Source organism: Oncorhynchus kisutch, linkage group LG15, assembly GCF_002021735.2.
Source record: "Oncorhynchus kisutch isolate 150728-3 linkage group LG15, Okis_V2, whole genome shotgun sequence".
NCBI lineage: Eukaryota > Metazoa > Chordata > Actinopteri > Salmoniformes > Salmonidae > Oncorhynchus > Oncorhynchus kisutch.
This window is the reverse complement of record NC_034188.2, coordinates 856353-984896: the sequence shown is the minus strand read 5'-3', so window position 1 is coordinate 984896 and position 128544 is coordinate 856353. Positions and strand designations below refer to the sequence as shown.

Sequence of the window (128544 nt, the reverse complement as noted above, 5' to 3'; positions counted from 1 at the left end):
TGTTACCATACAGCATGTCTGTTACTCTGTTGGCTGTCTGTTACCATCCAGAATGTCTGTGACTGTCTGTTACCATCCAGAATGTCTGTTACTCTGTTGGCTGTCTGTTACCATCCAGAATGTCTGTTTGCTGTCTGTTACCATCCATAATGTCTGTTACTCTGTTGGCTGTCTGTTACCATCCAGAATGTCTGTTTGCTGTCTGTTACCATCCAGCATGTCTGTTTGCTGCCTGTTACCATCCAGAATGTCTGTTGCTGTCTGTTACCATCCAGAATGTCTGTGACTGTCTGTTACCATCCAGAATTTCTGTTGCTGTCTGTTACCATCCAGAATGTCTGTTACTCTGTTGGCTGTCTGTTACCATCCAGAATGTCTGTTTGCTGTCTGTTAACATCCATAATGTCTGTTACCATCCAACATGTCTGTTACTCTCTGTTACCATCCAGCATGTCTGTTACTGTCTGTTACCATCCAGCATGTCTGTTACTCTCTGTTACCATCCAGTATGTCTGTTACTCTCTGTTACCATCCAGTATGTCTGTTACTCTCTGTTACCATCCAGCATGTCTGTTACTCTCTGTTACCATCCAGCATGTCTGTTACCCTCTGTTACCATCCAGTATGTCTGTTACTCTCTGTTACCATCCAGTATGTCTGTTACTCTGTTACCATCCAGCATGTCTGTTACTCTCTGTTACCATCCAGCATGTCTGTTACTCTCTGTTACCATCCAGCATGTCTGTTACTCTCTGTTACCATCCAGCATGTCTGTTACTCTCTGTTACCATCCAGTATGTATGTTACTCTCTGTTACCATCCAGTATGTCTGTTACTCTGTTACCATCCAGCATGTCTGTTACTCTCTGTTACCATCCAGCATGTCTGTTACTGTCTGTTACCATCCAGCATGTCTGTTACTCTCTGTTACCATCCAGTATGTATGTTACTCTCTGTTACCATCCAGTATGTCTGTTACTCTGTTACCATCCAGCATGTCTGTTACTCTCTGTTACCATCCAGCATGTCTGTTACTGTCTGTTACCATCCAGCATGTCTGTTACTCTCTGTTACCATCCAGCATGTCTGTTACTCTCTGTTACCATCCAGCATGTCTGTTACTCTCTGTTACCATCCAGTATGTCTGTTACTCTCTGTTACCATCCAGTATGTCTGTTACTCTCTGTTACCATCCAGAATGTGGTGGGAGAGTTCTATATGAGAGTTATGTGGTGGGAGAGTTCTGTAGAACAGTTCATTGGTGGGATAGTTCTATCCAAGAGTTAGATGGTGGGAGTGTTTTGTCATAGGAGAGTTCTTTTGGAGTGTTCTGTGGTGGTAGAGTTCTATAGGATAGTTATGTGTTGGGAGAGTTATGGTGTAGGAGAAATCTGTAGGAGAGTTCTGTGGTGGGGAGGTTTTAAATTAGAGTTATGTGGAAGGAGAGGTCTATTGGAGAGTTTTGTGGTGGGAGAGTTCTATAGGAGAGTTAAATTGTTAGAGTTCTATAGGAGAGTTATGTGGTGGGAGAGTTCTATAGGAGAGTTATATGGTTAGAGAGTTCTATACTAGATATACGTGATTGGAGAGTTCTTTTGGAGAGTTATGTGGTGGGAGAGTTCTATAGTAGATGTATGTGATTGGAGAGTTCTATAGGAGAATTATGTGGTGGGAGAGTTCTATAGGAGAGTTATGTGGTGGGAGAGTTCTATAGTAGATGTATGTGATTGGAGAGTTCTATAGGAGAGTTAAGGTTGTTGGAGAGTTCTATAGGAGAGTTATGTGGTGGGATAGTTCATGGGGAGGTTGGGGTGGATCAGCCACAAAGTTATTCTAGCTGTGTGCGGCTGTTCATGTAGTTTGACATCTGAGTTGCTCCCAAAGGATAACATTGGTTTCCGGGCATGCGCTTTGCAAAATTCCTTTTGCCTCGTGTGCAGGGCCACCGGTACCCCTCAATATATTGATATTATGAGAGTAAGAAGGGCCTTTAAAGGGATGTATGAACTTAAAATATATCATATGGCCAATGCCATTGTAAGATATGGCATTTGGACAGCAATCAAGTCAGCCATCTCATTGCTTAAAATCATTATAAACATTCATAGGACAGCTCATTTGAGTTGTATTTGTACAGTAAATCAAATCAAATCAAATTTATTTATATAGCCCTTCGTACATCAGCTGATATCTCAAAGTGCTGTACAGAAACCCAGCCTAAAACCCCAAACAGCAAGCAATGCAGGTGGAGAAGCACCTGCATTGCTTGCTGTCCCAGTAGTGGACTTTGTTAGTTTAAACCCTTTAACTGCATGTCCAATTCGTGATGGTAAATGCCCATTGTAATATGTTGCCAATGGACAGTGTCCATATGATATATTGCCTGTGCCAACATTTCATACTGCAAATATTGGCACTGGCAGTATATCATATGGCCAATGGACACTGTCCATTTCCAATATATTTAGGTAGTGATTTACCATTACCAAATGGACAGGCTGAAATCAACACTAACGAGCGAGGGATTAGGAACCACTATCACTGCTAGGCAGTCCTGAGTTCAACAAGCCAGACAATTGGGCCTTTCAGCAATGTAACAACATGTCCAATTCATGATGGTAAATGCCCATTGTAATATATTGCTAATGGCCAGTGTCCATTACACATAAGACATTCCCAGTATTAACATGTTCTACTGCAATTGGACAGTGTCCATTGTCAAAATTGTGCTGATGGACAGTGCCCATTGGACATAAGATACAGTACCAGTCAAAAGTTTGGACACACCTACTAATTCTGGTTTTTTTTCTTTATTTTTACTATTTTATACATTGTAGAATAATAGTGAAAACATAAAATTATGAAATAAAACATGGAATCATGTAGTAACCAAAAAATCAAAATATATTTTATATTTGAGATTCTTCAAAGTAGCCACCCTTTGCATTAATCAATCAAATGTATTTATAAAGCCCTTTTTACATTAAACAATGTCACAAAGTGCTATACAGAAACCCAGCCTAAAACCCTAAACGGTAAGCAATGCAGATGTAGAAGCACGGTGGCTAGGAAAAACTCCCTAGAATAGGAGGAACCTAGGAAGAAACCTAGAGGAACCAGGCTCTGAGGGGTGGCCAGTCCTCTTCTGGCTGTGCCGGGTGGAGATTATAACAGTACATGGCCAAGATGTTCAAACGTTCATAGATGACCAGCAGGGTCAACTAACAATAATAATCACAGTGGTTGTAGGTTGCAAGGTCAGCACATCAAGGTCAGCATCTCAGGAGTAAATGTCAGTTGGCTTTTCATAGCCGATCATTCAGAGTCAGAGATAGCAGGTGCTGTAGAGAGCGAGAGTCAAAAACAGCAGGTCTGGGACAGGTAGCACATCCGATGAACAGGTCAGGGTTCCATAGCCGCAGGCAGAACAGTTGAAACTGGAGCAGCAGCACGGCCAGGTGGACTGGGGACAGCAAGGAGTCATCATGCCAGGTAGTCCTGAGACATGGTCAAAGGGCTCAGGTCCTCCGGGAGGGGAGAGGGAGAGAGAGAGAATTAGAGGGAGCATACTTACATTCACACAGGACACAGCTTTGCTCACTCTTGGCATTCTCTCAACCAGTTTCATGAGGTAGTCACCTAGAATGCATTTCAATTAACATGTGTACCTTGTTAATTTAATAAATTTGAGCCAACCAATTGTGTCGTGACAAGGTAAGGGTGGTAAATGGCACCGAAGGAGATGGCCACCGTTTTACAATCTCCTAACCAATTGTGTCGTGACAAGGTAAGGGTGGTAAATGGCACCGAAGGAGATGGCCACCGTTTTACAATCTCCTAACCAATTGTGCTATCATATGTTTGTTTTTTTGCGATATTTGTAAATGATTTTGTACATAATGTTTCTGCAACCATATCTTACGGAAGAAAAGAGCTTTTGGATATCAGGACAGCGATCACTCACCTCGGATTAGACAAAGATTTCTTCAACAACAACAACAAGCAGGACTCACACGATGTCCTCCAAACACCCCACAGGTCAGACATCCCAATTATTCACAAAAGGAAGCGACGCAGAGGACGAAGAGCCGGATGCCTCGTCCGGACCCGCAGAGGACGAAGAGCCGGATGCCTCGTCTGGACCCGCAGAGGACGAAGAGCCGGATGCCTCGTCCGGACCCGCAGAAGGCAACTAGGAAAGCTGCCGTTACCATCAATATTACTCGCCAACGTGCAATCATTGGACAATAAACTAGACGAGGTACGATCACGAATATCCTACCAACGGGACATCAAAAACTGTAATATCCTATGTTTCACGGAATCGTGGCTGAATGACGACATGGATATTCAGCTAGCGGGATACACGCTGCACGGGCAGGATAGAACAGCACACTCCAGTAAGACGAGGGGGGGCGGTGTGTGCATATTTGTAAACAACAGCTGGTGAACGAAATCTAAGGAAGTCTCTAGATTTTGCTCGCCTGAATTAGAGTATATTGTGTTAAATTGCAGGCCACACTACGTGCCTAGAGAGTTCTCAGCTATACTTTTAGTGGCTGTTTATTTACCACCACAGACAGATGCTGGCACTAAGGCCGCACTCTGTCAGCTGTTTTATGAAATAAGCAAGCAGGAAACCATTCACCCAGAGGCGGTGCTCCTAGTGGCAGAGACTTTAATGCAGGGAAACTTAATTCAGTTCTACCAAATCTCTATCAACATGTTAAATGTGCAACCAGAGGGAAACTAATTCTAGATCACCTGTACTCCACACACAGAGACGCGTACAAAGCTCTCCCTCGCCCTCCATTTGGTAAATCCTTGATTCCTGCTTACAAGCAAAAATTAAAGCAGGAAGCACCAGTGACTCGGTCTATAAAAAAAGGGGTCAGATGAAGCAGATGCTAAACTGTTTTGCTAGCACTGACTGGAACATGTTCTGGGATTCTTCCGATGACATTGAGGACTACACCATATCAGTCCCTGGCTTTATCAATAAGTGCATTGAGGACGTCGTCCCCACAGTGACTGTGCGTACATACCCCAACCAGAAGCCATGGATTTCAGGCAACATTCGCACTGAGATAAAGGGTAGAGCTGCCGCTTTCAAGATGCGGGACTCTAACCCAGAAGCTTACAAGAAATCCCGCTATGCCCTGCGACGAACCATCAAACAGGCAAAGCGTCAATACAGGGCTAAGATTGAATCATACTACACCGGCTCCGACGCTCGTCGGATGTGGCAGGGCTTACAAACCTTTACAGAGTACAAAGGGAAGCACAGCCGTGAGCTGCCCAGTGACATGAGCCTACCAGACGAGCTAAATAACTTCTATGCTCGCTTCGAGGCAAGCAACACTGAGGCATGCATGAGAGCATCAGCTGTTCTGGACGACTGTGTGATCACGCTCTCCGTAGCCGACGTGAGTAAGACCTTTAAACAGGTCAACATACACAAGGCTGCGGGGCATGTGCTGACCAACTGGCAGGTGTCTTCACTAGTTTATGGTGTGGGGGTACAGAGTAGGTGAATGGATAATCTCTGCATGTGTGATTCCCACCGTGAAGCATGGAAGAGGTGTGGGGGTGCTTTGCTGGCGACACTGTCAGTGATTTATTTAGAATTCAAGGCACACTTAACCAGCATGGCTACCACAGTATTCTGCAGAGTGAAGGAAAAGCAGCCAACAGGTGCTCAGTATATGTGGGAACTCCTTCCAGACGGTTGAAAAAGCATTCCAGGTGAAGCTGGTTGAGAGAATACGAAGTGTGCAAAGCTGTCATCAAGACAAAAGGTGGCTACTTTGAAGAATCTCACATTTTTCAAATGTTTCTGACTGCTTGTATTCCTGTTGCTGTATTTATATCAGTGTATAGGCTATCAATATCTATTGTGAATATGTGGGTTTGGGCGGGAACAACTGTGGTTCCAACGCTCTCCATGAAGTGGTTATCCTCACACACATAGAATTTGATAGTTGTGGAGTGTGTTCTTATCTGTCCTGATTACTCTTCTGATTTTACCATCTATCTGGGAGGTTTTAGGTTAGGTTAGGGTACGGTTAGGGTTAGTCTAACCCTAACTCAATACAGGATCAGATATGGTAAGAGACTGTATATTCAACCATAGTGTTGTTTGATGATATGAATAATAAACCAACATTATGACTTGGTTTGTATTGTTTTATTATGTTAAAAAGGAGAGCAAAGGAAAGGCAAAACTAAACGAAATAAAACATGATATATGTTATAATAAAACCATGTTCTATTCCATCCATTGTCCTGTCTGTTAAAACCAATTTTCTAGAACTTCTCATTCAGGCCATTTGGAGTTATTGGCTGTAGGTGCTGGATCAACTCCCGTTCTACCCTCTTTCGATATGTAGAGGGATTTAGGGTCACTGTTAACATCAGCTGACCCTAAATCCCTGACTATGGTAGTTATACTCACTGTAGGGGTAGGGTTAGGAGTGGAGCCTATGGTAGTGCTGCACACTGTAGGGGTGAGGTTTAGGGTTAGGAGTGGAGCCTATTGTAGTGCTGCTCACTGTAGGGGTGGGGCCTATACCCTACAATAGAGCATCATGCATTCAACTTCTAACGCGGCTTCATGAACTTCTAACGCGGCTTCATGAACTTCTAACGCGGCTGCATGAACTTCTAACGCGGTTGCATGGGATTTGTCGGATATAAAGCTGCTGGGTTTCGTTGCATTCAAAGGTAGTGTAGGCGATCAGGTTACACAAGGAGCTGCTTGTGGATTTGATAGCTCTAATGCAGATCCACTTCCGACAAAACAACCGCCATATGGTGTCAACGCTAATGTGATAGAATCGAGCCCTAGAACTTTCAGATTGAGTTTTTTCCTCTGTTTGCATGGATATTGGCATACTGTGCATTCAGAAAGTATTCAGACCCCTTGACTTTTTCCACATGTTGTTACGTTACAGCCTTATTCTAAAATGGATTAAATAAATAAAAATCTTCCTAAATCTACGCACAATACCCCATAATGACATCACAATACCCCATAATGACATCACAATACCCCATAATGACATCACAATACCCCATAATGACATCACAATACCCCATAATGACAAAGCGAAAACAGGTTTTTAGAAATGTTTGCAAATGTATTAAAAATATAAAACTGAAATACCTTATTTACATCAGTATTCAGACACTTTACTATGAGATTTGAAATTGAGTTTCCATTGATCATCATTGAGATGTTTCTACAGGTTGATTGGAGTCCACCTGTGGTAAATTCAATTGATTGGACATGATTTGGAAAGGCACACACCTGTCTATATAAGGACCCACAGTTGACAGTGTATGTCAGAGCAGAAATCAAGCCACGAGGTCAAAGGAATTGTCCGTAGAGCTCCGAGACAGGATTGTGTGGAGGCACAGATCTAAGAAGGGTACCAAAAAATGTCTGCAGCATTGAAGGTCCCCAAGAACAGTGGCCTCCATCATTCTTAAATGGAAGAAGTTTGGAACCACCAACACTCTTCCTAGAGCTGGCCACCCGGCCAAACTGAGCAATCGGGGAGAAGAGCCTTGGTCAAGGAGGTGACCAAGAACCCGATGGTTATTCTGACTGAGCTCCAGAGTTCTTCTGTGGAGAAGGGTGAACCTTCCAGAAGGACAACCATCTCTGCAGCACTCCATCAATCAGGCCTTTATGGTAGAGTGGCCAGACGGAAGCCACTCCTCAGTAAAAGGCACGTGACAGCCTGCTTGGAGTTTGGCTAAAGGCACATAATGACTCTCAGATAAAAGCAAGATTAAACTCTTTGACTTTGAATGCCAAGCGTCATGTTGGGGATACTGGTATGATGGTGACCAAACCGGTCCATATTGGTGATGCTGGTATGATGGTGACCAAACTGGTCCGTGTTGGGGTTGCTGGTACGATGGTGACCAAACTGGTCCATATTGGGAATGCTGGTATGATGGTGACCAAACTGGTCCATATTGGGGATGATGGTGACCAAACTGGTCCATATTGGGGATGCTGGTATGATGGTGACCAAACTGGTCCATATTGGGGATGCTGGTATGATTGTGACCAAACTGGTCCATATTGGGGATGCTGGTATGATTGTGACCAAACTGGTCCATATTGGGGATGCTGGTATGATGGTGACCAAACTGGTGCATGTTGGGGATGCTGGTATGATGGTGACCAAATTGGTCCATATTGGGGATGCTGGTATGATGGTGACCAAACTGGTCCATATTGTGGATGCTGGTATGATGGTGACCAAACTGGTGCATGTTGGGGATGCTGGTATGATTGTGACCAAACTGGTGCGTGTTGGGGATGCTGGTATGATGGTGACCAAACTGGTCCGTGTTGGGGATGCTGGTATGATGGTGACCAAACTGGTGCTAAGGCACCACGAAAACACTGCTAAGGCACCACGAAAACACTGCTAAGGCACCACGAAAACGCTGCTAAGGCACCACGAAAACACTGCTAAGGCTGGTCACCAGCCAAACCAGCTCCTATGCTGGACCAGCCTGTATGGACCCCAAAAGGAGCCTTGGCCCCCCAAAAATGTAATTTCGATCTCTGAGCACACTTGTTTTCCTTAGAGATGATTCCAATAGCCACTACACCTAAAGACATGTGTAACTGTGTGTATTGTTGTCAGGACCATACGGCACTGAATGAGAGAACATTTGACTAATCTATTAATCAGCTACCAAAAAGTAAAACTTAAATTCATCATAAAAATTCATAGTTGATATTTACGGCTTTTGTAAATGTGTTTACAGGTCTATATTTACAAGATGCATTAAAAGTATGTAAGACAGCAGATTACTTGTATTCCACATTTTTGCAATATCAGCACTTGCAATACTGGGTTCCATGAGTTTCTGTCACAACATCATTCAACCATCCATTTGACAAATGGGAGGAGACATTAGAGACGTGAAAAGACATGGTTGTGTTTTGTTCCACCTCGGGTAAGGTTATCTAAAAAAAAATGTGGAGGCCTTGCCACTAGCCTATACAGTTTCTAGACAGTCAATGTGTGATAACATCAACGCACAACGCTGTTATAACCAGTAAAACAACTCTCAGATCTTTATTGTACATAAAAATAAGACTATTATGGTGAGGCAGAGAAGAGAGGAGAGACTATATGGATCATATTATACTATGGCACCAAGCTGAACAAACATTCTGACCAGTATATGTGTGAATCTGAATTGAGTAGTTAGCGGTATACAGGCATGTTTACAATAATACATCACCTCTCTGCTTCCGTTACAGATGTATAGTTTGGCATGCTATATTTGTATTACTTCATGTTATCTTTATCACATTTCATCTCGATCAAAACATTAAGTCACAGGGCCTCAGGCATAAAACAACTAGCATCTAGGTGCCGTGTTCTCTGTAGAACAGAAGATGGTCAGATTGCTGAGAATAGTGGAGGGAGAGGAAGAAGTAGACAGGAGGACAGCTGGGACATTTGGAGAGAGGAGGAAGGCAACATTGTTGTGTTTAACATTAGAGAGAAGTGCTACTCTGATACTACATCCTGTCTTCTAGAGGACATGCATTCAGACTGACTGGGACATCATGACATCAGGTGTGGAGACATTCAGACAACAGGCTTTAAGGCCAGCGGAGGGACTCATGGGTACCCAGCATGCTCTGCTTCAGTACCTCCTCACACCCAGCTGATAAGGCACAGCTGAAGCATGATACACAACAACAACAAAACTAAACTAAACATCTGGAAAGAACCCCCTAACAAAGTGAGGAAGATATGGTATGGTCTGCCCAGCAGGCTCTGGCTTGGTCATGGTCTGGTCTGGTCTGTGGTTGGAGGAAGGAGCACTGTGGAACTATTGCTGCTCTCTCTTGGCTAGGGCCTCAGCCTCCTACAGAGAGAAATATGAAGAGAGAGCGGGAGGGAGAGAGAGAGGTGGGAAAAAGGAGAGAGAGATTTGGGAGAGGGAGGGAGGGGGGAGGGGGAGAGAGAGAGGTATAGAGAATGGGGAAGGGGAGAGAGGGAGAGAGTGGGGAGGGGGAAAGAGGTGTGGTGAATTTTAGTAGTAAGGTCTGTTGGTTTCAGTCAGCTTCAGTGTGACCAAAGAAATCCCCTGTATCTCCATGGTGATAGACACACCTCCCTGAAGTTCCCTGAGTGGCAGAGAGGGGGAGCCAGGGTGCAGAGACAGACAGACAAAAGGGGTATGAATATACAGGATGAAGTTGGGTTTGCTAATAGGTGTAACTGATAGAAGACAGAATGTGACAGGTGTGGTTATGGTTAAGTGTTAATAAATGTGAGGGGTGTGTGGTTATGGTTAAGTGTGAGGTATTTGCATTTATTATGGATTAGTTAGTTCCTGTCAAGGCAGCAGCTACTCTTCCTGGGGTTTATTATGGATCCCCATTAGTTCCTGCCAAGGCAGCAGCTACTCTTCCTGGGGTTTATTATGGATCCCCATTAGGTCCTGCCAAGGCAGCAGCTACTCTTCCTGGGGTTTATTATGGATCCCCATTAGTTCCTGCCAAGGCAGCAGCTACTCTTCCTGGGGTTTATTATGGATCCCCATTAGGTCCTGTCAAGGCAGTAGCTACTCTTCCTGGGGTTTGTTATGAATCCCCATTCGTTCCTGTCAAGGCAGCAGCTACTCTTCCTGGGGGTTTATTATGAATCCCCATTAGTTCCTGTCAAGGCAGCAGCTACTCTTCCTGGGGTTTATTATGGATCCTTATTAGTTCCTGTCAAGGCAGCAGCTACTCTTCCTGGGGTTTATTATGGATTAGTTAGTTCCTGTTAAGGCAGCAGCTACTCTTCCTGGGGTTTATTATGGATCCCCATTAGTTCCTGTCAAGGCAGCAGCTACAAAATCCATGTGTACGTGTGTCTATAGTGCATATGTTATCGTGTGTGTGTGTGTATGCATGTGTCTGTGCCTATGTTATCGTGTGTGTGTGTATGCATGTGTCTGTGCCTATGTTATCATGTGTGTGTGTATGCATGTGTCTGTGCCTATGTTATCGTGTGTGTGTGTATGCATGTGTCTGTGTCTATGTTATCGTGTGTGTGTGTACGCATGTGTCGGTGCCTATGTTATCGTGTGTGTGTATGCATGTGTCTGTGCCTATGTTATCGTGTGTGTGTGTATGCATGTGTCTGTGCCTATGTTATCGTGTGTGTGTGTATGCATGTGTCTGTGCCTATGTTATCGTGTGTGTGTGTACGCATGTGTCTGTGCCTATGTTGTCGTGTGTGTGTGTGTGTGTGTGTGTGTGCATGTGTCTGTGCCTATGTTATCGTGTGTGTGTGTGTGTCTGTGCCTATGTTATCGTGTGTGTGTGTATGCATGTGTCTGTGCCTATGTTATCGTGTGTGTGTGTATGCATGTGTCTGTGTCTATGTTATCGTGTGTGTGTGTACGCATGTGTCTGTGCCTATGTTATCGTGTGTGTGTGTATGCATGTGTCTGTGCCTATGTTATCGTGTGTGTGTGTACGCATGTGTCTGTGCCTATGTTATCGTGTGTGTGTGTATGTATGTGTCTGTGCCTATGTTATCGTGTGTGTGTGTATGCATGTGTCTGTGCCTATGTTATCGTGTGTGTGTGTATGCATGTGTCTGTGCCTATGTTATCGTGTGTGTGTGTAAGCATGTGTCTGTGCCTATGTTTCGTGTGTGTGTGTACGCGTGTGTCTGTGCCTATGTTATCGTGTGTGTGTGTGTGTGCATGTGTCTGTGCCTATGTTATCGTGTGTGTGTGTGTGTGTGTGTGTGTGTGTGTGTGTGTGTGTGTGTGTGTGTGTCTGTGCCTATGTTATCGTGTGTGTGTGTGCATGTGTCTGTGCCTATGTTATCGTGTGTGTGCATGTGTCTGTGTTTGTGTTGCTTCACAGTCCCCGCTTCCATAAAGTGTATTTTAGTTATGGCTCTATGTAGTGCTGTAGAATAGAGTTCCATGTAGTTATGGCTCTATGTAGTATATGTAGTACTGTGGAATAGAGTTCCATGTAGTCATGGCTCTATGTAGTACTGTGGAATAGAGTTCCATGTAGTCATGGCTCTATGTAGTACTGTGGAATAGAGTTCCATGTAGTCATGGCTCTATGTAGTACTGCGGAATAGAGTTCCATGTAGTCATGGCTCTATGTAGTACTGTAGAATAGAGTTCCATGTAGTCGTGGCTCTATGTAGTACTGTAGAATAGAGTTCCATGTAGTCGTGGCTCTATGTAGTACTGTGGAATAGAGTTCCATGTAGTTATGGCTCTATGTAGTGCTGTAGAATAGAGTTCCATGTAGTTATGGCTCTATGTAGTACTGTGAACCTCCCATAGTCTGTTCTGGACTTAGGGATTGTGAAGAGACCCTTTGTGGCATGTATTGTGGGGTATGCATGGGTGTCTGACCTGTGTGCCAGTATTTTAGACAGACAGCTCGGTGCATTCAACATGTCAATAACTGAGTCAATCTCTCTTCCACTTTGAGCCAGGAGAGATTGACATGCATATTATTAATATTAGCTATCTGTGTACATCCAAGGTAAAAAGAGGCTATTCTTTTAGTACAGTTCACAAACACAGTAAGGCAGTTTGATTACTATGCTGCCCTGTTCTGAGCCAGTTGTGGCACCTCATTGTGGCACTTGACCAGACGACTGAACAGTAGTCCAGGTACGTCGAAACTAGGGCCTGTAGGATCTGCCTTGTTGATAGTGCTGTTAAGAAGGTAGAAACTAGGGCCTGTAGGACCTGCCTTGTTGATAGTGCTGTTAAGAAGGTAGAAACTAGGGCCTGTAGGATCTGCCTTGTTGATAGTGCTGTTAAGAAGGTAGAAACTAGGGCCTGTAGGATCTGCCTTGTTGATAGTGCTGTTAAGAAGGTAGAAACTAGGGCCTGTAGGATCTGCCTTGTTGATAGTGTTGTTAAGAAGGTAGAAACTAGGGCCTGTAGGACCTGCCTTGTTGATAGTGCTGTTAAGAAGGTAGAAACTAGGGCCTGTAGGACCTGCCTTGTTGATAGTGTTGTTAAGAAGGTAGAAACTAGGGCCTGTAGGACCTGCCTTGTTGATAGTGCTGTTAAGAAGGTAGAAACTAGGGTCTGTAGGACCAGCCTTGTTGATAGTGTTGTTAAGAAGGTAGAAACTAGGACCTGTAGGACCTGCCTTGTTGATAGTGTTGTTAAGAAGGTAGAAACTAGGACCTGTAGGACCTGCCTTGTTGATAGTGTTGTTAAGAAGGTAGAAACTAGGGCCTGTAGGACCTGCCTTGTTGATAGTGTTGTTAAGAAGGTAGAAACTAGGGCCTGTAGGACCTGCCTTGTTGATAGTGTTGTTAAGAAGGTAGAAACTAGGACCTGTAGGACCTGCCTTGTTGATAGTGTTGTTAAGAAGGTAGAAACTAGGACCTGTAGGACCTGCCTTGTTGATAGGGCTGTTAAGAAGGTAGAAACTAGGGCCTGTAGGACCTGCCTTGTTGATAGTGTTGTTAAGAAGGTAGAAACTAGGACCTGTAGGACCTGCCTTGTTGATAGGGCTGTTAAGAAGGTAGAAACTAGGGCCTGTAGGATCTGCCTTGTTGATAGTGTTGTTAAGAAGGTAGAAACTAGGGCCTGTAGGACCTGCCTTGTTGATAGGGCTGTTAAGAAGGTAGAAACTAGGGTCTGTAGGATCTGCCTTGTTGATAGTGTTGTTAAGAAGGTAGAAACTAGGGCCTGTAGGACCTGCCTTGTTGATAGGGCTGTTAAGAAGGTAGAAACTAGGGCCTGTAGGATCTGCCTTGTTGATAGTGTTGTTAAGAAGGTAGAAACTAGGGCCTGTAGGACCTGCCTTGTTGATAGGGCTGTTAAGAAGGTAGAAACTAGGGCCTGTAGGATCTGCCTTGTTGATAGTGTTGTTAAGAAGGTAGAAACTAGGGCCTGTAGGACCAGCCTTGTTGATAGTGTTGTTAAGAAGGTAGAAACTAGGACCTGTAGGACCTGCCTTGTTGATAGTGTTGTTAAGAAGGTAGAAACTAGGACCTGTAGGACCTGCCTTGTTGATAGTGTTGTTAAGAAGGTAGAAACTAGGGCCTGTAGGACCTGCCTTGTTGATAGTGTTGTTAAGAAGGTAGAAACTAGGGCCTGTAGGACCTGCCTTGTTGATAGTGTTGTTAAGAAGGTAGAAACTAGGACCTGTAGGACCTGCCTTGTTGATAGTGTTGTTAAGAAGGTAGAAACTAGGACCTGTAGGACCTGCCTTGTTGATAGGGCTGTTAAGAAGGTAGAAACTAGGGCCTGTAGGACCTGCCTTGTTGATAGTGTTGTTAAGAAGGTAGAAACTAGGACCTGTAGGACCTGCCTTGTTGATAGGGCTGTTAAGAAGGTAGAAACTAGGGCCTGTAGGATCTGCCTTGTTGATAGTGTTGTTAAGAAGGTAGAAACTAGGGCCTGTAGGACCTGCCTTGTTGATAGGGCTGTTAAGAAGGTAGAAACTAGGGCCTGTAGGACCTGCCTTGTTGATAGTGTTGTTAAGAAGGCAGAAACTAGGGCCTGTAGGACCTGCCTTGTTGATAGTGCTGTTAAGAAGGTAGAAACTAGGACCTGTGGGACCTGCCTTGTTGATAGTGTTGTTAAGAAGGTAGAAACTAGGGCCTGTGGGACCTGCCTTGTTGATAGTGTTGTTAAGAAGGTAGAAACTAGGGCCTGTAGGACCTGCCTTGTTGATAGTGTTGTTAAGAAGGTAGAAACTAGGGTCTGTAGGACCTGCCTTGTTGATAGTGTTGTTAAGAAGGTAGAAACTAGGGCCTGTAGGACCTGCCTTGTTGATAGTGTTGTTAAGAAGGTAGAAACTAGGGCCTGTAGGACCTGCCTTGTTGATAGTGCTGTTAAGAAGGTAGAAACTAGGGCCTGTAGGACCTGCCTTGTTGATAGTGTTGTTAAGAAGGTAGAAACTAGGGCCTGTAGGACCTGCCTTGTTGATAGTGCTGTTAAGAAGGTAGAAACTAGGGCCTGTAGGACCTGCCTTGTTGATAGTGTTGTTAAGAAGGTAGAAACTAGGGCCTGTAGGACCTGCCTTGTTGATAGTGTTGTTAAGAAGGTAGAAACTAGAGCCTGTAGGACCTGCCTTGTTGATAGCGTTGTTAAGAAGGTAGAAACTAGGGCTGGTAGGATCTGCCTTGTTGATAGTGTTGTTAAGAAGGTAGAAACTAGAGCCTGTAGGACCTGCCTTGTTGATAGTGCTGTTAAGAAGGTAGAAACTAGGACCTGTAGGACCTGCCTTGTTGATAGTGTTGTTAAGAAGGTAGAAACTAGGGCCTGTAGGACCTGCCTTGTTGATAGTGCTGTTAAGAAGGTAGAAACTAGAGCCTGTAGGACCTGCCTTGTTGATAGTGTTGTTAAGAAGGTAGAAACTAGAGCCTGTAGGACCTGCCTTGTTGATAGTGTTGTTAAGAAGGTAGAAACTAGGGCCTGTAGGATCTGCCTTGTTGATAGTGTTGTTAAGAAGGTAGAAACTAGGGCCTGTAGGATCTGCCTTGTTGATAGTGTTGTTAAGAAGGTAGAAACTAGAGCCTGTAGGATCTGCCTTGTTGATAGTGTTGTTAAGAAGGTAGAAACTAGAGCCTGTAGGACCTGCCTTGTTGATAGTGTTGTTAAGAAGGTAGAAACTAGGGCCTGTAGGACCTGCCTTGTTGATAGTGCTGTTAAGAAGGTAGAAACTAGAGCCTGTAGGACCTGCCTTGTTGATAGTGTTGTTAAGAAGGTAGAAACTAGGGCCTGTAGGACCTGCCTTGTTGATAGTGTTGTTAAGAAGGTAGAAACTAGGGCCTGTAGGACCTGCCTTGTTGATAGTGTTGTTAAGAAGGTAGAAACTAGGGCCTGTAGGACCTGCCTTGTTGATAGTGTTGTTAAGAAGGTAGAAACTAGAGCCTGTAGGACCTGCCTTGTTGATAGCGTTGTTAAGAAGGTAGAAACTAGGGCCTGTAGGACCTGCCTTGTTGATAGTGTTGTTAAGAAGGTAGAAACTAGGGCCTGTAGGACCTGCCTTGTTGATAGTGTTGTTAAGAAGGTAGAAACTAGGGCCTGTAGGACCTGCCTTGTTGATAGCGTTGTTAAGAAGGTAGAAACTAGGACCTGTAGGACCTGCCTTGTTGATAGTGTTGTTAAGAAGGTAGAAACTAGGGCCTGTAGGACCTGCCTTGTTGATAGTGTTGTTAAGAAGGTAGAAACTAGGGCCTGTAGGACCTGCCTTGTTGATAGTGTTGTTAAGAAGGTAGAAACTAGGGTCTGTAGGACCTGCCTTGTTGATAGCGTTGTTAAGAAGGTAGAAACTAGGGTCTGTAGGACCTGCCTTGTTGATAGTGTTGTTAAGAAGGTAGAAACTAGGGCCTGTAGGACCTGCCTTGTTGATAGCGTTGTTAAGAAGGTAGAAACTAGGGTCTGTAGGACCTGCCTTGTTGATAGTGTTGTTAAGAAGGTAGAAACTAGGGCCTGTAGGACCTGCCTTGTTGATAGCGTTGTTAAGAAGGTAGAAACTAGGGCCTGTAGGACCTGCCTTGTTGATAGCGTTGTTAAGAAGGTAGAAACTAGGGCCTGTAGGACCTGCCTTGTTGATAGTGCTGTTAAGAAGGTAGAAACTATGGCCTGTAGGACCTGCCTTGTTGATAGCGTTGTTAAGAAGGTAGAAACTAGGGCCTGTAGGACCTGCCTTGTTGATAGCGTTGTTAAGAAGGTAGAAACTAGGGCCTGTAGGACCTGCCTTGTTGATAGTGTTGTTAAGAAGGCAGAGTAGCACTTTATTATGGACAGACTTCTCCCCATCTTAGCTACTGTTGTATCAGTATGCTTTGACCATGACAGTTTACCATCGAGGGTTACTCCAAGCAGTTTAGTCACCTCAACTTGCTCAATTTCCACATTATTCATTACAAGATTTAGTTGGGGTTTAGGGTTTAGTGAATGATTTGTCCCAAATACAATGCTTTTAGTTTTAGAAATATTTAGTTCTAACTTATTCCTTGCCACCCACTCTGAAACGAATTGCAGCTCTTTGTTAAGTGTACCTTGGACTAAAGTTGATGACTAAAGTTAGAGTGTGTTAGCTTAAAGCCTGGTGGGGTGCTCATCAGCCTCAGACAGAGGATGTGGGTGGGACTGCCAATCCTCTGAGGTTTTAGCCTACTATAGTAACTGACTGTAGGCCTAGAATGCTCATGTAGCCTAATATAATAATAATGTCTTGCAGTAAAATGATACAGAATGGCACCGGAGAGGATGGCTGACATTTTACGGGCTCCTAACCAATTGCGCAATTTTTTTTGTGTTTTTTCGCATTGTTTGTAACTTATTTTGTACATAATGTTGATTATTTCTTTAATGAGTCTGACAAGAAGGATATAACGGTGCTCCCAGACTAGTCCCAAATCCCCATCATTCACATGAAGAACATAAGGAACTACAGGGGGTGGAGATCAGGGTGCCTTGCAAGAATTGGGCGGCGAGTGGGTTATCTGATTCTGCCTCTACCAGACCCAGGAAGAGTTAGGGATTTGGGTGTAGAGGTTAGGGTACCTTAGATCCAGGGGGAGCGGTGAGACCCAGGAAAGCGTAGACAATATTGTCTTCTCTGGCATCAAAGAACGCCTCGTAGTTCTGAAGGAGAGAGAGATAAATCCCTTATAAACCCTACAGCCATGTAGGTCTGAAGGAGAGAGAGATAAACCCCTTATAAACCCTACAGCCATGTAGTTCTGAAGGAGAGAGAGATAAATCCCTTATAAACCCTACAGCCATGTAGTTCTGAAGGAGAGAGAGATAAACCCCTTATAAACCCTACAGCCATGTAGTTCTGAAGGAGAAAGAGATAAACCCTACAGCCATGTCGTTCTGAAGGAGAGAGAGATAAATCCCTTATAAACCCTACAGCCATGTAGTTCTGAAGGAGAGAGAGATAAACCCTACAGCCATGTAGTTCTGAAGGAGAGAGAGATAAACCCCTTATAAACCCTTCAGCCATGTAGTTCTGAAGGAGAGAGAGATAAACCCCGAATAAACCCTACAGCCATGTAGTTCTGAAGGAGAGAGAGATAAACCCCGAATAAACCCTATAGCCATGTAGTTCTGAAGGAGAGAGAGAAGGTTAACAGGAGCTATTCAATAATAGCAAGTCCAGCTTATTTTATTATCTCACAGGACAAGCTGGCTTCACACCCAACAGCAAAAACAGTTACGTTACAAAACACACACACACACGCACGCACGCACACACACACACTTTACTGAAGCTTCATGTCATCTCCTCTGTCTTTGTGTTATTGAACCCTCTACTACATCCTCTATTAGTCCTTTATACCATAACCTCATCACCCCTCTACTACATCCTCTATTAGTCCTTTATACCATAACCTCATCACCCCTCTACTACATCCTCTATTAGTCCTTTATACCATAACCTCGTCACCCCTCTACTACATCCTCTATTAGTCCTTTATACCATAACCTCATCACCCCTCTACTACATCCTCTATTAGTCCTTTATACCATAACCTCGTCACCCCTCTACTACATCCTCTATTAGTCCTTTATACCATAACCTCATCACCCCTCTACTACATCCTCTATTAGTCCTTTATACCATAACTTCGTCACCCCTCTACTACATCCTCTATTAGTCCTTTATACCATAACCTCGTCACCCCTCTACTACATCCTCTATTAGTCCTTTATACCATAACCTCGTCACCCCTCTACTACATCCTCTATTAGTCCTTTATACCATAACCTCGTCACCCCTCTACTACATCCTCTATTAGTCCTTTATACCATAACCTCGTCACCCCTCTACTACATCCTCTATTAGTCCTTTATACCATAACCTCATCACCCCTCTACTACATCCTCTATTAGTCCTTTATACCATAACCTCATCACCCCTCTACTACATCCTCTATTAGTCCTTTATACCATAACCTCGTCACCCCTCTACTACATCCTCTATTAGTCCTTTATACCATAACCTCGTCACCCCTCTACTACATCCTCTATTAGTCCTTTATACCATAACCTCATCACCCCTCTACTACATCCTCTATTAGTCCTTTATACCATAACCTCGTCACCCCTCTACTACATCCTCTATTAGTCCTTTATACCATAACCTCGTCACCCCTCTACTACATCCTCTATTAGTCCTTTATACCATAACCTCGTCACCCCTCTACTACATCCTCTATTAGTCCTTTATACCATAGCCTCGTCACCCCTCTACTACATCCTCTATTAGTCCTTTATACCATAACCTCGTCACCCCTCTACTACATCCTCTATTAGTCCTTTATACCATAGCCTCGTCACCCCTCTACTACATCCTCTATTAGTCCTTTATACCATAACCTCGTCAACCCTCTACTACATCCTCTATTAGTCCTTTATACCATAACCTCGTCACCCCTCTACTACATCCTCTATTAGTCCTTTATACCATAACCTCGTCACCCCTCTACTACATCCTCTATTAGTCCTTTATACCATAACCTCGTCACCCCTCTACTACATCCTCTATTAGTCCTTTATACCATAACCTCGTCAACCCTCTACTACATCCTCTATTAGTCCTTTATACCATAACCTCGTCACCCCTCTACTACATCCTCTATTAGTTCTTTATACCATAACCTCGTCACCCCTCTACTACATCCTCTATTAGTCCTTTATACCATAACCTCGTCACCCCTCTACTACATCCTCTATTAGTCCTTTATACCATAACCTCGTCACCCCTCTACTACATCCTCTATTAGTCCTTTATACCATAACCTCGTCACCCCTCTACTACATCCTCTATTAGTCCTTTATACCATAACCTCGTCACCCCTCTACTACATCCTCTATTAGTCCTTTATACCATAACCTCGTCAACCCTCTACTACATCCTCTATTAGTCCTTTATACCATAACCTCGTCACCCCTCTACTACATCCTCTATTAGTCCTTTATACCATAACCTCGTCACCCCTCTACTACATCCTCTATTAGTCCTTTATACCATAACCTCGTCACCCCTCTACTACATCCTCTATTAGTCCTTTATACCATAACCTCGTCACCCCTCTACTACATCCTCTATTAGTCCTTTATACCATAACCTCGTCACCCCTCTACTACATCCTCTATTAGTCCTTTATACCATAACCTCATCACCCCTCTACTACATCCTCTATTAGTCAACATGATGCCTGACTGACTCAGCTGAACCCACATTCAACTCTCTAAACCTGGACAGAAAAACTTGGTCAATCTAATGAAAGCTATTCTAGTAGGGCTGTTACAGACTAACATAGAAACAGAATGATGCTCGTACACCTGCTGAGTGAGTCAATGCATGATACCAATCCATTAGAATTCACTATCGCTCATTATCCTGCACCCACCCCGCAGTATCTGTCCTGGTTGAAGATCTGAGGAGGCAGAGGGTTCCCTGCAGCGGGTCGAGCCTCCTCTGGAACATTCTCTCTCATCCACTTCCTGTTGTCCTCATTGGCAGCGATGTCACACTCCTCAAACTCAATCTTATTGGCTGACAGGAAGCCCATCACATCCTGCTGCTGTTTCTTTATCTGTAAGAAGGGGAGGAGGGATGTGTTCATTTCATATTCATATTGTCTTTATTTTTGTTACCTCTTCTGTGAGGAACTGAAGTCAGCTGTACTGAGAGCTGTGTAGAGTCAGCTGTACTGAGAGCTGTGTAGAGTCAGCTGTACTGAGAGCTGTGTAGAGTCAGCTGTACTGAGAGCTGTGTAGAGTCAGCTGTACTGAGAACTGTGTAGAGTCAGCTGTACTGAGAACTGTGTAGAGTCAGCTGTACTGAGAACTGTGTAGAGTCAGCTGTACTGAGAACTGTGTAGAGTCAGCTGTACTGAGAACTGTGTAGAGTCAGCTGTACTGAGAACTGTGTAGAGTCAGCTGTACTGAGAACTGTGTAGAGTCAGCTGTACTGAGAACTGTGTAAAGTCAGCTGTACTGAGAACTGTGTAGAGTCAGCTGTACTGAGAACTGTGTAGAGTCAGCTGTACTGAGAACTGTGTAGAGTCAGCTGTACTGAGAACTGTGTAGAGTCAGCTGTACTGAGAACTGTGTAGAGTCAGCTGTACTGAGAACTGTGTAGAGTCAGCTGTACTGAGAACAGAAAAAACATATACATGATCAAATACAAATCTTAGAATCAACTATTAAAGAACAGAAACCCACTGGATTCTCCAATTACATTGAATGAACTTCAGGCCAAAATACAAACCCTCCAACCCAAAAAGGCCTGTGGTATTGATGCCATCCTAAACAAAATTATAAAATATACAGACCACAAATTCAAATGGGCTATTCTTAAACTCTTTAACATCATCCGCAGCTTGGGCATCTTCCCCAATATTTGGAACCAACCCCAATCCACAAAGTGGAGTGAAATTTGACCCCAATAACTACTGTACCATGGCATATTTGTCAACGGCAACCTTGGGAAAATCCTCTGCATTATCATTAACAGCAGACTCGAACATTTCCTCAGTGAAAACAATGTACTGAGCAAATGTCAAATTGGCTTTATACCAAATTACCATACAACAGACCACGTATTCATTTTATTTAACCAGGCAAGTCAGTTAAGAACAAATTCTTATTTACAATGAAGGCCTAGGAACTGCCTTGTTCAGGGGCAGAATGACAGATTTTTACCTTGTCAGCTCAGGGATTCGATCTAGCAACCTGGCCCAACACTCTAACCACTAGGCTACCTGCCGCCCCACACTGTCACTACATTAAGTAGGTTACTGGCCCAACGCTCTAACCACTAGGCTACTTGCCGCCCCACACTGTCACTACATTAAGTAGGTTACTGGCCCAACGCTCTAGGCTACCTGCCGCTATAGGGTTTATAAGGGTTTTATCTCTCTCTCTCCCAACGCTCTAACCACTAGGCTACCTGCCACCCTCTGCACACCCTAATTGACAAACACACCAAAACAAAGGAAAAGTGTTCTCATGCATTGTTGATTTCAAAAAGCTTTTGACTCAATTTGGCATGAGGGTCTGCTATACAAATTGATGGAAAGCGGTGTTGGGGGAAAAATATATGAAGTTATAAAATCCATGTACACAAACAAGTGTGCAGTTAAAATTGGCAAAAAAAACACACAATTATTTCCACAGGGTCATGGGGTGAGACAGGGATACAGCTTGAGCCCCACCCTCTTCATAATATACAGTACATGTGACTTGTTTTTTTATCCAAATATAAATGTGTTGATAGTTCTTTCTACAGTATCATTTTTGAAAGTTATAACATTAGCCATTGACATCTACAAAAGTTTTCTACTTTTCTCAACAACATTGATACCCTGAATTTATCAGGTGCTATCAACAGATGAGTTGGAAAAACTGATGGTCTACTTCCACGGTCAGTGTGACTGGAGTGACTTGACACAGTGTCAACTGGAGTGACTTGACACAGTGTCAACTGGAGTGACTTGACACAGTGTCAACTGGAGTGACTTGACACAGTGTCAACTGGAGTGACTTGACACAGTGTCAACTGGAGTGACTTGACACAGTGTCAACTGGAGTGACTTGACAGTGTCAACTGGAGTGACTTGACACAGTGTCAACTGGAGTGACTTGACACAACACTGACCAAACAAGATGTAGCTACAAACAGAGCGGCGTTAAATGGTTCCAGTCTGCCGTGAAGCGTTCATCCATGTATATGAGTTAGAGTCTAGCTACATTTTCAGATATACATTTCTAATTTTGTCAGAAATTCATTTTTATTTCAAGTTAAAGTGTACTGTTAGCTAGCTAGCAAATGTTAGCTTGCTGGTTCGCTAGATAACGTCACGTGTATGATCTGTGTAGGATTATTATTCTAATCAGAAACCCATTTGCATTGCTAGTTTTAGCCTAATGTTAGCTAGCTAGCTACATGTCTAAACAAAAGACTTCACTTTGGCTGGATGATTATATGACCCATCAAGTTAGCCAGGTGTGTCTGGGGGTGATTATGTCCATCTATTGTATTTCATGAACATGTGTACATGTCTAGACAATAGAGACTTAGCTAGATGTGTCTGGTGGTTATAGCATTTCCTTCAATTTAGACAAGTGTGTCGGGTAAGCGTAATCTGATAATCATACAATATAATCATACAAAATAATATCAAATCTTTTTTATCTGGACACTTTCTGTTTTTGATATTGCTACTATGCAAGTAACCATTTCAGTGTAGCGTTTACACCTTCCGTATCCTGTGCATATGACAAATAAACTTAGATTTGATTTGACATAGTGTGTGTTTACCACATGGCATCACGTGTGAATCCTTAAAGAGACGGGTTAAACCCTCTCAGGGTGTGAACGATGCTGAACGGGTGTCGACTAAGATATGCTCCCCAACAGCTGGAACAAAATATTCAAGGGCCATTCCCTCCTGGAAGGAGATCTCAGGAAGACGAAGATAATGGTTTCCAGTTGTCAAGACAAAAAATACAAACTCCATCTAGAGACCGTTGCCCTGGAGCACACCAAACTATACATACCACGGCCGAAACATCAGCACCACAGGTACCTTCCACAAAGCTGTGAACGACCTGAGAGACAAGGCAAGAAGGGCCTTCTACGATATAAAAAGGAACATCAAATTCTACATACCAATTAGGATCTGGCTAAAAATACTTGAATCAGTTATAGAACCCATTGACCTTTATGGTTGTGAGGTCTGGGGTCCGCTCACCAACCAATAATTCACAAAACGGGACAAACACCATATTGAGACTCTGCATGCAATAGTCTTTAAAAAATATCCTCTGTGCAAAATGTAAAACAATAAATAATACATGCAGAGCAGAATGAGGCCGATACCCACTAATTATCAACATCCAGAACAGAGACGTTCAATTCTACAACCACCTAAAAGAAAACGATTCCCAAACCTTCCACAACAAAGCCATCACCTACAGAGAGATGAACCTGGAAAAGAGGCCCCTAAACAAGCTGGTCCTGGGGCTCTGTTCACAAACACAAACACACCACACAGAGCCACAGGACAGCAACACAATTAGACCCAACCAAATCATGAGAAAACAAAAAGATAATTACTTGACACATTGGAAAGAATTAACAACAAACAAACTGAGCAAACTAGAATGCTATTTGGCCCTAAACAGAGAGTAAACAGTGGCAGAATACCTGACCACTGTGACCGACCCAAACTTAAGGAAATCTTTGACTATGTACAGACTCAGTGAGCATAGCCTTGCTATTGAGAAAGGCCGCCATAGGCAGACATGGCTCTCAAGAGAAGACAGGCTATGTGCACACAGCCCACAAAATGAGGTGGAAACTGAACTGCACTTCCTAACCTCCTGCATAATGTATGACCATATTAGAGACACATATTTCCCTCAGATTACACAGATCCACAAAGAATTTGAAAACAAATCCAATTTTGATAAACTCCCATATGTACTGGGTGAAATACCACAGTGTGACATCACAGCAGCAAGATGTGTGACCTGTTAGCACAAGAAAAGGGCAACCAGTGAAGAACAAACACCATTGTAAATACAACCCATATTTATGTTTACTAAATTTCCCTGGTTATGGTTACAACACTGAATATATACATAATATTACATTTGTTAATAATCTACTTCAAAATCTTTCCCATGCCAATAAAACCTTTTGAATTGAATTGGGAGAGAGAGAATACTCTATTGACTGGGTTAGTGCTGTATTGACTGGGTTAGTGTTAGTGCTGTATTGACTGGGTTAGTGTTAGTACTGTATTGACTGGGTTAGTGTTAGTACTGTATTGACTGGGTTAGTGCTGTATTGACTGGGTTAGTGCTGTATTGACTGGGTTAGTACTGTATTGACTGGGTTAGTGTTAGTACTGTATTGACTGGGTTAGTACTGTATTGACTGGGTTAGTGCTGTATTGACTGGGTTAGTGTTAGTGCTGTATTGACTGGGTTAGTACTGTATTGACTGGGTTAGTGTTGTATTGACTGGGTTAGTACTGTATTGACTGGGTTAGTACTGTATTGACTGGGTTAGTGCTGTATTGACTGGGTTAGTGCTGTATTGACTGGGTTAGTGCTGTATTGACTGGGTTAGTACTGTATTGACTGGGTTAGTGCTGTATTGACTGGGTTAGTGTTAGTGCTGTATTGACTGGGTTAGTACTCTATTGACTGGGTTAGTGTTGTATTGACTGGGTTAGTACTGTATTGACTGGGTTAGTACTGTATTGACTGGGTTAGTGCTGTATTGACTGGGTTAGTGCTGTATTGACTGGGTTAGTGCTGTATTGACTGGGTTAGTACTGTATTGACTGGGTTAGTGCTGTATTGACTGGGTTAGTGTTAGTGCTGTATTGACTGGGTTAGTGTTAGTGTTGTATTGACTGGGTTAGTGCTGTATTGACTGGGTTAGTGTTAGTACTGTATTGACTGGGTTAGTACTGTATTGACTGGGTTAGTGCTGTATTGACTGGGTTAGTGTTAGTGCTGTATTGACTGGGTTAGTGTTAGTGTTGTATTGACTGGGTTAGTGCTGTATTGACTGGGTTAGTGTTAGTACTGTATTGACTGGGTTAGTGCTGTATTGACTGGGTTAGTGTTAGTACTGTATTGACTGGGTTAGTGCTGTATTGACTGGGTTAGTGTTGTATTGACTGGGTTAGTGTTAGTACTGTATTGACTGGGTTAGTACTGTATTGACTGGGTTAGTGCTGTATTGACTGGGTTAGTGTTAGTACTGTATTGACTGGGTTAGTGTTAGTGCTGTATTGACTGGGTTAGTACTGTATTGACTGGGTTAGTACTGTATTGACTGGGTTAGTGCTGTATTGACTGGGTTAGTACTGTATTGACTGGGTTAGTGCTGTATTGACTGGGTTAGTACTGTATTGACTGGGTTAGTGCTGTATTGACTGGGTTAGTACTGTATTGACTGGGTTAGTACTGTATTGACTGGGTTAGTGTTAGTACTGTATTGACTGGGTTAGTACTGTATTGACTGGGTTAGTGCTGTATTGACTGGGTTAGTGTTGTATTGACTGGGTTAGTGTTGTATTGACTGGGTTAGTGCTGTATTGACTGGGTTAGTGTTAGTACTGTATTGACTGGGTTAGTGTTAGTGTTGTATTGACTGGGTTAGTGCTGTATTGACTGGGTTAGTGTTAGTGCTGTATTGACTGGGTTAGTGTTAGTGCTGTATTGACTGGGTTAGTGCTGTATTGACTGGGTTAGTGTTAGTGCTGTATTGACTGGGTTAGTGTTAGTGTTGTATTGACTGGGTTAGTGCTGTATTGACTGGGTTAGTGTTAGTGCTGTATTGACTGGGTTAGTGTTAGTGCTGTATTGACTGGGTTAGTACTGTATTGACTGGGTTAGTGTTGTATTGACTGGGTAAGTACTGTATTGACTGGGTTAGTGCTGTATTGACTGGGTTAGTGCTGTATTGACTGGGTTAGTGTTGTATTGACTGGGTTAGTGCTGTATTGACTGGGTTAGTACTGTATTGACTTGGTTAGTGTTAGTACTGTATTGACTGGGTTAGTGTTAGTACTGTATTGACTGGGTTAGTGTTAGTACTGTATTGACTGGGTTAGTACTGTATTGACTTGGTTAGTGTTAGTACTGTATTGACTGGGTTAGTACTGTATTGACTTGGTTAGTGTTAGTACTGTATTGACTGGGTTAGTACTGTATTGACTTGGTTAGTGTTAGTACTGTATTGACTGGGTTAGTGTTGTATTGACTGGGTTAGTGTTGTATTTACTGGGTTAGTGCTGTATTGACTGGGTTAGTGCTGTATTGACTGGGTTAGTGCTGTATTGACTGGGTTAGTGTTGTATTGACTGGGTTAGTGCTGTATTGACTGGGTTAGTACTGTATTGACTTGGTTAGTGTTAGTACTGTATTGACTGGGTTAGTGTTAGTACTGTATTGACTGGGTTAGTGTTAGTACTGTATTGACTGGGTTAGTGCTGTATTGACTGGGTTAGTGTTAGTACTGTATTGACTGGGTTAGTACTGTATTGACTGGGTTAGTGCTGTATTGACTGGGTTAGTGTTAGTACTGTATTGACTGGGTTAGTACTGTATTGACTGGGTTAGTGTTAGTGCTGTATTGACTGGGTTAGTACTGTATTGACTGGGTTAGTGTTAGTGCTGTATTGACTGGGTTAGTGTTAGTACTGTATTGACTGGGTTAGTGTTAGTACTGTATTGACTGGGTTAGTACTGTATTGACTGGGTTAGTGCTGTATTGACTGGGTTAGTACTGTATTGACTGGGTTAGTGTTAGTGCTGTATTGACTGGGTTAGTGTTAGTACTGTATTGACTGGGTTAGTGTTAGTACTGTATTGACTGGGTTAGTGTTAGTACTGTATTGACTGGGTTAGTGTTAGTACTGTATTGACTGGGTTAGTACTGTATTGACTGGGTTAGTACTGTATTGACTGGGTTAGTGTTAGTGCTGTATTGACTGGGTTAGTGTTAGTACTGTATTGACTGGGTTAGTGTTAGTACTGTATTGACTGGGTTAGTGTTAGTGTTGTATTGACTGGGTTAGTGCTGTATTGACTGGGTTAGTACTGTATTGACTGGGTTAGTGTTAGTGCTGTATTGACTGGGTTAGTGCTGTATTGACTGGGTTAGTGTTAGTACTGTATTGACTGGGTTAGTACTGTATTGACTGGGTTAGTGCTGTATTGACTGGGTTAGTGTTAGTGCTGTATTGACTGGGTTAGTGTTAGTACTGTATTGACTGGGTTAGTGCTGTATTGACTGGGTTAGTGTTAGTACTGTATTGACTGGGTTAGTACTGTATTGACTTGGTTAGTGTTAGTACTGTATTGACTGGGTTAGTGCTGTATTGACTGGGTTAGTGTTAGTACTGTATTGACTGGGTTAGTGCTGTATTGACTGGGTTAGTGCTGTATTGACTGGGTTAGTGTTGTATTGACTGGGTTAGTACTGTATTGACTGGGTTAGTGTTAGTACTGTATTGACTGGGTTAGTACTGTATTGACTGGGTTAGTGTTGTATTGACTGGGTTAGTGCTGTATTGACTGGGTTAGTACTGTATTGACTGGGTTAGTGTTAGTACTGTATTGACTGGGTTAGTACTGTATTGACTGGGTTAGTGCTGTATTGACTGGGTTAGTGCTGTATTGACTGGGTTAGTGTTGTATTGACTGGGTTAGTACTGTATTGACTGGGTTAGTGTTGTATTGACTGGGTTAGTGCTGTATTGACTGGGTTAGTGCTGTATTGACTGGGTTAGTGTTAGTGCTGTATTGACTGGGTTAGTGCTGTATTGACTGGGTTAGTACTGTATTGACTGGGTTAGTGTTGTATTGACTGGGTTAGTGCTGTATTGACTGGGTTAGTGCTGTATTGACTGGGTTAGTGTTAGTGCTGTATTGACTGGGTTAGTGCTGTATTGACTGGGTTAGTGTTGTATTGACTGGGTTAGTGTTAGTACTGTATTGACTGGGTTAGTACTGTATTGACTTGGTTAGTACTGTATTGACTGGGTTAGTGTTAGTACTGTATTGACTGGGTTAGTGTTGTATTGACTGGGTTAGTGCTGTATTGACTGGGTTAGTACTGTATTGACTTGGTTAGTACTGTATTGACTGGGTTAGTGCTGTATTGACTGGGTTAGTGCTGTATTGACTGGGTTAGTACTGTATTGACTGGGTTAGTGTTAGTACTGTATTGACTGGGTTAGTGTTAGTACTGTATTGACTGGGTTAGTGTTGTATTGACTGGGTTAGTACTGTATTGACTGGGTTAGTGTTAGTGCTGTATTGACTGGGTTAGTGTTGTATTGACTGGGTTAGTGCTGTATTGACTGGTTAGTGTTGTATTGACTGGGTTAGTGCTGTATTGACTGGGTTAGTGCTGTATTGACTGGGTTAGTTGCTGTATTGACTGGGGTAGTACTGTATTGACTGGGTTAGTGTTAGTGCTGTATTGACTGGGTTAGTGTTAGTACTGTATTGACTGGGTTAGTACTCTATTGACTGGGTTAGTGTTAGTACTGTATTGACTGGGTTAGTACTGTATTGACTGGTTAGTGTTAGTACTGTATTGACTGGGTTAGTACTCTATTGACTGGGTTAGTGTTAGTACTCTATTGACTGGGTTAGTGTTAGTACTGTATTGACTGGGTTAGTACTGTATTGACTGGGTTAGTGCTGTATTGACTGGGTTAGTGCTGTATTGACTGGGTTAGTGCTGTATTGACTGGGTTAGTACTGTATTGACTGGGTTAGTACTGTATTGACTGGGTTAGTGCTGTATTGACTGGTTAGCGCTGTATTGACTGGGTTAGTGCTGTATTGACTGGGTTAGTACTGTATTGACTGGGTTAGTGTTGTATTGACTGGGTTAGTGCTGTATTGACTGTGTTAGTGCTGTATTGACTGGGTTAGTACTGTATTGACTGGGTTAGTGTTGTATTGACTGGGTTAGTACTGTATTGACTGGGTTAGTACTGTATTGACTGGGTTAGTGTTAGTACTGTATTGACTGGGTTAGTGCTGTATTGACTGGGTTAGTGTTAGTACTGTATTGACTGGGTTAGTGCTGTATTGACTGGGTTAGTGCTGTATTGACTGGGTTAGTGTTGTATTGACTGGGTTAGTGTTAGTACTGTATTGACTGGGTTAGTGCTGTATTGACTGGGTTAGTGTTGTATTGACTGGGTTAGTGCTGTATTGACTGGGTTAGTACTGTATTGACTGGGTTAGTGCTGTATTGACTGGGTTAGTGCTGTATTGACTGGGTTAGTGTTAGTGCTGTATTGACTGGGTTAGTACTGTATTGACTGGGTTAGTGCTGTATTGACTGGGTTAGTACTGTATTGACTGGGTTAGTGTTAGTACTGTATTGACTGGGTTAGTGTTGTATTGACTGGGTTAGTACTGTATTGACTGGGTTAGTGCTGTATTGACTGGGTTAGTGTTGTATTGACTGGGTTAGTGTTGTATTGACTGGGTTAGTACTGTATTGACTGGGTTAGTACTGTATTGACTGGGTTAGTGTTAGTGTTGTATTGACTGGGTTAGTGTTGTATTGACTGGGTTAGTGTTGTATTGACTGGGTTAGTGTTGTATTGACTGGGTTAGTGCTGTATTGACTGGGTTAGTGCTGTATTGACTGGGTTAGTGCTGTATTGACTGGGTTAGTGCTGTATTGACTGGGTTAGTACTGTATTGACTGGGTTAGTGTTAGTGCTGTAATGACTGGGTTAGTACTGTATTGACTGGGTTAGTGCTGTATTGACTGGGTAGTACTGTATTGACTGGGTTAGTACTGTATTGACTGGGTTAGTGTTGTATTGACTGGGTAGTACTGTATTGACTGGGTTAGTACTGTATTGACTGGGTTAGTGTTGTATTGACTGGTTAGTACTGTATTGACTGGGTTAGTACTGTATTGACTGGGTTAGTGTTAGTACTGTATTGACTGGGTTAGTACTGTATTGACTGGGTTAGTGCTGTATTGACTGGGTTAGTGTTAGTACTGTATTGACTGGGTTAGTACTGTATTGACTGGGTTAGTGCTGTATTGACTGGGTTAGTGTTAGTACTGTATTGACTGGGTTAGTGTTAGTACTGTATTGACTGGGTTAGTACTGTATTGACTGGGTTAGTGCTGTATTGACTGGGTTAGTGTTAGTGCTGTATTGACTGGGTTAGTGTTAGTACTGTATTGACTGGGTTAGTGTTAGTACTGTATTGACTGGGTTAGTGTTAGTGTTGACTGGGTTAGTGTTAGTGCTGTATTGACTGGGTTAGTGTTAGTACTGTATTGACTGGGTTAGTGTTAGTGCTGTATTGACTGGGTTAGTGTTAGTACTGTATTGACTGGGTTAGTGTTAGTGCTGTATTGACTGGGGTTAGTGTTGTATTGACTGGGTTAGTGTTAGTACTGTATTGACTGGGTTAGTGTTAGTGCTGTATTGACTGGGTTAGTGTTGTATTGACTGGGTTAGTGCTGTATTGACTGGGTTAGTGTTAGTACTGTATTGACTGTGTTAGTGTTAGTACTGTTTTGACTGGGTTAGTGTTAGTACTGTATTGACTGGGTTAGTGCTGTATTGACTGGGTTAGTGCTGTATTGACTGGGTTAGTGTTGTATTGACTGGGTTAGTGTTAGTACTGTATTGACTGGTTAGTGCTGTATTGACTGGGTTAGTGTTAGTGCTGTATTGACTGGGTTAGTGCTGTATTGACTGGGTTAGTGTTGTATTGACTGGGTTAGTGCTGTATTGACTGGGTTAGTGTTAGTACTGTATTGACTGGGTTAGTGTTAGTACTGTATTGACTGGGTTAGTGCTGTATTGACTGGGTTAGTGTTAGTGCTGTATTGACTGGGTTAGTGCTGTATTGACTGGGTAGTGTTGTATTGACTGGGTTAGTACTGTATTGACTGGGTTAGTGCTGTATTGACTGGGTTAGTACTGTATTGACTGGTTAGTGCTGTATTGACTGGGTTAGTACTGTATTGACTGGGTTAGTGCTGTATTGACTGGGTTAGTACTGTATTGACTGGGTTAGTGTTAGTGCTGTATTGACTGGGTTAGTGTTGTATTGACTGGGTTAGTGCTGTATTGGACTGGGTTAGTACTGTATTGACTGGGTTAGTACTGTATTGACTGGGTTAGTACTGTATTGACTGGGTTAGTGCTGTATTGACTGGGTTAGTACTGTATTGACTGGGTAGTGTTAGTGCTGTATTGACTGGGTTAGTGTTGTATTGACTGGGTTAGTGCTGTATTGACTGGGTTAGTACTGTATTGACTGGGTTAGTACTGTATTGACTGGGTTAGAACTGTATTGACTGGGTTAGTGCTGTATTGACTGGGTTAGTGCTGTATTGACTGGGTTAGTACTGTATTGACTGGGTTAGTACTGTATTGACTGGGTTAGTACTGTATTGACTGGGTTAGTGCTGTATTGACTGGGTTAGTGCTGTATTGACTGGGTTAGTGCTGTATTGACTGGGTTAGTACTGTATTGACTGGGTTAGTACTGTATTGACTGGGTTAGTACTGTATTGACTGGGTTAGTACTGTATTGACTGGGTTAGTGCTGTATTGACTGGGTTAGTACTGTATTGACTGGGTTAGTACTGTATTGACCTGGGTTAGTACTGTATTGACTGGGTTAGTGTTAGTACTGTATTGACTGGGTTAGTGCTGTATTGACTGGGTTAGTGTTAGTACTGTATTGACTGGGTTAGTGCTGTATTGACTGGGTTAGTACTGTATTGACTGGGTTAGTACTGTATTGACTGGGTTAGTACTGTATTGACTGGGTTAGTACTGTATTGACTGGGTTAGTGCTGTATTGACTGGGTTAGTGTTGTATTGACTGGGTTAGTGCTGTATTGACTGGGTTAGTGTTAGTGCTGTATTGACTGGGTTAGTGTTAGTACTGTATTGACTGGGTTAGTACTGTATTGACTGGGTTAGTGTTGTATTGACTGGGTTAGTGTTGTATTGACTGGGTTAGTGTTGTATTGACTGGGTTAGTGTTAGTACTGTATTGACTGGGTTAGTGTTAGTACTGTATTGACTGGGGTTAGTGTTGTATTGACTGGGTTAGTGCTGTATTGACTGGGTTAGTGCTGTATTGACTGGGTTAGTGTTAGTACTGTATTGACTGGGTTAGTACTGTATTGACTGGGTTAGTGCTGTATTGACTGGGTTAGTGTTGTATTGACTGGGTTAGTGTTGTATTGACTGGGTTAGTGCTGTATTGACTGGGTTAGTGCTGTATTGACTGGGTTAGTGTTAGTACTGTATTGACTGGGTTAGTGTTAGTGCTGTATTGACTGGGTTAGTACTGTATTGACTGGGTTAGTGCTGTATTGACTGGGTTAGTGCTGTATTGACTGGGTTAGTGTTAGTACTGTATTGACTGGGTTAGTGTTAGTACTGTATTGACTGGGTTAGTGCTGTATTGACTGGGTTAGTGCTGTATTGACTGGGTTAGTGCTGTATTGACTGGGTTAGTGTTGTATTGACTGGTTAGTGCTGTATTGACTGGGTTAGTACTGTATTGACTGGGTTAGTGTTGTATTGACTGGGTTAGTGCTGTATTGACTGGGTTAGTGTTAGTACTGTATTGACTGGGTTAGTGCTGTATTGACTGGGTTAGTGCTGTATTGACTGGGTTAGTGTTAGTACTGTATTGACTGGGTTAGTGCTGTATTGACTGGGTTAGTGTTAGTACTGTATTGACTGGGTTAGTGTTAGTGCTGTATTGACTGGGTTAGTGCTGTATTGACTGGGTTAGTGCTGTATTGACTGGGTTAGTACTGTATTGACTGGGTTAGTGCTGTATTGACTGGGTTAGTGCTGTATTGACTGGGTTAGTACTGTATTGACTGGGTTAGTACTGTATTGACTGGGTTAGTGCTGTATTGACTGGGTTAGTGCTGTATTGACTGGGTTAGTGTTAGTACTGTATTGACTGGGTTAGTGCTGTATTGACTGGGTTAGTACTGTATTGACTGGTTAGTGCTGTATTGACTGGGTTAGTGTTGTATTGACTGGGTTAGTGTTAGTACTGTATTGACTGGGTTAGTGTTAGTACTGTATTGACTGGGTTAGTGTTAGTACTGTATTGACTGGGTTAGGGTTAGTACTGTATTGACTGGGTTAGTGTTAGTACTGTATTGACTGGGTTAGTGCTGTATTGACTGGGTTAGTACTGTATTGACTGGGTTAGTGCTGTATTGACTGGGTTAGTGCTGTATTGACTGGGTTAGTATTAGTACTGTATTGACTGGGTTAGTGTTAGTACTGTATTGACTGGGTTAGTGTTAGTACTGTATTGACTGGGTTAGTGCTGTATTGACTGGGTTAGTGTTAGTGCTGTATTGACTGGGTTAGTACTGTATTGACTGGGTTAGTACTGTATTGACTGGGTTAGTGCTGTATTGACTGGGTTAGTGCTGTATTGACTGGGTTAGTGCTGTATTGACTGGGTTAGTGTTAGTACTGTATTGACTGTGTTAGTGTTAGTACTGTTTTGACTGGGTTAGTGTTAGTACTGTATTGACTGGGTTAGTGCTGTATTGACTGGGTTAGTGCTGTATGACTGGGTTAGTGTTGTATTGACTGGGTTAGTGTTAGTACTGTATTGACTGGGTTAGTGCTGTATTGACTGGGTTAGTGTTAGTGCTGTATTGACTGGGTTAGTGCTGTATTGACTGGGTTAGTGTTGTATTGACTGGGTTAGTGCTGTATTGACTGGGTTAGTGTTAGTACTGTATTGACTGGGTTAGTGTTAGTACTGTATTGACTGGGTTAGTGCTGTATTGACTGGGGTTAGTGTTAGTGCTGTATTGACTGGGTTAGTGCTGTATTGACTGGGTTAGTGTTGTATTGACTGGGTTAGTACTGTATTGACTGGGTTAGTGCTGTATTGACTGGGTTAGTACTGTATTGACTGGGTTAGTGCTGTATTGGACTGGGTTAGTACTGTATTGACTGGGTTAGTGCTGTATTGACTGGGTTAGTACTGTATTGACTGGGTTAGTGTTAGTGCTGTATTGACTGGGTTAGTGTTGTATTGACTGGGTTAGTGCTGTATTGACTGGGTTAGTACTGTATTGACTGGGTTAGTACTGTATTGACTGGGTTAGTACTGTATTGACTGGGTTAGTGCTGTATTGACTGGGTTAGTACTGTATTGACTGGGTTAGTGTTAGTGCTGTATTGACTGGGTTAGTGTTGTATTGACTGGGTTAGTGCTGTATTGACTGGGTTAGTACTGTATTGACTGGGTTAGTACTGTATTGACTGGGTTAGTACTGTATGACTGGGTAGTGCTGTATTGACTGGTTAGTGCTGTATTGACTGGGTTAGTACTGTATTGACTGGGTTAGTACTGTATTGACTGGGTTAGTACTGTATTGACTGGGTTAGTGGCTGTATTGACTGGGTTAGTGCTGTATTGACTGGGTTAGTGCTGTATTGACTGGGTTAGTACTGTATTGACTGGGTTAGTACTGTATTGACTGGGTTAGTACTGTATTGACTGGGTTAGTACTGTATTGACTGGGTTAGTGCTGTATTGACTGGGTTAGTACTGTATTGACTGGGTTAGTACTGTATTGACTGGGTTAGTACTGTATTGACTGGGTTAGTGTTAGTACTGTATTGACTGGGTTAGTGCTGTATTGACTGGGTTAGTGTTAGTACTGTATTGACTGGGTTAGTGCTGTATTGACTGGGTTAGTAACTGTATTGACTGGGTTAGTACTGTATTGACTGGGTTAGTACTGTATTGACTGGGTTAGTACTGTATTGACCTGGTTAGTGCTGGATTGACTGGGTTTAGTGTTGTATTGACTGGGTTAGTGCTGTATTGACTGGGTTAGTGTTAGTGCTGGTATTGACTGGGTTAGTGTTAGTACTGTATTGACTGGGTTAGTACTGTATTGACTGGGTTAGGTGTTGTATTGACTGGGTTAGTGTTGTTATTGACTGGGTTAGTGTTGTATTGACTGGGTTAGTGTTAGTACTGTATTGACTGCGGTTAGTGTTAGTACTGTATTGACTGGGTTAGTGTTGTATTGACTGGGTTAGTGCTGTATTGACTGGGTTAGTGCTGTATTGACTGGGTTAGTGTTAGTACTGTATTGACTGGGTTAGTACTGTATTGACTGGGTTAGTGCTGTATTGACTGGGTAGTGTTGTATTGACTGGGTTAGTGTTGTATTGACTGGGTTAGTGCTGTATTGACTGGGTTAGTGCTGTATTGACTGGGTTAGTGTTAGTACTGTATTGACTGGGTTAGTGTTAGTGCTGTATTGACTGGGTTAGTACTGTATTGACTGGGTTAGTGCTGTATTGACTGGGTTAGTGCTGTATTGACTGGGTTAGTGTTAGTACTGTATTGGACTGGGTTAGTGTTAGTACTGTATTGACTGGGTTAGTGCTGTATTGACTGGGTTAGTGCTGTATTGACTGGGTTAGTGCTGTATTGACTGGGTTAGTGTTGTATTGACTGGGTTAGTGCTGTATTGACTGGGTTAGTACTGTTGACTGGGTTTAGTGTTGTATTGACTGGGTTAGTGCTGTATTGACTGGGTTAGTGTTAGTACTGTATTGACTGGGTTAGTGCTGTATTGACTGGGTTAGTGCTGTATTGACTGGGTTAGTGTTAGTACTGTATTGACTGGGTTAGTGCTGTATTGACTGGGTTAGTGTTAGTACTGTATTGACTGGGTTAGTGTTAGTGCTGTATTGACTGGGTTAGTGCTGTATTGACTGGGTTAGTGCTGTATTGACTGGGTTAGTACTGTATTGACTGGGTTTAGTGCTGTATTGACTGGGTTAGTGCTGTATTGACTGGGTTAGTACTGTATTGACTGGGTTAGTACTGTATTGACTGGGTTAGTGCTGTATTGACTGGGTTAGTGCTGTATTGACTGGGTTAGTGTTAGTACTGTATTGACTGGGTTAGTGCTGTATTGACTGGGTTAGTACTGTATTGACTGGGTTAGTGCTGTATTGACTGGGGTTAGTGTTGTATTGACTGGGTTAGTGTTAGTACTGTATTGACTGGGTTAGTGTTAGTACTGTATTGACTGGGTTAGTGTTAGTACTGTAATTGACTGGGTTAGGGTTAGTACTGTATTGACTGGGTTAGTGTTAGTACTGTATTGACTGGGTTAGTGCTGTATTGACTGGGTTAGTACTGTATTGACTGGGTTAGTGCTGTATTGACTGGGTTAGTGCTGTATTGACTGGGTTAGTATTAGTACTGTAGTGACTGGGTTAGTGTTAGTACTGTATTGACTGGGTTAGTGTTAGTACTGTATTGACTGGGTTAGTGCTGTATTGACTGGGTTAGTGTTAGTGCTGTATTGACTGGGTTAGTACTGTATTGACTGGGTTAGTACTGTATTGACTGGGTTAGTGCTGTATTGACTGGGTTAGTGCTGTATTGACTGGGTTAGTGCTGTATTGACTGGGTTAGTGTTAGTACTGTATTGACTGGGTTAGTGTTAGTACTGTATTGACTGGGTTAGGGTTAGTACTGTATTGACTGGGTTAGTGTTAGTACTGTATTGACTGGGTTAGTGTTAGTGCTGTATTGACTGGGTTAGTGTTAGTGCTGTATTGACTGGGTTAGTACTGTATTGACTGGGTTAGTGTTAGTGCTGTATTGACTGGGTTAGTACTGTATTGACAGGGTTAGTGTTAGTACTGTATTGACTGGGTTAGTACTGTATTGACTGGGTTAGTGCTGTATTGACTGGGTTAGTGCTGTATTGACTGGGTTAGTGCTGTATTGACTGGGTTAGGTGTTAGTGCTGTATTGACTGGTTAGTGTTAGTGCTGTATTGACTGTATTGACTGGGTTAGTGTTAGTGCTGTATTGACTGGACTGGGTTAGTGCTGTATTGACTGGGTTAGTGTTAGTGCTGTATTGACTGGGGTAGTGCTGTATTGACTGGGTTAGTGTTAGTGCTGTATTGACTGGGTTAGTGTTAGTGCTGTATTGACTGGGTTAGTGGTAGTGCTGTATTGACTGGGTTAGTGTTAGTACTGTATTGACTGGGTTAGTGTTAGTGCTGTATTGACTGGGTTAGTGCTGTATTGACTGGGTTAGTACTGTATTGACTGGGTTAGTACTGTATTGACTGGGTTAGTGCTGTATTGACTGGGTTAGTGCTGTATTGACTGGGTTAGTGCTGTATTGACTGGGTTAGTACTGTATTGACTGGGTTAGTACTGTATTGACTGGGTTAGTGTTAGTACTGTATTGACTGGGTTAGTGTTAGTACTGTATTGACGGGTTAGTGTTAGTGTTGTATTGACTGGGTTAGTACTGTATTGACTGGGTTAGTGCTGGTATTGACTGGGTTAGTGTTGTATTGACTGGGTTAGTACTGTATTGACTGGGTTAGTGTTGTATTGACTGGGTTAGTGTTAGTGTTGTATTGACTGGGTTAGTACTGTATTGACTGGGTTAGTGCTGTATTGACTGGGTTAGTACTGTATTGACTGGGTTAGTGCTGTATTGACTGGGTTAGTGCTGTATTGACTGGGTTAGTGTTGTATTGACTGGGTTAGTGCTGTATTGACTGGGTTAGTGCTGTATTGACTGGGTTAGTGTTGTATTGACTGGGTTAGTGCTGTATTGACTGGGTTAGTACTGTATTGACTGGGTTAGTGTTGTATTGACTGGGTTAGTGTTGTATTGACTGGGTTAGTGTTGTATTGACTGGGTTAGTACTGTAATTGACTGGGTTAGTGTTGTATTGACTGGGTTAGTGCTGTATTGACTGGGTTAGTGTTAGTACTGTATTGACTGGGTTAGTACTGTATTGACTGGGTTAGTACTGTATTGACTGGTGTTAGTGCTGTATTGACTGGGTTAGTGCTGTATTGACTGGGTTAGTGCTGTATTGACTGGGTTAGTGCTGTATTGACTGGTTAGTACTGTATTGAACTGGGTTAGTACTGTATTGACTGGGTTAGTGCTGTATTGACTGGGTTAGTACTGTATTGACTGGGTTAGTGTTGTATTGACTGGGTTAGTGCTGTATTGACTGGGTTAGTGTTAGTGCTGTATTGACTGGGTTAGTGCTGTATTGACTGGGTTAGTGTTGTATTGACTGGGTTAGTGCTGTATTGACTGGGTTAGTGTTAGTGTTGTATTGACTGGGTTAGTGCTGTATTGACTGGGTTAGTACTGTATTGACTGGGTTAGTGCTGTATTGACTGGGTTAGTACTGTATTGACTGGGTTAGTGCTGTATTGACTGGGTTAGTACTGTATTGACTGGGTTAGTGTTAGTGCTGTATTGACTGGGTTAGTGTTGTATTGACTGGGTTAGTGCTGTATTGACTGGGTTAGTACTGTATTGACTGGGTTAGTGCTGTATTGACTGGGTAGTTTAGTGACTGTATTGACTTGGGTTAGTGCTGTATTGACTGGGGTTAGTGCTGTATTGACTGGGGTTAGTAACTGTATTGACTGGGTTAGTGTTAGTGCTGTATTGACTGGGTTAGTGTTAGTGCTGTATTGACTGGGTTAGTACTGTATTGACTGGGTTAGTGCTGTATTGACTGGGTTAGTACTGTATTGACTGGGTTAGTGTTAGTGCTGTATTGACTGGGTTAGTGTTAGTACTGTATTGACTGGGTTAGTACTGTATTGACTGGGTTAGTACTGTATTGACTGGGTTAGTGCTGTATTGACTGGGTTAGTGCTGTATTGACTGGGTTAGTGCTGTATTGACTGGGTTAGTACTGTATTGACTGGGTTAGTGTTGTATTGACTGGGTTAGTGTTGTATTGACTGGGTTAGTACTGTATTGACTGGGTTAGTGTTGTATTGACTGGGTTAGTGCTGTATTGACTGGGTTAGTGCTGTATTGACTGGGTTAGTGCTGTATTGACTGGGTTAGTGCTGTATTGACTGGGTTAGTGCTGTATTGACTGGGTTAGTGCTGTATTGACTGGGTTAGTGCTGTATTGACTGGGTTAGTGCTGTATTGACTGGGTTAGTGTTAGTGTTGTATTGACTGGGTTAGTGCTGTATTGACTGGGTTAGTGTTAGTGTTGTATTGACTGGGTTAGTACTGTATTGACTGGGTTAGTGCTGTATTGACTGGGTTAGTGCTGTATTGACTGGGTTAGTATTAGTGCTGTATTGACTGGGTTAGTGCTGTATTGACTGGGTTAGTGCTGTATTGACTGGGTTAGTGCTGTATTGACTGGGTTAGTGCTGTATTGACTGGGTTAGTGCTGTATTGACTGGGTTAGTATTAGTGCTGTATTGACTGGGTTAGTGCTGTATTGACTGGGTTAGTATTAGTGCTGTATTGACTGGGTTAGTACTGTATTGACTGGGTTAGTGCTGTATTGACTGGGTTAGTGCTGTATTGACTGGGTTAGTGTTAGTACTGTATTGACTGGGTTAGTGTTAGTGCTGTATTGACTGGGTTAGTGCTGTATTGACTGGGTTAGTGTTAGTACTGTATTGACTGGGTTAGTGCTGTATTGACTGGGTTAGTGTTAGTACTGTCTTGACTGGGTTAGTGTTAGTACTGTATTGACTGGGTTAGTGTTAGTACTGTATTGACTGGGTTAGTGTTAGTGCTGTATTGACTGGGTTAGTGTTAGTGCTGTATTGACTGGGTTAGTGTTAGTACTGTATTGACTGGGTTAGTGTTAGTGCTGTATTGACTGGGTTAGTGTTAGTGTTGTATTGACTGGGTTAGTGCTGTATTGACTGGGTTAGTACTGTATTGACTGGGTTAGTGTTGTATTGACTGGGTTAGTACTGTATTGACTGGGTTAGTACTGTATTGACTGGGTTAGTGTTGTATTGACTGGGTTAGTGCTGTATTGACTGGGTTAGTGTTAGTACTGTATTGACTGGGTTAGTGTTGTATTGACTGGGTTAGTGCTGTATTGACTGGGTTAGTGCTGTATTGACTGGGTTAGTACTGTATTGACTGGGTTAGTGTTGTATTGACTGGGTTAGTGCTGTATTGACTGGGTTAGTACTGTATTGACTGGGTTAGTACTGTATTGACTGGGTTAGTGTTAGTGCTGTATTGACTGGGTTAGTACTGTATTGACTGGGTTAGTGTTAGTGTTGTATTGACTGGGTTAGTGTTAGTACTGTATTGACTGGGTTAGTGCTGTATTGACTGGGTTAGTACTGTATTGACTGGGTTAGTGTTAGTGTTGTATTGACTGGGTTAGTGTTGTATTGACTGGGTTAGTACTGTATTGACTGGGTTAGTGCTGTATTGACTTGGGTTAGTGCTGTATTGACTGGGTTAGTGCTGTATTGACTGGGTTAGTGCTGTATTGACTGGGTTAGTACTGTATTGACTGGGTTAGTACTGTATTGACTGGGTTAGTGTTAGTGCTGTATTGACTGGGTTAGTACTGTATTGACTGGGTTAGTGTTAGTACTGTATTGACTGGGTTAGTACTGTATTGACTGGGTTAGTGTTAGTACAGTATTGACTGGGTTAGTGTTAGTACTGTATTGACTGGGTTAGTGCTGTATTGACTGGGTTAGTGTTAGTGCTGTATTGACTGGGTTAGTGCTGTATTGACTGGGTTAGTGTTAGTACTGTATTGACTGGGTTAGTGCTGTATTGACTGGGTTAGTGTTAGTACTGTATTGACTGGGTTAGTACTGTATTGACTGGGTTAGTGCTGTATTGACTGGGTTAGTGTTAGTGCTGTATTGACTGGGTTAGTGTTAGTGCTGTATTGACTGGGTTAGTGTTAGTGCTGTATTGACTGGGTTAGTGTTAGTACTGTATTGACTGGGTTAGTGTTGTATTGACTGGGTTAGTGCTGTATTGACTGGGTTAGTGTTGTATTGACTGGGTTAGTACTGTATTGACTGGGTTAGTGCTGTATTGACTGGGTTAGTGCTGTATTGACTGGGTTAGTGTTGTATTGACTGGGTTAGTGCTGTATTGACTGGGTTAGTGTTAGTGCTGTATTGACTGGGTTAGTGCTGTATTGACTGGGTTAGTGCTGTATTGACTGGGTTAGTACTGTATTGACTGGGTTAGTGCTGTATTGACTGGGTTAGTGCTGTATTGACTGGGTTAGTGTTAGTACTGTATTGACTGGGTTAGTGTTAGTACTGTATTGACTGGGTTAGTGCTGTATTGACTGGGTTAGTGTTAGTACTGTATTGACTGGGTTAGTGTTGTATTGACTGGGTTAGTGCTGTATTGACTGGGTTAGTACTGTATTGACTGGGTTAGTGTTGTATGACTGGGTTAGTGTTGTATTGACTGGGTTAGTACTGTATTGACTGGGTTAGTGTTGTATTGACTGGGTTAGTACTGTATTGACTGGGTTAGTGCTGTATTGACTGGGCTTGTTTTTGTGCTGTATTCCCTGTGTTAGACTGCAACTGACCTCAAGCCACACTTCAACATCCCAGACTGTGAAACACGTGTGTGTTTGGGGGTGTGGTTAGTGGCTGGTCCTGAGGCTGTGGTCCTATCAGAGCAGCCCTGGGTGGTGTCGGTGGGGCTAGGGAGAAAAGATGGCCCTATAAGGAGTCAGGAAGCCAAGGGCTTTAGAGGAACCAGTTTGTCGGTCAGACACACACCATATATGGCCTGGTACAGCTGTTACACACTGATACTCTACTGCAACACACATGCACACACAAAAAAACAGGCATGCACACACACCCACACACACATACACACGCAAACCACACACCAGGAGAATAACAGCTAGCAATAACAACCAGTATTGGTTCAGCTGAGTGAGTTCTAAATGAACAGTTCTGCTGTTTGAATCATTACATGATTGTTCGTATTGTTGAACCAAGAGAGAGAGAGAGAGAGTTGAGGGAGAGGGAGGGGAGATGGAGGGAGGACAGGGAGAGAGAGAGAGTCGAGGGAGGGGAGATGGAGGGAGAACAGGGTGAGGGAGGACAGGGGGAGAGAGAGAGCTGAGGGAGGGCAGATGGAGGGAGGACAGGGGGAGAGAGATAGTTGAGGGAGGGGAGATGGAGGGAGGACAGGGTGAGGGAGGACAGGGGGAGAGAGAGAGAGAGTCGAGGGAGGGCAGAGGGAGGGGAGATGGAGGGAGGACAGGGTGAGGGAGTAGGGAGGGAGGGAGGGAGGGAGAGAGGGAGAGAGGGAGAGAGGGAGGGGAGGGAGAGAGGGAGAGAGGGAGAGAGGGAGAGAGGGAGAGAGAGAGAAACCAGAGAGTATGCTGGGAAAACCTGCACAGCAGTAACAAACTCCCACCCTTTCTTTCTTTCTTTTTTTCTCCTTCTCCTCTCCTCTTCCCTCTCTTCTCTCCTCTCAATGTTAACAAAGCTCTATTGTGCAGACGACAAACAAAATTAAGTTAGATGAGATCTCCAGTCTCCATCTGCTCCACTACACTAATTACACAACTACAACTGGAACATTCTCGCTGTAACCAGACTGTAACAGAATATATTTATTTATACACAGCGTGCAACAATCTAATACTACTGTAACATAATATATTTATACACAGCGTGCAACAATCTAATACTACTGTAACATAATATATTTATACACAGCGTGCAACAATCTAATACTACTGTAACATAATGTATTTATACACAGCGTGCAACAATCTAATACTACTGTAACATAATGTATTTATACACAGCGTGGCAACAATCTAATACTACTGTAACATAATGTATTTATACACAGCGTGCAACAATCTAATACTACTGTAACATAATGTATTTATACACAGCGTGCAACAATCTAATACTACTGTAACATAATGTATTTATACACAGCGTGCAACAATCTAATACTACTGTAACATAATGTATTTATACACAGCGTGGCAACAATCTAATACTACTGTAACATAATGTATTTATACACAGCGTGCAACAATCTAATACTACTGTAACATAATGTATTTATACACAGCGTGGCAACAATCTAATACTACTGTAACATAATGTATTTATACACAGCGTGGCAACAATCTTTTTTCAATGTATTTGATAGATTACTGTTTATTTGCCACTAGTCAGCAACTTTACACAAAAGCAAGTTCTCTGGGTGTGTTTTTAAATAGACTCTAACCAGACTTTAACAGAAGGGTAATGTCCTGTAACCAGACTGTAACAGAAGGGTAATGTCCTGTAACCAGACTGTAATAGAAGGGTCATGTCCTGTAACCAGACTGTAACAGAAGGGTAATTTATGTCCTGTAACCAGACTGTAATAGAAGGGTAATGTATGTCCTGTAACCAGACTGTAACAGAAGGGTCATGTCCTGTAACCAGACTGTAATAGAAGGGTCATGTCCTGTAACCAGACTGTAACAGAAGGGTAATTTATGTCCTGTAACCAGACTGTAATAGAAGGGTAATGTATGTCCTGTAACCAGACTGTAACAGAAGGGTAATGTATGTCCTGTAACCAGACTGTAACAGAAGGGTAATGTATGTCCTGTAACCAGACTGTAATAGAAGGGTAATATATGTCCTGTAACCAGACTGTAATAGAAGGGTAATGTATGTCCTGTAACCAGACTGTAACAGAAGGGTAATGTATGTCCTGTAACCAGACTGTAACAGAAGGGTAATGTATGTCCTGTAACCAGACTGTAACAGAAGGGTCATTTATGTCCTGTAACCAGACTGTAATAGAAGGGTAATATATGTCCTGTAACCAGACTGTAACAGAAGGGTAATGTCCTGTAACCAGACTGTAACAGAAGGGTAATGTATGTCCTGTAACCAGACTGTAACAGAAGGGTAATGTCCTGTAACCAGACTGTAACAGAAGGGTAATGTATGTCCTGTAACCAGACTGTAACAGAAGGGTAATGTATGTCCTGTAACCAGACTGTAACAGAAGGGTAATGTCCTGTAACCAGACTGTAACAGAAGGGTCATGTCCTGTAACCAGACTGTAACAGAAAGGTAATTTATGTCCTGTAACCAGACTGTAATAGAAGGGTAATGTATGTCCTGTAACCAGACTGTAACAGAAGGGTAATGTCCTGTAACCAGACTGTAACAGAAGGGTAATTTATGTCCTGTAACCAGACTGTAACAGAAGGGTAATGTATGTCCTGTAACCAGACTGTAATAGAAGGGTAATGTATGTCCTGTAACCAGACTGTAACAGAAGGGTAATGTATGTCCTCTAACCAGACTGTAACAGAAGGGTCATGTATATCCTGTAACCAGACTGTAACAGAAGGGTAATGTATGCCCTGTAACCAGACTGTAACAGAAGGGTCATGTATGTCCTGTAACCAGACTGTAACAGAAGGGTAATGTATGTCCTGTAACCAGACTGTAACAGAAGGGTAATGTCCTGTAACCAGACTGTAATAGAAGGGTAATGTATGTCCTGTAACCAGACTGTAATAGAAGGGTAATATATGTCCTGTCACCAGACTGTAATAGAAGGGTAATGTATGTCCTGTAACCAGACTGTAACAGAAGGGTAATGTCCTGTAACCAGACTGTAACAGAAGGGTAATTTATGTCCTGTAACCAGACTGTAACAGAAGGGTAATGTATGTCCTGTAACCAGACTGTAATAGAAGGGTAATGTATGTCCTGTAACCAGACTGTAACAGAAGGGTAATGTATGTCCTCTAACCAGACTGTAACAGAAGGGTCATGTATATCCTGTAACCAGACTGTAACAGAAGGGTAATGTATGCCCTGTAACCAGACTGTAACAGAAGGGTCATGTATGTCCTGTAACCAGACTGTAACAGAAGGGTAATGTATGTCCTGTAACCAGACTGTAACAGAAGGGTAATGTCCTGTAACCAGACTGTAATAGAAGGGTAATGTATGTCCTGTAACCAGACTGTAATAGAAGGGTAATATATGTCCTGTCACCAGACTGTAACAGAAGGGTAATATATGTCCTGTCACCAGACTGTAACAGAAGGGTAATGTATGTCCTGTCACCAGACTGTAACAGAAGGGTAATGTATGTCCTGTCACCAGACCGTAACAGAAGGGTAAGGTGTGGGGTATTTCCTGTAACCAGACTGTAACAGAAGGGTAATGTATGTCCTGTAACCAAAGATCTCGGAGCTACTCTGGACCCTGATTTCTCTTTTGATGAACATATCAAGACTCAATCAAGGACAGCTTTTTTCCATCTATGTAACATTGCAAAAATCTGAAGCTTTCTGTCCAAAAATTATGCCGAAAAATGAATCCATGCTTTTGTCACTTCTAGGTTAGAATACCGCAATGCTCTACTTTCCGGCTACCCGGATAAAGCACTAAATAAACTTCAGTTAGTGCTAAATACGGCTGCTAGAATCCTGACTAGAACCCCAAAATTGTATCATATTGCTCCAGTGCTAGCCTTTCTACACTGGCTTCCTGTTAATTAATAACTAGGGGGCAGTATTGACTAAGGGGCAGTATTTTCATTTTTGGAAAACTAACGTTCCCGTAGTAAACGGGATATTTTGTCAGGACAAGATGCTAGAATATGCATATAATTGACAGCTTATTATAGAAAACAAACTGTAAAAATATTGTCTGTGAGTATAACAGAACTGATATTGCAGGCGAAAGCCTGAGAAAAATCAAATTCGGAAGTGACTCATCTTTTGAAAGCTCTGCGTTCCAATGCGTCCCTATTGAGCAGTGAATGGGCTATCAACCAGATTACTTTTTCTACATATTCCCCAAGGTGTCTACAGCATTGTGACGTAGTTTTACGCATTTATGTTGAAGAATTCCCGTAAGCGGCTACATTGCGCAACTGGTCACCTGATGGCTCCCAGAGTGATTTTCGCGTAAAATACAGAGGTAGCCATTATTCCAATCGGTCCTACTGATAACCAATTGTCCCGGTGGATATATTATCGAATAGATATTTGAAAAACACCTTGAGGATTGATTATAAACAACGTTTGCCATGTTTCTGTCGATATTATGGAGCTAATTTGGAATATTTTTCTGAGTTTTCGTGACGATTTCTCAGCCAAACGTGAAGAACAAACGGAGCTATTTCGCCTACAAAAATGATATTTTTGGAAAAAAGGAACATTTGCTATCTAACTGGGAATCTCGTGAGTGAAAACATCCGAAGCTCATCAAAGGTAAACAATTTAATTTGATTGCTTTTCTGATTTCCGTGACCAAGTTACCTGCTGCTAGCTGGACAAAATGCTATGCTAGGCTATCAATAAACTTACACAAATGCTTGTCTAGCTGGCTGTAAAGCATACAGGGTGATTAACAAAAGGCTAAGCTGTGTCTCAATATATTTCACTTGTGATTTTCATGAATAGGAATATTTTCTAGGAAGATTTATGTCCGTTGTGTTATGCTAATTAGTGTCAGTCGATGATTACGCTCCCGCATGCGGGATGGGGAGTCACTAGAGGTTTTAAGGCAAGGGCTGATTTCAAGGTTTTACTGCTAAACTACAAAGCGTTACATGGGCTTGGTGAACGGAAAGGCTCTGGAGCAACGAACCACCCTTGCTGTCTCTGCCTGGCAGGTTCCCCTCTCTCCACTGGCCTCTAAGCCTATTACGGGGGTAGAGTCACTGGCTTACTAGGGCTCTTTCATACCGTCCCTAGGAGGGGTGCGTCACTTGAGTGGGTTGAGTCACTGATGTGATCTTCCAGTCCGGGTAGGCGCCCACCTCGGGTTCGTGCCGTGGCGGAGATCTTTGTGGGCTATACTCAGCCTTGACTCAGGGCACTACGTTGGTGGTTGAAGATATCCCTCTAGTGGTGTGGGGACTTTGCTTTGGCAAAGTGGGTGGGGTTATATCCTGCCTAGTTGGCCTTGTCCGGGGGTATAGTCAGAAGGGTCCACAGTGTCTCCAGACCCCTCCTAATTCTCTCACTTTCTCTCCTTCTTCTCTCAGAGGACCTGAGCCCTCGGACCATGCTTCAGGACTACCTGGCCTGGTGACTCCTTGTCCCCAGTCCACCTGGTCGTGCTGCTGCCCCAGTTTCAACTGTTCTGCCTGCGGCTATGGAACCCTGACCTGTTCACCGGACGTGCTACCTGTCCCAGACCTGCTGTTTCCAACTCTTTAGAGACAGCAGGAGCAGTAGAGATACTCTTAATGATCGGCTATGAAAAGCCAACTGAAATTTACTCCTGAGGTGCTGACTTGCTGCACCCTCGACAACTACTGTGATTATTATTATTTGACCATGCTGGTCATTTATGAACATTTGAACATCTTGGCCATGTTCTGTTATGATCTCCACCAGTACAGCCAGAAGAGGACTGGCCACCCCTCATAGCCTGGTTCCTCTCTAGGTTTCTTCCTAGGTTTTTGCCTTACTAGTTTTTCCTAGCCGCCGTACTTCTACATCTGCGTTGCTTGCTGTTTGGGGGTTTTAGGCTGGGTTTCTGTACAGCACTTTGTGACATCGGCTGATGTAAAAAGGGCTTTATAAATACATTTTAAATTATTCTCACACATTTTCTCTGAAGAGCTGCCTTTTCTCACACATTTTCTCAACTCCTGGAGCTGCAGCCTGCCTTGACATGATCATGCTGCTGTAACAGTACTGGGTAGAGGCAAAGGTTTCATGACTTCACAACACTCAACTCTCTCTAGCAGACTGACTCTCTTCATGACTCCTGTGATCAAGGGTTAGGGGAAGGTCGTGGGACTCACGATACTAGTTATTCAAGGGTTAGGGGAAGGTCCTGGGACTCAATGTACTAGTTATTCAAGGGTTAGGGGAAGGTCGTGGGACTCACCATACTAGTTATTCAAGGGTTAGGGGAAGGTCATGGGACTCACCATACTAGTTATTCAAGGGTTAGGGGAAGGTCCTGGGACTCACCATACTAGTTATTCAAGGGTTAGGGGAAGGTCGTGGGACTCACCGTACTAGTTATTCAAGGGTTAGGGGAAGGTCCTGGGACTCAATGTACTAGTTATTCAAGGGTTAGGGGAAGGTCGTGGGTCTCACCGTACTAGTTATTCAAGGGTTAGGGGAAGGTCCTGGGACTCACCATACTAGTTATTCAAGGGTTAGGGGAAGGTCCTGGGACTCAATGTACTAGTTATTCAAGGGTTAGGGGAAGGTCGTGGGACTCACCATACTAGTTATTCAAGGGTTAGGGGAAGGTCATGGGACTCACCATACTAGTTATTCAAGGGTTAGGGGAAGATCGTGGGACTCACCATACTAGTTATTCAAGGGTTAGGGGAAGGTCGTGGGACTCACCATACTAGTTATTCAAGGGTTAGGGGAAGGTCCTGGGACTCACCATACTAGTTATTCAAGGGTTAGGGGAAGGTCGTGGGACTCACCGTACTAGTTATTCAAGGGTTAGGGGACGGTCGTGGGACTCACCATACTAGTTATTCAAGGGTTAGGGGAAGGTCCTGGGACTCACCATACTAGTTATTCAAGGGTTAGGGGAAGGTCGTGGGACTCACCGTACTAGTTATTCAAGGGTTATGGGAAGGTCGTGGGACTCAATGTACTAGTTATTCAAGGGTTAGGGGAAGGTCGTGGGACTCACCGTACTAGTTATTCAAGGGTTAGGGGAAGGTCCTGGGACTCACCATACTAGTTATTCAAGGGTTAGGGGAAGGTCCTGGGACTCAATGTACTAGTTATTCAAGGGTTAGGGGAAGGTCGTGGGACTCACCATACTAGTTATTCAAGGGATAGGGGAAGGTCGTGGGACTCACCATACTACTTATTCAAGGGTTATGGGAAGGTCGTGGGACTCAATGTACTAGTTATTCAAGGGTTAGGGGAAGGTCGTGGGACTCACCGTACTAGTTATTCAAGGGTTAGGGGAAGGTCCTGGGACTCACCATACTAGTTATTCAAGGGTTAGGGGAAGGTCCTGGGACTCAATGTACTAGTTATTCAAGGGTTAGGGGAAGGTCGTGGGACTCACCATACTAGTTATTCAAGGGTTTAGGGGAAGGTCCTGGGACTCACCATACTACTTATTCAAGGGTTAGGGGAAGGTCGTGGGACTCAATGTACTAGTTATTCAAGGGTTAGGGGAAGGTCGTGGGACTCACCATACTAGTTATTCAAGGGTTAGGGGAAGGTCGTGGGACTCACCATACTAGTTATTCAAGGGTTAGGGGAAGGTCCTGGGACTCACCGTACTAGTTATTCAAGGGTTAGGGGAAGGTCGTGGGACTCACCATACTAGTTATTCAAGGGTTAGGGGTAGGTCGTGGGACTCACCATACTAGTTATTCAAGGGTTAGGGTAAGGTCGTGGGACTCACCATACTAGTTATTCAAGGGTTAGGGGAAGGTCCTGGGACTCACCATACTAGTTATTCAAGGGTTAGGGGAAGGTCGTGGGACTCAATGTACTAGTTATTCAAGGGTTAGGGGAAGGTCGTGGGACTCACCATACTAGTTATTCAAGGGTTAGGGGAAGGTCGTGGGACTCACCATACTAGTTATTCAAGGGTTAGGGGAAGGTCGTGGGACTCACCATACTAGTTATTCAAGGGTTAGGGGAAGGTTGTGGGACTCACCATACTAGTTATTCAAGGGTTAGGGGATGGTCGTGAGACTCACCATACTAGTTATTCAAGGGTTAGGGGAAGGTCGTGGGACTCACCATACTAGTTATTCAAGGGTTAGGGGAAGGTTGTGGGACTCACCATACTAGTTATTCAAGGGTTAGGGGAAGGTCGTGGGACTCACCATACTAGTTATTCAAGGGTTAGGGGAAGGTCGTGGGATTCACCATACTAGTTATTCAAGGGTTAGGGGAAGGTCGTGGGACTCACCATACTAGTTATTCAAGGGTTAGGGGAAGGTCATGGGACTCACCATACTAGTTATTCAAGGGTTAGGGGAAGGTCCTGGGACTCACCATACTAGTTATTCAAGGGTTAGGGGAAGGTCGTGGGACTCAATTTACTAGTTATTCAAGGGTTAGGGGAAGGTCCTGGGACTCAATGTACTAGTTATTCAAGGGTTAGGGGAAGGTCGTGGGACTCACCATACTAGTTATTCAAGGGTTAGGGGAAGGTTGTGGGACTCACCATACTAGTTATTCAAGGGTTAGGGGACAGTCGTGGGACTCACCATACTAGTTATTCAAGGGTTAGGGGAAGGTCGTGAGACTCACCATACTAGTTATTCAAGGGTTAGGGAAAGGTCGTGGGACTCACCATACTAGTTATTCAAGGGTTAGGGGAAGGTCATGGGACTCACCATACTAGTTATTCAAGGGTTAGGGGAAGGTCCTGGGACTCACCATACTAGTTATTCAAGGGTTAGGGGAAGGTCGTGGGACTCACCGTACTAGTTATTCAAGGGTTAGGGGAAGGTCGTGGGACTCAATGTACTAGTTATTCAAGGGTTAGGGGAAGGTCGTGGGTCTCACCGTACTAGTTATTCAAGGGTTAGGGGAAGGTCCTGGGACTCACCATACTAGTTATTCAAGGGTTAGGGGAAGGTCCTGGGACTCAATGTACTAGTTATTCAAGGGTTAGGGGAAGGTCATGGGACTCACCATACTAGTTATTCAAGGGTTAGGGGAAGATCGTGGGACTCACCATACTAGTTATTCAAGGGTTAGGGGAAGGTCGTGGGACTCACCATACTAGTTATTCAAGGGTTAGGGGAAGGTCCTGGGACTCACCATACTAGTTATTCAAGGGTTAGGGGAAGGTCGTGGGACTCACCGTACTAGTTATTCAAGGGTTAGGGGAAGGTCGTGGGACTCACCATACTAGTTATTCAAGGGTTAGGGGAAGGTCCTGGGACTCACCATACTAGTTATTCAAGGGTTAGGGGAAGGTCCTGGGACTCAATGTACTAGTTATTCAAGGGTTAGGGGAAGGTCGTGGGACTCACCATACTAGTTATTCAAGGGATAGGGGAAGGTCGTGGGACTCACCATACTAGTTATTCAAGGGTTTAGGGGAAGGTCCTGGGACTCACCATACTACTTATTCAAGGGTTAGGGGAAGGTCGTGGGACTCAATGTACTAGTTATTCAAGGGTTAGGGGAAGGTCGTGGGACTCACCATACTAGTTATTCAAGGGTTAGGGGAAGGTCGTGGGACTCACCATACTAGTTATTCAAGGGTTAGGGGAAGGTCCTGGGACTCACCGTACTAGTTATTCAAGGGTTAGGGGAAGGTCGTGGGACTCACCATACTAGTTATTCAAGGGTTAGGGGTAGGTCGTGGGACTCACCATACTAGTTATTCAAGGGTTAGGGTAAGGTCGTGGGACTCACCATACTAGTTATTCAAGGGTTAGGGGAAGGTCCTGGGACTCACCATACTAGTTATTCAAGGATTAGGGGAAGGTCGTGGGACTCAATGTACTAGTTATTCAAGGGTTAGGGGAAGGTCGTGGGACTCACCATACTAGTTATTCAAGGGTTAGGGGAAGATCGTGGGACTCACCATACTAGTTATTCAAGGGTTAGGGGAAGGTCGTGGGACTCACCATACTAGTTATTCAAGGGTTAGGGGAAGGTCATGGGACTCAATGTACTAGTTATTCAAGGGTTAGGGGAAGGTCGTGGGACTCACCATACTAGTTATTCAAGGGTTAGGGGAAGGTTGTGGGACTCACCATACTAGTTATTCAAGGGTTAGGGGATGGTCGTGAGACTCACCATACTAGTTATTCAAGGGTTAGGGGAAGGTCGTGGGACTCACCATACTAGTTATTCAAGGGTTAGGGGAAGGTCGTGGGACTCACCATACTAGTTATTCAAGGGTTAGGGGAAGGTCGTGGGACTCACCATACTAGTTATTCAAGGGTTAGGGGAAGGTCGTGGGATTCACCATACTAGTTATTCAAGGGTTAGGGGAAGGTCGTGGGACTCACCATACTAGTTATTCAAGGGTTAGGGGAAGGTCATGGGACTCACCATACTAGTTATTCAAGGGTTAGGGGAAGGTCCTGGGACTCACCATACTAGTTATTCAAGGGTTAGGGGAAGGTCGTGGGACTCAATGTACTAGTTATTCAAGGGTTAGGGGAAGGTCCTGGGACTCAATGTACTAGTTATTCAAGGGTTAGGGGAAGGTCGTGGGACTCAATGTACTAGTTATTCAAGGGTTAGGGGACAGTCGTGGGACTCACCATACTAGTTATTCAAGGGTTAGGGGAAGGTCGTGAGACTCACCATACTAGTTATTCAAGGGTTAGGGAAAGGTCGTGGGACTCACCATACTAGTTATTCAAGGGTTAGGGGAAGGTCATGGGACTCACCATACTAGTTATTCAAGGGTTAGGGGAAGGTCCTGGGACTCACCATACTAGTTATTCAAGGGTTAGGGGAAGGTCGTGGGACTCACCGTACTAGTTATTCAAGGGTTAGGGGAAGGTCGTGGGACTCAATGTACTAGTTATTCAAGGGTTAGGGGAAGGTCGTGGGTCTCACCGTACTAGTTATTCAAGGGTTAGGGGAAGGTCCTGGGACTCACCATACTAGTTATTCAAGGGTTAGGGGAAGGTCCTGGGACTCAATGTACTAGTTATTCAAGGGTTAGGGGAAGGTCATGGGACTCACCATACTAGTTATTCAAGGGTTAGGGGAAGATCGTGGGACTCACCATACTAGTTATTCAAGGGTTAGGGGAAGGTCGTGGGACTCACCATACTAGTTATTCAAGGGTTAGGGGAAGGTCCTGGGACTCACCATACTAGTTATTCAAGGGTTAGGGGAAGGTCGTGGGACTCACCGTACTAGTTATTCAAGGGTTAGGGGAAGGTCGTGGGACTCACCATACTAGTTATTCAAGGGTTAGGGGAAGGTCCTGGGACTCACCATACTAGTTATTCAAGGGTTAGGGGAAGGTCGTGGGACTCACCGTACTAGTTATTCAAGGGTTATGGGAAGGTCGTGGGACTCAATGTACTAGTTATTCAAGGGTTAGGGGAAGGTCGTGGGACTCACCGTACTAGTTATTCAAGGGTTAGGGGAAGGTCCTGGGACTCACCATACTAGTTATTCAAGGGTTAGGGGAAGGTCCTGGGACTCAATGTACTAGTTATTCAAGGGTTAGGGGAAGGTCGTGGGACTCACCATACTAGTTATTCAAGGGATAGGGGAAGGTCGTGGGACTCACCATACTAGTTATTCAAGGGTTTAGGGGAAGGTCCTGGGACTCACCATACTACTTATTCAAGGGTTAGGGGAAGGTCGTGGGACTCAATGTACTAGTTATTCAAGGGTTAGGGGAAGGTCGTGGGACTCACCATACTAGTTATTCAAGGGTTAGGGGAAGGTCGTGGGACTCACCATACTAGTTATTCAAGGGTTAGGGGAAGGTCCTGGGACTCACCGTACTAGTTATTCAAGGGTTAGGGGAAGGTCGTGGGACTCACCATACTAGTTATTCAAGGGTTAGGGGTAGGTCGTGGGACTCACCATACTAGTTATTCAAGGGTTAGGGTAAGGTCGTGGGACTCACCATACTAGTTATTCAAGGGTTAGGGGAAGGTCCTGGGACTCACCATACTAGTTATTCAAGGATTAGGGGAAGGTCGTGGGACTCAATGTACTAGTTATTCAAGGGTTAGGGGAAGGTCGTGGGACTCACCATACTAGTTATTCAAGGGTTAGGGGAAGATCGTGGGACTCACCATACTAGTTATTCAAGGGTTAGGGGAAGGTCGTGGGACTCACCATACTAGTTATTCAAGGGTTAGGGGAAGGTCGTGGGACTCACCATACTAGTTATTCAAGGGTTAGGGGAAGGTCGTGGGACTCACCATACTAGTTATTCAAGGGTTAGGGGAAGGTCGTGGGACTCACCATACTAGTTATTCAAGGGTTAGGGGAAGGTCGTGGGATTCACCATACTAGTTATTCAAGGGTTAGGGGAAGGTCGTGGGACTCACCATACTAGTTATTCAAGGGTTAGGGGAAGGTCATGGGACTCACCATACTAGTTATTCAAGGGTTAGGGGAAGGTCCTGGGACTCACCATACTAGTTATTCAAGGGTTAGGGGAAGGTCGTGGGACTCAATGTACTAGTTATTCAAGGGTTAGGGGAAGGTCCTGGGACTCAATGTACTAGTTATTCAAGGGTTAGGGGAAGGTCGTGGGACTCACCATACTAGTTATTCAAGGGTTAGGGGAAGGTTGTGGGACTCACCATACTAGTTATTCAAGGGTTAGGGGACAGTCGTGGGACTCACCATACTAGTTATTCAAGGGTTAGGGGAAGATCGTGAGACTCACCATACTAGTTATTCAAGGGTTAGGGAAAGGTCGTGGGACTCACCATACTAGTTATTGAAGGGTTAGGGGAAGGTCATGGGACTCACCATACTAGTTATTCAAGGGTTAGGGGAAGGTCCTGGGACTCACCATACTAGTTATTCAAGGGTTAGGGGAAGGTCGTGGGACTCACCGTACTAGTTATTCAAGGGTTAGGGGAAGGTCGCGGGACTCAATGTACTAGTTATTCAAGGGTTAGGGGAAGGTCGTGGGTCTCACCGTACTAGTTATTCAAGGGTTAGGGGAAGGTCCTGGGACTCACCATACTAGTTATTCAAGGGTTAGGGGAAGGTCCTGGGACTCAATGTACTAGTTATTCAAGGGTTAGGGGAAGGTCATGGGACTCACCATACTAGTTATTCAAGGGTTAGGGGAAGATCGTGGGACTCACCATACTAGTTATTCAAGGGTTAGGGGAAGGTCGTGGGACTCACCATACTAGTTATTCAAGGGTTAGGGGAAGGTCCTGGGACTCACCATACTAGTTATTCAAGGGTTAGGGGAAGGTCGTGGGACTCACCGTACTAGTTATTCAAGGGTTAGGGGAAGGTCGTGGGACTCACCATACTAGTTATTCAAGGGTTAGGGGAAGGTCCTGGGACTCACCATACTAGTTATTCAAGGGTTAGGGGAAGGTCGTGGGACTCACCGTACTAGTTATTCAAGGGTTATGGGAAGGTCGTGGGACTCAATGTACTAGTTATTCAAGGGTTAGGGGAAGGTCGTGGGACTCACCGTACTAGTTATTCAAGGGTTAGGGGAAGGTCCTGGGACTCACCATACTAGTTATTCAAGGGTTAGGGGAAGGTCCTGGGACTCAATGTACTAGTTATTCAAGGGTTAGGGGAAGGTCGTGGGACTCACCATACTAGTTATTCAAGGGATAGGGGAAGGTCGTGGGACTCACCATACTAGTTATTCAAGGGTTTAGGGGAAGGTCCTGGGACTCACCATACTACTTATTCAAGGGTTAGGGGAAGGTCGTGGGACTCAATGTACTAGTTATTCAAGGGTTAGGGGAAGGTCGTGGGACTCACCATACTAGTTATTCAAGGGTTAGGGGAAGGTCGTGGGACTCACCATACTAGTTATTCAAGGGTTAGGGGAAGGTCCTGGGACTCACCGTACTAGTTATTCAAGGGTTAGGGGAAGGTCGTGGGACTCACCATACTAGTTATTCAAGGGTTAGGGGTAGGTCGTGGGACTCACCATACTAGTTATTCAAGGGTTAGGGTAAGGTCGTGGGACTCACCATACTAGTTATTCAAGGGTTAGGGGAAGGTCCTGGGACTCACCATACTAGTTATTCAAGGATTAGGGGAAGGTCGTGGGACTCAATGTACTAGTTATTCAAGGGTTAGGGGAAGGTCGTGGGACTCACCATACTAGTTATTCAAGGGTTAGGGGAAGATCGTGGGACTCACCATACTAGTTATTCAAGGGTTAGGGGAAGGTCGTGGGACTCACCATACTAGTTATTCAAGGGTTAGGGGAAGGTCGTGGGACTCACCATACTAGTTATTCAAGGGTTAGGGGAAGGTCGTGGGACTCACCATACTAGTTATTCAAGGGTTAGGGGAAGGTCGTGGGACTCACCATACTAGTTATTCAAGGGTTAGGGGAAGGTCGTGGGATTCACCATACTAGTTATTCAAGGGTTAGGGGAAGGTCGTGGGACTCACCATACTAGTTATTCAAGGGTTAGGGGAAGGTCATGGGACTCACCATACTAGTTATTCAAGGGTTAGGGGAAGGTCCTGGGACTCACCATACTAGTTATTCAAGGGTTAGGGGAAGGTCGTGGGACTCAATGTACTAGTTATTCAAGGGTTAGGGGAAGGTCCTGGGACTCAATGTACTAGTTATTCAAGGGTTAGGGGAAGGTCGTGGGACTCACCATACTAGTTATTCAAGGGTTAGGGGAAGGTTGTGGGACTCACCATACTAGTTATTCAAGGGTTAGGGGACAGTCGTGGGACTCACCATACTAGTTATTCAAGGGTTAGGGGAAGATCGTGAGACTCACCATACTAGTTATTCAAGGGTTAGGGAAAGGTCGTGGGACTCACCATACTAGTTATTGAAGGGTTAGGGGAAGGTCATGGGACTCACCATACTAGTTATTCAAGGGTTAGGGGAAGGTCCTGGGACTCACCATACTAGTTATTCAAGGGTTAGGGGAAGGTCGTGGGACTCACCGTACTAGTTATTCAAGGGTTAGGGGAAGGTCGCGGGACTCAATGTACTAGTTATTCAAGGGTTAGGGGAAGGTCGTGGGTCTCACCGTACTAGTTATTCAAGGGTTAGGGGAAGGTCCTGGGACTCACCATACTAGTTATTCAAGGGTTAGGGGAAGGTCCTGGGACTCAATGTACTAGTTATTCAAGGGTTAGGGGAAGGTCGTGGGACTCACCATACTAGTTATTCAAGGGTTAGGGGAAGGTCATGGGACTCACCATACTAGTTATTCAAGGGTTAGGGGAAGATCGTGGGACTCACCATACTAGTTATTCAAGGGTTAGGGGAAGGTCGTGGGACTCACCATACTAGTTATTCAAGGGTTAGGGGAAGGTCCTGGGACTCACCATACTAGTTATTCAAGGGTTAGGGGAAGATCGTGGGACTCACCGTACTAGTTATTCAAGGGTTATGGGAAGGTCGTGGGACTCAATGTACTAGTTATTCAAGGGTTAGGGGAAGGTCGTGGGACTCACCGTACTAGTTATTCAAGGGTTAGGGGAAGGTCCTGGGACTCACCATACTAGTTATTCAAGGGTTAGGGGAAGGTCCTGGGACTCAATGTACTGGTTATTCAAGGGTTAGGGGAAGGTCGTGGGATTCACCATACCAGTTATTCAAGGGTTAGGGGAAGGTCGTGGGACTCACCATACTAGTTATTCAAGGGTTAGGGGAAGGTCGTGGGACTCACCATACTAGTTATTCAAGGGTTAGGGGAAGGTCGTGGGACTCACCATACTAGTTATTCAAGGGATAGGGGAAGGTCCTGGGACTCAATGTACTAGTTATTCAAGGGTTAGGGGAAGGTCGTGGGACTCACCATACTAGTTATTCAAGGGTTAGGGGAAGGTCATGGGACTCACCATACTAGTTATTCAAGGGTTAGGGGAAGGTCCTGGGACTCACCATACTAGTTATTCAAGGGTTAGGGGAAGGTCGTGGGACTCAATGTACTAGTTATTCAAGGGTTAGGGGAAGGTCGTGGGTCTCACCGTACTAGTTATTCAAGGGTTAGGGGAAGGTCCTGGGACTCACCATACTAGTTATTCAAGGGTTAGGGGAAGATCCTGGGACTCAATGTACTAGTTATTCAAGGGTTAGGGGAAGGTCGTGGGACTCACCATACTAGTTATTCAAGGGTTAGGGGAAGGTCATGGGACTCACCATACTAGTTATTCAAGGGTTAGGGGAAGATCGTGGGACTCGCCATACTAGTTATTCAAGGGTTAGGGGACAGTCGTGGGACTCACCATACTAGTTATTCAAGGGTTAGGGGAAGGTCGTGAGACTCACCATACTAGTTATTCAAGGGTTAGGGAAAGGTCGTGGGACTCACCATACTAGTTATTCAAGGGTTAGGGGAAGGTCATGGGACTCACCATACTAGTTATTCAAGGGTTAGGGGAAGGTCCTGGGACTCACCATACTAGTTATTCAAGGGTTAGGGGAAGGTCGTGGGACTCACCGTACTAGTTATTCAAGGGTTAGGGGAAGGTCGTGGGACTCAATGTACTAGTTATTCAAGGGTTAGGGGAAGGTCGTGGGTCTCACCGTACTAGTTATTCAAGGGTTAGGGGAAGGTCCTGGGACTCACCATACTAGTTATTCAAGGGTTAGGGGAAGGTCCTGGGACTCAATGTACTAGTTATTCAAGGGTTAGGGGAAGGTCGTGGGACTCACCATACTAGTTATTCAAGGGTTAGGGGAAGGTCATGGGACTCACCATACTAGTTATTCAAGGGTTAGGGGAAGATCGTGGGACTCACCATACTAGTTATTCAAGGGTTAGGGGAAGGTCGTGGGACTCACCATACTAGTTATTCAAGGGTTAGGGGAAGGTCCTGGGACTCACCATACTAGTTATTCAAGGGTTAGGGGAAGGTCGTGGGACTCACCGTACTAGTTATTCAAGGGTTAGGGGAAGGTCGTGGGACTCACCATACTAGTTATTCAAGGGTTAGGGGAAGGTCCTGGGACTCACCATACTAGTTATTCAAGGGTTAGGGGAAGGTCGTGGGACTCACCGTACTAGTTATTCAAGGGTTATGGGAAGGTCGTGGGACTCAATGTACTAGTTATTCAAGGGTTAGGGGAAGGTCGTGGGACTCACCATACTAGTTATTCAAGGGTTAGGGGAAGGTCCTGGGACTCACCATACTAGTTATTCAAGGGTTAGGGGAAGGTCCTGGGACTCAATGTACTAGTTATTCAAGGGTTAGAGGAAGGTCGTGGGACTCACCATACTAGTTATTCAAGGGATAGGGGAAGGTCGTGGGACTCACCATACTAGTTATTCAAGGGTTTAGGGGAAGGTCCTGGGACTCACCATACTAGTTATTCAAGGGTTAGGGGAAGGTCCTGGGACTCACCATACTACTTATTCAAGGGTTAGGGGAAGGTCGTGGGACTCAATGTACTAGTTATTCAAGGGTTAGGGGAAGGTCGTGGGACTCACCATACTAGTTATTCAAGGGTTAGGGGAAGGTCGTGGGACTCACCATACTAGTTATTCAAGGGTTAGGGGAAGGTCCTGGGACTCACCGTACTAGTTATTCAAGGGTTAGGGGAAGGTCGTGGGACTCACCATACTAGTTATTCAAGGGTTAGGGGAAGGTCATGGGTTCAATCCGAGTGGTGGACACTTGTTTGTTTTAACCGTATCTCTTAAAACCCATAACACACACAGACACACACATGGTCTCTTCTAACACAGGACCAGTATACTGAACAGATTGTCAGACCAAATAGCAGCCTTAGAGCTGACTCAGACAACACATAACCCCTCCCTTAACACAAACACACATTTTATTATAGGTAAATGAGGCAGTAAAGTAGTGATGTTGTGAAGGACTTTGTCCCATATTTTCACAGGCTGGTTGTCATGGTTACCAAGATGACGTACTCTTTCTCCATAGGTTCATTATTCCATTACCAACCACACCTCCCCCTCTCTCTCCTTCTCGCTCTCCCTTTCTCCCGCTCTATATCCCTCTCTCTCCCTCCAGCTCTTGCTTTCCCACTTCCTATCTCCCTCTTCCTCCCTCACTCTCTCTTCCTCTCCATCTCTCCCTATTCCCCTCTCTCTCTTCCTCTCCCTCGCTCCCTCACTCTCCCTGTCCCTGTCTTTCTTTCTCTCCCTATCTCTCTCTCTCCCTCCAGCTCTTGCTTTCCCACTTCCTATCTCCCTCTTCCTCCCTCACTCTCTCTTCCTCTCCATCTCTCCCTATTCCCCTCTCTCTCTTCCTCTCCCTCTCTCCCTCACTCTCACTCTCCCTGTCCCTATTTCTCTCCCTCCTCTCTCTCTCTCTCTCTATCTCTCTCTCTCCCTTTGTCACAATATTGTGACAAAGGGGAGGAAGAGAGAGTGAGGGAGGAAGAGGATTACCAGGCGGATTTCTTTAATTGAATTTTTTATTTATCTGTTATTTGACCAGGTAAGTTGACTGAGAACACATTCTCATTTACAGCAACGGCCTGGGGAATAGTTACAGGGGAGGGGAGGGGGATGAATGAGCATATTGTAAGCTGGGGATGATTAGGTGACCATGATGGTATGAGGGACAGCTTGGGAATTTAGCCAGGACACCGGGGTTAACACCCCTACTCTTATGATAAGTGCCATGGGATCTTTAATGACTTCAGAGAGTCAGGACACCCGTTTAACGTCCCATCTGAAAGACGGCACACTACACAAAGCAATGTCCCCAATCACTGCCCTGGGGCATTGGAATATTTTTTTAGGCCAGAGGAAAGAGTGCCTCCTACTGGCCCTCCAACACCACTTCCAGCAGCATCTGGTCTCCCATCCAGGACCAACCCTGCTTAGCTTCAGAAGCAAGCACTGGATTACCAGGATGTGTACTGCGAGCATGCGCTGACCAACTGGCAAGTGTCTTCACTGACATTTTCAACCTCTCCCTGACTGAGTCTGTAATACCAACATGTTTCAAGCAGACCACAATAGTCCCTGTGCTCAAGAACAATAAGGTAACCTGCCTAAATGACTACCGACCCGTAGCACGTCTGTAACCATGAAGCGCTTTGAAAGGCTGGTCATGGCTCACATCAACACCATTATCCCAGAAACCCTAGACCCACTCCAATTTGCATACCGCCCCAACAGATCTACAGATGATGCAAACTCTATTGCACTCCACACTGCCGTTTCCTACCTGGACAAAAGGAACACCTATGTGAGAATACTATTCATTGACTACAGCTCAGTGTTCAACACCATAGTTCTCTCAAAACTCACCATAAGCTAAGGACTCTGGGACTAAACACCTCCCTCTGCAACTGGATCCTGGACTTCCTGACGGGTCTCCCCCAGGTGGTAAGGGTAGGAAACAACACGTCCGCCACGATGATCCTCAATACCGGGGCGCCTCAGGGGTGCGTGCTCAGTCCCCTCCTGTACCCCCTGTTCACTCATGACTGCACGGCCAGACACGACTCCAACACCATCATTACGTTTTCCGACGACACAACAGTGGTAGGCCTGATCACCGACAATGACGAGACAGCCTATAGAGAGGAGGTCAGAGACCTGGCCGGGTGGTGCCAGAAGAACAACTTCTCCCTCAACGTAACCAAGACAAAGGAGATGATTGTGGACTACAGGAAAAGGAGGACTGAGCACGCCCCCATTCTCATCGATGTAGTGGAGCAGGTTGAGAGCTTCATGTTCCTTGGCGTCCACATCACCAACAAACTAACATGGTCCAAGCACACCAAGACAGTTGTGAAGAGGTCACGACAAAACCTATGCCCCTCAGGAGACATAACATTTTGCCATGGGTCCTCAGATCCTCAGCTGCACCTTCGAGAGCCTCCTGACGGGTTGCATCACTGCCTGGTATGGCAACTGCTCGGCCTCCCTCCTCAAGGCACTACAGAGTGTAGTGCGTACGGCCCAGTACATCACTGGGGCCAAGCTTCCTGCCATCCAGGAGCTCTATATCAGACGGTGTCAGAGAAAGGTCCTAAAAATTGTCAAAGACTCCAGCCACCCCAGTCATAAACTGTTCTCTCTGCTAACGCATGGCAAGTGGTACCGGAGCTCCAAGTCTAGGTCCAAGAGGCCTCTAAACAGCTTCTACCCCCCAAGCCATAAGACTCCTGAACATCTAATCAAATGGCCACCCAGACTATTCACATTTCCCCCCCCCCCTTTTACGCTGCTGCTTCTCTTTGTTGTTACCTATGCATTGTCACTTTAATAACTCTAACTACACTACCGTTCAAAAGTTTGGGGTCACTTAGAAATGTCCTTGTTTTCCATGAAAACATACATGAAATGAGTTGCAAAATGAATAGGAAATATAGTCAAGACATTGACAAGGTTATAAATAATGACTTTTTTTTGTTGACCTTTGGTGTTCTAGTTGTCAATTAGTTGTCAATTTGAGGTAATCTGAAGAGATTTCACCCCATGCTTCCTGAAGCACCTCCCACAAGTTGGATTGGCTTGATGGGCACTTCTTACATACCATACGGTCAAGCTGCTCACAACAGCTCAATAGGGTTGAGATCCGGTGACTGTGCTGGCCACTCCATTATAGACAATAAACCAGCTGACTAGTTTGGAGCAGTTTTTTTTTTTGTTTTTTTTTTTTGCCTTTATATTAACCAGGTAGGCTAGTTGAGAACACCTTTATTTAACCAGGTAGGCTAGTTGAGAACACCTTTATTTAACCAGGTAGGCTAGTTGAGAACACCTTTATATTAACCAGGTAGGCTAGTTGAGAACAAGTTCTCATTTGCAACTGCGACCTGGCCAAGATAAAGCATAGCAGTGTGAGCATACAACAAAGAGTTACACATGGAGTAAACAATTAACAAGTCAATAACACAGTAGAAAACAAAGGGGGGGTCTATATACAATGTGTGCAAAAGGCATGAGGAGGTAGGCAAATAATTACAATTTTGCAGATTAACACTGGAGTGATAAAAGATCAGATGGTCATGTACAGGTAGAGATATTGGTGTGCAGAAGAGCAGAAAAGTAAATAAATAAAAACAGTATGGGGATGAGGTAGGTGAAAAGGGTGGGCTATTTACCAATAGACTATGTACAGCTGCAGCGATCGGTTAGCTGCTCAGATAGCTGATGTTTGAAGTTGGTGAGGGAGATAAAAGTCTCCAACTTCAGCGATTTTTGCAATTCGTTCCAGTCACAGGCAGCAGAGTACTGGAACGAAAGGCGGCCAAATGAGGTGTTGGCTTTAGGGATGATCAGTGAGATACACCTGCTGGAGCGCGTGCTACGGATGGGTGTTGCCATCGTGACCAGTGAGCTGAGATAAGGCGGAGCTTTACCTAGCATAGACTTGTAGATGACCTGGAGCCAGTGGGTCTGGCGACGAATATGTAGCGAGGGCCAGCCGACTAGAGCATACAAGTCGCAGTGGTGGGTGGTATAAGGTGCTTTAGTGACAAAACGGATGGCACTGTGATAGACTGCATCCAGTTTGCTGAGTAGAGTGTTGGAAGCCATTTTGTAGATGACATCGCCGAAGTCGAGGATCGGTAGGATAGTCAGTTTTACTAGGGTAAGCTTGGCGGCGTGAGTGAAGGAGGCTTTGTTGCGGAATAGAAAGCCGACTCTTGATTTGATTTTCGATTGGAGATGTTTGATATGAGTCTGGAAGGAGAGTTTGCAGTCTAGCCAGACACCTAGGTACTTATAGACGTCCATATATTCTAGGTCGGAACCATCCAGGGTGGTGATGCTAGTCGGGCATGCAGGTGCAGGCAGCGACCGGTTGAAAAGCATGCATTTGGTTTTACTAGCGTTTAAGAGCAGTTGGAGGCCACGGAAGGAGTGTTGTATGGCATTGAAGCTTGTTTGGAGGTTAGATAGCACAGTGTCCAAAGACGGGCCGAAAGTATATAGAATGGTGTCGTCTGCGTAGAGGTGGATCAGGGAATCGCCCGCAGCAAGAGCAACAGTGCTTTGGGTCATTGTCCTGTATGAGGAAATTGTCTCCAATTAAGGACCGTCCACAGGGTATGGCATGGCATTTCAAAATGGAGTATTAGCCTTTCATCTTCAAGATCCCTTTTACCCTGTGCAAATCTCCCACTTTACCACCACCAAAGCACCCCCAGACCATCACATTGCCTCCACCATGCTTGACAGATGACGTCAAGGACTCCTCCGGCATCTTTTCATTTTTTTCTGCATCTCACGAATGTTCTTCTTTGTGATCCGAACACCTCAAACTTAGATTTGTCTCTCCATAACACTTTTCTCCAATCTTCCTCAGTGTCTGTCTTTTGCCCATCTTAATCTTTTCTTTTTATTGGCCATTCTGAGATATGGTGTTTTGCGGGTACTATTTAATGAAGCTGCCAGTTGAGGACTTGTGAGGCGTCTGTTTCTCAAACTAGACACTAATATACTGGTCCTCTTTCTCAGTTGTGCACCAGGGCCTCCCACTCCTCTTTCTATTCTGGGTAGAGCCAGTTTGCGCTGTTCTGTGAAGGGAGTAGTATACAGCGTTGTACGAGATCTTCAGTTTATTGGCAATTTCTCACATGGAATAGCCTTCATTTCTCAGAACAAGTATAGACTGACGAGTTTCAGAAGAAAATTATTTGTTTCTGGCCATTTTGTTCCTACAAATGCTGATGCTCCAGATACTCAACTAGTCTAAAGAAGGCCCATTTTATTGCTTTTGCTGACTGTCTAACACTGCCAGAGTAATCTAATGATGGAAAAGGCAGCAGGAGAATAGAAGCCTGATGAGCTAAAGGTTTGAGGCAAAACGTTAGACTACAAATCCCATGAGTCTTATACAGCAATCACTTGCTGTATACCTCTGATTATAAAGCTAAATGTGTGCTATTGTTTTACATTGAATAATGGTGTAGGTGTGACTATGCTCTTCAAGAGGTGATGATTCTACAACCAAATAGTTCAGATGTATTTAACAATCAGTTGTCAATGGTTTTAGCGGCGCTGTGGGTCTCCTTGTCTTGTTTATTGAAAACAACCTATAGAACAGGTTCCTAACGGGCATAGTGGAAGGTTCATTTTCCTGAGGTGTGTCCCTGTCTGATGACATCATCGTCAGCTGTAGTAGTAGTCAGGTCTCTGGAGACAGAGGAGAGGACACACCAGAACACCTAAAGAGACCGATAACATCACTCCACCAGACTGCTCTCAGAGTTCAGAGGTGAGAGATCAGGGGGTTGAGTGTGAGGTCCTATAGGATCTAGTAGGTTGATATTCCAGCTATAAACCCTGTTGCAACGCTGTTCTGTTGTCCTGGTGGGTTGCTGGGTCCGTTGAGTTGACAGTTTCATCTGAAGCAGCACTCCGCTGGCCAACTGTCAACAAACTTTTACTTCAATCGGGCATATTTATAAACCCTCTCCCTCCCTCCCTTCCTCTCTCTCGCTCTCCCTCGCCGTTCTCCTTCTGTCCTTTCGCTCCCTTCTCTCTGCCCCTCCTCTCCCACTCTCTCCCTAACACTTGAAGACTTGTGATCACTTCCTGTTCAGAGCCCTGGGGTAAGCTTCCTGTTCAGAGCCCTGGGGAGAGAAGACTGAACATTCACTCTTTTTCTGCTCTATTTTTTTACCCCCCCCCCTCTCTCTCTGCAGAATGTCAAATTATCCAGTAGATTATATTATAGTCCTGGTAGGGTTAGGGTTAGGGCCGTTTAGGGTTATGGCAGGTTAGGGCAGGTTGGGGCAGGTTAGGGCAGGTTAGGGCTAGGGCAGGTTAGGGCAGGTTAGGGTTAGGGCAGGTTAGGGCAGGTTGGGTTACGGTTAGGGTAGGTTAGGGTTAGGGCAGGTTGGGTTAGGGTTAGGGTAGGTTAGGGTTAGGGCAGGTTAGGGCAGGTTGGGTTAAGGTTAGGGTAGGTTACGGTTAGGGCAGGTTAGGGCAGGTTGGGTTACGGTTAGGGCAGGTTAGGGCATGTTGGGTTACGTTTAGGTTAGGGTTAGGGCAGGTTAGGGCAGGTTGGGGCAGGTTAGGGTTAGGGCAGGTTAGGGTTAGGGCAGGTTGGGTTACGATTAGGGCAGGTTAGGGTTAGGGCAGGTTAGGATAGGTTAGGTTGTGGTTAGGGCAGGTTAGGGTTAGGGCAGGTTGGGTTACGGTTAGGGCAGGTTAGGGTTAGAGCAGGTTAGGGCAGGTTAGGGTTAGGGCAGGTTAGGGTTAGGGCAGGTTGGGTTACGGTTAGGGCAGGTTAGGGTTAGGGCAGGTTAGGGTTAGGGCAGGTTAGGGTTAGGGCAAGTTGGGTTATGGTTAGGGCAGGTTAGGGTTAGGGCAAGTTGGGTTATGGTTAGGGCAGGTTGGGTTACGGTTAGGGCAGGTTAGGGTTAGGGCGGGTTAGGACAGGTTAGGGTTATGGTTAGGGCAGGTTAGGGTTATGGTTAGGGCAGGTTAGGGTTAGGGCAGGCGAGGGATAGGGTTAGGGTAGGTTAGGGCGGGTTAGGGTTAGGGCAGGTTAGGGTTACGGTTAGGACAGGTTAGGGTTAGGGCAGGTTAGGGTTATGGTTAGGGCAGGTTAGGTTTAGGGCAGGTTAGGGTGGGTTAGGGTTAGGGCAGGTTAGGGTTAGAGTAGGTTAGGGTTAGGTCAGGTTGGGGTCAGGGTTACAGCAGGTTAGGGTTAGGGCAGGTTAGGGTTAGGGTTAGGGCAGGTTAGGGTTAGGGAAGGTTATGGCAGGTTAGGTTAGGGTTAGTTACCAGGTTATCATAGATTACATAATAGTCCTGATAGGGTTAGGGTTAGTTAGGGCAGGCTAGGTTAGGGTTAGGGTTACAGCAGGTTAGGTTATGGTTAGGGCAGGTTAGGGTTAGGGTTAGGACAGGTTAGTGTTAGGGCAGAGAGGGAAGGTTAGGGTTAAGGTTGGGGTTAGGGCAGGTTTGAGTTAGGGCAGGTTGGAGTTAGGGTTAGTTACCAGGGTATTATAGATGACATGATACTCCTGATAGGATTAGGGTTAGGCCAGTTTAGGGTTAGGACAGGTTAGGTAAACAGGGTGTGTTACCAGGTTATTATAGATGACATTATAGTCATGATAGGGTTAGGGTTAGAGCAGGTTAGGGTAGGTTAGGTAAACAGGTTGTTACCAGGTCAGCCAGCCGGTCAGTCAGCCAGCCAGTCAACCAGCCAGCCAGCCAGCCGGTCAACCAGCCAGTCGGTCAGCCGGTCAGGCAGCCAGTCAGCCAGCAAGTCAGCTGGTCAGTCAGCCAGCCGGTCAGCCAGCCGGTCAGCCTGCCAGCCAGTCAGTCAGCCAGCCAGCCGGTCAGTCAGCCAGCCAGTCAGCCGGTCAGTCAGCCAGCCAGTCAGCCAGCCAGTCAGTTAGTCAGCCAGCCAGTCAGTCAGTCAGCCAGCCAGCCGGTCAGTCAGCCGGTTAGCCAACCAGTCAGGCAGCCAGCCATTGTCAGCCCGCTAGCCGGTCAGCTAGCCAGTCGGTCAGCCAGTCAGGCAGCCGGTCAGCCAGTCAGCCGGTCAGCCAGGCAGCCGGTCAGCCAGCCGGCCAGCCAGTCAGTCAGCCAGCCAGTCAGTTAGTCAGTCGGTCAGTCAGCCGGTCAGTCAGCCAGCCAGCCAGATGGACAGTCAGCCAGCCAGTCAGTCAGCCTGCCAGTCAGCCTGCCAGTCAGTCAGCCAGCCAGCCGGTCAGTCAGTCAGCCAGCCAGTCAGCTGGTCAGTCAGCCAGCCAGCCAGCTAGCCAGCCATTCAGTCAGCCAGCCTGCCAGTCAGTCAGCCAGCCGGTCAGCCAGCCAGTCAGTCAGTCAGCCAGCCAGTCAGCCTGCCAGTCAGTCAGCCAGTCAGCCATAGTGGATGCTGGCTAAGTAATATCAAGGCAAGTGAAAATAAACTAAATGCAAGGACAGACAACCCAGCTCATAAAGTTATGCAACAATCTCAAAAGGCTAGTCATACTTGATCCAGGAGGGGATTGGTTGTCTCTGCTGTAAACAAGGGAACTTGATCCCGGAGGGGATTGATTGTCTCTGCTGTAAACAAGGGAACTTGATCCCTGAGGGGATTGATTGTCTCTGCTGTAAACAAGGGAACTTGATCCCGGAGGGGATTGATTGTCTCTGCTGTAAACAAGGAAACTTGATCCCGGAGGGGATTGATTGTCTCTGCTGTAAACAAGGGAACTTGATCCCTGAGGGGATTGATTGTCTCTGCTGTAAACAAGGGAACGTGATCCCGGAGGGGATTGATTGTCTCTGCTGTAAACAAGGGAACTTGATCCTGGAGGGGATTAATTGTCTCTGCTGTAAACAAGGGAACTTGATTGGCGCCCCCCCTCGGGTTGTGCCGTGGCGGAGATCTTTGTGGGCTATACTCGGCTTTATATCCTTCCTGTTTGGCCCTGTCCAGGGGTATCATCGGATGGGGCCACAGTGTCTCCTGATGCCTCCTGTCTCAGCCTCCAGTATTTATGCTGCAGTAGTTTATGTGTCGGGGGGCTAGGGTCAGTTTGTTATATCTGGAGTACTTCTCCTGTTCTATCTGGTGTCCTGTGTGAATTTAAGTATGCTCTCTCTAATTCTCTCTTTCTCTCTTTCTCTCGGAGGACCTGAGCCCTAGGACCATGCCTCAGGACTACCTGGCTTGATGACTCCTTGCTGTCCCCAGTTCACCTGGCTGTGCTGCTGCTCCAGTTTCAACGGTTCTGCCTGTGATTATTATTATTTGACCATGCTGGTCATTTATGAACATTTGAACATCTTGGCCATGTTCTGTTATAATCTCCACCCGGCACAGCCAGAGGAGGACTGGCCACCCCTCATAGCCTGGTTCCTCTCTAGGTTTATAATCTCCATCTGGCAGAGCCAGAAGAGGACTGGCCACCCCACATAGCCTGGTTCCTCTCCAGGTTTATAATCTCCACCCGGCACAGCCAGAAGAGGACTGGCCACCCCTCATAGCCTGGTTCCTCTCTAGGTTTATAATCTCCATCTGGCACAGCCAGAAGAGGACTGGCCACCCCACATAGCCTGGTTCCTCTCCAGGTTTATAATCTCCCCCCGGCACAGCCAGAAGAGGACTGGCCACCCCACATAGCCTGGTTCCTCTCTAGGTTTCTTCCTAGGTTTTGGCCTTTCTAGGGAGTTTTTCCTAGCCACCGTGCTTCTACACCTGCATTGCTTGCTGTTTGGGGTTTTAGGCTGGGTTTCTGTACAGCACTTTGAGATATCAGCTGATGTACGAAGGGCTATATAAATAAATTTGATTTGATTTTGATTTGATATTGAAAGCTAGCCACCTACAGTTCCTTGCGAAAGTATTTGGCCCCCTTGAACTTTGCAACCTTTTGCCACATTTCAGGCTTCAAACATAAAGATATAAAACTGTATTTTTTTGTGAAGAATCAACAACAAGTGGGACACAATCATGAAGTGGAACGACATTTATTGGATATTTCAAACCTTTTTAACAAATTGGGCGTGCAAAATTATTCAGCCCCTTTACTTTCAGTGCAGCAAACTCTCCAGAAGTTCAGTGAGTATCTCTGAATGATCCAATGTTGACCTAAATGACTAATGATGATAAATACAATCCACCTGTGTGTAATCAAGTCTCCGTATAAATGCACCTGCACTGTGATAGTCTCAGAGGTCCGTTAAAAGCGCAGAGAGCATCATGAAGAACAAGGAACACACCAGGCAGGTCCGAGATACTGTTGTGAAGAAGTTTAAAGCCGGATTTGGATACAAAACGATTTCCCAAGCTTTAAACATCCCAAGGAGCACTGTGCAAGCGATAATATTGAAATGGAAGGAGTATCAGACCACTGCAAATCTACCAAGACCTGGCCTTCCCTCTAAACTTTCAGCTCATACAAGGAGAAGACTGATCAGAGATGCAGCCAAGAGGCCCATGATCACTCTGGATGAACTGCAGAGATCTACAGCTGAGGTGGGAGACTCTGTCCATAGGACAACAATCAGTCGTATATTGCACAAATCTGGCCTTTATGGAAGAGTGGCAAGAAGAAAGCCATTTCTTAAAGATATCCATAAAAAGTGTTGTTTAAAGTTTGCCACAAGCCACCTGGGAGACACACCAAACATGCGGAAGAAGGTGGTCTGGTCAGATGAAACCAAAATTGAACTTTTTGGCAACAATGCAAAACGTTATGTTTGGCGTAAAAGCAACACAGCCCATCACCCTGAACACACCATCCCCACTGTCAAACATGGTGGTGGCAGCATCATGGTTTGGGCCTGCTTTTCTTCAGCAGGGACAGGGAAGATGGTTAAAATTGATGGCAAGATGGATGGAGCCAAATACAGGACCATTCTGGAAGAAAACCTGATGGAGTCTGCAAAAGACCTGAGACTGGGACGGAGATTTGTCTTCCAACAAGACAATGATCCAAAACATAAAGCAAAATCTACAATGGAATGGTTCAAAAATAAACAAAATCCAGGTGTTAGAATGGCCAAGTCAAAGTCCAGACCTGAATCCAATCGAGAATCTGGGGAAAGAACTGAAAACTGCTGTTCACAAATGCTCTCCATCCAACCCACTGAGCTCGAGCTGTTTTGCAAGGAGGAATGGGAAAAATGTCAGTCTCTCGATGTGCAAAACTGATAGACATACCCCAAGCGACTTACAGCTGTAATCGCAGCAAAAGGTGGCGCTACAAAGTATTAACTTAAGGGGGCTGAATAATTTTGCACGCCCCATTTTTTCCGTTTTTGATTTGTTAAAAAAGTTTGAAATATCCAATAAATGTCGTTCCACTTCATGATTGTGTCCAACTTGTTGTTGATTCTTCACAAAAAAATACAGTTTTATATCTTTATGTTTGAAGCCTGAAATGTGGCAAAAGGTCGCAAAGTTCAAGGGGGCTGAATACTTTCGCAAGGCACTGTATAGCTAGCAAGTTAGCAAACCAAAAGCATAGTGTCTCTTTGGAGCCCTGAGCTGGAGAAAATGTATTTGGCACATTAAATAGTTAACTTATAGTTATAGAATATTTAGCTGGAAAACATTAGTAGTAAATTTCAAGTGTAACTTGATAACCTCTCTTGTGCTGCTCAACAGTAGATCGTCAGGTCACAAATCTTCTGTTTGCTCTTTTTATTAAATAAACTTACCATGTGACTGGATCAATTATATTTTTGTGAATAAATAATATCGGCTGTATTTCAAAATACCCCAGTGCACAGTATTTACGGTATACGGCCCAAGCCTAGTCCGTCAGGCAGTCAGTCAGCCGGTCAGCTAAACAGTCAGTCAGTCAGTCAGCCAGACGGTCAGCTAAACAGTCAGTCAGCCGGTCAGCCAGTCAGCCGGTCAGCTAAACAGTCAGTCAGCCAGTTAGCCAGTCAGCCGGTCAGCTAAACAGTCAGTCAGTCAGTCAGCCAGACGGTCAGCTAAACAGTCAGTCAGCCGGTCAGTCAGCCAGACGGTCAGCTAAACAGTCAGTCAGCCAGTCAGCCGGTCAGCTAAACAGTCAGTCAGCCGGTCAGCTAAACAGTCAGTCAGCCAGTCAGCCGGTCAGCTAAACAGTCAGTCAGCCGGTCAGCTAAACAGTCAGTCAGCCAGTCAGCCGGTCAGCTAAACAGTCAGTCAGGGTAGAAAAGGGGGGTGGTCTTCCCCAACTAGATGGGAGGAAGGAGAGATAAGAGTGGACAGAGGAGTGAATTTTTTATTTAGCCTTTATTTAACAAGGCAAGTCAGTTAAGAAAAAATTATTATTTACAATGACGGCCCTACCGGGGAACAGTGGGTTAACTGCCTTGTTCAGGGGCAGAACGGCAGATTTTTACCTTGCCGCCTCAGGGATTCGATCCAGGATCCTTTCGGTTACTGGCCCAACGCTCTAACCACCACTCTAACCACTAGGCTACCTGCTCAGTGAAGTGGAGAGATGAGAAGAGGAGAGGAGATAGGAGAAGAGTGGAGGGAGGTGAGAGGAGTGGAGCAGCGGAGAGGAGTGGAGGGAGAGGAGTGGAGGAAGGGGAAGAGAGAGGAGGAGAGGAGTGGAGGGAGGGGAAGAGATAGGAGAGGAGTAGAGAAAGGAGGGAGAAGAGGAGTGGAGGGAGGAGAATTATGCAGAGGAGTGGAGGGAGATGTGTGGAGAGGACTGGAGAGGAGTGGAGGGAGTAGAGGTGTGGAGAGGAGTGGAGAGAACTAGAGTGGAGGGTGTGGAGAGGTGTGGAGAGGAGAGGAGTGGAGGAGAGGTGTGGAGGGAGTGAAGGGGGTGGTGTGGAGAGGACTAGAGTGGAGGGAGTAGAGGTGTGGAGAGGAGTGGAGAGGTGTGTGGAGAGGAGTGGAGAGGTGTGTGGAGAGGAGTGGAGTGGAGAGGACTAGAGTGGAGGAAGTAGAGGTGTGGAGAGGAGTGGAGAGGACTAGAGTGGCGGGAGTAGAGGTGTGGAGAGGTGTGGAGATAGGAAAAGAGTGGACGGAGGCAAGAGGAGTGGAGCAGCGGAGAGGAGTGGAGGAAGGGGAAGAGAGAGGGGGAGAGGAGTGGAAGGAGGGGAAGAGATAGGAGTGGAGAAAGGAGGTAGAAGAGGAGTGGAGGGAGGAGAATTGTGCAGAGGAGTGGAGGGAGATGTGTGGAGAGGACTAGAGAGGAGTGGAGGGAGTAGAGGTGTGGAGAGGACTAGAGTGGAGGGTGTGGAGAGGAGTGGAGAGGTGTGGAGAGAGGAGAGGTGTGGAGAGGAGAGGATTGGAGGAGAGGTGTGGAGGGACTGAAGGGGGAGAGGTGTGGAGAGGACTAGAGTGGAGGGAGTAGAGGTGTGGAGAGGAGTGGAGAGGTGTGGAGGGAGTAGAGGTGTGGAGAGGAGTGGAGAAGTGTGGAGAGAGGAGAGGTGTGGAGAGGAGTGGAGGGAGGGAGGGAGGGGAGTGGAGGAGAGGAGAGGAGTGGAGGGGAGTGGAGAGGTGTGGAGAGAGGAGAGGTGTGGAGAGGAGTGGAGGGAGGGAGGGAGGGAGGGAGGGAGTGGAGGAGAGGAGAGGAGTAGAGGGAGGTGAGGTGTGGAGTGGAGAGAGGGAGGGAGGGAGGGAGGAGATAGGGGAGGTGTGTGGACTGTATACATTACAGAAAAGAGTGCAAACATCTAATGTGGGTCTCTACTCTATTCAGTCCATTAGTCTTATAACTCCATAATGTAACTGTGAGCACCCCCCCCCCCCCCCCTCTCAGTATTATACCAGTCAGTTATAGAAAGAGGAACTGTACTAAAGGAGGTAACTCTAAATATGGGGGTCAGTCTGTTCTCTGTTCCCTCGCTCTCTTTCTCAGTCGCTCTCTGTTCTCTCTCGCTCTCAAATTAATTCCATTATATTCAAATTCAACTCTACTAAAGGTTTATTGGCATGGGAAACATGTGCTTACATTATCAAAGCAAGTGAAGAAGATCTTTTTTTTTTTTTATAAACAAAAAAATAACAGTAAAGATTACACTCACAAAAGTTCCAAAGGAATAGAGGCATTTCAAATGTTGTATTATGGCTATATACAGTGTTGTAACAATGTGCAAATAGTTAAAGTACAAAAGGGAAAATAAATCAACATAAAAATATATGGGTTGTATTTACAATAGTGTTCTCTCTCTCTCTACTCTTGCCAGATAGTTCTCATGGTGGGTTCCTGCATGCTGCAGTGACTCTATGTCAGTTCCTCTCAGGCTCTCCTCCTCCCTTCAGTTAGTCAGCAGTATAGGGACACTCTGTTAACAGCACTGCTTTGAGACTCAGCTAACACTAAACTGACACAACAAACACTCTACTGACACTCTGCTGACACTCTACTAAAACTCTACTTACTGACACTCTACTGACACTCTACTAAAACTCTACTTACTGACACTCTACTGACACTCTACTAAAACTCTACTTACTGACACTCTACCGACAGTCTACTGACACTCTACTAAAACTCTACTTACTGACACTCTACTGACACTCTACCGACTGTGTACTGACACTCTGCTGACACTCTACTAAAACTCTACTTACTGACACTCTACTGACACTCTACTAAAACTCTACTTACTGACTCTACTAAAACTCTACTTACTGACACTCTACTGACACTCTACCGACAGTCTACTGACACTCTACTAAAACTCTACCTACTGACACTCTACCGACAGTCTACTGACACTCTGCTGACACTCTACTGACACTCTACTAAAACTCTACTTACTGACACTCTACTGACTCTACTAAAACTCTACCTACTGACACTCTACTGACACTCTATCGACAGTCTACCGACACTCTGCTGACACTAAACTGACACTCTATTGACACTCTGCTGACACTAAACTGACACTCTCCTGGCACTCTGCTGACACTCTACTGACACTCTCCTGGCACTCTGCTGACACTCTGCTGACACTTTGCTGACACTAAACTGACACTCTCCTGGAACTCTGCTGACACTCTACTGACACTCTACTGACACTCTGCTGACACTAAACTGACACTCTCCTGGCACTCTGCTGACACTAAACTGACACTCTGCTGACACTAAACGGACACTCTCCTGGCACTCTGATGACACTATACTAACACTATTAAAACTCTACTAACACTCTACTGATACCATTAAAACTCTACTGACAATCTGCTGATACTAATGACACTGCTGACACTCTACTAAAACTCAACTAAAACTCTACTGACACTCTACTGATAATCTGCTGACACTACTAAAACTCAACTAAAACTCTACTGACACTCTACTAACATTCTACTGACACTCTGCTGACACTCTACAAAAACTCTACTTACTGACACTCTACTGACACTCTACTAAAACTCTACTTACTGACACTCTACTGACACTCTACTAAAACTCTACTTACTGACACTCTACTGACAGTCTACTGACACTGCTGACACTCTACTGACACTCTACTAAAACTCTACTTACTGTCACTCTACTGACACTCTACTAAAACTCTACTTACTGACACGCTACTGACACTCTACCGGCAGTCTACCGACACTCTACTGACACTCTACTGACACTAAACTGACACTCTCCTGGCACTATGCTGACACTCTACCTACACTCTGCTGACACTAAACTGACACTCTCCTGGCACTCTGCTGACACTCTGCTGACACTAAACTGACACTCTACTGACACTATACTAAAACTCTACTGACACTCTACTGATAATCTGCTGACACTACTAAAACTCAACTAAAACTCTACTGACACTCTACTAACATTCTACTGACACTCTGCTGACACTCTACGAAAACTCTACTTACTGACACTCTACTGACACTCTACTAAAACTCTACTTACTGACACTCTACTAAAACTCTACTTACTGACACTCTACTGACAGTCTACTGACACTGCTGACACTCTACTGACACTCTACTAAAACTCTACTTACTGACACGCTACTGACACTCTACCGGCAGTCTACCGAAACTCTACTGACACTAAACTGACACTCTGCTGACACTCTCCTGGCACTATGCTGACACTCTACCTACACTCTCTGCTGACACTAAACTGACACTCTCCTGGCACTCTGCTGACACTCTGCTGACACTAAACTGACACTCTACTGACACTATACTAAAACTCTACTGACACTCTACTAAAACTCAACTAAAACTCTACTAATACTCAACAAAAACTCTACTGACACTATTAAAACTCAACTAAAACTCTGCTGAAACTAGACTGACACTACTAAAACTCAACTAAAACTCTACTGACATATGTATAGCCTACATATAACTGTCTGGTATAGCCTACATATAGCCTACATATAAATGTCTGGTATAGCCTACATATAACTGTCTGGTATGGCCTACATATAACTGTCTGGTATAGCCTACATATAACTGTCTGGTATAGCCTACATATAACTGTCTGGTAGAGCCTACATATAACTGTCTGGTATAGCCTACATATAACTGTCTGGTATAGCCTACATATAACTGTCTGGTATAGCCTGCATATAACTGTCTGGTATGGCCTACATATAACTGTCTGGTATAGCCTACATATAACGGTCTGGTATGTACTACATATAAATGTCTGGTATAGCCTACATATAGCCTACATATAACTGTCTGGTATAGCCTCCATATAACTGTCTGGTATAGCCTACATATAACTGTCTGGTATAGCCTACATATAACTGTCTGGTATAGCCTACATATAGCCTACATAAACTGTCTGGTATAGCCTACATATAACTGTCTGGTATGGCCTACATATAACTGTCTGGTTTAGCCTACATATAACGGTCTGGTATGTACTACATATAACCGTCTGGTATAGCCTACATATAGCCTACATAAAACTGTCTGGTATAGCCTACATATAACTGTCTGGTATAGCCTACATATAACTGTCTGGTATAGCCTACATATAGCCTACATATAACTGTCTAGTATGTACTACATATAACTGTCTGGTATAGGCTACAAATAACTGTCTGGTATAGCCGACATATAACTGTCTGGTATAGCCTACATATAACTGTCTGGTATGGCCTACATATAACTGTCTGGTATGGCCTACATATAACTGTCTGGTATGGTCTACATATAACTGTCTGGTATGGTCTACATATAACTGTCTGGTATAGCCTACATATAACTGTCTGGAATAGCCTACATATAGCCTATATAACTGTCTGGTATGGCCTACATATAACTGTCTGGTATGGTATACATATAACTGTCTGGTATGGTCTCCATATAACTGTCTGGTATAGCCTACATATAACTGTCTGGTATAGCCTACATATAACTGTCTGGTATAGCCTACATATAACTGTCTGGTATAGCCTACATATAACTGTCTGGTATAGCCTACATATAACTGTTTGGTATTGCCTACATATAGCCTACATATAACTGTCTGGTATAGCCTACATATAACTGTCTGGTATGGCCTACATATAACTGTCTGGTATAGCCTACATATAACTGTCTGGTATAACCTACATATAACTGTCTGGTATAGCCAACATATAACTGTCTGGTATGGCCTACATATAGCCTACATATAACTGTCTGGTATAGGCTACATATAACTGTCTGGTATAGCCTACATATAACTGTCTGGTATAGCCTACATATAACTGTCTGTCTGGTATGTACTACATAGAACTGTCTGGTATAGCCTACATATAGCCTACATATAACTGTCTGGTATAGCCTACATATAGCCTACATATAACTGTCTGTCTGGTATGTACTACATATAACTGTCTGGTATAGCCTACATATAGCCTACATATAACTGTCTGTCTGGTATGTACTACATATAACTGTCTGGTATAGCCTACATATAGACTACATATAACTGTCTGTCTGGTATGTACTACATATAACTGTCTGGTATAGCCTACATATAACTGTCTGGTATGGCCTACATATAACTGTCTGGTATAGCCTACATATAACTGTCTGGTATAGCCTACATATAACTGTCTGGTATAGCCTACATATAGCCTACATATAACTGTCTGGTATAGCCTACATATAACTGTCTGGTATAGCCTACATATAACTGTCTGATATAGCCTACATATAGCCTACATATAACTATCTGGCATAGCCTACATATAACTGTCTGGTATAGCCTACATATAACTGTCTGGTATAGCCTACATATAACTGTCTGGTATAGCCTACATATAACTGTCTGGTATAGCCTACATATAACTGTCTGGTATAGCCTACATATAACTGTCTGGTATAGCCTACATATAACTGTCTGGTATGGCCTACATATAACTGTCTGGTATAGCCTACATATAGCTGTCTGGTATAACCTACATATAACTGTCTGGTATAGCCTACATATAACTGTCTGGTATAGCCTACATATAACTGTCTGGTATAGCCTACATATAGCCTACATATAACTGTCTGGTATAGCCTACATATAACTGTCTGGTATAGCCTACATATAACTGTCTGGTATAGCCTACATATAGCCTACATAAACTGTCTGGTATAGCCTACATATAACGGTCTGGTATGTACTACATATAACTGTCTGGTATAGCCTACATATAGCCTACATATAACTGTCTGGTATAGCCTACATATAACTGTCTGGTATAGCCTACATATAACTGTCTGGTATAGCCTACATATAACTGTCTGGTATAGACTACATATAGCCTACATATAACTGTCTGGTATAGCCTACATATAGCCTACATATAACTGTCTGGTATGGCCTACATATAACTGTCTGGTATAGCCTACATATAGCCTACATATAACTGTCTGGTATAGCCAACATATAACTGTCTGGTATAGCCTACAAATAACTGTCTGGTATGGTCTACATATAACTGTCTGGTATGGTCTACACATAACTGTCTGGTATGGTCTACATATAACCTATATAACTGTCTGGTATAGCCGACATATAACTGTCTGGTATAGCCTACATATAACTGTCTGGTATAGCCTACATATAACTGTCTGGTATAGCCTACATATAACTGTCTGGTATAGTCTACATATAACTGTCTGGTATGGCCTACATATAACTGTCTGGTATGGTCTACATATAACTGTCTGGTATGGTCTACATATAACTGTCTGGTATAGCCTACATATAACTGTCTGGTATAGCCTACATATAACTGTCTGGAATAGCCTACATATAGCCTATATAACTGTCTGGTATGGTCTACATATAACTGTCTGGTATGGTCTACATATAACTGTCTGGTATAGCCTACATATAACTGTCTGGTATGGTCTACATATAATTGTCTGGTATAGCCTACATATAACTGTCTGGTATGGCCTACATATAGCCTACATATAACTGTCTGGTATAGCCTACATATAACTGTCTGGTATAGCCTACATATAACTGTCTGGTATAGCCTACATATAACTGTCTGGTATAGGCTACATATAACTGTCTGGTATAGCCAACACATAACTGTCTGGTATAGCCTACATATAGCTGTCTGGTATGTACTACATAGAACTGTCTGGTATAGCCTACATATAGCCTACATATAACTGTCTGGTATAGCCTACATATAGCCTACATATAACTGTCTGGTATAGCCTACATATAACTGTCTGGTATAGCCTACATATAACTGTCTGATATAGCCTACATATAGCCTACATATAACTATCTGGCATAGCCTACATATAACTGTCTGGTATAGCCTACATATAACTGTCTGGTATAGCCTACATATAACTGTCTGGTATAGCCTACATATAACTGTCTGGTATAGCCTACATATAACTGTCTGGTATAGCCTACATATAACTGTCTGGTATAGCCTACATATAACTGTCTGGTATGGCCTACATATAACTGTCTGGTATAGCCTACATATAGCTGTCTGGTATAACCTACATATAACTGTCTGGTATAGCCTACATATAACTGTCTGGTATAGCCTACATATAACTGTCTGGTATAGCCTACATATAGCCTACATATAACTGTCTGGTATAGCCTACATATAACTGTCTGGTATAGCCTACATATAACTGTCTGGTATAGCCTACATATAGCCTACATAAACTGTCTGGTATAGCCTACATATAACGGTCTGGTATGTACTACATATAACTGTCTGGTATAGCCTACATATAGCCTACATATAACTGTCTGGTATAGCCTACATATAACTGTCTGGTATAGCCTACAAATAACTGTCTGGTATGGTCTACATATAACTGTCTGGTATGGTCTACACATAACTGTCTGGTATGGTCTACATATAACCTATATAACTGTCTGGTATAGCCGACATATAACTGTCTGGTATAGCCTACATATAACTGTCTGGTATAGCCTACATATAACTGTCTGGTATAGCCTACATATAACTGTCTGGTATAGTCTACATATAACTGTCTGGTATGGCCTACATATAACTGTCTGGTATGGTCTACATATAACTGTCTGGTATGGTCTACATATAACTGTCTGGTATAGCCTACATATAACTGTCTGGTATAGCCTACATATAACTGTCTGGAATAGCCTACATATAGCCTATATAACTGTCTGGTATGGTCTACATATAACTGTCTGGTATGGTCTACATATAACTGTCTGGTATAGCCTACATATAACTGTCTGGTATGGTCTACATATAATTGTCTGGTATAGCCTACATATAACTGTCTGGTATGGCCTACATATAGCCTACATATAACTGTCTGGTATAGCCTACATATAACTGTCTGGTATAGCCTACATATAACTGTCTGGTATAGCCTACATATAACTGTCTGGTATAGGCTACATATAACTGTCTGGTATAGCCAACACATAACTGTCTGGTATAGCCTACATATAGCTGTCTGGTATGTACTACATAGAACTGTCTGGTATAGCCTACATATAGCCTACATATAACTGTCTGGTATAGCCTACATATAGCCTACATATAACTGTCTGGTATAGCCTACATATAACTGTCTGGTATAGCCTACATATAACTGTCTGATATAGCCTACATATAGCCTACATATAACTATCTGGCATAGCCTACATATAACTGTCTGGTATAGCCTACATATAACTGTCTGGTATAGCCTACATATAACTGTCTGGTATAGCCTACATATAACTGTCTGGTATAGCCTACATATAACTGTCTGGTATAGCCTACATATAACTGTCTGGTATAGCCTACATATAACTGTCTGGTATGGCCTACATATAACTGTCTGGTATAGCCTACATATAGCTGTCTGGTATAACCTACATATAACTGTCTGGTATAGCCTACATATAACTGTCTGGTATAGCCTACATATAACTGTCTGGTATAGCCTACATATAGCCTACATATAACTGTCTGGTATAGCCTACATATAACTGTCTGGTATAGCCTACATATAACTGTCTGGTATAGCCTACATATAGCCTACATAAACTGTCTGGTATAGCCTACATATAACGGTCTGGTATGTACTACATATAACTGTCTGGTATAGCCTACATATAGCCTACATATAACTGTCTGGTATAGCCTACATATAACTGTCTGGTATAGCCTACATATAACTGTCTGGTATAGCCTACATATAACTGTCTGGTATAGACTACATATAGCCTACATATAACTGTCTGGTATAGCCTACATATAGCCTACATATAACTGTCTGGTATGGCCTACATATAACTGTCTGGTATAGCCTACATATAGCCTACATATAACTGTCTGGTATAGCCAACATATAACTGTCTGGTATAGCCTACAAATAACTGTCTGGTATGGTCTACATATAACTGTCTGGTATGGTCTACACATAACTGTCTGGTATGGTCTACATATAACCTATATAACTGTCTGGTATAGCCGACATATAACTGTCTGGTATAGCCTACATATAACTGTCTGGTATAGCCTACATATAACTGTCTGGTATAGCCTACATATAACTGTCTGGTATAGTCTACATATAACTGTCTGGTATGGCCTACATATAACTGTCTGGTATGGTCTACATATAACTGTCTGGTATGGTCTACATATAACTGTCTGGTATAGCCTACATATAACTGTCTGGTATAGCCTACATATAACTGTCTGGAATAGCCTACATATAGCCTATATAACTGTCTGGTATGGTCTACATATAACTGTCTGGTATGGTCTACATATAACTGTCTGGTATAGCCTACATATAACTGTCTGGTATGGTCTACATATAATTGTCTGGTATAGCCTACATATAACTGTCTGGTATGGCCTACATATAGCCTACATATAACTGTCTGGTATAGCCTACATATAACTGTCTGGTATAGCCTACATATAACTGTCTGGTATAGCCTACATATAACTGTCTGGTATAGCCTACATATAACTGTCTGGTATAGCCAACACATAACTGTCTGGTATAGCCTACATATAGCTGTCTGGTATGTACTACATAGAACTGTCTGGTATAGCCTACATATAGCCTACATATAACTGTCTGGTATAGCCTACATATAGCCTACATATAACTGTCTGGTATAGCCAACACATAACTGTCTGGTATAGCCTACATATAACTGTCTGGTATGTACTACATAGAACTGTCTGGTATAGCCTACATATAGCCTACATATAACTGTCTGGTATAGCCTACATATAGCCTACATATAACTGTCTGTATGGTATGTACTACATATAACTGTCTGGTATAGCCTACATATAGTCTACATATAACTGTCTGGTATAGCCTACATATAACTGTCTGGTATGGCCTACATATAACTGTCTGGTATGGTCTACATATAGTCTACATATAACTGTCTGGTATAGCCTACATATAGTCTACATATAACTGTCTGGTATAGCCTACATATAGACTACATATAACTGTCTGTCTGGTATGTACTACATATAACTGTCTGGTATAGCCTACATATAACTGTCTGGTATGGCCTACATATAACTGTCTGGTATAGCCTACATATAACTGTCTGGTATAGCCTACATATAACTGTCTGGTATGGCCTACATATAACTGTCTGGTATAGCCTACATATAACTGTCTGGTATGGTCTACATATAACTGTCTGGTATAGCCTACATATAACTGTCTGGTATAGCCTACATATAACTGTCTGGTAAGGCCTACATATAACTGTCTGGTATAACCTACATATAGCCTACATATAACTGTCTGGTATGGCCTACATATAACTGTCTGGTATAACCTACATATAGTCTACATATAACTGTCTGGTATAGCCTACATATAGCCTACATATAACTGTCTGGTATAGCCTACATATAGCCTACATATAACTGTCTGGTATGGCCTACATATAACTGTCTGGTATAACCTACATATAGTCTACATATAACTGTCTGGTATAGCCTACATATAACTGTCTGGTATAGCCTACATATAACTGTCTGGTATGGCCTACATATAACTGTCTGGTATAGCCTACATATAGCCTACATATAACTGTCTGGTATAGCCTACATATAACTGTCTGGTATGGCCTACATATAACTGTCTGGTATAGCCTACATATAACTGTCTGGTATAGCCTACATATAGCCTACATATAACTATCTGGCATAGCCTACATATAACTGTCTGGTATAGCCTACATATAGCCTACATATAACTGTCTGGTATAGCCTACATATAACTGTCTGGTATGGCCTACATATAACTGTCTGGTATAGCCTACATATAACTGTCTGGTATGGTCTACATATAACTGTCTGGTATAGCCTACATATAACTGTCTGGTATAGCCTACAAATAACTGTCTGGTATAGCCTACATATAACTGTCTGGTATGGCCTACAAATAACTGTCTGGTATAGCCTACATATAACTGTCTGGTATAGCCTACATATAACTGTCTGGTATGGTCTACATATAACTGTCTGGTATAGCCTACATATAACTGTCTGGTATAGCCTATAAATAACTGTCTGGTATAGCCTACATATAACTGTCTGGTATAGCCTACATATAACTGTCTGGTATAGCCTACATATAACTGTCTGGTATGGCCTACATATAACTGTCTGGTATGGCCTACATATAGCCTACATATAACTGTCTGGTATGGCCTACATATAACTGTCTGGTATGGCCTACATATAACTGTCTGGTATAGCCTACATATAACTGTCTGGTATGGTCTACATATAACTGTCTGGTATAGCCTACATATAACTGTCTGGTATAGCCTATAAATAACTGTCTGGTATAGCCTACATATAACTGTCTGGTATAGCCTACATATAACTGTCTGGTATAGCCTACATATAACTGTCTGGTATGGCCTACATATAACTGTCTGGTATGGCCTACATATAGCCTACATATAACTGTCTGGTATGGCCTACATATAACTGTCTGGTATGGCCTACATATAACTGTCTGGTATGGCCTACATATAACTGTCTGGTATGGCCTACATATAACTGTCTGGTATGGCCTACATACAACTGTCTGGTATAGCCTACATATAGCCTACATATAACTGTCTGGTATGGCCTACATACAACTGTCTGGTATAGTCTACATATAGCCTACATATAACTGTCTGTTATAGCCTACATATAACGGTCTGGTATGGCCTACATATAACTGTCTGGTATGGCCTACATATAACTGTCTGGTATAGCCTACATATAACTGTCTGGTAGAGCCTACATATAACTGTCTGGTATAGCCTACATATAACTGTCTGGTATAGCCTACATATAACTGTCTGGTATAGCCTGCATATAACTGTCTGGTATGGCCTACATATAACTGTCTGGTATAGCCTACATATAACGGTCTGGTATGTACTACATATAAATGTCTGGTATAGCCTACATATAGCCTACATATAACTGTCTGGTATAGCCTCCATATAACTGTCTGGTATAGCCTACATATAACTGTCTGGTATAGCCTACATATAACTGTCTGGTATAGCCTACATATAGCCTACATAAACTGTCTGGTATAGCCTACATATAACTGTCTGGTATGGCCTACATATAACTGTCTGGTTTAGCCTACATATAACGGTCTGGTATGTACTACATATAACCGTCTGGTATAGCCTACATATAGCCTACATAAAACTGTCTGGTATAGCCTACATATAACTGTCTGGTATAGCCTACATATAACTGTCTGGTATAGCCTAAATATAGCCTACATATAACTGTCTAGTATGTACTACATATAACTGTCTGGTATAGGCTACAAATAACTGTCTGGTATAGCCGACATATAACTGTCTGGTATAGCCTACATATAACTGTCTGGTATGGCCTACATATAACTGTCTGGTATGGCCTACATATAACTGTCTGGTATGGTCTACATATAACTGTCTGGTATGGTCTACATATAACTGTCTGGTATAGCCTACATATAACTGTCTGGAATAGCCTACATATAGCCTATATAACTGTCTGGTATGGCCTACATATAACTGTCTGGTATGGTATACATATAACTGTCTGGTATGGTCTCCATATAACTGTCTGGTATAGCCTACATATAACTGTCTGGTATAGCCTACATATAACTGTCTGGTATAGCCTACATATAACTGTCTGGTATAGCCTACATATAACTGTCTGGTATAGCCTACATATAACTGTTTGGTATTGCCTACATATAGCCTACATATAACTGTCTGGTATAGCCTACATATAACTGTCTGGTATGGCCTACATATAACTGTCTGGTATAGCCTACATATAACTGTCTGGTATGGTCTACATATAACTGTCTGGTATAGCCTACATATAACTGTCTGGTATAGCCTACATATAACTGTCTGGTAAGGCCTACATATAACTGTCTGGTATAACCTACATATAGCCTACATATAACTGTCTGGTATGGCCTACATATAACTGTCTGGTATAACCTACATATAGTCTACATATAACTGTCTGGTATAGCCTACATATAGCCTACATATAACTGTCTGGTATAGCCTACATATAGCCTACATATAACTGTCTGGTATGGCCTACATATAACTGTCTGGTATAACCTACATATAGTCTACATATAACTGTCTGGTATAGCCTACATATAACTGTCTGGTATAGCCTACATATAACTGTCTGGTATGGCCTACATATAACTGTCTGGTATAGCCTACATATAGCCTACATATAACTGTCTGGTATAGCCTACATATAACTGTCTGGTATGGCCTACATATAACTGTCTGGTATAGCCTACATATAACTGTCTGGTATAGCCTACATATAGCCTACATATAACTATCTGGCATAGCCTACATATAACTGTCTGGTATAGCCTACATATAGCCTACATATAACTGTCTGGTATAGCCTACATATAACTGTCTGGTATGGCCTACATATAACTGTCTGGTATAGCCTACATATAACTGTCTGGTATGGTCTACATATAACTGTCTGGTATAGCCTACATATAACTGTCTGGTATAGCCTACAAATAACTGTCTGGTATAGCCTACATATAACTGTCTGGTATGGCCTACAAATAACTGTCTGGTATAGCCTACATATAACTGTCTGGTATAGCCTACATATAACTGTCTGGTATGGTCTACATATAACTGTCTGGTATAGCCTACATATAACTGTCTGGTATAGCCTATAAATAACTGTCTGGTATAGCCTACATATAACTGTCTGGTATAGCCTACATATAACTGTCTGGTATAGCCTACATATAACTGTCTGGTATGGCCTACATATAACTGTCTGGTATGGCCTACATATAGCCTACATATAACTGTCTGGTATGGCCTACATATAACTGTCTGGTATGGCCTACATATAACTGTCTGGTATAGCCTACATATAACTGTCTGGTATGGTCTACATATAACTGTCTGGTATAGCCTACATATAACTGTCTGGTATAGCCTATAAATAACTGTCTGGTATAGCCTACATATAACTGTCTGGTATAGCCTACATATAACTGTCTGGTATGGCCTACATATAACTGTCTGGTATGGCCTACATATAACTGTCTGGTATGGCCTACATATAGCCTACATATAACTGTCTGGTATGGCCTACATATAACTGTCTGGTATGGCCTACATATAACTGTCTGGTATGGCCTACATATAACTGTCTGGTATGGCCTACATATAACTGTCTGGTATGGCCTACATACAACTGTCTGGTATAGCCTACATATAGCCTACATATAACTGTCTGGTATGGCCTACATACAACTGTCTGGTATAGTCTACATATAGCCTACATATAACTGTCTGTTATAGCCTACATATAACGGTCTGGTATGGCCTACATATAACTGTCTGGTATGGCCTACATATAACTGTCTGGTATAGCCTACATATAACTGTCTGGTAGAGCCTACATATAACTGTCTGGTATAGCCTACATATAACTGTCTGGTATAGCCTACATATAACTGTCTGGTATAGCCTGCATATAACTGTCTGGTATGGCCTACATATAACTGTCTGGTATAGCCTACATATAACGGTCTGGTATGTACTACATATAAATGTCTGGTATAGCCTACATATAGCCTACATATAACTGTCTGGTATAGCCTCCATATAACTGTCTGGTATAGCCTACATATAACTGTCTGGTATAGCCTACATATAACTGTCTGGTATAGCCTACATATAGCCTACATAAACTGTCTGGTATAGCCTACATATAACTGTCTGGTATGGCCTACATATAACTGTCTGGTTTAGCCTACATATAACGGTCTGGTATGTACTACATATAACCGTCTGGTATAGCCTACATATAGCCTACATAAAACTGTCTGGTATAGCCTACATATAACTGTCTGGTATAGCCTACATATAACTGTCTGGTATAGCCTAAATATAGCCTACATATAACTGTCTAGTATGTACTACATATAACTGTCTGGTATAGGCTACAAATAACTGTCTGGTATAGCCGACATATAACTGTCTGGTATAGCCTACATATAACTGTCTGGTATGGCCTACATATAACTGTCTGGTATGGCCTACATATAACTGTCTGGTATGGTCTACATATAACTGTCTGGTATGGTCTACATATAACTGTCTGGTATAGCCTACATATAACTGTCTGGAATAGCCTACATATAGCCTATATAACTGTCTGGTATGGCCTACATATAACTGTCTGGTATGGTATACATATAACTGTCTGGTATGGTCTCCATATAACTGTCTGGTATAGCCTACATATAACTGTCTGGTATAGCCTACATATAACTGTCTGGTATAGCCTACATATAACTGTCTGGTATAGCCTACATATAACTGTCTGGTATAGCCTACATATAACTGTTTGGTATTGCCTACATATAGCCTACATATAACTGTCTGGTATAGCCTACATATAACTGTCTGGTATGGCCTACATATAACTGTCTGGTATAGCCTACATATAACTGTCTGGTATAACCTACATATAACTGTCTGGTATAGCCAACATATAACTGTCTGGTATGGCCTACATATAGCCTACATATAACTGTCTGGTATAGCCTACATATAACTGTCTGGTATAGCCTACATATAACTGTCTGGTATAGCCTACATATAACTGTCTGTCTGGTATGTACTACATAGAACTGTCTGGTATAGCCTACATATAGCCTACATATAACTGTCTGGTATAGCCTACATATAGCCTACATATAACTGTCTGTCTGGTATGTACTACATATAACTGTCTGGTATAGCCTACATATAGACTACATATAACTGTCTGTCTGGTATGTACTACATATAACTGTCTGGTATAGCCTACATATAACTGTCTGGTATGGCCTACATATAACTGTCTGGTATAGCCTACATATAACTGTCTGGTATAGCCTACATATAACTGTCTGGTATAGCCTACATATAGCCTACATATAACTGTCTGGTATAGCCTACATATAACTGTCTGGTATAGCCTACATATAACTGTCTGATATAGCCTACATATAGCCTACATATAACTATCTGGCATAGCCTACATATAACTGTCTGGTATAGCCTACATATAACTGTCTGGTATAGCCTACATATAACTGTCTGGTATAGCCTACATATAACTGTCTGGTATAGCCTACATATAACTGTCTGGTATAGCCTACATATAACTGTCTGGTATAGCCTACATATAACTGTCTGGTATGGCCTACATATAACTGTCTGGTATAGCCTACATATAGCTGTCTGGTATAACCTACATATAACTGTCTGGTATAGCCTACATATAACTGTCTGGTATAGCCTACATATAACTGTCTGGTATAGCCTACATATAGCCTACATATAACTGTCTGGTATAGCCTACATATAACTGTCTGGTATAGCCTACATATAACTGTCTGGTATAGCCTACATATAGCCTACATAAACTGTCTGGTATAGCCTACATATAACGGTCTGGTATGTACTACATATAACTGTCTGGTATAGCCTACATATAGCCTACATATAACTGTCTGGTATAGCCTACATATAACTGTCTGGTATAGCCTACATATAACTGTCTGGTATAGCCTACATATAACTGTCTGGTATAGACTACATATAGCCTACATATAACTGTCTGGTATAGCCTACATATAGCCTACATATAACTGTCTGGTATGGCCTACATATAACTGTCTGGTATAGCCTACATATAGCCTACATATAACTGTCTGGTATAGCCAACATATAACTGTCTGGTATAGCCTACAAATAACTGTCTGGTATGGTCTACATATAACTGTCTGGTATGGTCTACACATAACTGTCTGGTATGGTCTACATATAACCTATATAACTGTCTGGTATAGCCGACATATAACTGTCTGGTATAGCCTACATATAACTGTCTGGTATAGCCTACATATAACTGTCTGGTATAGTCTACATATAACTGTCTGGTATGGCCTACATATAACTGTCTGGTATGGTCTACATATAACTGTCTGGTATGGTCTACATATAACTGTCTGGTATAGCCTACATATAACTGTCTGGTATAGCCTACATATAACTGTCTGGAATAGCCTACATATAGCCTATATAACTGTCTGGTATGGTCTACATATAACTGTCTGGTATGGTCTACATATAACTGTCTGGTATAGCCTACATATAACTGTCTGGTATGGTCTACATATAATTGTCTGGTATAGCCTACATATAACTGTCTGGTATGGCCTACATATAGCCTACATATAACTGTCTGGTATAGCCTACATATAACTGTCTGGTATAGCCTACATATAACTGTCTGGTATAGCCTACATATAACTGTCTGGTATAGCCTACATATAACTGTCTGGTATAGCCAACACATAACTGTCTGGTATAGCCTACATATAGCTGTCTGGTATGTACTACATAGAACTGTCTGGTATAGCCTACATATAGCCTACATATAACTGTCTGGTATAGCCTACATATAGCCTACATATAACTGTCTGTATGGTATGTACTACATATAACTGTCTGGTATAGCCTACATATAGTCTACATATAACTGTCTGGTAAGGCCTACATATAACTGTCTGGTATAGCCTACATATAGTCTACATATAACTGTCTGGTATAGCCTACATATAACTGTCTGGTATAGCCTACATATAACTGTCTGGTATAGCCTACATATAGTCTACATATAACTGTCTGGTATAGTCTACATATAACTGTCTGGTATGGCCTACATATAGACTACATATAACTGTCTGGTATAGCCTACATATAACTGTCTGGTATAGCCTACATATAGACTACATATAACTGTCTGTCTGGTATGTACTACATATAACTGTCTGGTATAGCCTACATATAACTGTCTGGTATGGCCTACATATAACTGTCTGGTATAGCCTACATATAACTGTCTGGTATAGCCTACATATAACTGTCTGGTATGGCCTACATATAACTGTCTGGTATAGCCTACATATAACTGTCTGGTATGGTCTACATATAACTGTCTGGTATAGCCTACATATAACTGTCTGGTATAGCCTACATATAACTGTCTGGTATGGCCTACATATAACTGTCTGGTATAACCTACATATAGTCTACATATAACTGTCTGGTATAGCCTACATATAACTGTCTGGTATAGCCTACATATAACTGTCTGGTATGGCCTACATATAACTGTCTGGTATAGCCTACATATAGCCTACATATAACTGTCTGGTATAGCCTACATATAACTGTCTGGTATGGCCTACATATAACTGTCTGGTATAGCCTACATATAACTGTCTGGTATAGCCTACATATAGCCTACATATAACTATCTGGCATAGCCTACATATAACTGTCTGGTATAGCCTACATATAGCCTACATATAACTGTCTGGTATAGCCTACATATAACTGTCTGGTATGGCCTACATATAACTGTCTGGTATAGCCTACATATAACTGTCTGGTATGGTCTACATATAACTGTCTGGTATAGCCTACATATAACTGTCTGGTATAGCCTACAAATAACTGTCTGGTATAGCCTACATATAACTGTCTGGTATGGCCTACAAATAACTGTCTGGTATAGCCTACATATAACTGTCTGGTATAGCCTACATATAACTGTCTGGTATGGTCTACATATAACTGTCTGGTATAGCCTACATATAACTGTCTGGTATAGCCTATAAATAACTGTCTGGTATAGCCTACATATAACTGTCTGGTATAGCCTACATATAACTGTCTGGTATAGCCTACATATAACTGTCTGGTATGGCCTACATATAACTGTCTGGTATGGCCTACATATAGCCTACATATAACTGTCTGGTATGGCCTACATATAACTGTCTGGTATGGCCTACATATAACTGTCTGGTATAGCCTACATATAACTGTCTGGTATGGTCTACATATAACTGTCTGGTATAGCCTACATATAACTGTCTGGTATAGCCTATAAATAACTGTCTGGTATAGCCTACATATAACTGTCTGGTATAGCCTACATATAACTGTCTGGTATAGCCTACATATAACTGTCTGGTATGGCCTACATATAACTGTCTGGTATGGCCTACATATAGCCTACATATAACTGTCTGGTATGGCCTACATATAACTGTCTGGTATGGCCTACATATAACTGTCTGGTATGGCCTACATATAACTGTCTGGTATGGCCTACATATAACTGTCTGGTATGGCCTACATACAACTGTCTGGTATAGCCTACATATAGCCTACATATAACTGTCTGGTATGGCCTACATACAACTGTCTGGTATAGTCTACATATAGCCTACATATAACTGTCTGTTATAGCCTACATATAACGGTCTGGTATGGCCTACATATAACTGTCTGGTATGGCCTACATACAACTGTCTGGTATAGCCTACATATAGCCTACATATAACTGTCTGGTATGGCCTACATACAACTGTCTGGTATAGCCTACATATAACTGTCTGGTATAGCCTACATACAACTGTCTGGTATAGCCTACATATAACTGTCTGGTATAGCCTACATATAACTGTCTGGTATGGCCTACATATAACTGTCTGGTATGGCCTACATACAACTGTCTGGTATAGTCTACATATAGCCTACATATAACTGTCTGGTATAGCCTACATATAACGGTCTGGTATGGCCTACATATAACTGTCTGGTATAGCCTACATATAACTGTCTGGTATAGCCTACATATAACTGTCTGGTATGGCCTACACCCTTCTACTGTACTGGCTGCTATTGGCTAAAACACATTTCTGATACAATATGAATGGAGTCATGTCTCCAGCTCTCCAGTGTGTCAGTTCAAACTGGGTGACCAACTGAGGCTCGTCAGAGAATATTGTCTTATTGCTGATTAGAAATACATACTGTATCTGCACGTCGTAGCTCCGTCTGGTAAAGAAACAGCCCAGTCTACAGCTGTGGCAGCCTACCTTCTCTATACCAGACCCCCGCACATGTAGTAAACTATCATCACCAGAACCCCCGACCCCTGCAAATCCTATGAAAAGTGTAAAAGTCGTTTGTTCAGTTCTTACCGAGGTGGAACCGGAAGAGGTTGCTATATAGACCTTGATCACCATGTTAGAGTGCGTTGTCGCCGAGGCTCCAGTCAGACAGATTGATGCTTTGCTCTGCTCTGTTCCAATAGTAATAATGTGAGTTTCACAGCGATGACTCACAAAACAACTTCCTCCAGTCCTGGTCTGAACGATCCGCCCCTCTTCTCTTTACTCCCTCTCTCGTTCTCTTTTTATTCTTTCACACCGTCCGTTTCTCTTTGAATCATGTCACCCGCACTTGATCAGTGGCAAAAAGTCGACCACAGACTCAACAGCCTAAATGCGTGGACGGTAAAGAGGCAGGAACTGTAACTTTCAAGAAAAAATAAAACCTTCTAGTTCTAGTCTGTCCAGTCAATGTTATGTCTATTTTCACCTTCTGATTGAATTCCCTCATTAGCTCCACTTTGTGTTTGAATGCAACAATGTTTCGAGAAGTAGCATCCATTAGAAAGACGTCATAATCGAACCCAGTTACAGTTGGTTACAATGTCGCACCAGGTGGCGGTTAAAGGGCGTCTCAGAGCGCCCCCCAGTGGCATACGTGAAACACGGCATTCCCACTACAATACCGGTACATCCGGCCTTTTTGGGGATGTTAGTCCAGTAAATGTATGGCTATGAATTACAATAGCTAATAGAAGTACCCAATGCAAGGCTAGTTGGTCACATTTGAAGGTGATCATTCATATTCCGCCCTTTCTATCTCTATTCGGTGTGTCTGACTAGATAAGAGAGGAAGACTGAGGATGTTTTAGTGAGGTGTGCCGTCTGTCCTCGGCCGCCAGGCGTGCAGGGAGAACTGCTCATTCATTCACACTGGGCTTTGGAGCTGAAGCCACCTACAGGCGCCCGGACGATGCGACGTAAACGTTCCCTCTCCTCAGATTCATTTAGAAAAGCCGACTAACAAAAATGTGTCGAGCAAGAAGGGCGCCATGTTGGCCACAAGCACGAAGCCAAATGTTGATGTATTTTTCGTCTTATTTTGGGCAGAAGTTAAAATGGTGTAGTAGATGGTGACTTGCCTAGTTAAATAAAGGTTAAATAAAATAAAATATATAAAAAAGACAGTCGTTCTATGATGCTTTGAATAGAGGGAGATTGTTTTCTTTGAGTTCCATTGAAATAAGACATAAATTAAACACAACCTCTATCAAATCATGTTCTCTGTTCGCAGGGGCACGTACTAATCATGCGCTCTCTATTATTTCATGGAGATGTTCTTGATTTTAGCAAGGCTTTTCTTCCCTCGCTTTGCTAGAAGCACTTCGCGCGTAAAGAACATCACCGGTTCCCAAATTCTCCGTGTTCTGCAGCTGCGAATAGCGCTCCGTAATTGGCGGAGAGCACATCAATCCTGCGTTTAGCCGCACCCCTCCCCCCATTCAGCCAGTCTGGTGGCTGTTCCTGTGTGTTTACTACACGGACCAGGCAGCAGCAGACACTTGGCTTCACATGCACCTAACTCACAACAGCTAGCTAGCTAAACACTTTATAGTTCCATCTGAAAAAGAATCTCCAAGAATCCAACATGCCCAAGAGAAAGGTACGTAGTTTGGTGACTATTTAGAGAGGATTGTGAAATAAGAAAAGCAGGTAGCTATTGATAGCGTGCAAATGAATGTAGAGAGCCATCGCTTCTCCTACGATTAGTTAATTATAAACCTATTTCTTTGAGAATTTATGGTATTTATTTGGAGGGTATTTTCAAAAAATAATATGTATTTTTTTGTGTGTTTTAAATGAATATGTTTTCTGATTGCTTGTGGGCTTAAAAGGCTGCTTTCCCCCCGGCAGTCGCTGTCCTTTGGGAAGCCAGAAGTCTGTCTCCATGTAGTTAAAGCACAACCAGCAGCCATGCTTTGCAGCCCAAGTCTTCCTCTCTTCTTCGACCTACCGAACAGAAACGCTTCAGTTACAGACATTTTCCCCTCAATCCGCCCAAAATGGCCCCGAGAATATTCGTTCGTATCTCTAGTTTAAATTCTGATCGTTAAAAGATGCAATCGTCGTCGTATTTCGATAAAAATGTATATTTTTTGTCTTTGTTCATGGTCCCAGGTGGCTGCAGTGTCGTGTCTCTACCGCCGGGCGGCGCTGCGGAGGCTTAACTCTGCTCCTCCCTCTTGCTTATTCCGTCCCGCGCGAGTTTTCAAATCCTGCCTGAGCTCATAGAAAGAAGAGAGAGATGGAGAAAGAGAGACAGATACTTTAGGACCCCAACTTTCAGTGTTACTGGTCCCAAAACATATAAACTGTTAACAAAACTAAAATATTACATTACACTTCCATCTAATGGGTCTAAAAACACCTTTATTTTTACATTATCTATGACATTTTTACTTTTTTCTTGAAATTGAAAAGTTATCTGGGGTCTTCCCTGACAGTGAAGAAATATGTAATTTGAGCCACCATAGACTGTTGCCTGCTCTTATAAAGGCCAATAAAGTGTTGTTGTTGTGATAAAAGTTGTTTATTTGTCATTGTTTGTGTTTGCCCTCAGCAGGGAGCCGCTGGGGACACCAAGGAGGAGGTAAGACCAAGATCCTCGACTACAACTCATCCCCTACAAATAATATTCAATAAATGAACTCATATTGTCATCTCTGACATCTCTGACAGCGTGTGTGTTTTTCTGTGGTGACATGTTTTCTCTTCCTCTTCCTGTTGCAGCCCCAGAGGAGATCCGCCCGGTTATCAGCGGTGAGACCAGCTACGATACAGACATTATATACTACCTTATGACGCGTCGTATAACCTGTACACTACCTTATGACGTGTCGTATAGCCTGTACACTACCTTATGACGCGTCGTATAGCCTGTACACTACCTTATGACGCGTCGTATAGCCTGTACACTACCTTATGACGCGTCGTATAGCCTGTACACTACCTTATGACGCGTCGTATAGCCTGTACACTACCTTATGACGCGTCGTATAGCCTGTACACTACCTTATGACGCGTCGTATAGCCTGTACACTACCTTATGACGCGTCGTATAGCCTGTACACTACCTTATGACGCGTCGTATAGCCTGTACACTACCTTATGACGCGTCGTATAGCCTGTACACTACCTTATGACGCGTCGTATAGCCTGTACACTACCTTATGGCGCGTCGTATAGCCGGTACACTACCTTATGCCGCGTCGTATAGCCTGTACACTACCTTATGACGCGTCGTATAGCCTGTACACTACCTTATGACGCGTCGTATAGCCTGTACACTACCTTATGACGCGTCGTATAGCCTGTACACTACCTTATGACGCGTCGTATAGCCTGTACACTACCTTATGACGCGTCGTATAGCCTGTACACTACCTTATGGCGCGTCGTATAGCCTGTACACTACCTTATGACGCGTCGTATAGCCTGTACACTACCTTATGACGCGTCGTATAGCCTGTACACTACCTTATGACGCGTCGTATAGCCTGTACACTACCTTATGACGCGTCGTATAGCCTGTACACTACCTTATGACGCGTCGTATAGCCTGTACACTACCTTATGACGCGTCGTATAGCCTGTACACTACCTTATGACGCGTCGTATAGCCTGTACACTACCTTATGACGCGTCGTATAGCCTGTACACTACCTTATGACGCGTCGTATAGCCTGTACACTACCTTATGACGCGTCGTATAGCCTGTACACTACCTTATGACGCGTCGTATAGCCTGTACACTACCTTATGACGCGTCGTATAGCCTGTACACTACCTTATGACGCGTCGTATAGCCTGTACACTACCTTATGACGCGTCGTATAGCCTGTACACTACCTTATGGCGCGTCGTATAGCCTGTACACTACCTTATGGCGCGTCGTATAGCCTGTACACTACCTTATGACGCGTCGTATAGCCTGTACACTACCTTATGACGCGTCGTATAGCCTGTACACTACCTTATGACGCGTCGTATAGCCTGTACACTACCTTATGACGCGTCGCATAGCCTGTACACTACCTTATGACGCGTCGCATAGCCTGTACACTACTTTATGACGCGTCGTATAGCCTGTACACTACCTTATGACGCGTCGTATAGCCTGTACACTACCTTATGACGCGTCGTATAGCCTGTACACTACCTTATGTCGCGTCGTATAGCCTGTACACTACCTTATGACGCGTCGTATAGCCTGTACACTACCTTATGACGCGTCGTATAGCCTGTACACTACCTTATGACGCGTCGTATAGCCTGTACACTACCTTATGACGCGTCGTATAGCCTGTACACTACCTTATGACGCGTCGTATAGCCTGTACACTACCTTATGACGCGTCGTATAGCCTGTACACTACCTTATGACGCGTCGTATAGCCTGTACACTACCTTATGACGCGTCGTATAGCCTGTACACTACCTTATGACGCGTCGTATAGCCTGTACACTACCTTATGACGCGTCGTATAGCCTGTACACTACCTTATGACGCGTCGTATAGCCTGTACACTACCTTATGACGCGTCGTATAGCCTGTACACTACCTTATGACGCGTCGTATAGCCTGTACACTACCTTATGACGTGTCTATATCCTCAGCTCAATCATTTTACACTTTACACATGTATTGTCTATATATACAGCAGGTAAGTACACGTGTGTTGCCTGTGTATATATATATATATATATATACATACATACATACAGCGGGTAATTACACGTGTTGTCTGTATATATACAGCAGGTGATTACACGTGTATGGTCTCTACCGGGTAATTACACATGTATGGTCTCTACCTTGGTAATTACACATGTATTGTCTGTACCGGGTAATTACACATGTATGGTCTCTACCGGGTAATTACACATGTATGGTCTCTACCGGTTAATTACACACGTATTGTCTCTATATATACAGCAGGTAATTACACATGTATGGTCTCTGCCGGGTAATTACACACGTATTGTCTCTATATATACAGCAGGTAATTACACATGTATGGTCTCTGCCGGGTAATTACACATGTATGGTCTCTGCCGGGTAATTACACATGTATGGTCTCTATATATACAGCAGGTAATTACACATGTATGGTCTCTGTATATACAGCAGGTAATTACACATGTATGGTCTCTATATATACAGCAGGTAATTACACATGTATGGTCTCTATATATACAGCAGGTAATTACACATGTATGGTCTCTGCCGGGTAATTACACATGTATGGTCTCTACCTTGGTAATTACACGTGTATGGTCTCTACCGGGTAAGTACACATGTATGGTCTCTACCTTGGTAATTACACATGTATGGTCTCTACCTTGGTAATTACACATGTATGGTCTCTACCTTGGTAATTACACATGTATGGTCTCTACCTTGGTAATTGCACATGTATGGTCTCTACCTTGGTAATTACACATGTATGGTCTCTACCTTGGTAATTACACATGTATGGTCTCTGCCGGGTAATTACACATGTATGGTCTCTACCTTGGTAATTACACGTGTATAGTCTCTACCGGGTAAGTACACATGTATGGTCTCTACCTTGGTAATTACACATGTATGGTCTCTACCTTGGTAATTACACATGTATGGTCTCTACCTTGGTAATTACACATGTATGGTCTCTACCTTGGTAATTACACATGTATGGTCTCTATATATACAGCAGGTAATTACACATGTATGGTCTCTACCTTGGTAATTACACATGTATGGTCTCTATATATACAGCAGGTAATTACACATGTATGGTCTCTGCCGGGTAATTACACACGTATTGTCTCTATATATACAGCAGGTAATTACACATGTATGGTCTCTGCCGGGTAATTACACATGTATGGTCTCTACCTTGGTAATTACACGTGTATAGTCTCTACCGGGTAAGTACACATGTATGGTCTCTACCTTGGTAATTACACATGTATGGTCTCTACCTTGGTAATTACACATGTATGGTCTCTACCTTGGTAATTACACATGTATGGTCTCTACCTTGGTAATTACACATGTATGGTCTCTATATATACAGCAGGTAATTACACATGTATGGTCTCTACCTTGGTAATTACACATGTATGGTCTCTATATATACAGCAGGTAATTACACATGTATGGTCTCTACCTTGGTAATTACACATGTATGGTCTCTATATATACAGCAGGTAATTACACATGTATGGTCTCTGCCGGGTAATTACACACGTATTGTCTCTATATATACAGCAGGTAATTACACATGTATGGTCTCTATATATACAGCAGGTAATTACACATGTATGGTCTCTATATATACAGCAGGTAATTACACATGTATGGTCTCTGCCGGGTAATTACACATGTATGGTCTCTACCTTGGTAATTACACGTGTATGGTCTCTATATATACAGCAGGTAATTACACACATACACACACGTGTATTACTATTTATTTTATTTATTTCACCTTTATATTAACCAGGTAGGCTAGTTGAGAACACCTTTATATTAACCAGGTAGGCTAGTTGAGAACAACTTTATTTAACCAGGTAGGCTAGTTGAGAACACCTTTATTTAACCAGGTAGGCTAGTTGAGAACACCTTTATATTAACCAGGTAGGCTAGTTGAGAACACCTTTATTTAACCAGGTAGGCTAGTTGAGAACACCTTTATTTAACCAGGTAGGCTAGTTGAGAACACCTTTATTTAACCAGGTAGGCTAGTTGAGAACACCTTTATTTAACCAGGTAGGCTAGTTGAGAACAACTTTATTTAACCAGGTAGGCTAGTTGAGAACAACTTTATTTAACCAGGTAGGCTAGTTGAGAACAACTTTATTTAACCAGGTAGACTAGTTGAGAACACCTTTATTTAACCAGGTAGGCTAGTTGAGAACACCTTTATTTAACCAGGTAGGCTAGTTGAGAACACCTTTATTTAACCAGGCAGGCTAGTTGAGAACACCTTCATTTAACCAGGTAGGCTAGTTGAGAACAAGTTCTCATTTACAACTGCGACCTGGCCAAGATAAAGCAAAGCAGTGTGAACAGACAACAACACAGAGTTACACATGGAGTAAACAATTAACAAGCCAATAACACAATAAACAAGTCAATGACATAGTAGAGAAAAGAAAGTCTATATACAGTGTGTGCAAAAGGCATGAGGAGGTAGGCAATAAATAGGCCATAGGAGCGAATAATTACAATTTAGCAGATTAACACTGGTGTTATAAATGAGCAGATGATGTGCGAGTAGAGATACTGGTGTGCAAAAGAGCAGAAAATAAATAAAATAAAGACAGTATGGGGGTGAGGTAGGTAAAATTGTGTGGGCTATTTACCGATAGACTATGTACAGCTGCAGCGATCGGTTAGCTGCTCAGATGGCAGATGTTTAAAGTTGGTGAGGGGGAAAAAAGTCTCCAACTTCAGCAATTTTTGCAATTTGTTCCAGTCACAGGCAGCAGAGAACTGGAAGGAAAGGCGGCCAAATGAGGTGTTGGCTTTGGGGATGATCAGTGAGATACACCTGCTGGAACCATGTGCTACGGGTGGGTGTTATCGTGACCAGTGAACTGAGATAAGGCGGAGCTTTACCTAACAAAGGCTTATAGATGACCTGGAGCCAGTGGGTCTGGAGACGAATATGTAGCGAGGTCCAGCCGACTAGAGCATACAGGTCGCAGTGGTGGGTGGTATAAGGTGATTTGGTAACAAAACGGATGGCGCTGAGTAGAGTGTTGGAAGCTATTTTGTAGATGACATCGCCGAAGTCGAGGATCGGTAGTATAGTCAGTTTTACGAGGGTATGTTTGACAGCATGAGTGAAGGAGGCTTTGTTGCGAAATAGGAAGCTGATTCTAGATTTGATTTTAGATTGGAGATGCTTAATGTGAGTCTGGAAGGAGAGTTTACAGTCTAGCCAGACACCTTGGTATTTATAGTTTATAGTCCACATATTCTAGGTCGGAACCGTCCAGGGTGGTGATGCTAGATGGGCGGGTGGGTGCGGGCAGCGAACGGTTGAAAAGCATGCATTTGGTTTTACTAGCATTTAAGAGCAGTTGGAGGCCACTATATAGCAGGTAATTGCACATGCTAAATTAAACTCAGCTTCAACAGCATGTACACCTGAATAACATCTGCTACAATAACTAGACCATATTATTAGACATGTTTAATAACTATACCCCGGGGTATTAGACCTGTTTAATAACTATACCCCGGGGTATTAGACGTGTTTAATAACTATACCCCGGGGTATTAGACATGTTTAATAACTATACCCCGGGGTATTAGACATGTTTAATAACTATACCCCGGGGTATTAGACGTGTTTAATAACTATACCCCGGGGTATTAGACGTGTTTAATAACTATACCCCGGGGTATTAGACCTGTTTAATAACTATACCCCGGGGTATTAGACCTGTTTAATAACTATACCCCGGGGTATTAGACATGTTTAATAACTATACCCCGGGGTATTAGACATGTTTAATAACTATACCCCGGGGTATTAGACATGTTTAATAACTATACCCCGGGGTATTAGACATGTTTAATAACTATACCCCGGGGTATTAGACGTGTTTAATAACTATACCCCGGGGTATTAGACGTGTTTAATAACTATACCCCGGGGTATTAGACGTGTTTAATAACTATACCCCGGGGTATTAGACGTGTTTAATAACTATACCCCGGGGTATTAGACCTGTTTAATAACTATACCCCGGGGTATTAGACCTGTTTAATAACTATACCCCGGGGTATTAGACATGTTTAATAACTATACCCCGGGGTATTAGACATGTTTAATAACTATACCCCGGGGTATTAGACATGTTTAATAACTATACCCCGGGGTATTAGACATGTTTAATAACTATACCCCGGGGTATTAGACATGTTTAATAACTATACCCCGGGGTATTAGACATGTTTAATAACTATACCCCGGGGTATTAGACATGTTTAATAACTATACCCCGGGGTATTAGACATGTTTAATAACTATACCCCGGGGTATTAGACATGTTTAATAACTATACCCCGGGGTATTAGACATGTTTAATAACTATACCCCGGGGTATTAGACATGTTTAATAACTATACCCCGGGGTATTAGACATGTTTAATAACTATACCCCGGGGTATTAGACATGTTTAATAACTATACCCCGGGGTATTAGACATGTTTAATAACTATACCCCGGGGTATTAGACATGTTTAATAACTATACCCCGGGGTATTAGACGTGTTTAATAACTATACCCCGGGGTATTAGACGTGTTTAATAACTATACCCCGGGGTATTAGACGTGTTTAATAACTATACCCCGGGGTATTAGACGTGTTTAATAACTATACCCCGGGGTATTAGACATGTTTAATAACTATACCCCGGGGTATTAGACATGTTTAATAACTATACCCCGGGGTATTAGACATGTTTAATAACTATACCCCGGGGTATTAGACATGTTTAATAACTATACCCCGGGGTATTAGACATGTTTAATAACTATACCCCGGGGTATTAGACGTGTTTAATAACTATACCCCGGGGTATTATATACTGATAGATACCTTATTATGCATCTATTTGCCATGTACTAGCTTATAACCTTTATAACCTGATACTATACTACACCCTGGTATTACACATGTATAACATCTATCAATATAAACCAAATTCGGCTACAACCAGCTAATATCCATTTTTATGAAACTGTAATAATCTATGCTGCAATCACTAAACCACATAATGTAGACCTCCTCTACCACTGTAGATCTGCTTCATGATCTGTGTACGGCGCTCCTAGTGGCCGGGGACTTTAATACAGGGAAACTCTCTCCTAGTGGCCGGGGACTTTAATACAGGGAAACTCTCTCCTAGTGGCCGGGGACTTTAATACAGGGAAACTCTCTCCTAGTGGCCGGGGACTTTAATACAGGGAAACTCTCTCCTAGCGGCCGGGGTCTTTAATACAGGGAAACTCTCCTAGTGGCCGGGGTCTTTAATACAGGGAAACTCTCCTAGTGGCCGGGGTCTTTAATACAGGGAAACTCTCTCCTAGTGGCCGGGGTCTTTAATACAGGGAAACTCTCCTAGTGGCCGGGTCTTTAATACAGGGAAACTCTCTCTCCTAGTGGCCGGGGTCTTTAATACAGGGAAACTCTCTCCTAGCGGCCGGGGTCTTTAATACAGGGAAACTCTCTCCTAGTGGCCGGGGTCTTTAATACAGGGAAACTCTCTCCTAGTGGCCGGGGTCTTTAATACAGGGAAACTCTCTCCTAGTGGCCGGGGTCTTTAATACAGGGAAACTCTCCTAGTGGCTGGGGACTTCAATACAGGGAAACGCTCTCCTAGTGGCCGGGGTCTTTAATACAGGGAAACTCTCCTCGTGGCCGGGGTCTTTAATACAGGGAAACTCGGCAACAACACATCTGCCATGCTGATCCTCAACACAGGGGCCCCTCAGAGGTGTGTGCTCAGTCCCCTCCTGTACTCCCTGTTCACTCATGACTGCATGGCCAGGCATGACTCCAACACCATTGTTAAGTTTGCCGATGACACAACAGTGGAGTCCTGATCACCAACAATGATGAGACAGCCTATAGGGAGGAGGTCGGAGACCTGATCGTATAGTGCAAGGACAACTTCTCCCTCAACGTGAGCAATACAAAGGAGATGATTGTGGACTACAGGAAAAAGAGTCCACGATGGGGCTGCTGTGGAGCAGATTGAGAGCTTCATTTTCCTTGGTGTCCACATCACCAACAAACTATCATGGTCCAAACACACTAAGACAGTCATGAAGAGGGCACGACAAAGCCTATTCCCCCTCAGGAGACTGAAAATATTTGGCATGGGTCCTCAGATCCTCAATAGGTTCTACAGCTGCACCATCGAGAGCATGGTTGCATCACTGCCTGATATGGCAACTGCTCGGCCTCCGTCCTCAAGGCACAACAGAGGGTAGTGTGTACGGCCCAGTACATCACTGGGGCCAAGCTTCCTGCCATCCAGGACCTCTATACCAGGCGGTGTCAGAGCCCTAAAACCTTCAAAGGCTCCAGCCACCCCAGTCATAGACTGTTCTCTTTGCTAACGCACGGCAAGCAGTACCGGCGCGCCAAGTGTAGGAGCAAGAGGTTTCTAAACAGCTTCAGGTCACAAGACTTCTGAACAGCTAATCAAAGGGCTACCCAGACCCCTCTTTTACGCTGCTGCTACTCTCTGTTTATTATCAATGCATAATCACTTTAACTCTACCTACATGTACATATTACCTCAACTAACCTCACTAACGTGTACCCCGCACATTGACTCTGTACCGGTACCCCCTGCATATAGCCTCCACATTGACTCTGTACCGGTACCCCCTGCATATAGCCTCCACATTGAATCTGTACCGGTACCCCCTGCATATAGCCTCCACATTGACTCTGTACTGGTACCCCCTGCATATAGCCTCCACATTGACTCTGTACCGGTACCCCCTGTGTATAGCCTCCACATTGACTCTGTACCGGTACCCCCTGCATATAGCCTCCACATTGACTCTGTACCGGTACCCCCTGCATATAGCCTCCACATTGACTCTGTACCGGTACCCCCTGCATATAGCCTCCACATTGACTCTGTACCGGTACACCCTGTATATAGCCTCCACATTGACTCTGTACCGGTACCCCCTGCATATAGCCTCCACATTGACTCTGTACTGGTACCCCCTGCATATAGCCTCCACATTGACTCTGTACCGGTAGCCTCCACATTGACTCTGTACCGGTACCCCCTGTGTATAGCCTCCACATTGACTCTGTACCGGTACCCCCTGCATATAGCCTCCACATTGACTCTGTACCGGTACCCCCTGTGTATAGGCTCGCTATTGTTATTTTACTGCTGTTGTTTAATTACTTGTTACTTTTTATTTTCAATTTTTTTCTTAACTTCTTAAAGCATTGTTGGTTAGTAAGCATTTCACTGTAAGGTCTACACCTGTTGTATTCGGCGCATGTGACGAATACAATTTGATTTGACATGACTGCTAATTCCACATGTATTACATATTTAACAGGTTACAGAACTCTGAACCAGTTGATACATCTCAGTAAAGTCCCACTGAAGCCCTAGCTCCTATTGGGCAGTAGAACTAGGAATGATCAGTGGTTGTAGAACACATGAGGCTGATGTTTGTTCTCTCTCTCTCCAGAAACCAGCCCCAGCCAAGACTGAACCCAAGGCCAAGAAGGAGAAACCAGCAAAGGCAAGAGAGCAGAACTACAAACCCCAGGGTTGCGCATATTAGAACTACAAACGCTAGAGCAGTCACATTACAGAACTTCAAACTCCAGGGTTGTACATAATGTACTGAACCAAAATATAAACACAACATGCAACAATTTCAAAGATTTGACAGTTCCAGTTCATAGAAGGAAATCAGTCAATCAGTCCACTCCTCAGATGACCCCGCAAGTGACGAAGCCGGATGTGGAGGTCCTGGGCTGATGTGGTTACATGTGGTTGTGAGGCCGGTTGGCCATACTGCCAAATTCTCTAAAGCGACTTTGGAGGCGGCTTATGGTAGAGAAATTCTCATTCAATTCTCTGGCAACAACTCTGTTGGACATTCCTGGAGTCAGCATGCCATTTGCACGCTCCCTCAACTTGAGACATCTGCGGCATTGTTGTGTGACCAAAATAAAAAGGTGGCCTTTATTGTCACAAGCACAAGGCTCACCTGTGTAATTATCATGCTGTTTTGAGAGAAGAAAAAAAAGTTTTGTGCGTATGGAACATTTCTGGGATCTTTCTTTCAGCTCATGAAACATGGGACCAACACTTTACATGTTGTGTTTATATTTTTGTTCAGTATAGAACTCTAGAGCAATCACATTACAGAACTACAAATCCCAGAAGCATCACAAAAAAACAGAACTATAAGCCCACTCTCTAGAAAGAGCAGGCATGGTATATCTTTTTCACATTTTTAAGTGTAACCTTTGTTTAATTAGGCAAGTCAGTTAAGAACAATTTCTTATTTACAATGACGGCCTACACCGGCCAAACCTGGACGACGCTGGATCAATTATGCGCCGCCCTGTGGGACTCCCAATCACGGCCAGTTGTGATACAGCCTGGAATCGATCCTGGGTCTGTAGTGACACCTCACGCACTGAGATACAGTGCCTTAGACCGCTGTGCCACTCGGGAGCCCAGTATAGATGAGGATAATGTGAAGGATAATGTCTGTCATCCCCCCCATCCAGAAAGAGAAGACTGTGAACGACAAGAAGGAGGAGAAGAAAACTAAGAAGGCAGCAGCGAAGGAGAACGCAGAGGCCGCTGAGGAGAACCACTCTGAGAACGGAGATACCAAGGCCAACCAGGTAATATACATTACTCTACTGTACACTACTGTACTATATACTGCTATACTGTCCACTACTATACTGTACTACATACTACTGTACACTACTGTACTATATACTGTACACTGCCATACTGTACTACATACTACTGTACTATATTCTGCTATACTGTACTACATACTACTGTACACTACTGTACTATATACAGTACACTGCCATACTGTACTACATACTACTGTACTATATACTGCTATACTGTCCACTACTGTACTACATACTACTGTACAGTACTGTACTATATACTGTACACTGCCATACTGTACTACATACTACTGTACTATATACTGCTATACTGTCCACTACTATACTGTACTACATACTACTGTACACTACTGTACTATATACTGTACACTGCCATACTGTACTACATACTACTGTACTATATACTGCTATACTGTCCACTACTATACTGTACTACATACTACTGTACAGTACTGTACTATATACTGTACACTGCCATACTGTACTACATACTACTGTACTATATTCTGCTATACTGTACTACATACTACTGTACACTACTGTACTATATACAGTACACTGCCATACTGTACTACATACTACTGTACTGTCCACTACTGTACTACATACTACTGTACTATATACTGCTATACTGTCCACTACTATACAGTACACTGCCATACTGTACTACATACTACTGTACTATATACTGCTATACTGTCCACTACTGTACTACATACTACTGTACAGTACTGTACTATATACTGTACACTGCCATACTGTACTACATACTACTGTACTATATACTGTACACTGCCATACTGTACTACATACTACTGTACTATATACTGCTATACTGTCCACTACTATACTGTACTACATACTACTGTACACTACTGTACTATATATACTGGCCACTTCAATCCGGCCCGCTGGCCACTTCAATCCGGCCCGCTGGCCACTTCAATCCGGCCCGCTGGCCACTTCAATCCGGCCCGCTGGGCACTTCAATCCGACCCGCTGGCCACTTCAATCCGGCCCGCTGGCCACTTCAATCCGACCCGCTGGCCACTTCAATCCGACCCGCTGGCCACTTCAATCCGGCCCGCTGGGCACTTCAATCCGGCCCGCTGGGCACTTCAATCCGGCCCGCTGGCCACTTCAATCCGGCCCGCTGGGCACTTCAATCCGGCCCGCTGGCCACTTCAATCTGGCCCGCGAGACATAAAACATTTGTTTTTAAATCTCCCCAATTTCATGGTATCCAATTGGTAGTTAGTCTTGTCGCATCGCTGCATCTCCCGCACGGACTCGGGAGAGGCGAAGGTCAAGAGCCGTGCGTCCTCCGAAACATGACCCAGCCGCACTGCTTCTTGACACAATGCCCACTTAACCAATGTGTCGGTGGAAACACCGTACACCTGGCGACCGTGTCAGTGTGCATGCGCCTGGCCCGCCACAGTAGTAGCCAGAGTTCAATGGGACAAGGAAATCTCGGCCTGCCTAACCCGGACGACGTTGGGCCAAGTGTTCGCCTCCTCATGGGTCTCCCAGTCACGGCTAGCTGTGACACAGCCAGAGATCAAACCCGGGTCTGTAGTGACACCTCAAGCACTGCTATGTAGTGCCTTAAACCACTGCGCCTTAAACCACTGGAGGCCCAGGCAAATTGATATTAACAAACAATTGGTCCCCCAAAATATGCGTCCCTCCGTTGAATTTCAAAATCCCGACGTGACCCTCGAGCCAAAAAGTTTGCCCACCCCATCTTAAAGTAATGATGTCGTTTCTCTTTGCTTATTTGAACTGTTCTTGCCATAAGATGGACTTGATATTTTACCAAACAGGGTATATTCTGTTTACCACCCCTACCTTGTCTCAACACAACTGATTTATGGAACGCCGTTTGGGTCTTTGCATGTGAAAAAATATACACTTCAGGTAACACTATTTGACGTGTCAAATAAGCTGGTTGACCAATCAGGACCTGAATATGACTGCATGTCACAATAATTGAACGTGTTCATACATTTTTGACGTAGTTATCACACATTGATTACACTCATTCGTATTTCATATGTCACAATGATTCACCGATACGTATGCTATGATGCTGGTAAAGTTTTGTCTCGTCCACCTGCCTCTGCCACACGAGAGCAGACACATTTCCCCTAGCTCTGGACAGTGATGGTCATAAAAAGCTAGCTGATGGATGCAAACAATGTTCTTCCCCAAATAACATAGCAACACGACATCTGTTTCAGTAGCTATAGTTAAAGGGTCATCATCCAAAAACACCTCATTTTATAAGATTTCACTAATGGTGATCAGACCCACCTAATGTGAAGCTAGCCACAGTACGGATTACCCACAATAGTGATTTGCAGTTTACCTTAAAAATAAACGTCTCTCAATGAAAGTAATGCAAATAATACAAATAATGGAATCATGACATAATGGAATAGATCATGCTAAATGAGGTTGGAATCATGACATAATGGAATAGATCATGCTAAATGAGGTTGGAATCATGACATAATGGAATAGATCATGCTAAATGAGGTTGGAATCATGACATAATGGAATAGATCATGCTAAATGAGGTTGGAATCATGACATAATGGAATAGATCATGCTAAATGAGGTTGGAATCATGACATAATGGAATAGATCATGCTAAATGAGGTTGGAATCATGACATAATGGAATAGATCATGCTAAATGAGGTTGGAATCATGACATAATGGAATAGATCATGCTAAATGAGGTTGGAATCATGACATAATGGAATAGATCATGCTAAATGAGGTTGGAATCATGACATAATGGAATAGATCATGCTAAATGAGGTTGGAATCATGACATAATGGAATAGATCATGCTAAATGAGGTTGGAATCATGACATAATGGAATAGATCATGCTAAATGAGGTTGGAATCATGACATAATGGAATAGATCATGCTAAATGAGGTTGGAATCATGACATAATGGAATAGATCATGCTAAATGAGGTTGGAATCATGACATAATGGAATAGATCATGCTAAATGAGGTTGGAATCATGACATAATGGAATAGATCATGCTAAATGAGGTTGGAATCATGACATAATGGAATAGATCATGCTAAATGAGGTTGGAATCATGACATAATGGAATAGATCATGCTAAATGAGGTTGGAATCATGACATAATGGAATAGATCATGCTAAATGAGGTTGGAATCATGACATAATGGAATAGATCATGCTAAATGAGGTTGGAATCATGACATAATGGAATAGATCATGCTAAATGAGGTTGGAATCATGACATAATGGAATAGATCATGCTAAATGAGGTTGGAATCATGACATAATGGAATAGATCATGCTAAATGAGGTTGGAATCATGACATAATGGAATAGATCATGCTAAATGAGGTTGGAATCATGACATAATGGAATAGATCATGCTAAATGAGGTTGGAATCATGACATAATGGAATAGATCATGCTAAATGAGGTTGGAATCTTCTTATCTAAATTCAACGAAAGACAATAATTTGTCAAATCTGTTGAAATCACACTGGATGTATTGTACTTTAGAATTGCATTGGGGCCATACTTACAGTATTTCACTGCAGAGCCTTACCTATGGATTGTGGAACAATGACATGGGGTATCAGTCTACTCAGTGACACCCAGAGAACATTAGCGTCGTAGCTCTTATCGAGGGACTCTGAAACAACTGTGAATTGAGCCACGTAGTTTGTATCAGTCAACCTACTAAGTGTATTGAACACTATTCCAGGAGCAAAACAATACAACGTGGATGTTTTGGAGCCTGATAACGCTTGAGGACTTTGGGGAAAACAATCACCAGGGTACTGAGTAGACTGATACCCCATTTCATTGATCATCCCCAATCGTTAGGTGTCAATACGCATAATAGGCTGACTGGGGAGGTGATTTCCCACAGTCAAAGTCGCGCAATATCAAATCAAATCAAATCAAAAAATGTATTTGTCACATACACATGGTTAGCAGATGTTAATGCGAGTGTAGCGAAATGCTTGTGCTTCTAGTTCCGACAATGCAGTAATAACCAATGAGTAATCTAGCTAACAATTCCAAAACTACTACCTTATAGACACAAGTGTAAGGGGATAAATAATATGTACATAAGGATATATGAATGAGTGATGGTACAGAGCGGCATAGGCAAGATACAGTAGATGGTATTGAGTACAGTATATACATATGAGATGAGTATGTAAACAAAGTGGCATAGTTAAAGTGGCTAGTGATACATGTATTACATAAAGATGCAGTAGATGATATAGAGTACAGTATATACGTATACATATGAGATGAATAATGTAGGGTATGTAAACATTATATTAGGTAGCATTGTTTAAAGTAGCTAGTGATATATTTTACATTTCCCATCAATTCCCATTATTAAAGTGGCTGGAGTTGAGTCCGTGTGTTGGCAGCAGCCACTCAATAGTGGAGCTATGACGCTAATATTTGCGTAAACTCTTCACAATTGTCTTCTGTGGGTGTGACCGAGTAGACTGATACCCCATTTCATTGCTCCACATTCCAACACCAACCTTGTTTAACATGATCTATTATAAATATGGCATGATTCCACCAATTGTAACCTTCTACATCAAAGAGAAACTTTTATTTTGAAGGCGAACAGCAAAGTCCACTATTGTGGCTATTCCTTATTGTGGCTAGCTTCACAACACATAATCCAGTCGGGTAAAGCCATTGTAGCTGGCCTATAAGAACATCCAATAGTCAAAGGTATATGAAATACAAATGGTAGAGAGAGAAATAGTCCTATAAATACTATATTAACTATAACCTAAAACCTCTTACCTTGGAACATTGAAGTCTCATGTTAAAAGGAACCACCAGCTTTCATATGTTCTCAAGTTCTGAGCAAGGAACTTAAGCGTTAGCTTTCTTACATGGCACATATTGCACTTTTACTTTCTTCTCCAACACTTTGTTTTTGCATTATTTAAACCAAATTGAACATGTTCCATTATTTATTTGAGGCTAAATGGATTTTTATTGATGTATTATATTAAGTAAAAATAACACTACTATAGTGTGCACTACTATACACTGCTGTACACTACTATACTGTACACTACTATATTGTACACTTCTATACACTCCTGTACTGTACACTGCTATACTGTACACTTACTATGCTGGACGCTACTATACTCTACACTACTATACACGTCTATACTGTACTTTTCTGTACACTACTATACTACACTGCTCAAAAAAATAAAGGGAACACTTAAACAACACAATGTAACTCCAAGTCAATCACACTTCTGTGAAACCAAACTGTCCACTTAGGAAGCAACACTGATTGACAATAAATTTCACATGCTGTTGTGCAAATGGAATAGACAACAAGAGAAAATTATAGGCAATTAGCAAGACACCCCCAATAAAGGAGTGGTTCTGCATGTGGGGACCACAGACCACTTCTCAGTTCCTATGCTTCCTGGCTGATGTTTTGTTCACTTTTGAATGCTGGCGGTGCTTTCACTCTAGTGGTAGCATGAGACGGACTCTACAACCCACACAAGTGGCTCAGGTAGTGCAGCTCATCCAGGATGGAACATCAATGCGAGCTGTGGCGAGCAGGTTTGCTGTGTCTGTCAGCGTAGTGTCCAGAGCATGGAGGCGCTACCAGGAGACAGGCCAGTACATCGGGAGATGTGGAGGAGGCCGTAGGAGGGCAACAACCCAGCAGCAGGACCGCTACCTCCACCTTTGTGCAAGGAGGAGCAGGAGGAGCACTGCCAGAGCCCTGCAAAATGACCTCCAGCAGGCCACAAATGTGCATGTGTCTGCTCAAACGGTCAGAAACAGACTCCATGAGGGTGGTATGAGGGCCCGACGTCCACAGGTGGGGGTGGTGCTTACAGCCCAACACCGTGCAGGACGTTTGGCATTTGCCAGAGAACACCACGATTGGTAAATTCGCCACTGGCGCTCTGTGCTCTTCACAGATGAAAGCAGGTTCACACTGAGCACATGTGACAGACGTGACAGTCTGGAGACGCCATGGAGAACGTTCTGCTGCCTGCAACATCCTCCAGCATGGCGGTGGGTCATTTCTTTGGGGGGCCGCACAACCCTCCATGTGCTCGCCAGAGGTAGCCTGACTGCCATTAGGTATCGAGATGAGATCCTCAGACCCCTTGTGAGACCATATGCTGGTGCGGCTGGCCTTGGCTTCCTCCTAATGCAAGACAATGCTAGACCTCATGTGGCTGGAGTGTGTCAGCAGTTCCTGCAAGAGGAAGGCATTGATGCTATGGACTGGCCGGCCTGTTCCCCAGACCTGAATCCAATTGAGCACATCTGGGACATCATGTCTCGCTCCATCCACCAACGCCACGTTGCACCACAGACTGTCCAGGAGTTGGCGGATGCTTTAGTCCAGGTCTGGGAGGAGATCCCTCAGGAGACCATCCGCCACCTCATCAGGAGCATGCCCAGGCGTTGTAGGGAGGTCATACAGGCCTCCCTACAAGGTCATACAGATTTTGTTGTCAGCACATTCAACTATGTAAAGAAAAAAGTATTTAATAAGAATATTTCATTCATTCAGATCTAGGATGTGTTATTTTAGTGTTCCCTTTATTTTTTTGAGCAGTGTATATCCTACTATACACTACACTACTAGATAGTACTATACTGTACACTAATATACTATGCTCTACTATACTGTACACTTCTATACATGTACATGATCTGCTATATACAGTGCACTACTGTACTATATACTACTATATTGTACGATACTAAACACTTTTATACATTACTATACACTTCCGTACACTACTCTACTGTACTATATATGACTATACTATGTACTACTATACTGTACATTACTATACTACGTACTACTATACTGTACTAGAGGTCGACCGATTTTTCAAAGCCTATACCGATTATTGGAGGACCGATTTAAAAAAAATATATATATATTTTTTTTTTAAATCATTTTTTATTTGTAATAATGACAATTACAACAATACTGAATTAACACTTATTTTAACTTAATCAATAAAAATCAATTTAGCCTCAAATAAATAATGGAACATGTTCAATTTGGTTTAAATAATGCAAAAACAAAGTGTTGGAGAAGAAAGTAAAAGTGCAATATGTGCCATATAAGAAAGCTAATGTTTAAGTTCCTTGCTCAGAACATGAGAACATGTGAAAGCTGGTGGTTCCTTTTAACATGAGTCTTCAATATTCCCAGGGAAGAAGTTTTAGGTTGTAGTTATTATAGGACTATTTCCCTCTATACCATTTGCATTTCATTATCCTTTGACTATTGGATGCTCCTATAGGCACTTTAGTGTATTGCCAGTGTAACAGTATAGCTTCCATCCCTCTCCTCGCTCCTCCCTGGGCTCGAACCAGGAACACATCGACAACAGCCACCCCCGAAGCAGCGTTACCCATGCAGAGCAAGGGGAACAACTACTCCAAGTCTCAGAGCGAGTGACGTTTGAAACGCTATTAGCGCGCACCCCACTAACTAGCTAGCCATTTGACATCGGTTACACCAGCCTCATCTCGGGAGTTGATAGGCTTGGAGTCATAAACAGCTCAATGCTTGAAGCACAGCGAAGAGCTGCTGGCAAAATGCACTAAAGTGCTGTTTGAATGAATGCTTACGAGCCTGCTGGTGCCTACCACCGCTCAGTCAGACTGCTCTATCAAATCACGGATTTAATTATAACATAATAACACACAGAAATACGAGCCTTTGGTCATTAATATGGTCGAATCTGGAAACTATCATTTCGAAAACAAAACATTTATTCTTTCAGTGAAATACGGAACCGTTTCGTATTTTATCTAACAGGTGGCATCCCTAAGTCTAAATATTGCTGTTACATTGTACAACCTTCAATGTTATGTCATAATTACTTAAAATTCTGGCAAATTTGTTCACAACGAGCCAGGCTGCCCAAACTGTTGCATATACCCTGACTCTGCGTGCAATGAATGCAAGAGAAGTGACACAATTTCACCTGGTTAATATTGCCTGCTAACCTGGATTTCACCTGGTTAATATTGCCTGCTAACCTGGATTTCACCTGGTTAATATTGCCTGCTAACCTGGATTTCACCTGGTTAATATTGCCTGCTAACCTGGATTTCACCTGGTTAATATTGCCTGCTAACCTGGATTTCTTTTAGCTAAATGCAGGTTTAAAAAATATATACTTGTGTATTGATTTTAAGAAAGGCATTGATGTTTATGGTTAGGTACACGTTGGAGCAATGACAGTCCTTTTTCGCGAATGCACACCGCATCGATTATATGCAACGTAGGACACGCTAGATAAACTACTAATATCATCAACCATGTTAACTGGTGATTATGATTGATTGATTTTTCCTAAGATATGTTTAATGCAAGCTAGCAACTTACCTTGGCTTCTTAGTGCATTCGCATAACAGGCAGTCTCCTCGTGGAGTGCAATGAGAGGCAGGTAGTTAGAGCATTGGACTAGTTAACTGGAAGGTTGCCAGATTGAATCCCGAGCTGACATGGTAAAAATCTGTTGTTCTGCCCCTGAACAGGTAGTTAACCCACCGTTCCCAGGCCGTCATTGTAAATAAGAATGTGTTCTTAACTGACTTGCCTAGTTAAATAAAGGTTAAAAAGAAAAACATCCAGATCGGTGTCCAAAAATACCGATTTCCGGTTGTTATTAAAACTTGAAATCGGCCCTAATTAATCGGCCATTCCGATTAATCGGTCGACCTCTATACTTTACACTACAATAATGTACACTGCTATGCTATACACTACTATACTGTACACTACTATACTGTACACTACTATACTATACACTACTATACTATACACTACTATACTGTACACTACTATACTATACACTTCTATACTGTACACTACTATACACAACTATACACAACTATACTGTACACTACTATAATATACGCTTCTATACTATACACTTCTATACTATACACTACTATACACTACTATACTGTACACTACTATACACTTCTATACTGTACACTACTATACACTTCTATACTGTACACTACTATACACTACAATAATGTACACTGCTATGCTATACACTACTATACTGTACACTACTATACTGTACACTACTATACTATACACTACTATACTATACACTACTATACTATACACTACTATACTGTACACTACTATACTATACACTTCTATACTGTACACTACTATACACAACTATACACAACTATACTGTACACTACTATAATATACGCTTCTATACTATACACTTCTATACTATACACTACTATACACTACTATACTGTACACTACTATACACTTCTATACTGTACACTACTATACACTTCTATACTGTACACTACTATACACTTCTATACTGTACACTACTATAATATACGCTTCTATACTATACACTTCTATACTGTACACTACTATACACAACTATACTATACACTGCTATGCTATACACTTCTATACTATACACTTCTATGCTATACACTTCTATACTGTACACTGCTATACTATACACTTCTATACTGTACACTACTATACACTACTATACTATACACTTCTATACTATACACTACTATACTGTACACTACTATACTGTACACTACTATACTATACACTGCTATGCTATACACTACTATACACTACTATACTATACACTACTATACTGTACACTGCTATGCTATACACTTCTATACTGTACACTGCTATGCTATACACTTCTATACTATACACTGCTATGCTATACACTTCTATACTATACACTGCTATACTATACACTACTATACTGTACACTACTATACACTACTATACTGTACACTACTATACTGTACACTACTATACTGTACACTACTATACTGTACACTACTATACACAACTATACTATACACTGCTATGCTATACACTTCTATACTATACACTACTATACTATACACTACTATACTGTACACTACTATACTATACACTACTATACTATACACTTCTATACTGTACACTACTATACACTACTATACTATACACTACTATACTGTACACTACTATACTGTACACTACTATACTATACACTACTATACTGTACACTTCTATACTGTACACTACTATACTATACACTACTATACTGTACACTTCTATACTATACACTACTATATTATACACTACTATACACTACTATATTATACACTACTATACTATACACTCTTATATTATACACTACTATATTATACACTCTTATACTATACACTACTATACTATTTTATTTTTTATTTTTATTTTTACCTTTATTTAACTAGGCAAGTCAGTTAAGAACAAATTCTTATTTTCAATGACAGCCTAGGAACAGTGGGTTAACTGCCTGTTCAGGGGCAGAACGACAGATTTGTACCTTGTCAGCTCGGGGATTTGAACTTGCAACCTTTCGGTTACTAGTCCAACACTCTAACAACTTGGCTACCCTGCTGCCCCTATACACTACTATACACTACTATATTATACACTACTAAACTATACACTCCAATACTATACACTACTATACTATACACTACTATACTATACCATACTATACACTACCGTACTATACACTGCTATACTATACACGACTATACTATGCACTTCTATACTATACACTACTATACTACACACTACTATACTATACCATACTATACACTACCGTACTATACACTACCGTACTATACACTGCTATACTATACACGACTATACTATGCACTTCTATACTATACACTACTATATTATACACTACCATACTATACACTACCGTACTATACCATACTATACACTACCATACTATACACTGCTATACTATACACGACTATACTATGCACTTCTATACTATACACTACTATATTATACACTACTATACTATACCATACTATACACTACCGTACTATACACTACCATACTATACACTGCTATACTATACACGACTATACTATGCACTTCTATACTATACACTACTATATTATACACTTCTATACTGTACACTACTATATTATACACTACTATACTATACCATACTATACACTACCGTACTATACCATACTATACACTACCATACTATACACTGCTATACTATACATGACTATACTATGCACTTCTATACTATACACAACTATACTACACACTACTATACTATACACTACTATACTATATGCTACTGTATACTATACACTCCAATATTATACACTACTATACTATACCATACTATACACTACCATACTATACACTACCGTACCATACCATACTATACACTACTATACTATATGCTACTGTATACTATACACTTCTATACTGTACACTTCTATACACTACTAAACTACAAACCTCTATGCTAATCACTACTAAACTACAAACCTCTATGCTAATCACTACTAAACTACAAACCTCTATGCTAATCACTACTAAACTACAAACCTCTATGCTAATCACTACTATACACTTCTATTATATGCACTACTATACTACACGCTGCTATACACTACTGTACTATACTCTGCTGTACTATTCACATCTTTACACTGCTTTACTATACATTACTATACTATACACTACTTTATAAACTGGGTATTTTGACATTTGAATGCTGATTGGCTGACATCCGTGGTATATCAGACCGATACCATGGGTATGAGAACATTTATTTCTACTCTAATTATGTTGGTAACCAGTTTATAATAGCAATAAGGCACCTCGGGGGTTTGTGATATATGGCCAATATACCACGGCTAAGGACTGTATCCAGGCACTCTGCGATGCCTTGTGAGTACAAACAGCCCTTAGCTGTGGTATATTGGCCGTATATCACACCCCCTCGGGCCTTATTGCTTATGTACACTACTAGGAGGAACTAGAAAGACATCATGGACTGTAGAGGACCTGATGCTGGTCATAAAGACATCATAGACTGTAGAGGACCTGATGCTGGTCATAAAGACATCATGGACTGTAGAGGACCTGATGCTGGTCATAAAGACATCATGGACTGTAGAGGACCTGATGCTGGTCATAAAGACATCATGGACTGTAGAGGACCTGATGCTGGTCATAAAGACATCATAGACTGTAGAGGACCTGATGCTGATCATAAAGAGATCATAGACTGTAGAGGACCTGATGCTGGTCATAAAGACATCATGGACTGTAGAGGACCTGATGCTGGTCATAAAGACATCATGGACTGTAGAGGACCTGATGCTGATCATAAAGACATCATAGACTGTAGAGGACCTGATGCTGGTCATAAAGACATCATGGACTGTAGAGGACCTGATGCTGGTCATAAAGACATCAGACTGTAGAGGACCTGATGCTGGTCATAAAGACATCATGGACTGTAGAGGACCTGATGCTGGTCATAAAGACATCATGGACTGTTGAGGACCTGATGCTGGTCATAAAGACATCATGGACTGTTGAGGACCTGATGCTGGTCATAAAGACATCATGGACTGTAGAGGACCTGATGCTGGTCATAAAGGGACATTAGAAGACATTGGTCAGCTTGATGGCAGAGATAAGCTCCTGTTTTAGGATGAGAAACTACCAACAGGAATGTCAGGTTGTTCTACTGACCTCTAACCTCTGACCCTGCAGATGGAGGATGCTCCCGAGGCGGAGAAGGAGGAAGCCAAGTCTGAGTAGCAACACTGCCGAACCCTGACCCCTAACCTCCGACCCCCCCCCAGTGTTTGTGGTCCCCCTCCAAGGCATATTGTTAACAGAGGAATATTTTTATCAGTGATTTTATAAGTATACTATCTACTATCCGTACAGATTTTTAGCACAAAGCAAAGCTGAGTAATATAATGCAGATCTGCAGTGGTCATATCAACAAAGTGTCTGCAGGCAAGATGAACACACTAAAATCTTTTTTAATTAAACAGCATTTCATGATTGTGTAGGAAGCAAAGCGCGTCCCGTCCCATAGTGAGTTGTGTTCCTGTGCCCACCCTCCTCCACAGTTGGTTCTCCTAGGGTTCTACCTTTAGTCCTGGTTTATTAACGGTTCTCCATGGCGTTCCCTTGCTTTGTCTAAATGTTCCTGTTTTTACATGAAACATGTTCTAAGCATGTTGAAAGTGTGTTGTCCAATAAGAAAGAGGAAGAGGATCATGAGAAACATTCTGGACAGAGTGACGTGTGTGTCTCCTAGGCGACCCTGTAACAGTGACATGCATGTGTCTCCTAGGCGACCCTGTAACAGTGATATGCGTGTCTCCTAGGCGACCGCAGTAGTGTGTGACAGCTCTCCATCTTGCTGGTTTTTTAAACACATTTTTTTTTTTAGATGAGCAGTTCTCTGATGTGTCTGATGTTCTGGAATTCTCCAATAAAACAAGTCCTGTGAATTTTCCTCAAAACTTTGTTGTCATTATTACATCCCCCGGTCTAGTTGGGTCTTAATTGTAGTTTTTATTATGTGTGAAGGCTGTTGCAGTTATGTTTTAGTTCTGTTGTGGCTTCAGCTCCTGACCAGTCCAGAAGGAAACTGGACACATTAATCCTACTCTTGGATTCTCCATTGATCATGCTGTTTAGTCCAGGACTAGGCCCGACAGTGTTAATGTTAACCCCATTTTTCCTCACAGCTGCTCTGTTAGTTAAAATGCTCTATGGCAGTGTATAGACACAGAAAAGCCTGGGTCGCAGGCTCAACGCATTTTTAACATGAATACTTTACCTCTGAGATAAATCTACCAAGTGATACCTTTGACAAAATAAATACAAAGAGGGAAGGAAGAAGAAACTGAAGGAAGTATTGCATTGTAAACGATTATTTGAAGAGCAGGCTCCATTTTGTCTCTTGTTTGTGAAGAGTGTAGTTATGTTTATGATCACTAGGTGTCAGCATTGTCCTGTATCAGCTAGCTGTGAGAACAGTGCCAGTCTTCTCTGCAGAGGGCTAAGAATTAGTGTGGCAGCAGGCCAAACAAGCAATGACACCTGATTCAACTAATCATCAAATCCTGTTCATCAATGAGGAATATATTAGTTGTGTGACTGCTTGGCTGGAACAAAATCCTGCACCCACACTGACGCGGGTGAGTTAGAATGAGGAAACCATATACATAGAATTACTAGTTGATAGAGTTGGTGAAGCTACTCTTAAAAGGAAATATTTAGGACTAACGTATTCCTTACTACCAATTCCGAAACTAACTGCAGCTCTTGGTTAACTTCTTATGGCTTGGGGCCAGTGTAGAGTAGCTTGGATGAATAAGGTGCCCAGAGTAAACTGCCCCCTACTCAGCCCCAGATGCTAATATATGCATATTATTATTAGTATTGGATAGAAAACACTGAAGTATTTAAACATGTTTGAATGATGTATGTGAGTATAACAACTCATATGGCAGGCAGAAACCAGAGAAAAAATCCAAACAGGAAGTGGGAAATCTGAGGTTTGTAGTTTTTGAACTCAGCCCCTATCAAATGCACAGTGGGATGTGTTATTTTGCACTTCCTAAGGCTTCCACTAGATGTCAACTGTCTTTAGAATGTTGTTTCAGGCTTCTCCTGTGAAGGGGGGCCAGATGAGAACTGTTTGACTAAGGGGTCTGCCAGCAGCCTCGTTCTCAGTCAACCGCATTTCACATGAGAGGTATCTCTCGTTCCATTGCTTTTCTACAGACAATGGAATTCTCTGGTTGGAACATTATTGAACGTTTATGATAAAAACATCCTAAAGATTGATTCTACACTTAGTTTGACAAGTTTCTTCGACCTGTAATATAACGTTTTGAACTTTTCGTCTCACTGGACCTGAACACACTTTTGGATTTGTTTACCAAACGCACTAACAAAAGAAGCTATTTGGACATAAATGATGGACATTATCAAACAAAAAAAACATTTATTGTGGAACTGCGATTCCTGGGAGTACATTCTGATGAAGATCATCAAAGGTAAGTTAATATTTATAATGCTATTTATGACTAATGTTGACTGCGCAACATGGCGGATATTTCTTTTGGCTGGTTTGGGCTCTGAGCGTTCTCAGATTATGCTTTTTCCGTCAAGTTTTTAAAAAATCTGACACAGCGGTTGCATTAAGGAGAAGTTTATCTAAAGTTCCATGCATAACACTTGAATTTTCATCAACATTTATAATGAGTATGTCTGTGAATTCATGTGGCTCTCTGCAATATCACAGCATGTTTTAGAACTACTGAACATAACACGCCAATGTAAAATAAGATTTTGGGATATAAATATGAACTTCACCGAACAAAACATGTATTGTGTAACATGAAGTCCTATGAGTGTCATCTGATGAAGATCATTAAAGGTTAGTGATTAATTTTAGCTCTATTTGTGCTTTTTGTGACTCCTCTCTTTGGCTGGAAAAATTGCTGGGTTTTTCTGTGAGTTGGTGGTGACCTAACATAATTGTTTGTGGAGCTTTCGCTGTAAAGCATTTTTTAAATCAGACACTGGCTGGATGAACGAGAATGTTTTCTTTAAAATGGGGCATAATACTTGTATGTTTGAGAAATTAGATTTATGAGATTTCTGTTGATTTGTATTTGGCGCCCTGCAATTTAATTGGCTGTTGGCGAGGGGTTCCGCTAACCTGTCCTAGACAGGTTAATTGTTGCTGGGTGCTATCACCCTCCATCAGCACTGGCCTGTACCCTACCTGCCCAAAGTTCTCTCCTGGCCCCTTATACTAAGTCTGAATTTGTCCTGCTAGGTGACCCAAACTATTTTTCCAGTATAATATAGTTTCAGCAAATCCTGTTAATGTTTGGGATACCTTTAAATGTACCTTCCGAGGTCATTCAATTCAATATTCATCAATAATTAAAAAGCAGAGAGAAAGAGAAGACTGACAAGGGAAATTCATGATCTAATAGTACAGGTAGACAGCAATAAATAGGACACTACAGAGATACAAAATAAGTTTGAGGTAAAAGAACTTGAACTTTCAGTCTGGAAAACCCCCAGGGTTTGATGGCATACCGCTAGAGGTATATGAAGCCTTTTGTTATATACTAAAAGCTCCATTGTTAGATTGTTTTAACTACTCATACAAAAATAAATGGTAGTCTGTCAGGTACTCAGCAGGAAGCTCTGATTTCTCTATTATTAAAACAAGACCCAGATGGCAAATATAAAGACCCAGTCTATGTAAAAAACTGGAGGCCCCTTCACACTTCAATGTTGTGATGCAAAAATACAAGCGAAATGCATAGCACTCAGAATTAAAAGAGTTTTACCAGGTGTTGTTCATCCTGCTCAGACAGGTTTTTTACATGGACGATACATTGGAGATGATATACGACAACTACTAGAAATAATAGAACATCATGAAACATCTAAGAAGCCAGGCCTGGTGTAGTGGATTATGAAAAGGCATTTGATAAAGTAAGACTGGATTGTATTTATAAATGCCTGGATTTTTTTATTTCGATGAATCTCTTATAAAATGGACAAAAGTAATGTATAGCAACCCCAGGTGTAAAATAGTAAATAGCAGCTACTTCTCAGAGTTTTGAATTGTCAAGATGAGTTAAACAAGGGTGTCCACTGTCACCATAGCTATTCGTTATGGTCAACGAAATTTGAGCTATTAAAATCAGATCCAATAACAACATTAGAGGATTATAAATCCAAGGCTTAAAAACAAAGGTGTCCATGTATCATCAAATCAAATCAAATTTATTTATATAGCCCTTCGTACATCAGCTGATATCTCAAAGTGCTGTACAGAAACCCAGCCTAAAACCCCAAACAGCAAGCAATGCAGGTGTAGAAGCACGGTGGCTAGGAAAAACTCCCTAGAAAGGCCAATACCTAGGAAGAAACCTAGAGAGGAACCAGGCTATGTGGGGTGGCCAGTCCTCTTCTGGCTGTGCCGGGTGGAGATTATAACAGAACATGGCCAAGATGTTCAAATGTTCATAAATGACCAGCATGGTCGAATAATAATAAGGCAGAACAGTTGAAACTGGAGCAGCAGCACAGTCAGGTGGAAGTTGAAACTGGAGCAGCAGCATGGCCAGGTGGACTGGGGACAGCAAGGAGTCATCATGTCAGGTAGTCCTGGGGCATGGTCCTAGGGCTCAGGTCAGTTGAAACTGGAACAGCAGCATGGCCAGGTGGACTGGGGACAGCAAGGAGTCATCATGTCAGGTAGTCCTGGGGCATGGTCCTAGGGCTCAGGTCCTCCGAGAGAGAGAAAGAAAGAGAGAAGGAGAGAATTAGAGAACGCACACTTAGATTCACACAGGACACCGAATAGGACAGGAGAAGTACTCCAGATATAACAAACTGACCCCAGCCCCCCGACACATAAACTACTGCAGCATAAATACTGGAGGCTGAGACAGGAGGGGTCAGGAGACACTGTGGCCCCATCCGAGGCCGATGTATGACGATGACTCAAGTTTTATATTAAGTCCTCAAGCTAGATCCCTGCAATGTTTCATTGAAGATCTAGATAACTTTTCTGTACTCTCTGGACTAAAACCTAATTATGATAAGTGTACACTATTACGTATTGGATCTTTAAAAAATACAACTTTTACATTACCCTGCAGTTTACCTATAAAATGGGCTGACGGTGAAGTAGACATAATTGGTATTCATGTCATAAAGATATAAATGAGCTCTCCACAATGAATTTCAATAGAAACTTGTAAAAATAGACAAGATCCTGCAAAAGAGGTAAATACCTGTATATTTATGGAAAAATTGCCCTGATTAACTCCTTAGTCATATCTCAGTTTACTCACTTATGGCGCTGCCTACTCCTGATGATTTGTTTTTCAAATCATATGAGCAAAACATATTTATATCTGGGATGCTACACCAGACAGGATAAAGCTTATCTATATAATGAATTGGGTTGAGATGATTAAATAGAAAAGCACTAAACCTCTCTGAAAGCTTATTCAAAAGTTTTACTTGAACCCTAAATGGTTCTCAAGTAGATTACTAAAAATGGCCTTTTAGCCTTTCAATGAATTGAAGGTTATACTTTTTTCAAAGTATCTCTCTTTTTCAAACAAGCATTGCAGAGCTGGCTACAATTTCAATTTCATCCCCCTGAAAAGATAGAACAAATATTACAACAAATATTATGGCTGAACTCAAATGTGCTGGTTGATAAAATACCCACAATTTATGGGAAAGATGCTTGAAAATGGTATTTTGTTCTTAAATTATATTGTAAATTGTAATGGTAGAGTTATGTCTGTCATGGAGTTATCAGAATTATACGGAAAGGTCTGCTCAATCCAAGAGTACAACCAATTGATTACAGCATTACCCCAAAATGGAGGAGGCAGGTGGTAGCGGGAGGAGGTAGGGAACTGGTCTGTCTGCCCAATATAAAGGATCAAAATGGAGGAGGCAGGTGGTAGCGGGAGGAGGTAGGGAACTGGTCTGTCTGCCCAATATAAAGGATCAAAACTAAATATAGCATAAATAGAAAAGTATAGCAGTTTCATTTGAGGACCAGGATGTTGATAACTGTGCCATACAGATTGCAAAATAGTTGGGAAGAGATTTTTGATGTACCGATTCCATGGTACAGGGTGAATGAGTTGATACAGATTCAAGACTTTGTACTTTTCAGCTAAAATGATTATATAGAATTCTTGTCACCAACAAAATGTTGAATATTTGGGGCATAAAATCAACAAAGCTCTGCAGATTTTGTTGCGAGGATACAGAATCAATAGACCATTTATTTTGGTCAGGTAGTCTGTTTCTCGTCTCAGGTTCAGGAATAGCTGAAAATGCATAACATTCATCTAAAATTGACAGTGGAAATAGTATTGTTAGGCGATCTGGAGAAACCGGGTCAGCCAATTACTAATATACATACTAATGCTCTTAGTAATAGTATTTATCTTCAACTCGCAATCTGTGAATTCTATTAGATTAGATTGTAACTGTACGTTAAACATTACAGCATAGTTGAAAGATATATGTTGTGTAGAAATCCGAAGAGGTGGCCAGCAGAGAAAGATAGGATGGGCTGAGGGAAGCTGAGGGTTGGTATGTGGAATTGGAGACAAGAGGGAGTGGAGTTGCAGGCCGGGGATGGTTGGTCAAAGATGAAAGATAAAAGTATAAAAAAACAAGGTCAAAATAAAGCATAATAAAAAGCAAGTTTGAATGACACTGAGGGTCAGTGTTTTTACAGCTAATTCTTGTTTGTCTGATGCTGATGCCGTGCAGGTGTTTGTACACATGCATATACACACACTCTCATTCACATGCACACACACACATGTAAATAGTGCCAGACTTGCATTCAAACATATACAGTTGGCCCTGCCTTTAGGAGTTTAGTTGTCCTTTGTTGTTTGCTGTTTTTCTTAGTCTTTTTCTTTTGAATCTTTAGTTCATTTTCTTGGTTGTTGGTGCATTGGGGTGAGAGGGGTCTCGGGTGGTTGAGGGACAGCTCTTGGACAACCGTTGGGGGGTCTTGAAGGGTTCGAGTCCCCATTTTTGGCCTTGGTCTGTCGACATGCCCTTGAGTCGACACACCTGTCTACATAAGGTCCCACAGTTGACAATGCATGTTAGAGCAGAATTCGAGCCATGAGGTCGAAGAAATTGTCAGTAGAGCTCCAAGACAGGATTGTGTTGAGGCACAGATCTGGGGAAGGGTACCAAAGAATGTCTGCAGCATTGAAGGTCCCCAAGAACACAATGGCCTCCATCATTCTTAAATGGAAAAAGTTTGGAACCATCTAGACTCTTCCTAGAACTGGCCGCCCGGCCAAACTGAGCAATCGGGGGAGAAGGGCCTTGGTCAGGGAGGTGACCAAGAACCCGATGGTCACTCTGACTGAGCTCCAGATTTCCTCTATGGAGATGGGAGAACCTTCCAGAAGGACAACCATTTCTGCAGCACTCCATCAATCAGGCCTTTATGGTAGAGTGGCCAGATAGAAGCCACTCCTCAGTAAAAAGGCACATGCCAGCCTGTCACGTAGAGTAGGCCAGAAGGCTATACTGGAAAACATAACCTCTATCACGTAGAGTAGGCCAGAAGGCTATACTGGAAAACCTAACCTCTATCACATAGAGTAGGCCAGAAGGCTATACTGGAAAACATAACCTCTATCAAAATAAAAAGATGGCGGAGCCGCAAAAGTTATTCTGTGCTTCAGGGTGTTAATTTACATAGTGATTCCTGAACAGGCACTACAAAGTCCGCCCAATTCCCTTTGCTCGGGTCCTTATCCAGCATACCCGGAAGCTACAGAGAAGGAGAGAGAGAGGAACAGAACAAACAAACAACGCGCTCATCCACAACATCGATAACTATAAAAAATATTGCTTATATTAAATATGAACATTTTTCTGTTTATTTCTTTATACCATAACCGGTTACTAACATCAGTGTGAAATGTATGTACTAAGACGGAAGTTAATTTGTATGTCGACCCACATTGTTATCTTATAACGGAGCAGGGAGGAATGATGAATGTGTGCGTGTGTTAATTAAAGTACCAAATGCTGCTCGCGGCCAGTGACGGACTTCTACGTCACACAGCCCGCTTGGAGTTTGACAAAAGGAACCTAAAGGACTCTCAGACCATGAGAAACAAGGTTCTCTGGTCTGATGAAACCAAGATGGAACACGTTGGCCTGAATGCCTGAATCATTCTCGTCATGCTATTTTATTTTACTGGAGTGCTAGTACCTGGATCTAATGGGTGTCGTGCTATTTTATTTTACTGGAGTGCTAGTACCTGGATCTAATGGGCGTCGTGCTATTTTATATTACTGGTTTGCTGGTAGCTGGATCTGATGGGCGTCATGCTTTCAAGACAGGGACCCTCTAAACAATCACCCACGAAATATCCTTACCTGTCACTCCACAGAGCATTATTGCCTGTCACTCCACAGAGTGTCGTTACCTGTCACTCCTCAGAGCATCATTACCTGTCACTCCACAGAGCATTATTGCCTGTCACTCCACAGAGCATCATTACCTGTCAATCCACAGAGCATCATTACCTGTCACTCCACAGAGTGTCGTTACCTGTCACTCCTCAGAGCATCATTACCTGTCACTCCACAGAGCATTATTGCCTGTCACTCCACAGAGCATTATTGCCTGTCACTCCACAGAGCATCATTACCTGTCAATCCACAGAGCATCATTACCTGTCACTCCACAGAGCGTCGTTACCTGTCACTCCTCAGAGCATCATTACCTGTCACTTCACAGAGCATTATTGCCTGTCACTCCACAGAGCATCATTACCTGTCACTCCACAGAGCATTATTGCCTGTCACTCCACAGAGCATCATTACCTGTCACTCCACAAAGCATAATTTCCTGTCACTCCACAGAGCTCTGTTACCTGTCACCTCACAGAGCATCGTACTTGTCACTCCACAGAGCGCTGTTACCTGTCACTCCACAAAGCATAATTTCCTTTCACTCCATAGAGCGTTGTATCTGCCACTCCACAGAGCATTGTTACTGTCACTCCACAGAGCATTATTACCTGTCACTCCACATAACTTTATTACCTGTCACTCCAGAGAGCATTATTACCTGTCACTCTACAGAGCTTTGTTTCCTGTCACTCCACAGAGCATTATTACCTGTCACTCCACATAACTTTATTACCTGTCACTCCAGAGAGCATTATTACCTGTCACTCTACAGAGCTTTGTTTCCTGTCACTCCACAGAGCATTGTTTCCTGTCACTCCACAGAGCATCATTACCTATCACTCTACAGAACATTTTTACCTGTCACTCCACATAGCATTGTTTCCTGTCACTCCACAGATCATTGTTACCTATCACTCTACAGAGCATTATTACCTGTCACTCCACAGAGCATCGTTACCTGTCACTATATAGCATTGTTACCTGTCACTCCACATAGCATTGTTACCTGTCACTCCACATAGCATTGTTACCTTTCACTCCACAGAGCATTATTACCTGTCACTCCACAAAGCATTGTTACCTGTCACTCCACAGAGCATCGTTACTTGTCACTCCACAGAGTATTACCTCACCTCAAGTGGGTTGATAGCAGAGCACCTCACCTCAGTGGGTTTATAGCAGAGAACCTCAGTTCAATGGGTTGAAATCAGACCACCTCACCTAAGTTGGTTGACAGCAGAGCACCTCAGTGGGTAGATAGCAGAGCAACTCACCTCAGTGGGTTGATAGCAGAGCAACTCACCTCCGTGGATTGATAGCAGAGCACCTCACCTCAGTTGGTTGATAACAGAGCATCTCAGTGGGTTGACAGCAGAGCAGCTAACATCAGTGGGTTGATAGCAGAGCACCTCAGTGGGTAGATTGCAGAGCACCTCAGTGGGTTGATAGCAGAGCACCTCAGCTCAGTGGGTTGATAGCAGAGCACCTCACCTCAGTGGGTAGATAGCAGAGCACCTCACCTCAGTGGGTAGATAGCAGAGCACCTTACCTCAGTGGGTGGATGACAGAGCACCTCAGTGGGTTGACAGCAGAGCAGCTAACATCAGTGGGTTGATAGCAGAGCACCTCAGTGGGTAGATAGCAGAGCACCTCAGTGGGTAGATTGCAGAGCACCTCAGTGGTTTGAT

The 128544-nt window shown here is 42.9% G+C and overlaps 2 protein-coding genes across 4 annotated transcripts; one reads left to right on the top strand and one right to left on the bottom strand.

Annotated features, from left to right (window-relative positions):
* Positions 1 to 9081: 9081 nt before the first annotated feature.
* Positions 9082 to 93052, bottom strand: sh3bgrl (SH3 domain binding glutamate-rich protein like). Of its 2 annotated transcripts, XM_031789449.1 has the most exons (5): positions 92495 to 92976; positions 41990 to 42106; positions 20421 to 20606; positions 17563 to 17643; positions 9082 to 9912 (listed from the first exon to the last, which is right to left on the bottom strand). In XM_031789449.1, exons 3-5 carry the CDS (start codon positions 20580 to 20582, stop codon positions 9877 to 9879), a joined length of 279 nt encoding a protein of 92 aa, XP_031645309.1. In that variant the 5' UTR covers positions 20583 to 20606; positions 41990 to 42106; positions 92495 to 92976; the 3' UTR covers positions 9082 to 9876. The 2 variants fall into 2 exon arrangements, with proteins under 2 accessions (XP_031645309.1, XP_031645308.1); XM_031789448.1 differs by lacking the exon at positions 41990 to 42106 and having other exon boundaries at positions 92495 to 93052.
* An 822-nt stretch (positions 93053 to 93874) lies between these two features.
* LOC109883471 (non-histone chromosomal protein HMG-14A) lies at positions 93875 to 119343 on the top strand. 2 transcript variants are annotated; one of them, XM_020475520.2, is made up of 6 exons: positions 93875 to 94067; positions 95028 to 95054; positions 95195 to 95224; positions 104706 to 104759; positions 105763 to 105882; positions 118577 to 119343. In XM_020475520.2, the coding sequence occupies exons 1-6, from the start codon at positions 94053 to 94055 to the stop codon at positions 118622 to 118624; spliced, it is 294 nt and encodes a 97-aa protein (XP_020331109.1). In that variant the 5' UTR covers positions 93875 to 94052; the 3' UTR covers positions 118625 to 119343. The 2 variants fall into 2 exon arrangements, with proteins under 2 accessions (XP_020331109.1, XP_020331107.1); XM_020475518.2 differs by having other exon boundaries at positions 93910 to 94067; positions 95025 to 95054.
* The last annotated feature ends 9201 nt before the right edge of the window (positions 119344 to 128544 follow it).

Coding starts and splice junctions, on each gene's coding strand:
- sh3bgrl (XM_031789448.1), bottom strand. CDS start 92,539: ATGGTGATCAAGGTCTATATAGCAACCTCTTCCGGTTCCACCTCG. Junction 20,607..92,494: donor CCTCTTCCGGTTCCACCTCG/GTAAGAACTGAA, acceptor CCCTTCTTACAG/ATAAAGAAACAGCAGCAGGA. Junction 9,913..17,562: donor CCGCTCCCCCTGGATCTAAG/GTACCCTAACCT, acceptor TTCTCTCTGTAG/GAGGCTGAGGCCCTAGCCAA.
- LOC109883471 (XM_020475518.2), top strand. Junction 104,760..105,762: donor AGAAGGAGAAACCAGCAAAG/GCAAGAGAGCAG, acceptor CCCCCCATCCAG/AAAGAGAAGACTGTGAACGA. Junction 105,883..118,576: donor GAGATACCAAGGCCAACCAG/GTAATATACATT, acceptor CTGACCCTGCAG/ATGGAGGATGCTCCCGAGGC.